Genomic DNA, 127076 nt, shown 5'->3' with positions numbered 1-127076 from the left:
ATCCCCAATGTTTCCCATGATTTTCTTTTATCCACAGCCAAGGAAGTTCTTCCCAGCATCCAATCTGTTCTCTCATCTGTGACGCCGAAGATGGTTGAATCTGACAACAGCATTGCCACAGCGTGCCGTGTGATGCACACGCTTATGCTGGCAGAGCCTGACTTTGGAAAGAAGCTGATCAATGAGAAACTCATCGACTCGCTGAGCAAGCTGAGCTCAAACGTGTAAGCAAAATGCATGTGTAAAAGTGAAACTATGGAATTTCTGTCAGGACCACTATCGTCAAATAACTTACAATAAGCATACATTTAGGTTGGGCTTCTGTTCTGGGCAAACACTCCCTGCCCATCCATGCAGCCTAGCATGGATAAGAGCAAGGAGAGCATAAATACCCCCACCCCAAAACAAACCATATGCTAAATGCTTACAGAATGAGAGTGCAGCAAAGGGTGCTCTTCTTTATTAGCAGCTAAGAAGAGCAGCTTGCCCCTTAACTGGAGGAGTGTAGCAGCAAAGGGGTGCTCTTCTTCATAAGCAGCTAAGAAGAGCAGCTTGCCCCTTACTGGAGGAGCATAGCAGCGAAGGGGTGCTCTTTTTTATAAGCAGCTAAGAAGAGCAGCTTGCCCCTTTCTGGAGGAGCGTATCAGCAAAGAGGTGTTCTTTATAAGCAGCTAAGAACAGCAGCTTCCCCCTTACTGGAGGAGAATAGCGACAAAGGGGAGTTCTTTATAAGCAGCTAAGAAGAGCAGCTTGCCCCTTACTAGAGGAGTGTATCAGCGAAGAGTTGCTCTTCTCTATAAGCAGCTAAGAAGAGCAGCTTGCCGCTTACTGGAGGAGCGTAGCAGCGAAGGTGTGCTCTTCTTTATTAGCAGCTAAGAAGAGCAGCTTGCCCCTTAACTGGAGGAATGTAGCAGCGGAGGGGTGTTCTTCTTTATAAGCAGCTAAGAAGAGCAGCTTGCCCCTTACTGTAGGAGCATAGCAGCAAAGGGGTGCTCTTCTTTATAAGCAGCTAAAAAGAGTAGCTTGCCCCTTACTGGAGGAGTGTATCAGCGAAGGGGTGCTCTTCTTTATAAGCAGCTAAGAAGAGCAGCTTGCCTCTTACTGTAGGAGCATAGCAGTGAAGGGGTGTTCTTCTTTATAAGCAGCTAAGAAGAGCAGCTTGCCCCTTACTGGAGAAGCGTAGCAGCAAAGGGGTGCTCTTCTTTATAAGCAGCTAAGAAGAGCAGCTTGCCCCTTACTGGAGAAGCGTAGCAGCAAAGGGGTGCTCTTCTTTATAAACAGCTAAGAAGAGCAGCTTGCCCCTTACTGGAGAAGCATAGCAGCAAAGGGGTGCTCTTCTTTATAAGCAGCTAAGAAGAGCAGCTTGCCTCTTACTGTAGGAGCATAGCAGCGTTGGTGTGTTCTTCTTTATAAGCAGCTAAGAAGAGCAGCTTGCCCCTTACTGGAGAAGCGTAGCAGCAAAGGGGTGGTCTTCTTTATAAGCAGCTAAGAAGAGCAGCTTGCCCCTTACTGGAGAAGCGTAGCAGCAAAGGGGTGCTCTTCTTTATAAGCAGCTAAGAAGAGCAGCTTGCCCCTTACTGTAGGAGCATAGCAGCAAAGGGGTGCTCTTCTTTATAAGCAGCTAAGAAGAGCAGCTTGCCCCTTACTGGAGGAGCGTAGCAGCAAAGGGGTGCTCTTCTTTATAAGCAGCTAAGAAGAGCAGCTTGCCCCTTACTGTAGGACAGGGTTTCCGCGGGGTCTTAAAAAGTCTTAAAAAGTCTAAAATTTAAAAATCTAAATTTTAGGCCTTAAAAAGTCTTAAATTCGCTGTTCTAGGTCTTAAATAATTTTACACAGGTCTTATTTTTCCGATGTCCATGTAACGCTACCTCTAATGCTCATTTAAATTCTCTTTTTGTTGTTTCCGTGGTGTTGTAGTTCTTTATTTCACTATTCCAAATATAATTTGCTGTATTTAAACTACAAATGAGACCAGCATGCAATAGCCAATCAGCTTTCTGTTATTGCCGCGAGTCTCTCTCGGATTGTACCGCAGAAGTAAAATGGATTTAACTTTTTAGCTATGGGGAAGTGCAGGTTTAGCGATACTTGGCTTGAAAAAAACTGAATATAGGGCTTGGCTAAGGCCAGTTGCTAACAACTAGATTTTTTTTCTCCCTCTGTGGAAGTTACTGCGTCTTCAAAATCACAGTAGCAGAATACAGGTCAAACTACCTTTTTCTGTATATAATGTTATCAATAATAATAATAATTATAGGTCGAGCTAGCTGACCGCCAGCATTCGAGATACTTTTAAAATGTTTTTTTTTTTTTTACTTGCCCGACCGAACAAACCGCCTGATTAAAACTGAAGTGACAAAAACAACTAGTGAAGCATCCAAAGGCAAGAAAGATTCATATTTTAATACATTAAACGTAAACAGAAATTGATAATGGATAGTGTATTTCTGGTCTATTTGTGACATACTTTAAAACAAATGAATGTAACAGCACTCTAAAGAAACACACTGAGGTAAAAATTTAAAATGTATAGTTTATTTATAACATGATATAGTTCAGTAATATACCAAGTGAGCTTTTTGCTAAAAATTCTCACAATTACAAATGTTACATTAATTTTAGCTCAATAAAAAAGTAGTTAGTCAAGTAGTTACTTACATATTAGACAATATGCAACATTAGCAGAAGCATTCTCCTAGCAACATTCTGCTATGATTCAGCGTTTTGCTCGAAACAGTTGAAATAACTCGCTCATGAAGTGACTTACCGCCACCTGCTGGTAGTTTAGTGTGTTTAAAAGTATGCCTCCACACCCAACATTTCTAATGTATATATTTATAAATCAATAAATGTATTTAAAACATTAATCTCACTTTTAATTTTGCAGTGTAAATTATGTAATCTCACTGCTAACAGCCATTTAGAATTTATTGATAAATTCATAAAATAAATTTCAAAGGTAATGCATACATTTCAAAAGTAAAAAAAAGGCCTTTATAAAGGTAAGTCAAATATGCAGATTTACGATGTAAAAGCTAATTTTTTTTTTACATCAGATATTTCTAGTGGTACTTTTATGGGGATATTTTGTGTGGAATAGTATCTGCTGATATGAAAAGTTCACTGTATATCGTAGTAATAAATTTAATTTATGACAGCCATGAAATTGCGTTTACTTTTTACATTAAACACATTAAATATTACATATATGCATGTAATATAATATCTATTTCCATTACAGGTTTCGGTCTTAAATTTCATATAAGGTGGTATTAAAAAGGTCTTAAAAAGTCTTAAATTGCACTTGTTCATATCTGCAGAAACCCTGGTAGGAGCATATCAGCGAAGGGGTGCTCTTCTTTATAAGCAGCTAAGAAGAGCAGCTTGCCCCTTACTGTAGGAGCATAGCAGCAAAGGGGTGGTCTTCTTTATAAGCAGCTAAGAAGAGCAGCTTGCCCCTTACTGGAGGAGCATATCAGCGAAGGGGTGCTCTTCTTTATAAGCAGCTAAGAAGAGCAGCTTGCCTTTTACTGTAGGAGCATAGCAGCGAAGGGGTGTTCTTCTTTATAAGCAGCTAAGAAGATCAGCTTGCCCCTTAACTGGAGGAATGTAGCAGCGAAGGGGTGCTCTTCTTTATAAGCAGCTAAGAAGAGCAGCTTGCCCCTTACTGGAGAAGCGTAGCAGCAAAGGGGTGCTCTTCTTTATATGCAGCTAAGAAGAGCAGCTTGCCTCTTACTGTAGGAGCATAGCAGCGATGGGGTGTTCTTCTTTATAAGCAGCTAAGAAGCACAGCTTGCCTCTTACTGGAGGAGTGTATCAGCGAAGGGGTGCTCTTCTTTATAAGCAGCTAAGAAGAGCAGCTTGCCCCTTACTGGAGGAGCGTATCAGCGAAGGGGTGCTCTTCTTTATAACCAGCTAAGAAGAGCAGCTTGCCTCTTACTGTAGGAGCATAGCAGCGAAGGGGTGTTCTTCTTTATAAGCAGCTAAGAAGAGCAGCTTGCCCCTTACTGGAGGAGTGTATCAGCGAAGGCGTGCTCTTCTTTATAAGCAGCTAAGAAGAGCAGCTTGCCCCTTACTGGAGGAGCGTATCAGCGAAGGCGTGCTCTTCTTTATAAGCAGCTAAGAAGAGCAGCTTGCCTCTTACTGGAGGAGTGTATCAGCGAAGGCGTGCTCTTCTTTATAAGCAGCTAAGAAGAGCAGCTTGCCCCTTACTGGAGGAGTGTATCAGCGAAGGCGTGCTCTTCTTTATAAGCAGCTAAGAAGAGCAGCTTGCCTCTTACTGTAGGAGCATAGCAGCGAAGGGGTGTTCTTCTTTATAAGCAGCTAAGAAGCACAGCTTGCCCCTTACTGGAGGAGTGTAGCAGCAAAGGGGTGCTCCTGAGCAAAGTGATAGCTACTAAATAATGATTGATAAAACCTTATAAAGGGGATTATGATTGGCGTTGTATTCCTCTATGTAAACGTCGATCAGCTGATGCGAGCTTGACTAACGTGACCTGCCAGAAATAACGCTGCTCTCCATTGGCAAACATTAGCAAGCTTATAGTTGAAGTTTTAGTGGGATAGAAACCAACAAATTACTATTTCAATGACAGGATTTGCGCTAATCACCAATGTAAGACAGATGTGTATTAGCAGACACCCTGCTGAGAATCTCTATTTCTTGAAGGAGTTTTGACACAGCCAGAAAAGATGCTGCATTTCTTCTCTACAGTATGTGGGAACACAAAGACATCAAGAGCGTGCTGAAAAAGGTAAGACTGTCATGCCTCAAACTTATGGTCATGGTAGTATTTGTTTTATTTGTAAAGTTATCATAAAGAGATATTTTTGAAAATATTTATTTTGGTACTCAAACCTATTTTTGGCAGATTTGCAACATTCGCCTGTTCAATTAAATAACAGTATTTGGCATAATGCACACAATTGTGACTTTATTCTCGCAATTCTGACTTTTTAGACTTTTTTTTGAAGAACTGTAATATAAACTCGCAATTAACTGAATTTTTCTTCACAATTGCGAATTTATTGTAATTCTGTCTCGCAATTCTGACTTTTCTGATGAGTACTTTGCAATTGTGAATTTATATCTTGCAATTTTTACTTTCTCACAATTGCGAATTATATCTTACCATTCTTAATTTTTGAGAAATGACAAAAATATACTTTTTTTCCCTCAGAATTGTGAGATACAAACTCGCAATTGCAAGGTATAAATTGCAAGAATAAAACTCACAGTTCAATTAAATAACAGTATTTGGCAACTGAGATTCATTACATAATGCATCTTATAAATATAAGCATGTTTTTTCATTGGAACTGCATTATTATTATGAAACGACATACCCAAAAACCGTTTTATTTAGGGTGGTTAATTACAAAAGGCTGTTAATGACTTCGGAGGAAGAGCAAAAGTATATTTCCATGAACAGTTCCTCGTTCTGAAAGGATAGAAGATGGGAGGGCAAATAAAAAGGAAACAACATCTGGTTCCAAGAAAGCAGAGAAAGCAGGGTGTGGTAGGGTGTGTACACACACATGTGGCACTTTTTTTTCCTTCTTTGAGGTAAAAGAAAATCCCCAGGCTGCGATCCATCTTTCTGTCTGTATCCCAGTTTACACATCAAATAAGACTCTCACTTGCATGAATTGTCTTCACACACACACACTTCCAGGCCCTGACATGTACTCCACCCAACCCTTGAAGAGGTTCAGTGGGATAAGAGAGGAATCCAGGAGGACGAGTTCTTTCTCTGTGTCTGTTGGGTTTGAAGGGTGTGGGCGGAGCAAACACCTTCAAACAACACCCTCCGACACCTACTCACACTCCTCTGCAGGACAATTCAAACACATTCAATCAAACAGTATACCACAGACAGAACAAGAGATTGAACAAGGAGTTGTGAAGCATGTTCTGAAAGAAAGGGCCTGGTCTTTCTGATGTTGAAGAAAGCAAATCTGCAGGAAAGTCAGCTGATCATCAATTACAACTCCAAGGTTTCTTGCTGTTGAAGGAGTTATGGTTGATGTGCCTAACTAAATGGTGAAATTGTGAAGAAGCGATGGGTTTGATTGAACCGCAAGCAGTTCTTGGCAAGGTTGAGTTGAAGATGATGGTCCTTCATATGAAAATAAAAAATGTAGTATTTGTAGTGTTTGAAATTGTTACATGTGGGTGAGTTTTTAACTCACCATTAAGTTATATGGAAGCCTATTTCCCCCACTGAATATATTTTTTAAAAAAAAAAGGTTATTGTGACTTTTTATCTCATATTTTTTTTCCTTCGAGATTACGTGATATAAACTCTCAATCTGACTTTTTTTTTGCAAATGCGAGTTTGTATCTCGCAATTCTGACTTTTTTCTCTCAATTGCAAGTTTAAATCTTGCAATTCTGACATTTTAAGACTTTTTTAAATAATTGTAATATACATTTGCAATTCTGTCTTTTTTTCTTTGCAATTGCCAATTTATATCTTGCAATTCTGACTTTTTGTTCTACGTGATTGTGGGACTTCTTTTCTCACTTGCAATTGACATTTTTTCTCAGAATTGCAATAAAACAGAATTCTGACTTTTTTCTTGCAATTCTGACTTTTTCTTCACAATTGCAAATTTATATCTCGTAATTCAGACATTTTTGCAACATTTTTTACATTTTTCTCGCAATGGCAAGTTTTTATCTTGCAATTCTGACTTTTAAAGGCTTTTTTTAAGAATTGTGATATAAACTCACAATTCTGTCATTTTGTTACTTTGCAATTGCGAATTTATATCTTGCAATTCTGACTTTTTGTTCTACGTGATTGTGGGACTTCTTTTCTCACATTTTTTGCAATTCTGACTTTTCTTTGCAATCGCAAATTTGAATCTTACAATTCTGACTTTTTTCAAGCAATTCAGATTTTTTTGTGCAAATTTTCACAATTGCAAGTTTATATCTTGCAATCCTGACTTTTTAAGACTTTTTTTTAAAGAATTGTAATATAAACTCACAATTCAGACTTTTTTCTTTGCAAATGCGAATGTCTCGCATGTGGCTCAGAGTTGCAAGAATAAAACCATTCTGACTTTTTTTCTTGCAATTGAGACTTTCTTCACAATTGCAAATTTATCTTGCAATTCTGACTTTTTGTTCTACGTGATTGTGGGACTTCTTTTCTCACATTTTTTGCAATTCTGACTTTTCTTTGCAATCGCAAATTTGAATCTTACAATTCTGACTTTTTTCAAGCAATTCAGATTTTTTGTGCAAATTTTCACAATTGCAAGTTTATATCTTGCAATCCTGACTTTTTAAGACTTTTTTTTAAAGAATTGTAATATAAACTCACAATTCAGACTTTTTTCTTTGCAAATGCGAATGTCTCGCAGCTGTGGCTCAGAGTTGCAAGAATAAAACCATTCTGACTTTTTTTCTTGCAATTGAGACTTTCTTCACAATTGCAAATTTATCTTGCAATTCTGACTTTTTGTTCTACGTGATTGTGGGACTTCTTTTCTCACATTTTTTGCAATTCTGACTTTTCTTTGCAATCGCAAATTTGAATCTTACAATTCTGACTTTTTTCAAGCAATTCAGATTTTTTGTGCAAATTTTCACAATTGCAAGTTTATATCTTGCAATCCTGACTTTTTAAGACTTTTTTTAAAGAATTGTAATATAAACTCACAATTCAGACTTTTTTCTTTGCAAATGCGAATGTCTCGCATGTGGCTCAGAGTTGCAAGAATAAAACCATTCTGACTTTTTTTCTTGCAATTGAGACTTTCTTCACAATTGCAAATTTATCTTGCAATTCTGACTTTTTGTTCTACGTGATTGTGGGACTTCTTTTCTCACATTTTTTGCAATTCTGACTTTTCTTTGCAATCGCAAATTTGAATCTTACAATTCTGACTTTTTTCAAGCAATTCAGATTTTTTGTGCAAATTTTCACAATTGCAAGTTTATATCTTGCAATCCTGACTTTTTAAGACTTTTTTTTAAAGAATTGTAATATAAACTCACAATTCAGACTTTTTTCTTTGCAAATGCGAATGTCTCGCATGTGGCTCAGAGTTGCAAGAATAAAACCATTCTGACTTTTTTTCTTGCAATTGAGACTTTCTTCACAATTGCAAATTTATCTTGCAATTCTGACTTTTTGTTCTACGTGATTGTGGGACTTCTTTTCTCACATTTTTTGCAATTCTGACTTTTCTTTGCAATCGCAAATTTGAATCTTACAATTCTGACTTTTTTCAAGCAATTCAGATTTTTTGTGCAAATTTTCACAATTGCAAGTTTATATCTTGCAATCCTGACTTTTTAAGACTTTTTTTTAAAGAATTGTAATATAAACTCACAATTCAGACTTTTTTCTTTGCAAATGCGAATGTCTCGCATGTGGCTCAGAGTTGCAAGAATAAAACCATTCTGACTTTTTTTCTTGCAATTGAGACTTTCTTCACAATTGCAAATTTATCTTGCAATTCTGACTTTTTTCTCAAAATTCAGACTTTTTCTTGCAATTGTGAGTTTATATCTCGCAACATGACTTTTTCTTTCCAATTGTGAATTTATATCTAGCAATTTTTATTTTTTCTCACAATTGCAAATTTATATCTTACAATTCTCAATTTTTCATGCAGTTCTGACTTTTTTTCTCAGAATCGTGAAATACAAATTCGCAATTGCAAGTTATAAATTGCAAGAATAAAACTCACAATTCTGAACTTTTTGCACTTTTGACTTTTTCTTTGCAATTGCAATTCTGACTTTTTTCAAGCAGTTCAGATTTTTATATAAAATAAAAAAATATATATTTTAGTTTATATCTTGCAATTCTGACTTTTTTCTTTGCAAATGCAAATATCTAGCAACTGTGACTCCTTTTTCGCAGAATTGCAAGAATAAAGCAGTTCTGATTTTTTTTCTTGCAATTGAGACTTTACAATTGCAAATTTATCTTGCAGTTCTGACTTTTTTCTTGCATTTGCGAATTTATATCTTACAATTCTCAATTTTTCATGCAGTTCTGACTTTGTTCTCAGAGTTTTTATTTCGCAGTTGTGAGTTTATATTTCGCAGTTACTACTTTTTGAATGCAATTCAGATTTTTTTTTCTCAGAATTGTGAGTTCATATCATGTAATTCTGAGAAAAAAAGTCTGATTTCTGAGTTTATTTCTTGCAATTCTGACTTTATAAGTCAAATTAAGAAAAAAAAACTGATTTGTGAGCTTTTTTATTAGTCAATGGCGGAATCAGGCTTCTATACAGTTTTTTGCAACTTTTTTTATTGTCAACCACAATAATGTCTTTTGAATGCTATCCATTGGAGAGATTTTTTACAGCAAATACTGTGAAATATGTGATCAGCATTTTATTAAATCATTTGAACCTATTGACAGCGGGACTTTTACAAACTGCTTATGTAATTGTGAATATTTAGTTCATCTGATCATTCCGTTCCTGCATTTCAGTCAATCAGTTGGTTACGACTGACTTCAGAATAATTGTCAAACCTCAGGATCTCAGACAGAACACGTGAACATGTGATTATGAAGCAATGATTCAGAGGAAAACCACGCCATGTATTTGGCTCTGAGAGCTTTCACACTGTTAAATGTGATGGTGATATGTGTCATTTTGAAAGGACACTATACTCCATTTATAGTTTTGACCTTTAATTGTTTTGCAGCAAGGGATGGACAAGGACACTTTTATAAATGCTGTCACTGCTACAGCGTACAAGGAGGCAACTAGGGAGAAAGGACCAAACATGTGAAAGTGCTGTGCATGTGAGTAGAAAATGCAGTTTTATTTTATTGATTTTATTTTTTTTATTATTTATCTTGATACCTTTCATACTTTAACTTTTTTTTTTTTTTTTTCCAGTTTTGGAGTTCTGCAGGAAGCCACAGAGTTTGAATACTGTTCTGCCTTCATATATTGCAGGACATTATTGGTATATACAGGACATATTGTAGATTGAATGGCAAACAAATTAATTTTTCTTTGCTATCACACTCTCACTGTCAATCCATACCCACATTTTCTTCTTCTGTTGGCTAAAATTACCAAAAAAAAAAAAAAGTATTATAAAACAGTTTGTGTAATGCTATATTCCAGACCAGAATTATCAAAAGTTGCTAAATATCCTTTCAGATCTTTTCAATGAAGCAGTTCCTCTTTGATTAATTGATGAACCGGACTGATCTGGAATTTAGCACACAAGTCACATGCTTTTCTGTTATTTTTTTGAGCTTGGCATCCACTGATCAGAAATGAAGTAATCAATTACTCATTATGGTAAAATCCCTCTTTCTAGGATTAACGGATAATGTACGGCTAGTGCAGGCCTGTTTGGTGTCTGTTCAATGCACAGATAAGCACATTTATCATGGGAAAGAGTTTGTACACTTACGCTTGACAAACTTGCACTACTGGTCCTGCAGAGTAATAATTCCACTCTTCTTCAGTTGCTTTTCTTCCTTGCTCTTCCTATGCTGTATATTCAAACATATAAGGCATACTGAGGATCATAATACATGTTGGATAAGGCTTTTGCGTTTTAGTGCAATGAGGTCTGAACAGTTGTTGGTTCTAAACATGTAAAACTTCAGTATATGTGCACCACTTTATTTCTTCTTGATGAATTTAGAAATGGTAACACTTTACAGCAAAAAAAAAAAAAATCAGTGACATAATGTTTTAAAATGCTTATGAAATTAAATTACAGTTTTAAGATGTTGCAGCCACATTGTGATATCAGCGTTGAAACCAAGAATCATCATTGCAATTCTGGTTGGATTGAAACTTCATTCGCAGCTTTGGATCTTTCACCATCTTAATGGACTGAACGCTGTATTAAATGCAGTTCTCACCTAATGTAGAATCAGAACCAACTTAAGCTTTGAAGTTCTAATGGCTATTTCTGTTTTACATGGTTAGCCACACATAATTCTACTGTAAATAGATGAAAAGCACAGTTGAGTGGTATGCATATAGCTTTAGATGTGGCTTATGTACTGTTTTGGCAGTGTAAAGATGTCTTTGGAGTTTTGGGAATGGTTGTATTTTAAGAAAAGGTAATGCAAGATGCATTGTTTAAATGGGGAATAAATGTATTGCTGTGTTTTGAAAAATGAAAAGATATTTTTGTTTGTTAACAGGCTGCTTCGAGCAGTAAATGCAAAATGAATTGTTTTCCAGATATACAGTAATATAATACTTTGATTGACATCCATTTTTTAAACCAAACTTGACTTTCCTGTGCTGTTTGCGTATTTTGTGAATATTATTTTTATTTGATGTTTGTTTGGCTGGATTGTCTTTGAAATGCATCTATGCTTGTGGGAAGATGTCTGCATCTTTTTATTTTCCTTTTATTAAGTTGTCAGAATGCAAAATAGAGATAGACAAAGAGAAAATTGACAAACAAAGAGTAATAAAACATATTTTTGTATTAAAATCTTAAATGTGGCTGTGTAAATTTACCAAAAATGTGCACTTTAATCATGCATAAAAATGTATTTCTAAAATAAAAGTGCAATTTAACAAGAAATGCTGTATGGTATGTTACTTTCATGACTTTACACAGTTTTAGTTTTAGGACGATATGCAGATATTTTTCAAATCATTTTGGCCGATATCAGATACAGATACCGATATGTATTCCCTTTTGTTTTGAAACAAGACCAAGTATCTCCTGTGCAGAAACTATAGACAAGTTGTTTTTAATTTTGGTTAGTTTTGAGCAAACACTTATTTGTTACTATTTGAACTACTTTAAAATAATTAAGGTTTTATTTTCTTTTTCTTTTCTTCATAAATAGTTGGTAATACGCTGTCAGTTATTTACAGTTGAGGTCAAATCTGCAAAATGTTAATTATTTGATAAAAATAAGATAGAGATCATACTAAATGCATGTTGTTTTATTTAGTATTGACCTGAATAAGATATTTCACAAAAATAGACATTTACATATAGTCCACAAGAGACAATAATAGTTGAATTTATCAAAATGACCCTGTTCAAAAGTTTACATACACTTGATTCTTAGCACTGTGTTGTTACCTCAATGATCCATAGCTGTGTTTTTTTTTAGTGATAGTTGTTTATGAGTTCAACTGCCCGCTGTTCTTCAGAAAAAAAAACTTCAGGTCCCACAAATTCTTTGGTTTTTCAACATTTTTGTGTATTTGAACCCTTTCCAACAATGACTGAATGATTTTGAGATTCATCCTTTATTTTTTTCACACCGAGGACAACTGAGGAACTCAAATGCAACTATTACAGAAGGACCAAACACTCACTGATGCTCCAAAAGGAAAACAATGCATTAAGAGCCAAGGGTGAAAACTTTTGAACAGAAATTTTCTTACTTTGCCTTAATATCATATTTTTTTTCATTTAGTACTGCCCTTCAGAAGCTACAGAAGATACTCGCATGTTTCCCAGAAGACAAAATAAGTGAAATTTACTCTGATCTTCAGATTCAAAAGTTTTCACCCCCTGCTCTTAATGCATGTTTTTTTTTTCTTCTGAAGCATCAGTGAGTGTTTGAACCTTCTGTAATAGTTGCATGAGTCCCTCAGTTGTCCTCAGTGTGAAAAGATTGATCTCAAAATCATACAGTCATTGTTGGAAAGAGTTAAAATACACAAAACTGCTGAAAAACCAAATAATTTGTGGAACCTTAATGACAGTTTACCTGTTCAGAACAAACAAGTGAGTCATGAACAACTATTACCTAAACAAATCATTCAGGTAACAACACAGTATGAAGAATTGAACGGGGTCATTTTTATAAATTCAACTATTATTTTCTCATGTGGACTATATGTAAACAAAATCGTTTATGTGAAAAAAAAAATGCATTTTGTATGACCCCTTTTATTTGGATGATTTTACAAGGTGTATGTAAACTTATGACGGGACTGTAAAAGCAAATCCTGCTAAAGGAATGTGTTTTTGAGAGCTGAAGGAAAGTTTCAGTATTGTATTAGTTCACATGAGTCAGACTAAACATGTTCATACTGAATAATTAATGAATTTGTTAGACATGAAAGTAAGCATGTCAGTTTGTTTTCCCAGATACTGAAAGGAAATGTTTTTGCCCTAAAGCCTTTGTTATAACACCATAACTTTCACTTTAATAGATTACATTTGATAAAAATAATAATTAAACGAACATAATTCCAGCTAAATGCTATCAGAATAAAACTAGCATATTAGCCATCTATATATTTACAGTGAGTGAATGTGAATTGTTGTAGAGGAAAACCCCTCTCATCTGGTTTTCACCTCATCATGAGAAATAAGGCATGTTGGCTAACAAGATTTCATTTCCTTTTTGAGATTTTATTTAGTTGCCAAACTATAGCAGTTAGCATAGCAGTTGTTAAACCTCAAACATATGTCTTCGTTGTACCGACACATTATTGAAAGTCGTTTCCCCATCAGAAAGCAGAGATTTATTCATCATTTCTCAGGAAAGCAGTCATATTAATTGATCTGCGTGTTTCATGTTTACCCAAGGTCTCCACCCTACACTAGAAACGGCCGGCGGCGAGCCAGGAGACGCTTTTATGAGTCACATGCATTCCCCAGCGCAATTATAAAGTTTCTCCGTTCCTGCCATAATATCGGAGAGCTTGAACACTGGACTGTCAATCCAAACAAATGACAAATTATGGGTGTTTTTAGCACTGCGTTTAGCACTCATAATTAGTAGAACCATTGCATTTTGCAGAAAGTAAATGTAAGCGCTATTATGCAAATCATTTGCGATGAGAACCTCCTGACCTTTTTCAGAAAGTACTGAAAGGCCTGAGGGGATGTTAACAGAGCAGATGGGTGTGTTAATGTAGTATGAAGATGTCTACCTTTTTACTGAGCATGAATACTTTGCTTTCTTACAGTAATTATAGTTCATTATGCAGCATGTTTACATGAAGATCTAAAATGCTAACAAGTTTTTTATGTTTAAGATACATGGATTCCACTTACTGAATTAAACGTGCAATGCGAGCTCATGTGACAGAGTAGTGAGTAGTTACATATAAACATGGTGATTGTTTTAGGAAACTTGCATTCGTTCCAGCTCCATACAGATGTAACAGCCCACTTGTAATCATCCAATCAGCTGCTGATGGATAAAATCAAGTCCTGCCTACATTATATATCTCATTTCACTCATGCACTTGTATACAAGTCAGTGCTTCTACTTAAGAATTACAGAGAAGTACAGAAAACAGCTTATCGTTTTATCGTTGCAAAGTCTCTCATTCACACCAAGGCTGCATTTGATAAAAATACAGTAAAAGCAGTAATATTGTGAAATACTATTACAATTTGAAATAACTGTTTTCTATTTGAATGTATTTTGAAAGGTAATTTATTTCTGCATGATTACTCCAGTCTTTAGTGTCGCATGATCCTTCAGAAGTCATGCTGATATGCTGATCTGCTGCTCAAGAAACATTATTTTCTCATCAGTGTTAAAAAACTGTTGTGCTGCTCAATGTTTTTGTGGAAACCACCATTTATACATTTAAGATTCTATTAAGAACAGCATTTTGTAACGTTATACAGTCAGGCCCAAAATTATTCCTACCCCTGACAAATTCTGACTTAAAGTTACTTTTATTCAACCAGCAAGTTTTTTTTTTTTTTTGACCAGAAATGACACAGGCTTCTCCCAAAAGATAATAAGACCATGTACAAGAGACATCATTGTGGAAAAAAAATATTTCTCAGCTTTTATTTACATTTGAACAATAATAATAATCAATAGAAAAGCCTTTATTGGCTATTACAGCAATCAAACACTTCCTATAAAAGCTGAGCAGCTTTTTGCATGTCTCCACTGGTATTTTTGCCCATTCATCTTTAGCGATGAGCTCCAACTCTTTCAGGTTGGAGGGTCTCATTGCCATCACCCTGATCTTTAGCTCCCTCCACAGATTCTCAATTGGATTTAAGTCTGGACACTAGCTGGGCCACTGCAAAACGTTAATGTTTTTGTCTGCTAACCATTTCTTCTCCACTTTTACTGTGTGTTTTGGGTTGTTGTTGTGCTGAAATGTCCACTGGTGCCCAAGGCCAAGTTTCTCTGCAGACTGCCTGATGTATTTTTTGATGTATTGCTCCTTTTTCATGGTGCTGTTTACTGTGATTAGGTTCCCTGCTCCACTGGCTGAAAAAACACAGCCAAAACATTAGGTTCCCACCACCATGTTTGACAGTGGGGATGGTGTTCTTAGGGTTGAAGGCTTCTCCTTTTTTTTTACGCCAAATGAAGGCTACATCATTGTGCCCAAACAATTTAATTTTTCTTTCATCTGACCATAAAACAGAAGACCAGAAGTCGTCTTCTTTGTCCAGATGAGCATTTGCAAAGGCCAAACAGGCTTTTGTGCCTTATCTGGAGAAGTGGTGTACTCCTTGGTCTGCGTCTGTGGAACCCAGCGGTGTGCAGTGTCCGTTCAACTGTCTGCCTTGAGATGTTGCCACCAGCAGAGCCCAGATTCATCAGGATGGCCTTAGTGGTGATTCTTCTTTACCTCTCTCACTATCCTCCTGGACAGCACAGGTGTCACTTTTGGCTTCTGACCACGTCCTCTGAGATTTTTCACAGTGCGGAACGTCTTGTACTTTTTAATAATACTTTGCACTGTAGCCACTGGAACTTCAAAACATTTAGATATGGCCTTTCCTGACTTGTGAGCAGCCACAATGCACAGCCGCAGGTTCTCAGTGAGCTCCTTTGTCTTAGCCATGACTGTCCACAAACCAACAGCAGAGAGCTTCTGTTTTTCACCTGTTGAGTTGATTAAAGCAGCTGTTCCCAATGAATCAGGGTAATTAGGATGCTTTAGAACAGCTTGGACTATTTGGAATGGTATAGAACTTTGGATTTTCCCATAGACTGTGACAGTTTGCAAAGGGTATGAATAATTTTGTTTCTGTGATGTACTGAAGTATAATTACAAGCACTTCATACGTTTCAAAGGCTTTTATCGACATTTATGCAAAGAGTCAGTATTTGCAGTGTTGGCCCTTCTTTTTCAAGACCTCTGCAATTCGACTGGGCATGCTCTCAATCAACATCTGGGCCAAATCCTGACTGATAGCAAGCCATTCTTTCATAATCACTTCTTGGAGTTTGTCAGAATTAGTGGGTTTTTGTTTGTCCACCCGCCTCTTGAGGATTGACCACAAGTTCTCAATGGGATTAAGATCTGGGGAGTTTCCAGGCCATGGACCCAAAATTTCAACGTTTTGGTCCCCGAGCCACTTAGTTATCACTTTTGCCTTATGGCACGGTGCTCCATCGTGCTGGAAAATGCATTGTTCTTCACCAAACTGTTGTTGGATTGTTGGAAGAAGTTGCTGTTGGAGGGTGTTTTGGTACCATTCTTTATTCATGGCTGTGTTTTTGGGCAAAATTGTGAGTGAGCCCACTCCCTTGGATGAGAAGCAACCCCACACATGAATGGTCTCAGGATGCTTTACTGTTGGCATGACACAGGACTGATGGTAGCGCTCACCTTTTCTTCTCCGGACAAGCCTTTTTCCAGATGCCCCAAACAATCGGAACGAGGCTTCATCTGAGAATATGACTTTGCCCCAGTCCTCAGCAGTCCATTCGCCATACTTTTTGCAGAAGATCAATCTGTCCCTGATGTTTTTTTTTGGAGAGAAGCGGCTTCTTTGCTGCTCTTCTTGACACCAGGCCATCTTCCAAAAGTCTTGGCCTCACTGTGCGTGCAGATGCGCTCACACCTGCCTGCTGCCATTCCTGAGCAAGCTCTGCACTGGTGGCACTCCGATCCCGCAGCTGAATCCTCTTTAGGAGACGATCCTGGCACTTGCTGGACTTTCTTGGGCGCCCTGAAGCCTTCTTAACAAGAATTGAATCTCTTTCCTTGAAGTTCTTGATGATCCTATAAATTGTTGATTTAGGTGCAATCTTAGTAGCCACAATATCCTTGCCTTTGAAGCCATTTTTATGCAACGCAATGATGGCTGCACGTGTTTCTTTGCAGGTCACCATGGTTAACAATGGAAGAACAATGATTTCAAACCCAAATTCTAACCCAATCAGCCTGACATAATGATCTCCAGCCTTGTGCTCGTCAACATTCTCACCTGAGTTAACAAGACGATCACTGAAATGATCTCAGCAGGTCCTTTAATGACAGCAATGAAATGCAGTGGAAAGTTTTTTTCGGGATTAAGTTAATTTTCATGGCAAAGAAGGACTATGCAATTCATCTGATCACTCTTCATAACATTCTGGAGTATATGCAAATTTCTATAAAAACTTAAGCAGCAACTTTTCCAATTTCCAATATTTATGTAATTCTCAAAACTTTTGGCCACGACTGTACATTGTCTTACCATCTTTTGGGAGAAGCCTGTGTCATTTCCGGTAAAAAAAAAAAAAAACTTGGCTGGTTGAATAAAGGTATCTTTTAAGTCAGAATTTCTAAGAGGTACTAGGAATAATTTCAGGCTTGGCTGTATATGTCTTTACTGTAACTTTTGATCAATTTAATGCATCATTGTTTAATAAAAGTATTAGTTTCTTTGTTTCTGACATCAAACTTATAAACAGTTGTGTACACAAGTTAACAAAATACTTTTGCTGCTTCATTTTCTCATTTTTTATTATTTTCGTTCAGTTGTTCAGTCAAAATCTACAGTGTTTCTTCAGTGAGGACTAAATAAAAGCAACATAATCTACTATACACATCTGTCCTGGGCATTTTCTTCATGATCTTTGTGGGTTTGTGAGGAGTGGAGTTTGTCTTTCAGCACTGCATTCACTTCCTGAGGCCTCTTTTGGTTCTCTTTGTCCTACACAAGAAAAAAATAGCCAAGAGCATTCAGTTTAACTCACAGCTGTAAACAATAATTTGTTTTTATGTCAAATTTAGGAGTGCACTATATGGAAGCCTGTTTCCGCCGCTGAATAAAAATTGCGAGACATAAACTCGTGTTTCTGAGAAAAAAAGTCAACATTGTGAGAACTGCGACTTTATATCTCGCAATTCTGAGAAATAATGTTGCAATTGTGTGATATAAACTCATAATTGCAAGCAAAAAGTCAGAATTGTGAAATATAAACTCGCAACTGCGAGTTATAATGTCAGAATTGCGAGATATAAACTCATGGTTCTGAGAAATAAAGTCAGTATTTTGTGATATGAACTTGCAGTTAAAAAAAATCAGAATTGTGAGAACTGCGACTTTGTATCTTGCAATTCTGAGAAACATAGTCAAAATTGTGTGATATAAACTCGTAACTGTGAGAAAAAAAGTCAGAATTATGTGACATAAACTCGCAATTGCGAGCTATTAAGTCAGAATTCTGAGATACACTTGCAATTATTTGAACATATCAGTCTTGTTTTCTCCTAAGGACTAGACTTTATAACTCGCAGTTGTGAAAATTCTGACTTTATTTCTCACAACTGTAAGATTATGTCCTGCAATTCTGACTTTATATCTCACAATTGTGAGTTTATATCAACCTTGAGTTTATATTTCACATTTCTAAAAAAAAAAAAGTCAGAATTGCAAGTTTATAAAGTCAGAATTGTGAGATATAAACTCGCAATTCTGACTTAAAATGTGAGATATAAACTCAGAATTGTGAGTTATAAAGTCAGAATTGGGAGATATAAAGTCATAATCTTTCACTTGCGAGAAATAAAGTCAGAATTTTCACAACTGCAAGTAATGAAGTTTAGTTCTGAGGAGAAAATTTATATCTCGTAATTCTGACTTTATAATTCGCAATTGCAAGTTTATGTCTCACAACTCTGACTATATTTCTCGCAATTGTGAGATTATGTCCTGCAATTCTGACTTTATCTTGCAATTATGACTTTATAACTCGCAATTGCAAGTTTTTTTTCACAATTCTGAGAAAAAGAAAGAATTGCGAGTTTATATCTCACAATTCTAACTTTGTTTCTCGCAATTGTGAGATTATGTCCCGCAATTCTGACTTTATAACTCACAGTTGAGTTTATTTCACATTTCTGAAAAAAAAGTCAGCTGAGAGTTTATATCTCACAATTCTGTTAATAGTTAATAACTCACAATTGAATCTCTTTCCTTGAAGATATATCTCACATTTCTGAGAAAAAAAAGTCAGAATTGCAAGTTTATATCTCGTAATTGTGAGATTATGTTCTGCAATTCTGACTTTATATCTCGCAATTTTGACTTAATAACTCACAACCTTGAGTTTATATCTCACAATTATGACTTTATTTCTCACAATTGTGAGATTATGTCCTGCAATTCGGACTTTATAACTCACAATTGAGTTTATATCTCACATTTCTAAAAAAAAAAAGTCAGAATTGTGAGTTTATATCTCGCATTTCTGACATTATAACTCGCAATTGTTAGTTATATCTCACAATTCTGACTTTGTTTCTCGCAATTGTGAGATTATGTCTCACAATTCTGTAAAAAGAGTAGGAATTACGAGTTCATTTATCACAATTATGACTTTATTTCTTGCAAGTGTGAGAGTAGGCTATGTCCTGCAAATTCTGACTTTGTAGTGAGTTTATATCTTGCAAATCTGACTTTACATCTTGCAAATCTGACATATATCTCACAATTTTGACTGTATTTCTTGCAATTGTGAGATTATATCACATTTGTGAGAAAAAAAAGTCCGAGTTTAAAGATGTAAAATCGCAATTGCACGAAAATAAGTCAGAATTCTGAGATAAAAGGTCACAATTACCTTTTATTCAGTGGCGGAAACGTGCTTCTGATCTCAGAGCTAACAGAAACTGACTAAAATGCAGGAGTTCATCCTTATATATTGCTAAGATAACACTATAAGCACAAAATACATAGCACACATAAATCTTAGATAAAATAGCCATTTTTTCACTCAGACAGGGCTGCTTATTTAGTTTTACTGTCTCGGGTGCTAATTTAAAAAAGTTCACACATTAATAAATAAGTTGCTTTTGTTAAGTGTTTATTGAGGACTGTACTTTTAATATATTCCGTAAAAAAGCGTTATAATATGAAGTGCGTCACTTCGCCATGTTGAAATTAGTCGGAGAAAATCTTCGCGCTCTCTGTAGATACCCTATCAGCTGTTTGGTGGATAGTCGCGCGACAATTAGAGAGCAAACCTATCGCGATTTACCAGCAGAGAAAACGGGAGAATCCGTGGATGTTCAGCCCGAAGACGTAGAAGCTTCATCCGAAGCTAGAAAGACCGGCAAAGTCAAAAAAACGAGCGTAAACATGGTCACAAACAATGTGGAAATATTCGACGACGCAGAAAATCGTGAGTATAGTAACGTTGCTTCTTTTTTGTTAGACAGGTAAGAGATTGATTATTGTGCAAACAGCTGTCTTTATCTCGTGTAACTGTAATTTACATAAATGCTGGACATGCACAGGTAAAATGCTGATTTTGCAGTAGCAGATTGCAACCCAAAGCCTCCATGCCCTCTAGTGCTTTAGTTCTGGCTCCTACAATCGTTTTTTGCTGCAGAAGCAGCTCTGCCAGCTGACAGGACTGTCACATTCTCATCTCATGCTTTCACAAAGTATGTGGCTGTGTTCCATGCCTGAGGCAGGAGCGGTGAGTCAGAGTTTGGTTTGAATGAGAAAGCCCTCCGGGAAGTATAGCGAGGTAAAAAAAAAAAAAAAAAGAGCAATACACCAAACCCTGATAATAGTGCAGGCATGTGTTACAACCAGATCCAGTTCAGTGGAAAGCAATCACCAATTTGCCAAACTTCTGAGTGCCAAGTTTATTCCTCTTCATGCAGATTTAATGATGAATAGACGTTGTATATTTTGAGGTTTGGTCAAGTTGGTGGATTATTCATAAGAATTTGTATGTTCTCATGCATGTTTTTGTATAATCTGCTTATGTCACAATTGCTATTTACATGCACCCGTATAATCAGTTTGCAATTAGACTGATGGTTCAGTTGAACTAAAATGCCTTCTTGAAAATGTCTCAAACAAGCCATTGAGTTTGATACAAAGTAAATTTCAATCATTTTGAAAGGGGTGCCCAGGTGAAAATAGAGTATAACTGAATGCACTAAAAATAATACTTAAATACAAGCAAGTTCATTTGTAGTACATTTTTATTTTATGTGTAATGGTAAAGGTTATACACTACAAATACACTATAGTATATTTCTACTTCAGTGCATTTGAAAAATGCTTACATTCATTTTTAGTGCCTTGAAGTAAAGTACACTACCGCAAAAATATACAGTTATTTTAAGTGTTTCTTAAAAGTGTGTTTTGAATACTTATAAAATAGTCCAGTGAAAAATATGTGGGCATTACATTATATATATACTATATATACATATAGTATATATTTATTATATATCATTCTTATATTTTAAATAATGAATGTTTATTTTCTATGTTTGAAGATGTTTGATTATTTTCAAAAAGTGTGAAAGATGGGTTCAATGGTACTACGAATAGTAGATACATTTTTTTATTTATTTTTTTAATACAGAGAAACACATTTTATTACATAATCGTGGTGTCTAATTATAGAACAGTTGAGTTATCTTAAGAAGTACTAAAGAAAAGTTTGTGGTATATAAAGTACAAAATGACTGTGTGAAAGTAAAGAAGTGTTTTTAAGGGCACTTTTTTCATTTGGGTGCAAACTATTACCAATCACCCTCCAAAACTATTTTTGCTGAAAACTATTTATTTATTTATTTTTTAGTATTTTTAGTTAATTCTGGAGTCCTATTAATATTATTAATGACTTACTAATATGCGAATCCGACTGTGACATTTAAAAATCGTATTGAAATTAAAATTAGTGTATGTGAACATACCTAATTAACAGGTAAATTTAGGTGTTTATTTTTTTCTTTTTGTCATACTTTGCCATACATATCACATTGGGTGAATGCATAGGAAATTGCCACCCTGTAAAATAGCAAACAAGGATTCACAGACACAATTGAACTCACATTTTCTGGTGGTCACTAACTCTGTTCCTCAGGACATTGATCTGTAGAAAGATCCACAGTCAAAAACACTAAACATCTCATTTTGTGAGTTATTTGTGCAAATAACTCTGATCAGTACTTTCATTTTGTTTCCACATAATTAGGTTCGACATTAGATTCAAGTGGAAAAGAATGTTTTCATTTTAAAAAAAAATGTCAGTAGAGTCAACATAAAATGATATTCATAGCTCATTTTAATTACATAATGTGATGACAAAAACAGAGCTGTTTCTGATTATATGTTAATGCTGTGGGTTCTAGTAAAACTCAAAGGCCCGGTTTCACAGACAGAGCTTAGACTAAGCCATAACATAGTTTAATTAGGACATTTAAGTAATTTTTATAAACGTGCTTAGAAAAAAACATTACTGGTGTGCATCTTGAGACAAAACAAAGTCACTGATATATTTTTAGATATGTCAGTGCAAGTTTATTTCAGTTGAAACAGCTCACACTTACATTTTAGTCTAGGACTAGGCTTAAGCCTTGTCTGTGAAACCGGGGGAAAGTGATTTAGTCTACAGCTTACCTCATATTTCTGTTTGGTAAACTGATACTGCAACTCAAACTTCTCTGCTTCTAGTTCACGCATCCAGGTCCATAGTTCCTTTGCTTTCTCCCTGATGTAAAAGGTTAGATTATTAAATCTGCGTAATTGATAATAATTTGTACTCTATGGAATTCTGTTAGTTAAGGAGTGGTAAAAGAAGTCTTACTAGATGAGACAAAGTTACACTAATCGGCTGCATCACTTGGTAGAAGAAATTTGTTTATTGTAGTTATTATAAATCTCTTTATTTTATTCAACTGGTAACCAAAACTGTTTGGTTGCCCATATTCTTCAATATCAAAAATAATACATAATTAAAATAAATAGGCAGAATTTCATTTCTGTCTGGAGTATCTGATTAACTGTGTTCAAATTGTGGCATATTATTTAGTTAAATTTGTAGAATTTGTAGTTTCTTCAAACCTGAGAGCAGAGTCATTGGCATTGTCAGTGTCTAAAGGTTTACGCCGATCACCAAGAATCTTCTTCTTCTTCTCTCTCTCAGTCTGTTTCTTTCCACTCCGTCTCTCTATCTGCAAAAAAAAAAAAAAAAAAAAACATAATAGAGAAGAGTATTGACAATGTATGTTAAAAAAAAAACAGTGATATTGATGATGGATTTTTCATTTACTATTTTAAAGTGTCCGTATATTTTAAAATGCAAAATAGAGTTCCTGCTCAAGAAAAAAACTGATCAATGCTAAAAGCAGCAGCAGCTGTGCCACTTAATATTTTGTTGAAACTGTGTGTACATGTTTTTGTAAAAAATTAATTCTTAAAAGTCGAGCCAAAAATCATTCATACCCCTGGCAAATTCTGACTTAAAGGAACTCTATGTAAGAAATGTATTTCAGTTAATCATAAAGTGGCCCTGACATGTCACTAGACATTAAGAAATCATGTTCATTTCAAATACTTATAACACTGACAACAGTGGTCCGGCCAGGATATTGTCATTTAAAAGTGAAAGTTGCAGCCCTCAACTGATGTTGATGTTTTCGTGTTGTGTTTTGGCCTGAGGCGCCACCCTCCAGCTATCTACTAATCACAAAGTCAGTAGAGTTTCATCATCCAGGTTGCCAGCTCTGCTCTAGTTACAGCTGCAGCTACGAACGTGTTGGATAAAACATGTATAACGTTACGAAACCTAAAAGACCTCGTTATGAATCCGAAATACGTCGTGACAAAGTCCGAAATAAAACAAGGATTTGTATAGGAGATGCCTTTGAAAGATGGAGACGGCTGAAAACGGATCCTGCAGCTTAGCTGGCAACCTCGAGTCAGGGGGGAGGGGGAGGGGATACATCGTTATACAGTATTTTGAAAGTGATTGCAGTACCAGTTTTGGCCACAATCCTACATACGGTTCCTTTAAAGTTACTTTTATTCAACCAGCAATTTTTTTTTTTTTTTTGGACTGGAAATGACACAGGCTTCTCCCAAAAGATAATAAGACGATGTACAAGAGGCATCATTGTGGGGGGAAATAATATTTCTCAGCTTTTATTTAAATTTGAACAAAAAGTGGCATGTCCAAAATTGTTCATACCCTTTGCAAACTGCCACAGTCTATGGGAAAATCCAAAGTTCTATACCATTCCAAATAGTCCAAGCTGTTCTAAAGCATCCTAATTACCCTGATTCATTGGGAACAGCTGTTTTAATCAACTCAACAGGTGAAAAACAGAAGCTCTCTGCTGTTGGTTTGTGGACAGTCATGGCTAAGACAAAGGAGCTCACTGAGGACCTGCGGCTGCGCATTGTGGCTGCTCACAAGTCAAGAAAAGGGCTATAAGACCATATCTAAATGTTTTGAAGTTCCAGTGGCTACAGTGCAAAGTATTATTAAAAAAATACAAGACTACAAAATACAAGATTTCTGCACTGTGAAAAATCTCAGAGGACGTGGTTGAAAGCCAAAAGTGACACCTGTGCTGGCCAGGAGGATAGTGAGAGAGGTAAAGAAGAATCCAAGGATCACCACCAAGGCCATCCTGATCAATCTGGGCTCTGCTGGTGGCAACATCTCAAAGCAGACAGTCCAACAGACACTGCACACCGCTGAGTTCCACGGACGCAGACCAAGGAGGACACCACTTCTCCGGATAAGGCACACAAAAGTCCACCTGGCCTTTGTAAATGCTCATCTGGACAAAGAATACTTCTGGTCTTTTGCTTTATGGTCAGATGAAACAAATATTGATTATTATTATTTTTTTACCACAATGATGTAGCCTTAATTTGCCGTAAAAAAGAAGAAGTATTCAACCCTAAGAACACCATCCCGACTGTCAAACATGGTGGTGGGAACCTAATGTTTAGGGGGTGTTTTTTAGCCGGTGGACCAGGGAACCTAATGAAAAAGGAGCAATACATAAAAATTCTCAACAACAACATCAGGCAGTCTGCAGAGAAACTTGGCTTTGGGCAGCAAGATAATGACCCAAAACACACAGCAAAAGTGGTGAAGAAATGGTTAGCAGACAAAAACATTAACGTTTTGCAGTGGCCCAGTCAGAGTCCTGACTTAAATCCAATTGAGAATCTGTGGAGGGAGCTAAAGATCAGGGCGATGGCAAGGAGACCCTCCAACTTGAAAGAGTTGGAGCTCATCGCTAAAGATGAATGGGCAAAAATACCAGTGGAGACATGCGAACAGCTGGTCAGCAATTATAAGTGTTTGATTGTTGTAATAGCCAATTAAGGCTTTTCTATTGATTATTGAGAAGGGTATGAATAATTTTGGACATGCCACTTTTTGGTTAAAAAAAAAAAAAACTTGCTGGTTGAATAAAAGTAACTAAGTCAGAATTTGCCAGGAGTATGAATAATTTCTGCCTATATTTTCGGGCTATGTGTGTGTGTGTGTGTGTGTGTGTGTGTGTGTGTGTATATATATGTATATATATATATATATATATATATATATATATATATATATATATATATATATATATGAAAATAATGTGTAGGTCTTTGTCATAGTGCCTTATCTCTCAACTCTGACCTTTTGCATGTAACCACCAAAATGCAGACTGGTGAGTGTCTTCTTCTTCTTGGCATCGTCCTCTGCTTTCTTTTTGGCTTCCTCTTCCTCCTTGCGAGCTCTTTCCTCCTGAATATTTGAAAACAGGAAAGGATTTGCAATGCTAATACCAGTTTGCCTCCATCAGAGTTTGGTGACAAAAAACGTTTCCACTCACCTCCAAACGCTTCTGTCGCTCCCTCTCGCGCTCGTTGCGGATCCTCTGCTGCTCTGCTCGCTCAGAGCGCCGTTTCTCCTGTGAAATCACTCACATTACAACTTTGACAGCGGATTCATTGAGCGATCACTCAATAGGAGCTCATGTGGATGTTTATTCTGCAAAATGACAGAGTTAATTGCTTTGACACTTTTTTAGGCTCACTCGGGCTTGAACTGACCACGAATAGACCTGCTGCAATGTTACATGTCTGCCCTAATGACTGCATATTTGTAATTCTTGTGTTTTTGTCCATAGGAGATACTTTAGTAGGTTTATATAGCAAACATAGAGCAGCTGTGATCTAATAGGACAACATTGTTCACTCACAATCCTTTCTTTAAGATTGATGAGTTCCTCCTCTTCCTTCTTACGGCTTTCAAAGTGAACTTCAATCAGCGTCTGGAGCTCATTCAGGTCTTTTTCCATACGCTTACGATGGATGTCCTGAGAGGAAAACACATTTGACCTTTGAGATTGTGTCTGAGACTGTTTGCCTGATAAAATTTACAAGTTCATGTAGACAAAAGCATAATGTTTCAGTAATTGACATTTAAGATTTCTGTGTCGAGTGAAACATTCCAATGACTTTTGTAGAAGTGCTGGTTTCTACACATTTTCTTTTGCATGTTTTGGTTTGTCAGAATACTTCAAAACAGGTGTCTGTTCTCTAATAAGTAAACGGGTCATCAGAGAATATTTCAAATTCAGTTATGCATGTTTTTGGTGGTGGAAAAAATGTGAATTTAGGTCAAAAATGAACCAGAGCCTTTATGATAGACCTGTCTGTTATATTAAAAACACTGTAATTTCAAAGTTTGGCCTATGACTGACTAACTGATTGAAGGAATTAATATTTGTAAATAATACTTTTCATTTATTACTCATGTCAGTACTCACATCAAAATCAACTCTTTCACCATCTGGAATCTTTGGGGGCACCAGGTTCGGCATCATAAAAGGTCTGGAAAATATGTTTAAAATAAATGCTTAAATATATGTTTTAAAATTTTGTATGAAATGAAATCATGACTAGATCTTTAAAGCATTAAAACCAATCAATGGTTATGAATTCAAACTTACTTCATGAATTTGGGTTTAGCCTCTTCTCAAGAATCAAACATACAAACAAACACAAGTTATTCAAAGTTATACAAGACATTTTAATTTTTTTTTTTGTAAAAGACTTTTACAAAACTAACTTGTTGCAAATCAGTAAGGCATATCTGATTAAAAATACCTGAAGCCTAATTTACTTACATCTCCCTCGTTCTCATGCCAGTTATTGCACAATAGCAAACGGTTACAGGTGATGAAGAGCGTGTTATTAAATCCATAAACTAGATTATAACCAGAAATCTATTTATGATAGAATGAATGTTATCATGAGAGGATTTGGGATGATCTAATGCTTTTAAAAGACAGTTATCCAGAAGGGTGTGTGTGTGTGTGTGTGTGTCGTAATACAGGTTTCTACATGTTTCAAACAATTACTTGAGAGCTGTAAATCTTAAGCTTCCTGTCTTTATCCAGTGCAATAAAAAGCAAATACCTTCTCCGTCTTCTGTGTCGTCTTCACCATCTGTAAGAAAGAAAAGTTACAAGTGGGTAATCAGCATCTCTGACAGCACCATGGAAAACAGAGACGAAAATAGAAACTGATAATGGAAGAATGCTGGAAAATTGACCATCACATACCAAACACTCGTCACTTCAACTATACATAGAGCAGAATATTTGATTCATCCAGTGTGTGTCATGAGTTCCATTAAATGATAAACACAGGTACAACTGCGACAGCTGTGGATTAATATGTAACTATATAACAGTAAACGATGAAAGAATATGCCGTTTTAAAATAACATGAGGGTGAGTGCCCTAAATGATGACTTTATAATGTCTTATTATTTTTTTTAAACCTTTGTAAGATATTTCTAAATCTTTTGACTATAACAATGATTTTGGTCTTTGTCAATGCAATTCAAACTTTTTACAAAAACAAAAGCTTGGATTAAATGTCATCATGCTACTGCCACAGATTTAATGTAGATTTAATATAGATAGTGCTATCCATCAAACCTCTGACCAAATTTTTTCCTTCTGTCTACGCAGTCTAGAAAGTATTTCTGTGGCTGGGCAATCAGTTTCTATAAGCCAGTTTATGGCAAGCTGATTTATCCTAAAGTACTCCCAGCATTACTCGTAGTAATTGCATTTTTACTATAAACAGTGTAATTAGAGCATTCTACAATTAAATTCTTACTAGTAATGATGCAAAGCTTTACAAGTCAGTTCTTACTAGTAACCATGCAAATTAAAGAACTCTTTGATGCAATTCTTACTAGAATTATAGAATTATCTCTAACTGAATCGGAGAGCTCTGCAATTGCATACTTACTAGTAACAGTTACTGTAAATTAGAGAGTTATTGATTGGTATTTATATTAGTAAGAACTGAATTACAGAGCTTTTTTTTATATTTATAAATATAATATATAGACAACACCATGCTATTATTATTACTATTATTATATTAACTAGAAAATAGATTTTTGAAATTTGTGGATCGCTAGAAGACTAAATCGTGATTCATATGTGAATCACTTTTGTTCTTCCACCACTACTAAATACTAAATGTAAGTGTTTACATGGATACAAAAGGTGTTGATTTCCTCTTTTTTCTTTTGTTGTTTGATTAACAGACATCACAGCAGCTGATTTATCAGGTTATTTGGCTGCTATTACTTTAAGAGCTGCCACTGCTGAACGTGACACGGATCTGACACGCCCATAGTTTTATAAGCACTTTAATGTGAAATGATACGAGCTACAGTGTGTGCCGCTGTATTTGCTTTGAGCACAGTATAACATCTGACAAGACAGGAAAAATTGTTATTACTGACAATAGAGCCTTATAACACCTCATCTGACCTCAGTTCACTGATGTCCTACTGAAGTGGAGTGGAATGTGTGTCCGAAAATATGTGGTTGTATAGACATTCTGCGACTAAATAAATGCACTTCTAGAGATGGAAAAAAAGACATAAACAGCAGCTGTGAGTGGGATGGCCCACTCTAGCTCCACCCCTGCGTTAATTGCATTAAATAGTTGAACGCTTTTAAGCTGGAAAAATGAATTGTCCAGTGTTAACATGCTAATTTTGACAGCACTAATTTTTACTAGTACTCTCTAATTGTAATTTTTACTTGTAAGAATTGAATTATAGAGCTCTGTAATTCAGTTCTTACTAGCAAGAATGCAATTATGACGAGTAACGCTGAGAACATTTTAAGCTAAAACAGCTTGCCGTACCAACTGGAAGACGATAAATCTGAAGATGAAAAACAAACAATTCCTACAGCTATCAATTTGCTTATAATCTTCTTGTTTAACCCTTCATGTGAGGTTTGTAGAAAGTTGGACAAAGTAGAGTTTAATTGAACATTTGATTAAATTAATTTAAAAAGTGTTATGATGGCAATAGTGATCACGCTGTAGTAGAGTTTGATTTAATGTTACAAATTGCTTGATCTGATGATGGTGATCTGGAGGGGTCAAACTGAGGTTCTCAGCAACAAGGCTCACCATGTTCCTGAGTGGTCTCTTCCTCTCCTCCTGCTTCCTCCTCGTGAGCTTCTGAAAATGGAGAAAGTTGAAGGGTGTGGTTAGCTGGAGTTACTGTCAACTATAAATCATTTGTTTCCCTTCTTTAGGTATCAAATTACATCATTATTCCTTTGAGATCAGTCATTCCGTTGAGTTGAGAGTGTAAAAATTACAAAATCTAATAGAGTAGAATAAAGTAGAACACGTGTGTAAGAGTGTGAGATGAAGCTTGTTTGGAAGATGTGAGTTAATTCCCGAGGGCAAAGAAGTCGTATACCAGCCTGGGCATGATGGGTACTGGTGGCAGCATACCTGAAATCTCTCAGATAGTTACACACTTACACACAGCAATACACACGTCTCTACCCAACAGCACAACTGTTGTCTATATGATACAAATGCGTTGGCGTGTCTGAAGTGAGACCACCCTTAAAAAGTAAATTAGTGCGGATGGTAATACCATACTCTGAGTTACTGTAGTTTCTTTCCTCAAATCTGATCTTGACCAAGCTGAATTCAAAAACTTTAACATTTAACACTAAATGCAATCACTTTTGCATTGTTAATTTTACATTCATACTTCATGAGTGTGTGAAGAATAAAGAGAGCTTTGGAGCAAATTTCATGTTAAAAAATTACCTACAACTTATTTATTTCTTCATTATAGTTGAATTGTGGTCATATGCTACTTATGAAAGCAGCATTGTTCAGTTTTTGCAGCCTGAGTGAATCATTGAATTATTCACTTCACCTGTTTGTTCAAAAACACTCACTCACACATTTAGTTGTGGATGTGTTGTTTTCTGGCAGAGCAAAAGCAGACAAAGAAAGTAGATTGCTTTAAAAATTTAAGGTGCATCTCATTAGCAACATTTCATTGGCTAAAAAAGGTAAATTTTTTTACTGTTGAAAAATTCAAATGAAAATTTCTATTTAAATAACTGGAAATTCACTGAACAACAATATACTGTATACTGAATCTAGGGCTGTCATTAACAATTATTTTGATAATCAAGTAATCTGTGGATTATTCTGACAATCGAGTAATCAGATAATTATATATATATATATATATTTTTTTTTTGTGGTAATAAAAATAGACAAGTGAAAATTGCCTTTAAAATTACTTAAAAAAAAAAAAAAATATATATATATATAATAGTAATAAGTAGTTCAAATAAAGCATCAAAAGCAAGTAATCATATGGTTTTACTGAACAAAAGTGTTAGAATACATAATGTGTATGTATATGTAATAAAAAATAGAGCCAACATTAATTACGCATTGTAACAAATGCCTGTAGAGGGCGCCAACAGCCTGACAATTGTTTTTACACTTTACTGCGCAATCTAATCCTTGTTTAATACTGAATCAACATTTAATTATGTCTACTTAATCTTTAACATTTGGCCATTTCTTTATGATAGAAAAACTACAGCCACTGTAATTTCTTGAATATGTAGACATCAAAATGTGTAAACTCAGAGTGAGGGTTTAAAATTTTATTTTGAAATTGCGATGAACGGTTAGCATATTGAGAACGATTTTGATGTGTTTGTGTAGATTTGTAAATTATTTACCTTACAAATCTTATAGAATTCTGACATGTTGCATACCTAGATGAACATTATAATAAACCCAAACTTACAACTACAGGTGCTGATCATAATTAGAATATCTTCAAAAAGTAGATTTTTTTTTTCACTAATTCCATTTAAGAAGTGAAACTTGTATAATATATGCATTCATTCCACAGAGACTGATATATTTCAAGTGTTTATTTCTTTTAATTTTGATGATTATAACTGACAACTAATGAAAACCCCAATTCAGTATCTCAGAAAATTAGAATATTGTGAAAAGGTTGAGTATTGAAGACACCTGGTGCCACACTCTAATCAACTAATTCACTCAAAACACCTGCAAAGGCCTTTAAATGGTCTCTGTCTAGTTCTGTAGGCTACACAATCATGGGGAAGACTGCTGATTTGACAGTTGTCCAAAAGACGACCATTGACACCTTGCACAAGGAGGGCAAGACACAAAAGGTCATTGCAAAAGAGGCTGGCTGTTCACAGAGCTCTGTGTCCATTAATAGAGAGGAGAAGGGAAGGAAAAGATTTGGTAGAAAAAAGTATATAATATACAAATTTTCTGAGATACTGAATTGGGGTTTTCATTAGTTGTCAGTTATAATCATCAAAATTAAAAGAAATAAACACTTGAAATATATCAGTCTGTGTGGACTGGATGTATACATTATACAAGTTTCACTTCTTGAATGAAATTAGTGAAAAAAAAATCTACTTTTTGAAGAAATTCTAATATTATGACCAGCACCTGTATATGCAAAGATGGAGTTGGGAATGAAGCCACTCTGACACACACTTACCCAACCTCCACACATGTAAATAATTAAAGCGCATACAGTAGACCTGCATTACATATGTTTATTCAACTGAATCGTAGCAATTGTGAATTCTTAATAGCATTATGCTGTATTATGATTTTTAAATGGGTTTAATATGTGGAATACACCTGTATTTTGTCGATTACTTGATGCAAGCAAAATGCATTTGAGTACTCAAATAGAATCGAGAAATCGTTGCAGCTCTATAGGGTCTTCCACACTTTCACAGGGTGCAAAACTTCACTTTTGCTCATCTCATACTGTTGCTGTGTGAAATTTTCCCGATGAAATCCAGTAACAATCTGTCCATAAGGGTGAAAAACTTCCCTACTTAGATTTCTCTTATTCCCATTGGTCACATTGGCCATGTTGACCAGGGTTGCCAGGTCTGTGTAATAAAACCAGCCTATTCCCCAGCATTCTGGGGTAAAATGGCTATCAAAGTCTAATCAAAAATCGTGTTCCAGAGGGTCAAAACTGCCTTTTAGGTTCCGCCTTGGTTGAAACATTCCAGGTGGGTGTGGAGAATTTCGCTTCAACCCGCAACAATCCATGGAAATAGTATAAAAACAAAAGACTTGGCAACACTGATGTTAACCAACAGAAAACTGCATGTAAAGCAACCATTGTAAGCTGTGCTTCATTTGTCTCTACGCTATTGACATTTTTGGCTTATGAAACTCTGGCTAAATTTCACTAACCTTGAACTTCTCGTTTAATTATAAATGTTAAGATATGGTCACATTTACTGTTGCACAGAGAAATTTGCAGACAAAATCCAGACATTCAATTAAGAATCTACACGTTTCGATTCCAGTTTCGAGTAGGGGCGAGAAAGTTAGCCACGCAGATTTCGCTCAGGTTCAAATTGAGTGTGTGAATTTGCAGTGTTGAAAGTGACTTCTATGTGATTTGTGCTTTATACGTCACTATGTTTTGACAATAAACAATGTTCCTTTTTAACTTGCATAATTTCTATGCAATTTTGCTAATATGGCAGAACCTTGAAAGGTAAAGTTCACCCAAAAATTAAAATTCTGTTATTAATTACTCACCTGCAACTACCATGTTCAAGGCCCAAAAAGATAGCAAGGGCATCATTAAAATAGTCCATGCTACATCAGTGGTTCAACTGTAATGCTATAAAGCTATGAGAATACTTTTTGTTTGCAAAAAGAACAACTAATAAACAACTTAATCTCTTCCATATCAGTTTTATGCTGTGCACACCAAATACGAAACAAATATTCTCATCACGTCATCGCTCTCGATTATTCCTCGGATGTTATTTTATGAATAAAATAATTGCGAGGCGGACAGTAGTGAAGCATCTTTACTCTGCTGTAAAAGTACTTTTCAAGTGTCTGTACTGGATCAAAGTGTTTTTCTTTAGAAAACTTTACTTCACAACATTCCAAAGCATAATATTGTACTTTTTACTGCCCTAAGTTTCATATTAAATATCATTATACCTTCTGGGCCTCTACGTTTTGGAGTCACACTTGGCTCCTTTGCGGTCAAAAGTGACCGAAGCATTAAAAAGTAACTTTTTTTTTCTTCAGGAAAAATCTATGAAATACTTTTTTGTTCAATAATATTTAGTGATTTATTATTTAGAATTTTGAGGAATATTTATGATACTATGCAATATTTATACAATTTTAAATTGTATATTGTTTGTATTTAATTATTATTATTTATTCAATAAATGCAACATTTCACATTAAAATTGCTTGATTGCTGAACACACTTTTTCAGCACAGTGGTTGATTTGTCGCTTGTACCACCAAAAGATAGTCATTTTTGACCGCAAAGGAGCCAAGTGTGACTTTTTTTGACCGTTTAACATATTAGAATTATGTCATTGATTAAAATTTGTTTGTGTGTGTGCTCACATAGCTAAGTCACCAAGTGTCATCTCATTCTGATGAAGCTACGCTTTTTAGAATTCAAAACATACAATTTTTCGGTAAAAAATTACTGAAGAGGCCCAGAGGGTTAATGCTTAATTACATTAGAAATCAATTACATTCTTTTACTTTTGGGTACAAGAAAGTACTACATCTTTAATGTTCATTAAAGTAAAACAAACCACTTTTATGACATATAGCGCAGTAAAAAAGGGATGACATTATGCTTTGGAATGTAGCGAAGTACACTCTTAAAAACAAAGGTGCTTTAAAAGGTTCTTCACAGTGATGCCATAGAAGAACCATTTTGGGTTTCACAAAGAACCGTTCAGTCAAACGTTCAGTTCAGTTACTGTTTTAGAATCTGAAGAACCTTCTTTCATTGCAAAGAACCTTTTGTGAAAAAGAATTCAGATGTTAAAGGTTCTCTATGGAACCATTTAGACAAAAATGTTCTTCTGGGGCATCGTGAAGCACCTTTATTTTGAAGAGTGTAAGTTTTCCAAAGAAAAACCCTCGAATAAACGAAATACTTTCGCCCAATTTGTGTCATGGAAGAGAAGACAGTCGTTCAGTTTTCTTTGTGCACAAAAAGTATTCTCGTAGCTTCATAACATTACGGTTGAACCACTGATGTCACATGGACTATATTAACAATGCCCTTACTATCTTTCTTGGCCTTAAACATTTCAGTCGCATTGTTGTCTATGCAGGCTCAGAAAGCTCTGATTTCATCAAAAATATCTTAATTTGTCTTCTTAAGATGAATGAAGGTCTTACGGGTTTGGAACGACATGAGTGTGAGTAATCAATGACAGAATGATCATTAATGGATGAACTTTTCCTTTAAGCACTATCTGCCGGTCTGAATACATCGGTGGTTTTAACAGCAGCTTTCTAGTTTACGTGCAATTGTTTAAATATTTCTATTTCTGTTTTCATGTACCATGTAATTTACTCACAGAATGCCACATTACGTATACAAAAGTGTGGTATAACCATTCTACCATATTACACTTTAGTGTTATTGAATGGTTTGTGCTCTTTGCCTTTAGCAGATAAGCAGTAACTACCTTCCTCATGCTGTGCCTCCTCCTGCTCCTCCTCAAGCTGCTCCTCCTGCTCCTCCTCTTGCACCTCTAAACCACACCATGCAAGTTAGGTAAGCAAACAAGGATAAACACATTACAAAGATGGAAGCTAGGAGATATGTTCACCCTGAAACCGTAATGGGTTAGTGATGATATGCAGATACTCTGAAGTTTCTGCTCTACTTATTCCATAGGGGTCATTTTTGGGTGTGTTTTGTTGAAAGCTGACAAGCAAAATAAAGAAAACTGCTTCTGTGCACAAGAAAAGCTCAGCTTTCACGCTCGTAAATCAACATGACGGGTCGCCATATCTTGCGACCGCACTTACACGGTTTTAGCTTGAATCTGCAAAGGAGTAACACATGCCGTGCAAAAACCTGATCAGCTGGAAGTTTTGGAAGGTCTCACTGTAGTATTGTTATCTCCTATTTCAAATATCAGTTAAAATCATGTCATAAACCATCATATTGTGCTAGTATAGTCACTTCACTTTTCTAAAACTCTAGCTTCAAGGTCAATATATTTATGACCTATTTTAAAACAAAAACTGTTTTCTTGTTTACAGTCGAAGTATGAAAGTAATATTACAAAACACAAGACTTACCTTCCTGCTCCCTAGAGAACAAGACAGAATAGTGCTGTTATTTCCATTGTTCTCAAAGCTCAAGTAACGTCCCAACAGCTGCCTGAACGCTCAGATTAAATATACTTATCAGAAGACAAGCAGATGCTTTTAAAATGAACTATGGCACTGGAGACTGTAGTATACATTTTATGCACAGTGTTCTTATTTAAACACAATTTCACTCGAAACAAAATATAGTACGAAACAAATTTGTCAAATTACTTACTCGTATTCCTCCACTTCTTCGATGTCAGACATTTTTACTCTGCAATAAAATATTTATATTTAATATATTTAAAAAATAAATAATATCTAACCCTGGACAACAAAACTAGTCGTAAGGGTCATTTTTTATTTTGTTTTGAGATTTATACATTATCTGAAGCTGAATAAATAAGCTTTCCATTGATGTATGGTTTGTTAAAATAGGAAAATATTTGTTTGAGATACAGCTATTTGAAAATCTTGAAACTGAGGGTGCAAAAAAAAAATAAAAAATAATAAAAAATAAAAAAATATATATGGTAGGAAATTTACTAAATATCTTCATGGAAAATTAACTAACATACAAGGCATACAAGAAAAATCAATAATTTTGACCCATACAATGTGTTTTTGTATGGGTAAAAATCAAAATACTGAGAAAATCACCTTTAAAGTTGTCCAAATGAAGTTTAGCCATGCATATTACAAAAAAAAAAAAAAGTTTTGACATTTACAGTAGGAAAATTACAAAATATCTTCATGGAACATGATCTACTTGATATCCTAATGATTTTTGGCATACAAGAAAAATTGATAATTTTGACCCATACTTAAATGTACTCTTTGTACTATTATACATCCATTTTTCTGTACATAATACATCAGTAATATCCTATGTAACACATAATACTCATACCTGATATTCCAGCAGCGATGTGTGAAGAAAAACTGTGTTAATGTCCGAGAGGCGAGCTCTGTCTCTCCTCTTGAATCTTATATGATCAGGGCTGGGGTTGATTCTGAAGGTCATGCATCTCACTCACTGCGTTTATTTTTACCCTCGGAGATAAGTGGAGACCAGTCTTGCAAGCATTCCCTAAAAGGCCGCTGGCATTGTTGTGATGAAGAGAATGGCGATGGCTAATGTCCACATCAACACGAGTCTCTCAGAGGTGTCCTCTGATAACATGTGGGACTGGTTAGTCTCTGACCGTTTTGACTCGCTTCCATTCCACCTCTCACTCACGAAAACAGCCTGAGATTGCACTGCGTTCAGATGTATAGTTTAGTTCGTATCTCTGATTGAGCCATGTTGGTAAATTTAAAGGGGTCATCAGATGCAAAACTCACTTTTACATGTTGTTTGAACATTAATGTGTGTTGGCAGTTTGTGTACACAACCACCCTACAATGATACAAATCCACCCAGTGGTATTTTTTTAATCTTTAAAATTAATATCTCCTTTTTAAAATCAGGTCATTCTCAGCTTTTTGTCGGTGTGTCGGCCACTCCCACGATTGACATGATTGACATGAGCACCTTACCTTAGACCCGCCCTCACCGAGCTGAAGCAGTCCGACTCCGATCGCCATTGTGTCGACTCAGGTGCAGAGGAAGACAAGAATGTCTCTGATTGAGCGATTGAGGTGTTCTGTTGTTGGATGTAATAATGAACATAGCAGTCGTCATTTACTCCTGACATCTGAGCCGCTGAAGACGCAGAGGAATGACGTTACTTTTGTTTTTGAAAGGAAAGCGCAGATCCTGATCTACTTATGCATCTATGTTTGTGCAAACGATTAGTGATGCAGCTTCACCCACAGCAGAACTGAGTATAAGGCTTTTTTATTCATCTTTGCAAATGGCCTTTCTTAATAATGTGTTAGTTAGCAAGTTTTGCAGCTAAACACGGCTAAAAGAGGCTAAAGTAAAGATTTCAGCTCATCATCCCACAGCAGAGAGGGGCGGGGTGAGCAGAGCTCATTAGCATTTAAAGCAGGCATCCTCAAATCTTACCCTGGAGGTCCAATGCGCTGCAGAGTTTAGCTCTAACCCTAATCAAACACACCTGAGAATGCTAATCAAGGTCTTCAGGATCATTAGAGAATCACAGGTAGGTGAGTTTCATCAGGGTTGGAGCTAAACTCTGCAGCGCATTGGACCTCCAGGGTAAGATTCGAGGAACCCTGATTTAAAGGAACATGCAACAAAGCTTGCTCTAAAAAGGGCTGATTTTGACAAGGTAAAAACCGTGTTTTATTACCCTACCATTAAGATTTTTTAACCCAAGTATGTTGTAGACTTCTCATTAAGGCCCTAAAGAATCATATCAACTTGTGGAAAATGACCCCTTTAAGAGTTTCTAGGTTTGTTTGAACTCAGGCCTTATTTATTTTTTTATTTTAAGGACACTTGTTAGGTGTTCCGAGTTTTCTGATGCAGTTGCTAATGTGCTTTGGGTGGTTACTAGATGGTTGATCTAGAAAGACGCTTCCATATTTATGTAATATAGCTTAAAGAGCTGTACAAAAAAGTGGTAAATGGTAATAAAGGGATAGTTCACCCAAAAATGAAAATTACCCCTTGATGTATTTACCCTCAAGCCATCCCAGGAGTGTATGACTTTCTTCTTTCAGACGAATACAATTGGAGTTTGAAAAAAATATTTTAAAATGTTCTGGCTCTTCCCAGCTTTATATTGGCAGTGAATGGCTGTTGAGATTTTGAAGTCCAATAAAGTGTATCCTTCAATCATACAAGTACTCCACGCGTATATGAAGCAAATTGTTGCGTTTGTATAAGCAATATATCCAATATGTATCCAATATATCCATATTTACAACTTTATATACTGTAATCTTTATGTAATTTATTGTACTTCAAAATCACAACAGCCATTTACTGCCATTATAAAGCTTGGACATTTTTTTATATAAGTCCAATTGTATTTCTCTGAAAGACGAGAGTCATATATACCTAGGATGGCTTGAGGGTGAGAAAACCATGGGGTAATTTTTTTTTTTTTTTTTTTTTTTGGGTGAACTGTCCCTTTAATTGTAGTAATAATATTAGTAGTAGTATTGAAAAAAATATTAATAATAAGATTTATTATTTAACATTATTTTTAATATAATTGAATTGTTTCTTCTAGCATGTATGTGACCCTGGACAACAAAACCAAATGTAAGGGTACATTTTTTAAAAGTAAGATTTAGAAATCACTTGAACACTGAATAAATAAGCTTTCCATTGATGTATGGTTTTGTTATGATAGGACAATATTTAGCCGAGATACAACTATTTGAAAATCTGGAATCTGAGGGTGCAAAAAAATCTAAATACTGACAAAATCACCTTAAAAAATGTCCAAATTAAGTTCTTAGCAATGCATATTAATAATGAAAAATTGATTTTGATTTATGATAATAAATTTACTAAACGTCTTCATGGAACATGATCTTTACCTAATATCCTAATGATTTTTGGCATAAAAGAAAAAAATATAATTTTAACCCATACAATGTATTTTTGGCTAATGCTACAAGTATACCTGTGCTACTTTAGAGGTTTTGTGGTCGAAAACATGAGTTAACATAACCACTGATAGTAACAGCGACAACAACATAGTATTAATAATACTTTTTTTTATTAATTAATTTAAAATATTTAATATATTTAATAGCAATAAAATATTGTATCATTCCATTACTGAAAATGTGAGACATAACCACTGGTAATATTAAATTATTGTAAAATAATGAAATTGTATTTGTGTTCATATTCCTATTTATCATTACTATTATTTTTATGAAATATAATCCATTTCTTATTTTCACGAAGTCTGCATAATTTAAAAACATGAGACAACATAACCACCAGTATAAAATTTTTATTCATCTACAGCGTAAGCCTTCTGGGCAGAAAAGATAATTATATGACAGGTCGTTCTGTTTTTCCAAAAGAAAAAACAAAAACAAAAAGGAAACATAGGCTTTGGTTGAACTGGAATGAATTTGAAGTCGTTTTCAATGGGCTTGATAGGACACATTTCGCTGTTAAGAATACATCTACATTACATTTCCTTATTATGACTTGCGTCTCCGGCAAGTTGAAACAGCAGCAGCGAGAGCATAGGTCAGCTTCAGCGTATGATTTCCAGCTTCTTTATGAATCATCAAGCTTATTTCTAGTAGGTTTATTGAAACGGACATTCACGATACTACAGTTGTACCTTGGACTGTTCTAGTTATGGCTGAGGTCACAGATTATGCCGCTTTCTCCTAGTAACTTGCTTATCAATATTGCATATGCCAAACTACAAGGTGTGTCTGGCACAGACACAATGTATTCCTGCTGTCAGTTTAACCTTTTTGTGTTACCCTGTTTCCACAATCCATCAGTACGCACATTCTCAATTACATAAGCCTCGAATTTAACCCAAATAATGTAAATCAGTATGACGCCTTAAAAGTGCTTAGGAATTCACCAATGTAAAGAAGCAGAAGGAAAAAGAGTTTAGAGACATTCCTTGGCACTGCCTGTCTGAAAGAGTCGAACAAGCTTCCTTCAAAATCTTCAGAGATGCATTATCAAATGAATCTCAATAAACCTGTAGTGCAGAAAAACAACTGAATAAAGTGATTTGCTAACATTTAAATTAAAATAATTATTACAGTCATGTACAGTTGAGGTCAAAAGTTTACGTACACTTGATTCTTAATACTGTATTGTTACCTGAATGATCCACAGCTGTGTTTTTTGTTTAGTGATAGTTGTTTACAAGTCCCTTGTTTGTCCTGAACAGTTTAAAACCTGCTGTTCTTCAGAAAAAATTCACCAGGTCCCACAAATTCTTTGGTTTTTCAGCATTTTTGTTTATTTCAACCCTTGTATGATTTTGAGAACCACCTTTTCACCCTGAGGACAACAGAGGGACTCTACTATTACAGAAGGTTCAGACACTCACTGATGCTCCAGAAGGGGGAAAAAAAAACATGCATTGAGAGCGGGGAGTGAAAACTTTTTGAATTTGAAGATCAAGGTAAATAAGGCCAGTACTAAATTAAAAATATCATATTTTGGCAAAATAAGGAAAATCTCCATTCTGTTCAGAAGTTTTCACTCCCGGTTTTAAATGCATCGTTTTTATTTCTGGAGCATCAGTGAGGGTTTGAACCCCCTGTAATAGTTGCATATGGATCTCAAAAACATACAGTCATTGTTGGAAAGGGTTCAAATACACACAAATGTTGAAAAACCAAAGAATTTGTGGCACCTGAAAGATTTTTCTGAAGAACAGCAGGCAGTTTAACTGTTCAGGACAAACAAGGGACTCATGAACAACTATCACTAAACAAAAAAACACAGCTGTGGATCATTCAGGTAACAACACAGTATTAAGAATCACAGGGACGTAAACTTTTGAACCGGGTCATTTTTATAAATTCAACTATTATTTTCTTTTGGAACTATATGTAAACATCTTTTATGTAAAAAAACATATTATTCAGGTTAGTACTAAATAAAAAATAACATGCATTTTGTATGATCCCTCTTATTTTGTTAAAATACCGGACATTTGGCAGATAAAAGGGGGATGTAAACTTTTGACCTCAATTGTATAAAAAACTTTAGACACAGACAGTCACCTCGCTTTGTCTTTATCCATGAGAGAGTCAGTTGTCCTGGTCTTGTCCTCTTTCAAACAAACTCTTCTTACTGGAGATGTTCACATGTCTCAGATCCTGAGCATAAACAAACAAAAAAAACAAGACAGTTCGCTATTCCATGATTTAAGCTTTTACTTGTAACTCCAACTTTGGTGGAGTTTTCTGCATTACAAAGCTGAAACACTAATGTGCCACAGACTTAAAATCATCTCAAAATAAATATAAATATGCATTTATATATTGCATAAAGGAAATGAAATTGTCCTAAAATAGGCTAAAATTATTTATTTTATTTTAAATTGGACGTTTCTTTATGAGAAATTTACTTGATTGCATTGATGACAACAGCACAGCCCCATGTGAAATACTGTTTTAGTTGCAGTTTACTGTGGAAAAATTAGAATGTGCAGTAATGTATAGGTCTCTAAATGGTTGCTTGTTGAAAACAGATCAATTTTGAAAAATGAATGGTTGTTTGCGGATATGTGAAGGCCATGTGTCATTACATAGGCTTATTACATAAATGATTGCTCAAACCTGTTATTTCATAGGTGCCAATTATTACCTCAAATTCACAACATACATGACACATATTTGTGGGATGACTAACAAGGTCAAATGAGGGAACGGAATGGGTTCAGTGCAAAGTGTAATACTGCCACCAAGCCAAAGCTTGGTGAAAAACAGTGTTCAGTGAACTAATGAAGATGAGGATCCTTCCTGGAAATCAAGAGAAGCTTCACTCCGTTCTTCCCACTTCACGATTCATGATTTCCTTTCTCTCTGTGTTACTGTGCAGTTCTTGTGAATCCCAGTGAGATACTAGTTTGCAAAAACTGTGATTTTGGCTCATGGTTTAATAATGCAGCACTTACCGAAGGACTATGAGATGATGATGGCGGTGACACGGTAAAAGTTTTCTTCTGAACCCAGCGATTAATTCGATCGGAGATTCCTGAAGAAAAGCTGCGAAATTCCTGAAATGAAGTAAATGATTTTAACAAATGATTGAACAGTCAGTTAAGATGAGCTCAAACAAGTGAATCAATAACCCATTGTTCCAAACACTGTAAAAGTCCTTACCTGTTTGGAGAACAAGTTGCTTTTGTCTGATCCCTCCTGTTCTTTCTCAAACAGCTCCCTCTTTCTTGACACCTCATCTGCTAAACACACAGTCTTGTGCACCGTTGGGGATTTGGATATTTCCCATTTCTAAAAGTTGGAAAGAGCAACAAAATACATTTTGTTTGTGTTGCATTCAGCAAAATTTTGTGCTTTTGTGGTTCACAAAAAGGGTTTAAAACTCTTTCAACAACTGATTAAATCAGGTGCTTGAAGGGTTAGTTTACTCAAACATGAAAATCTTGTCAGTAATTACTCACCGTCATGTCGTTCCAAACCTGTAAGACCTTTGTTCATCTTCAGAACACAAATGAAGACATTTTTGATGAAATCTGCTTTCTGACCCCGCATAGACAGCAACACAATTACCATGTTCAAGCCCAAATGAATAAGACTGTTATTTTTGTTTCCTTTGCACACAAAAAATATTCTCATAGCTTCATAACACATCTATTTTACCAATGTCCTTGCTACCTTCTTAGGCCTTTAAGGTGGTAGTTGTATTGCTGTCTGTGCAGGGTGTTATGGGTTTGGAATGAAATATGGTTGATTAATTAAGGACAACATTTTAATTTTTGAGTAAACCATCCCTTTAACCTGGAAAATAACCTGAAAATTTTTTAAAAAATTATTTAAACTTAATATTATATTATCTAATTTATTTCTCATTGATTGCAACTATATTAGAACATTTGGGACATAACTAAAACTGTATGTGATGATTTTCTAGAAATTAATATTAAAAAAAAAAAAAAAAAAAAAAAAATAATAGATAAAATCTATATATATTAAGTGCCATACAGACATTTGATACTTTAAAACTAGCAGTATTTGCATGCTTAATTTTCTGTTTCTGGGTTTCTGCAAGTTTTATGAAGGTATTGAGAAGAAGATATTGTGTCCAAATATTGTGAAGATATAAGATATATGTGATCCTGGAGCACAAAATCAGTCATAAGAGTCAATTGTTTGAAATTGATGTATGGTTTGTTAGGATAGGACAATATTTTGCTAAGATACAACTATTTAAAAATCTGGAATCTGAGAAAATCACCTTTAAAGTTGTCCAAATGAAGCTCATAGCAAAGCACATTACTAATAAAAAAATAAGGTTTGATATTTACAGTAGAAAATGTACAAAATACCTTCATGGAACATGGTTTTTATTTAATATCCGAATGATTTTTGACATAACAGAAAAAAAAAATATATCATTTTGATTAATACAATGTATTGTTGGCTATTGCTACGAAAATACCTGCTCTACTTAAGACTGGTTTTGTGGCTAAGGGTCACATATTTACTAAAGATTCAAAATTACTAAATAAAGTGAGGTTATGATTAAAACAACAACAAATATCTGCCAATGGGCTCATAAAAATACACTTGATTCAAAGGGAAAACAGTATTTTTTACCCACTGACAGATATCTGTTTTTGTTTCAGCCATAAGCTAATTTACATTTAAGTTGATCAGAAAACGACACCTCACATTTTTTATTACATTTTTTTTTATTTTAATACGATGCAACTCAGCATGGGAGGTTGTCGCGGGGCCCCCCAACACTATGTCCCTCCATTATGCCACTTTTTAAGATTTTCTGCTTCAATTTAACACCTATGTGACCTGAATGCATAAATTAAGAATTGTTAACACTATTTTCCTGATTAATACTGTAAAGCAGCTTTGACACTATCTGTATTGTATAAAGTGTAGGGCTGTCAATCGATTAAAATATTTAATCGTGATTAATAGCATGATTGTAATGAGGCAACTCGTGATTAATCACACATTTTTATCTGTTCAAAATGTACCATAAATTAATACTTTTCAAGTTTTTAATACTCTAATCAAATATGGATGCTTTAAGCAAATGCCGAAGATGCCAGCCTTGAAACAACATACAGCACTACACAACTTTTCTACAAGTTTGATTGCAACACATAATCATTGCTATTAGTGTTCATCATCTGTTTTTGATTACACCATTACTGCTTTTAATATTTATACCATATGTACAACGACTTAACATACAGTAGTCAGCACTAATAAACTACTAAATATATTGTAGTAGCATACATTTTAATTTTTTGGACGGCTGCTTTGCAACGATTTGTATTGTGAAAAGCGCTATACAAATAAACTTGAATTGAATTGAATTGAATTGAAAATGCACGTTTACTGTTAGTGAAACCATACTCGACATAGAGCATGAAGACTAGACAAACTTTTTCAAATAACTTTTTCATGTTGATTAGACAGATGAACGAAAAACAACATATAAATACCAGGTTCCCATTACTTCTCTTTCTTTGCACTGAGCAATTGACTTACAAAAGCCTGTTTACAGTACATTATTTGCAGGACAGGGCAGCTCACTTCTTCTGAACATGCAAAATGTACATTTATTATTTGTTATTACATTTGTTTGTTCACACTGTAATTTGATGCAGCCAAGTTTAACAAAAATGTTTCCATTGTAATATTTTAGTGTTTGTCCAGTTATGTTTATGTATTGTTGCTTATCACTTTTCGCTAGGTTGGCAACATTGTGCATCCATTTCTTTAACTATGGGCTAGGTAATGGGTCAAACAGAAAATGCACGATACATTAATTGTGCACTTTAATAATATTAGTGGCGTTAAAATGATTTTGTGTTAACGTGTTTATTTTGACAGCCCTAATGAAGTGCTATATAAATAAAGGTGACTTTACTATAATGCATTTAAAAAAGAATCAGACAAAGTGTAGAAAAGCGCTTTTTAGTGATTTCAGATGAAGTTTCAGATTCAGACCTGTGAGGCTTGAGCCAGTCGTTCCATTTTCTCCTGAATGGAGCGAGATGATAACCTCTGTCGGGAGCTTGTGAAACGGTAGAGACAGCAGTTAATTCAACACACCCTCATTACACTGCTGCTAAAATTGAATCTAAAAGCTCACTTTAAATGTACTAATACAGACGCACTCACTTTCTCTGAAATGGGGTCTGCTGCTGCTCCTCCTCTTGGTTGGAGCTCTGTGGACCAGAATATTCAGAATAAGCGTGAGAGTTCATAAATGTGAGTTTCAGATTGGACTGAAGGAGTCTGAGGTGTTTGTGTTTATACCTTTACCTTATTGGATTCAAAGTTCTTTGCTGCAATCCGGACACTTGCACTGTGGATGAGATTGGATGTTAGTAGGGTTGCAAAAAGTTGGAACATTTCCAGTACATTTCGGAACCATTCGAACAAACTTTCCAGGATTTTTTGCAATCTTCCAGGGATTTTTGGAAAGTTTCTGGAAATTTGCCGTAAATTTGCATCCCTAGATGTTAGTAGTATGGAAGTCAATGCAGATTGTTGTAACTCTTCACTGTAGATGCTTAATTACACATTTTGAAGTAAGCAATGTCATAAAACAAATATTTTACATGGTTATGTTAATGTATAATAACTCAATATTATTATGAATATAACTGAGTGAATTCTGCATTGCTAGCTTTAAACGTTAATTTCTACATTTACTGTTTCTACATTGTTAATAAACACTGTACATGTTTACATTAGTTTATGAATTATCTGCTAACAAGCACAATAAAATATTTAACTAACATTAATAAATATGTAAAAGATAAGATATAGAGTTACCATATTAAGCGGAGACACTGCAGGCAAAAAAGCAGTTTTTCATGCACCTGTTAAGTTTGAGATTTTGGGCTTTTTGGTTTTTCATTGTTTTTCTCAGACTAGTGGGAAAAAAACACTGTTAAAGACACTGTTAAGTGTTTCTTGTATAGCACTTTATTTGTGTCAAGAGATTTCAATTACAATGCATATTTTTAAAAGCCATTTTCTTAAAATTATTTTTTCTTCTACACTGAGCCATAAATCTCCACTTCAGTAGTACTTAGACACCAAACTTTACAATATTATCCTGACTGTATCCTATATGAGGGATTTGTTGATGTATGATTTGCTTGATTTTATAAAACATTTTATTATAATGCCCAAAAAATGAAGAAAAAAAGGATAGTGTTTCCTGTCTGTTCTATTTTTTTTTAATTATGGCGTGATGAAATGAGATACCCAAAATCCCCTCTGTAAAATCTTTTGACTCTAATATGTAAAAAAATTAAACAAGAATTTTAAAACTGACTTCATTCAGTGTTTCGATTTCTGTACTAGAAATATATGCAAATTAGTGCATATTTCATTAAATAATGGCTCGTTTGCATATTTAATCCTAACATTTTAGAAAACTTGTAATACAAAAAATGTTTGCAATTGTCAATGTAACCAATCAACTGGGTAAATAAGGTGATGACTATTATTTATTTTTTTTACCCTATTCACCTGCAGTGTCTCGCATTCATTGTACATAAAATGCAAAACTATAAGAGAAAATGTGTTGAAGATGTACTGTAGCAATTTTATTCAGCAGAACATAGTCTAATTTTAAATGTGAATTGCAAACAATTGAGTCAAAGTAAATTGCATGTCATTTGCAATTAAATGAAAATGTATTTTACTTTAAATTTATATAACATTTTTTATTTTATTACCTCGCTTAAGTAGCAATTGAAATTGGAAATTCATAATTACTTTGTTTTTGATATAAGGTTAAAATGTAATGCCAAATACACTGGCAAGCATTTATAATAAATTAAAATATTTTTTTAATGTCACTTTCTATTGAAACTAGTATGTTATGTATTTAAACATTCAAAATGGTACATTTGTAATGAAGAAGTTACGAAGTCAAAGACTTAAAATATATAAACTCGCTTATTAACTAGTTTTAAAATGTAATATTGAATAACCAACTAGTTAAAATTATAATCAAGTACTTGACAAAAAATTTAAGCAATGATTTAAATATAAGTACATAATTATTTATAATAAGTTAAAATGTAATGCCAAATACATTGGCAAGCATTTATCGTCAATTAAAATATACTTGACATAATTTTTTTATTTAAACTAGTTTTTTTATGTATTTAAACATTAAAAATTGCACATTTGAAATGAAGACGTTACAAAGTCAAAGACTTAAAATATATTACCTCGCTTATTAACTAGTTTTAAAATGTAATATTGAATAACCAACTAGTTAAAATTATAATCAAGTACTTGACAAAAAATTTAAGCAATGATTTAAATATAAGTACATAATTATTTATAATAAGTTAAAATGTAATGCCAAATACATTGGCAAGCATTTATTGTCAATTAAAATATACTTGACAAAATTTTTTTATTTAAACTAGTTTTTTATGTATTTAAACATTAAAAATTGCACATTTGAAATGAAGACGTTACAAAGTCAAAGACTTAAAATATATTACCTCGCTTATTAACTAGTTTTAAAATGTAATATTGAATAACCAACTAGTTAAAATTATAATCAAGTACTTGACAAAAAATGTAAGCAATGATTTAAATATAAGTACATAATTATTTATAATAAGTTAAAATGTAATGCCAAATACATTGGCAAGCATTTATCGTCAATTAAAATATACTTGACATAATTTTTTTATTTAAACTAGTTTTTTATGCATTTAAACATTAAAAATTGCACATTTGAAATGAAGACGTTACAAAGTCAAAGACTTAAAATATATTACCTCGCTTATTAACTAGTTTTAAAATGTAATATCGAATAACACACTATAATATCGAATAACAAACTAGTTCTTTTATCTATTTAAACATTTCAAATTGCACCTTTTGACAAAAATTAAAACAATGATTTAAATTGTATTTAATCTTTTAATTTCACATAGTGTACTGAAGTGTGTCAAGAAACAGTGTGTTGAAGTAAACTCTTTTTAATAAAGTGCATTTAACTTATTTTTCATTAATATTACATTACATGCAGGTACAGTTTTAAAAAAGTTTTAAAGTGTACATTTATTTTTATCCGTGTGTGTGTTGATCAGTACCTTCTCTGTAACGGCATTTTTTCTTCCTCCTTCTTCTTCATCATCTGAAACAGATAATGACACTGAGGCACAAAGCAGTACTGTCCGTCTCTATGTGTGTTGAGTTAGTCAAATATTTAACAAATGAGTCCTGACAGCACATGGCATAAATAAAGGAAGCTGTATGTGACGTAGCACTTGAAGGGTATTGACACAAGCAAATTTGACAGGATAGTGACTCGCTGTACTGTCCACATGAAATGCAAATGTTGACAGTGTGTTATGTAACATATTGACCCTCATACTTAATTAGCTGGTGTATTTATACAGTCAAATGTGAGCTTTACCCTGAAGGAGCGCGTTCTGGAGCTCTGCCGTGTGAACACAGGTTTCGCAGCTGCTTCGAAATTGCTCTGTGACCCATTTTCATGACTCTGTGCACACATGCAAGTGAAATAAGGCAGTAAGTAAAGAAACAGTAAGAGAATGTCTACATAATTACACAAGTGTAATCAGTTAATAAATTCAGTTGCAGAATGGGGTTGTAACTCCTGTAAATAATAGATGTATGTGTTCAGAATGGGATTATTACCACCATATTTTAACTACAGTAAAGATTTCACGTTTAATTGTTGCTTACAGTTTCTTTGCAATTATTTGTGAGACTTACTAGTAATTTGGGGGTGCAATAACTTCTGGGTGCCAAACTTTTTTTCTTATTCTACATGAAGTTACTATTTCAGTCTTTCCACTTCCAGATTTTATGTTTAATTGCTGTTCATTTAAAACGTAAAATTTTGAAATTGTAAATAAAACAGATTACTGGTTCATGTTTTAGAAAGAACCTGAACCAAGAACCAGAATATTACTGGAGGGTGTATCAGTCTTTCTGCTTCAAAATTTCACATTTTAATTCAATGTCATTTATTTGCAATAAACTGTTAAACTAAATCCTACACCTAGATTTTTTGTCAGTGTATATGGTCCCCTATATCATTTAACATATTTGTGACAATCTGCTTTTTTGGCCACAGGTATAACAGTATATGTCATATCGTAAATGTTCCCCTAGAGGGAGCCCTAATATCATTCTACTTTAGGACAATGGTAATATTATGCTATTCTTTGTACTATACAGTATAAATGCCAGAGGCACACACACACACACACACACACACACACACACACACACACACACACACACACACAAAATAAAAGAAATAAAACTTGGATATATTTTAGAGCAGTCAATGTGCAGCTTGTATAGCAGTGTAGATTTACTGTCCTCTGAAAATAACTCAACATACAGCCGTTGTTGTCAAAATAGCTGGCCACAATAGTGAGTACACTCTATTTTGATCAATGTTGCTTGGGCACTTTTCCATTGAGAATGGGTAACACATTTCTATCTGGATAATTTAGATTGGTCATGGGCCCTGTGTCTTACCTGGTTGCCCATTGAAGGGAACATTGGCCAAAGTTGCCGGGCAACATTGTTTCCCAGTGTATCATCAGCCAAAGTGATAACAGCAGTATGTTGTTTAACCATGCAAAGCCAGATGTCCTATTCATCATGTTTGTGTTTTTGTCTGCTTGACAGGACCATACAAAGTTGTGTATCTTGTATTAGAGCAGTTAAAATTAGGTGCTTTAAGTACAATTCTCTCATACTGACCACTGGATTTTCAACATGACATCTCATGGCAAAAACTCTCTGAGGATTCGAGAATTAGAATTGTTTCTCTCCACAAAGATGGCCAAGGCTATTAGAGGTTCAGTAACATCCTGAAACATGGTTACACTACAGTGGTCAGGGTCATACAGAGATTTTCCAAGATGAGTTCCATTTGGAACAGGCCTTGCAAGGGTTGATCAATGAAGTCAAGCACTCGTTTTGTTCGTCAGGTGCAGAACCTGGCTTCAAAAAACAGACGCATGAGTGCTGCCAGCATTGCTTTAAAGGTTATAGAAGTAGGTCAGCTTGTCAGTGCTCAGACCATACGCCATACACTGTAACATGTCAGTCTGCATAGGTATCGTCCCAGAAGGAAGCCTCATCTGAAGCTGGCTCACAAAAAAGCCTGCAAACAGTTTGCTGAAGACAACCTGTCCAAGAGCATGAATTACTGGAACCATGTCCTGTGGTCTGATGAGACTATAAGATAAACTTGTTTGGCTCAGATGGTGTCCAGCATGTGTGGTGATGCCCTGGTGAGGAGTACCAAGAAAATTGTGTCTTGCCAACAGTCTAGCATGGTGCTGGTAGCATCATGGTCTGGGGCTGCATGAGTGCTTCTGGTTCTGGGGAGCTGTAATTGATTTCATTATGTACTGTACATTCTGAAGCAGAACATGATGCCTTCCCTCCAGAAACTAGGCCAAACGGCAATTTTCCAACATGATAATGACCCCAAACACACCACCAAGATGACAACTGCCTTGCTGAGGAAACTGCCGGTGAATGTGAAGGAGTGGCCAAGTATGCCTCCAGACCTGAACCCTATTAAGCACCTGTGGGGCATCCTCAAGCGTAATGTGGAGAAGCAGCATGTGTCTAACCTCCAGCAGCTCTGTGAGGAGTGGAAAAGGATCCCAGCAACAATCTGTGCAGCTCTGGTCAATTCCATGGCCAGGATGATTAAGGCAGTGCCAGATAACAATGGTGCTAACACAATATATTGACACTTTGGACAAGTTCACTTAGGGTGTACTTACTTTTGTTGACAGCTATTTTGACAATATGGCAGCACTCATGCATCTGACGCACAGAATGACTTCTAAACTTCATTGATCGACCCTTGCAAGGCCTGTTACGAATGGAATCCATCTTGGAAAACCTCTGTATGACCCTGACCACTGTAGTGTAACTAGTGGTGTGTAAAGTAATGTTTTTGCCATGAGATGCTATGTTGAACATCCAGTGGTCAGTATGAGAGAATTGTACTTAAAGCACCTAATTTTAACTGCTCCAATACAAGATACCCATCTTTGTATGGTCCTGTCAAGCAGACAAAAACATAAACATGATCAATAGGACATGTGTCTTTGCATGGTTAAACAACACACTGCTGTTATCACTTAGAGTTTACTCACTATTGTTACCAGCTATTTTGACAATAATGGCTGTATGTTGAGTTATTTTCAGAGGACAGTAAATCTATACTGCTATACAAGCTGCACACTGACTACTCTCAAATATATCCATGTTTCATTTGTACAGTATTGTCCCTTGAGAAGATACGAAAATGGTTGCTGAAATGTGAGGGGTGTACTCACATTTGTGAGATACTGTACTGTATGTACTGCAAAATAAAGTGCAACCAAAAGTAAACTAAACAAGACAGCAGTGCTGTTAGTGTGAATCTGTGGCTGTCTTACCTCTGTGTCTCCATTTGGTGTGGGGCTCATAGAGCCAGAGTGGGTGGGGCTGCGTGGTGACTCCGCCCTCGGAGACTGAGGGGGCGGTGACTTAGGGCTCAGAGGAGAAACCAGTCTGCTGGTTGCTGAAGGTGATGAGGGACTCTTATCAAAGGACATGGAGAGAGAGCTGATGAAAGAGAACAACAGATTGATATAATTTGAGCAGGGCAAAGATTATCACAGTGAGCAGAACTGCAAACAGATCAAGAAATAATAAAAGCTCTGCGTTTACACCACTAACACTACTAACAGATCTCTCTAATTCAAATATTTGTAATAGTTAAAAATGTGAATACCTCACAAATTTCCGAGATGCTTTTGGGGGGGTTTGGGAATTCGCCGATGTTGAATCCTGATTTATGCCTCCATTTTCTTGCTATAAAAAGACAAATAATTACATTGAGTGTGTAAATGAAAATATGATGGGAAATGTATTTACCGGTGTGTGTAGGATTGCTTTGTGATGGAAATGTGTCAAGATCAAGAACTTATTACTAGTCTTGTTGTTGGAAATTGAGTTGAGTTGTTTGTGCAGCACAGCATTTTGTCTCAATATTGGAAAATGTATCAGTTTATCGTGTGGGTTAGGTCTTGATCTGTTGTCAGGTGTTGTTTTTAACTCCACTGTTACCTAATAGGAAGATGTTTTGCAATGTTGCCACACTTATCATTTATTCAATATAATCTTATCTTTTGGTTTGTGTCCATTAAGGGATTATGCAGAATGCATGATATTTTTTATTTAGTATTGACCTAAATGTTCACATATAGTCCTCAAGAGAAAATAATAGTTGAATTTTCAAAAATGACCCCATTCAGAAGTTTACATATACTTGATTCTTAATACTGTGTTGTTACCTGAATGATCTACAGCTGACCTCCTTTTTTTTTTTTTTTTTTTTTTTTTTTGATAGTTGTTCATAAATCCTTGTTTGTCCTGAACAGTTAAACAGCCCACTGTTTTTCAGAAAAAACAATGACTGTATGAATTTGAGATGCATCTTTTCACACTGAGGACAACTGAGGGACTCATATGCAACTATTACAGAAAGTTCAAACACTCACTGAGGCCCCCAATGTAAAAACGATGCATTAAGAGCCGGGGGTGTAAACTTTTGAACAGATCATTTTTGTTATTTTGTCTAAACATCTTTTTTTTTTCATTTAGTACTGCCATTCAGAAGCTACAGAAGATATTTACATGCCCCCAGCAGAACAGCAGGCAGTTTAACTGTTCAGGACAAACAAGGGACTCATGAACAACTATCATTAAACAAAAAAAAAAAAAAAAACACATCCGTGGATCATTCAGATAACAACACAGCATTAAGAATCAAGCATATGTAAACTTTTAAACAGTGATTTTTATTAATTCAACTATTTTTTTCTTCTTCTAGACTACATGTAAATGTCTTTTATGTGAAATGCCCTCTTGAGCTCAGTAATTAATAAAAAATAACCCTCTTAGTTTGATCAAATAATTAACATTTAGCAGATTTTGTAAGGTGTATGCAAACTTTTGACCTCAACTGTCTGTCTAATATTACTATTTTATGTCTTTACTGTTACTTTTGAACAATTTAATGGGTCCTTGCACAATAAAATTAGTAATTAAAATAAAATTATGAGATTATATAAGATTTTTTTAAAAATCTTTAAGAATTTCAGTGTTTGAATTTAAATTCAGGCACATTTGAATTGGAATCACTAACATCTTTACAACTATTGACTGAGGCTGATATACTGTAAAGGAAATCCTGATAACATTGCTTTGAACAAACATAAGCAGATAAACTACAGTTTCATTAAAAGGAGAATTTTAATACATATATTTGTTGCTTCAGTAGTCTTTGCATTTCATTGCAGGTTGCACTGTCTGAGAATTCACTTTGTTTATAAATCTTTGACAGAAGTGACGGCACACTTCAGAAGTGGGTCAAATGACTTAATGCTCTCTCACGTCGAGGCCCTGTAGGTGTGTGTGAGAGAGACTGGCCCTCCCGCAGCCCTTTCTGTTAATCCTGTAGATGATTAATTACACACTCTACGGGTGGTAACGAGAGACAGCTTCACAGACGACCTCTGACCACAAACCACATGACGAAACCTGTCAGATTTACACTGCGTTGAAGTGACAGAAGAGAGGATTCTATATGGCCATTGCCAAACAAGTTCATCCAACAAGTTCACATCTGTCAATGGCAAACACAGTAAGACACTGCTGTCTTGTTGATCGGTACAACCTGACTGCTTCACTCTCACTGTCCTACTATATATAGCACCTAATGGTTAATGCTACAATGTCATTTGCAACATTAATGATCCCCTGCTGTGAGAACTGATGCATAACTCTATCAAAAACCATTGCAAAGAATATGCCATGCCAGAACACACAAAGGTTTTAAGGGGTGTATTTAAAGGACTCATAATTGGCATAATTGTTTGGAAAGTATTTGTTCTACCAACAAACGCCAAACCTTACCAAGCCTAATAGTACAACCACAAGCTATGCTGATGATTTATGGCACTGCGCATCGATTCCAGAAGTCTGATGCCAGAATGGCGATGCACTAATAAGCATAAAACGTACAAAGCAAATACAGATAGAGGGTGAAATTGTTTCCTTAGATTCTGTACTTTATTAAATATAATCATTTGTCTTGAATATATACTTAAAGAAAAAAGTAATTCATTCTGGAATCTCACAGACTTTTTATCTACCTTAAAATAAGATTTTAAGAAGTGCTGTTTATGAGATCTCATATACAGTAGGTCATACAAGATTGACCCTTTGCCATTTTGCTTAAAGATAACAAACTAATTTTATTAGACTGTCCTGGTTGTAATGCAAGTGGGAAATGTTTTTATGAAGTATGAGCACTCAGGGACTTTTCCTAAAAACGATTTTTGAATTGTTATCATACGTTAATTTAAATACGTTAGTTTGCTTGGTTTTTATTTTGTGTTTATGTAACTATGTATTATTGCCATGCAGATAGCCTTAGATGCTGACATGGTAAAAAATATTTTTTTATTACCAAAAAAAAAAAACATCATTGGTTATTGTCTGCTGTTGAAGAAGTTAGATTTTGATACTAATATAAGGGGAGTATTACTGCAATGAAAAAAAAAATCCATTTCAGCATCATTACTCTAGTCTTCAGTGTCACATGATATTTCAAAAATCATTTTAATATGCTGAGATATATATATATATATATATATATATATATATATATATATATATATAATTTCTTTTTTTTTTTTTTTTTATCAATGTTGGAAACAGTTGTGATGTGTTATATTTTGTTGGAACCTTTAATACTTTTTTGGATTCTTTAATATAAAAAGTTAAAAAGAACAGTGTTTATTTAAAATAGAAGTCACTTGTAACAATATAAATGACTATTTAAATGTTTGTGGTCAGTAAATTTTATTCTTTCTTTTTTGGAAAGAAAATAGTACTTTTATTCACCAAGGATGTCTTAAATTGATAAAAAAGTGATTACTTTTATTGTTAGAAAAGCTGTCTATTTTTAATCAATGCTGTTAATTTGAACTTTTTCTTTATAAAAGAATGCAGAAGAAAGAATGACATGTTCCAAAAAATATTAAGCAGCACAACTTTTTCCAACTTTGATAATAAAAGTAATAAATCAGCATTTCAAAATGATTTCTGAAGACACTGAAGACTGGAAGTAATGATGCTGAAAATTCAGCTTGCATCACAGGAATAAATTATATTTTTAAATGTATTCAAATAGAAAACCATTATTTTAAACTGTAATTAATATTACTGGTTTTTCTGCATTTGATCAAGTAAATGCAGCTCTGATGAGCACAAGAGAATTCTTAAAAAAAAAAAAAAAACCTTACGAATCTTACTGATCCCAAACTTTTGAATGGCAATGTACCTCTAATATTGTGGTTCTCAACCAGGGGGTAAACATTTAAGATGACTTTTTTAAGATGGCAAAACATTTATTGACATAAGTTAAAATAACTAAAGTATGTCTTATTTTAATTAACCTTCCCCATAACATTTTTTTTTTTTCGTGTAAGAAGGTTCCCACAGTCATTAAAAATCCAAATAAATGATGAAGCCTCATTTTAAATATGTGACTTTTTTTTTGACTTGTAAAGGCATGTCAATTACTAAAGTCCTAAAACCCCATTGGAAATTGTATAATCAATAAACATTTTTCTAGTAATGGCAAGATAAGTACTATAAAAGTTTTGAGTAAAAATAATTTTAAAAATACAAGTAAATCACAATCAGTGGGGTAAGAAAAATAATCTTGATTTCTGTTTGAAATAAGATTTTTTTTTGCTTACCGCATTGGCAGATTAGCAAAAACTCGCTAAATTTCTGACTTGTTTTTTCTGCTTGTCTAGAAAATCATTTTTAGAATTTTTGTCTTTTTTCCAGCCAAAATATCTAAGAAAAGCATTCATTTTACAGTTTAATATGTTACCATAGACATTGCACAACTCACATGGTATTAATTTTATTTGTGCAGGTCTTAAAAAGTCTTAAATTTGAGCCTACAAATCCTACAGTTTGGCTTTCTCTCTTATCTGACTCAATTTCATGTATTGGAGTCTTTACTAAAGATCTGAGTTGATTCAAGTTTGTTTTGATTTGGATGGAAAACATTGCTGTGGACAATTGAAGTCAAAACATTTGAGAACCACTTCTATAGTGTTCTATAGTGCCAATTTTGCCAGAGGTATCGGCTGAAGACAATATATCAGCCTGAAGCTCAGCTGTTTTGAAACAAAAAGATTTTGTTTCAGTAATCACAAACTGACCTCAGAACTTTCACTGAGAACCTCCTCTTAAAGCATCACATCACTGTAGAAGAACTACTGTACATTGAGAACCCATGTCTTCCTACCTTCCCATGTGTCTCTGAGTCTCTGGAGTTGGTAGGAGGTTCTGGAGACATGAAAGTCTCCACGCACCGCTGAGCGTTCTTGAAGAGTTCCTTGTCCTGCTGTTCCCCCAGCAGCTCCACTCGGGGCACCTCATCCGGGCTGCTCTCTCTGCCACCATCATCTTCCCCCTTATTCTTCCTCAGGGTTTCAACGTGCCTCTTCCTCCGCCGTTCATCACGGACTCGCAGCATCTCCACAAAGTCCATCTGCAGCTGGGCCACACCGCCACCGGAGTCACCACTGGAGTCGGCAGCTTCAGCAGGCCCACTAACACTGGAAATATTATATTAGCATGTTTACATCATGTCATGTTGGCTTTTTAACATTCATGTCATGCATAAAACCTTGTGTACACTTTAGCAGAAATAATATCATTTAAAAGAATACATTAAAATAGTTTGTTCACCCTAAAATAAAAATTTCTGTCTTTAATTACTCACCCCCATTGTCGTTCCAAACCCAGAAGACCTTAGAACAAGATATTTTAGGTGAAACTCAAAAGCTTTCTGACCCTGCATAGACAACAACACAACTACTGTACCACGTTAAAGACCCAGAAAGGTAGTAAGGACATTGTTAAAAAAGTCCATGTGACATCGGTGCTTCAAACGCAATTTTATGAAGCTATGAGAATACTTTTTGTGTGCAAAGAAAACAACAACTTTACATTGATGCGCATTCACAAGAGTACCAAGACAGGCCTTGAACGTGGTTATTGCGTTGCTGTTTATGCAAGGTTAGAAAGTTTTTGGATTTCATTGAAAATGTCTTAATTTGTGTTCTGAAGATGAATGAAGATCTTATGTGTTTGGAACAACATGAGGGTGCGTAATTAATGACAATTTTCATTTTTGGGTGAACTAACCCTTTAAGATTTGCAGTACAGTGCCTTGTAAAAGTATTCATACCTCTGTATTTTTTCACATTTGTTATGTTGCTGCCTAATGTTAAACAGCATTCATTTTTCCCACATTAATCTACGTTCCATACACTTACGACAAAGCAAAAACAGAATTGTCACAACTTTGTAAATTATTAAAAATTAAAAACGGCTGAAATAAGTACATTGCATAAGTATTCATACCCTTAACTCAGTACTTAGCTGAAGCACCTTTACTGCCTCAAGTCTTTTTTGGGTATGATGTGACAACTTTTGCACATCAGCATTTGACAATTATCTGCCATTCTTCACCTCACCTCTTAAGCTCTGTCACCTTGGATGGGGGCTGGCAGACATTTTCAGGTTTTTCCAGAAATGTTTGTTTGGGTCCAAGCCCAGGTTGTGGCTGGGCCACTCAAGGACATTAACAGAGTTGTCTATAAGCCACTCTTGCTGTGTGCTTGTCCTGTTGGAAGGTGAACCTTATGCCCATTTTAAGGTACTGAATGCTCTGGACTGGATTTTCATTAAGGCTATCTCTATATTTTGCTGTATTGAGCCTACCTTTTTCTCTGCTGAGTCCCTCAGTCCCTGCCGCTGATCACAGTTCCTGTGCTTCGACCACACTTTACTTTTGAGATCTCTGCATATGATGAGTAGTGCCTGGTTTCCTTCAAACATGATGCTTAGAATTGAGATTCATCAGACGAGAGAGACTGAGTTTCTCACAGTCTGAGAGTCCTTCAGGTGCTTTATTTGCAAATTCCAAGTGTGTTTTCATGTGTCTTCACTGAGGAGAGGATTGAGTCTAGCCACACCGCCATAAAGCCCAGATTGGTGGAGTGTTGCAGTGATGTTTGTCCTTCTGTAAGTTTCTTCCTTCTGCATATATGATCATGGAGCTCAACTAGAGTGACCATCGGGATATTGGTCAACAGTCTAACCAAAGCCCTTCTCCATCAATTGCTCAGTTTCGGCCAGGAGGCGAGCTATGGGAAGAGTCCTGAATGTTTCAAACTTCTTCCATTAAGGGTAACGGAGACATCCCTCTGTGAACCTTCAACGCAGCAGGATTTTTCTGAACTCTTCCCCAGATGTGTGACTTGTTACAGTCCTGTCTCTGAGTTCTACAGGCAGCTTTTTGGACCTCAGGGCTTGGTTTTTGCTCTGATATGCATTTTCAGCTATTAGACCTTTTATTAAGATGTGTGTGCTTTTCCAGAGCATACCCATTCCATTGAATTTGCCACAGGTTAACTTCATTGAAGTGTAGTAACATCTAGAAGCAATACGAATGCTCCTGAGCTAAATTTCAACTGTCCCAGATAAGGGTATGGATACGTATGCAGTGGAATCATTTATTTATTTATATATTTATTTTAATAAATTTGCAAAGATGTTAATAACCTGTTTTTTGCTTTGCTATTATGGTGTATGAAGTGTACATTGATGTGGGGGGGGGGGGGGGAAGCAGTTTAACATAAGGCAGCAACATTAAATGTGAGAAAAAGGAATACATTTGCAAGGCACTGTAAACTACAAGTGCATTTAGTAGAGATGAAAGCTCTACTAAATTGACAGGATCTTTACTTTGATAGATTCATAACCCATTTACACCACTGGGAGACATTCTGGTACATCTCGAAACTGTTCTTGTAAACTCGTTTCCCAGAAAGCAGTCTTATTTTAGGGCAAACTGCTTTTCTTGATAAACACGGACAGTGCAAATATGGTATTATGAGACTAAATTACATCATTACACTTAGATCTTATTCACATTCACTTTTATGATACCATAAACCTTTATCTAAAACTCTCTGAAGCGCTCATCCTCATGTTCTGCAAGGTCAATTGCTTCATGCAAAAATGTAACAGAAAATTTGCATTAAATTTGAAATATATCATTGAGTCTTACCAATTTGAAGCCAATTACAGCTCTTAAGCAACTTCAAGTGCAAAGGGAGAGCACAAATACGCATTTCATCTTGTCTAAAGTTGTGTTTTCTCTGTAATTTAGTTCTCGCACCTACTGGTTTGCGGTTTGGTCTCTTCAGAGGGACTTTCATCCGTGTCTGCTGTGGACTCCCTTATCTTCCTCCTTCTCTCTCTCTCTATCTCTTCCTCATCCTCCACCGTCCACTGTCGAGCCAGCCTGAAGATCAAACACATTTAAAATGCATATAAACACGTATTCTTTTCTGTGACACTAATGCTGATTGATTTTATTGCATTACAAGCTTTAAAAACATTTGGACTTTGGGTGACAACCACTTTCGATTTCTGTGAAACATTGAAAAAGCATTTATTTAAAACTTTTTATTAGACTGATTTACAGTTCTATTCACATGGAGGCAGAAGGATAGAAACGGCAGGGACATTTTGAGATACTGACTACTGAAATCCATCCTGTCAGTCTTTTTGAAAGTATGAGAAGATGCATTACGATCAAAGGTCTCGATGATATATCCCAGAGGTGGACTATTGTATTTCAGTTTGAAAACAGTGTTTCATTGTGCAATAACTGGTTTTTCGAGCTCTGTTTTGGTTAAAGGATACTCACTGCCTTGAGTCTGAAAGCCTGACATTACTTTCCATATGAGTGCATTACACTAGCTGTCAAAATAATCACAACCTGCATCACAAACTCTAACTGCACGTCCAGTCCAGACTCAATTACTTTCAGTTTTTATGTCAGTCATAAAGTCATCCAAAACGCATGACAATGATTGTAAATTTCAATATTAGCTACATTGGACGACGTGTTGCCTCAGGTGCTATATTTCTAAAACTTTTAAGGTTTGATTTTTTTTTCTTTCACAAAATTCTGAGCGAAATCATAATAAAAAATAATAATAAATAAATTATTCCATTCAGTGATCGTTCTGATACTTTTAAGTTAACATCTCCACAGCATATGAACCTATAACGTCTGTGTAAACACTGACACCTGCGCTTCTGCAACCTGTTAGAAACCGCAAAACCGTTTAGACCAAACCAATTAACGTTAAATGTGTATTTAAATGTACTTACGTTGACAAAGCAGACCAGTTTTTCCGGCTAATAGACATTATATCGGTGTTTCTGTGTTGAAGTCGTTTGGAGAGAGGTCTGTGGAGGTGTGTGAAGTGTCGCGCTCTTCCCTGTGTCTGTGGCACCTTTACCCCGCACCTTCACGAGAGCCGAGTCACATGACCACCATCATCACCTCCCGCCGCGCTCACTTCATACCTGTTCACTATTAATACACCATCACTGAATCGCTTCCGTGTTTTATCAACTTTGACATTATGTTTAAACCCTTGAGCAGCTCTTCAGCGAGTGTGCAGGACGCAAGAACGGTCTCTTTAGAAATAGCAGATGTGTGCTCTACACAGCAAGCCAATAAATGTGAGAGGTTTGTGGACTGGGGATGTAAAATATGTAAACAACCTATAGCTATGTAGTAACTCAAAGAAACCTCAAAACATTGTTTTAGATATGGAAGTGTCAAAAAAGATGCAAGCTAAAACAAATATAACTTTAAAAATAACTAGTCATTTATAAAAATAACTAATATATTACTAGATACCCCAGAAAGAGATCTCAAAACATTTGTTAGTTATATGAAATGTCAAAAGGCTAAGCAATAAAATAAATATTTTTTTTTCTGTTCTATTCTATATTATTTGCCTTGCATATTTTGAGATATTTTAAAACATATAAAGTAAATGCATATATTTTTACGCATAACAGCTCATAAGATTTCATAATAATTAAAATATATTGTATTTGTATTATATTATATTATATTATATTATATTATATTATATTATATTATATTATATTATATTATGCCTTGCATATTTTGGGATATTTTAAAATACATAAAATAAATGTATATAATATTTTTACACATAACATTGCATAAGATTTCATAACTAAAATATTTTGTATTTTTATATTATATTCTTTTCTATTTTATTTGCCTTGCAAATTGTGGGATATTTTAAAATACATGAATTAAATGCTTATAATATTTTTACGCATAACATCCCATAAGATTTAATAATAATTCAAATATATTGGATTTTTATTTTATATTATATTATAATATATTATATTATAATATATTTTATTTTGCCATGCATATTCTAAGATTTTAAAATATATAAAGTAAATGCATATATTTTTACGCATAACAGCCCATAAGATTTCATAATAATTAAAATATATTGTATTTTTGTATTATTATATTATATTATATTACATTATGTGATATTTTATATTATTTTGCCTTGCATATTTTAGGATATTTTAAAATACATAAAATAAATGTATATAATATTTTTACACGTAACATTGCATAAGATTTCATAACTAAAATATATTGTATTTTTATATTATATTATATTCTTTTCTATTTTATATTATTTGCCTTGCAAATTGTGGGATTTTTTTTTAAAATACATAAAATAAATGCTTATAATATTTTTATGCATAACATCCCATAAGATTTCATAATAATTCAAATATATTATATTATATTATATTATATTATATTATATTATATTATATTATATATTATTTTGCCTTGCTTATTTTGAGATATTTTAAAATATATAAAGTAAATGCATTTATTTTTAAGCATAACAGCCCATAAGATTTCATAATAATTAAAATATATTGTATTTTTGTATTATTATATTATATTATATTATATTATATTACATTATGTTATATTACATTATGTTATATTAAATATTATTTTGCCTTACACATTTAAGGATATTTTAAAATACATAAAATAAATGTATATAATATTTTTACACGTAACATTGCATAAGATTTCATAACTAAAATATATTGTATTTTTCTATTCTATTCTTTTCTTTTTTTATTATTATTTGCCTTGCAAATTGTGGGATTTTTTTAAGATACATAAAATAAATGCTTATAATATTTTTACACATAACATCCCATAAGATTTCATAATAATTCAAATATATTGTAGTTTTGTATTATGTTATGTTATGTATTATTTTGCCTTGCATATTTTGGGATATTTTAAAATGCATAAAATAAATGCATATAATATTTTTACACATAACATAGCGTAAGATTTTATAATGACTAAAATATATTGTATTTTTCTATTCTATACTATATTATTTGCCTTGCATATTTCAGAATATTTTAATTCACATAAAATAAATACACAAAATATTTATACTGTACATCCCATAACATTTCATAATGTTATTTTCATAATAACTCATAATAATTCAAATATATTGTATTATTACGTTACATTAAATTACATTATTTTGCCTTGCATATTTTGGGATAATTGGTATGCTGGAATATGCTTGGCAGGCTGTCCTGGCCAAGATGCAGCAAAACAAGCCCAAACCATGGTACTACCACCACCATGTTTCACAGATGGGATAAGATTCTTTTCTCAGAACATAATAGATTCTCGTTTAAACCAATAAGTTCTATTTTGCATATTGATGATCTTTAGCAAGCAATTTTCTTTTTGGAGCACAGTGGCTTTCTTCTTTGCACCTCTGCCATGCACACCACGATTGCTCAGTGCCTGATGATGGGCTCATGAACATTAACATTAGCACATTAACAATTTGAGAAAGGTCTTTCGTTGCTTTCGTTCCCTGGGAACTTTTGTACCCTCACAGAAGATTGCATTGTTCTGCTTTGGAGTCATTTTTGTTGGTCGACCACTTCTCAGGAAGGTAACAGTGGTCTTGTATTTCCAATTGTACACAATCTGTCTGACTGTGGATTTGTGGAGTCCAAACTCATTAGAGATGGTTTTGTAACCATCTCTTTTTTTCCGAGGTCCTCAGTAATCTTTGTGTGTGGCATGATTCACTTTCACACACATACAGTCGTGGCCAAAAGTTTTGAGAATTACATAAATATTGGAAATTGGTAAGGTTGCTGCTTAAGTTTTTATAATAGCAATTTGCATATACTCCAGAATGTTATGAAGAGTGATCAGATGAATTGCATAGTCCTTCTTTGCCATGAAAATGAACTTAATCCCGAAAAAAACTTTCCACTGCATTTCATTGCTGTCATTAAATGACCTGCTGAGATCATTTCAGTGATCGTCTTGTTAACTCAGGTGAGAATGTTGACGAGCACAACGCTGGAGATCATTATGTCAGGCTGATTGGGTTAGAATGGCAGACTTGACATGTTAAAAGGAGGGTGATGCTTGAAATCATTGTTCTTCCATTGTTAACCATGGTGACCTGCAAAGAAACGTGTGGAGCCATCATTGCGTTGCATAAAAATGGCTTCACAGGCAAGGATATTGTGGCTACTAAGATTGCACCTAAATGACCAATTTATAGGATCATCGAGAACTTCAAGGAAAGAGGTTCAATTCTTGTTAAGAAGGCTGCAGGGCGCTCAAGAAAGTCCAGCAAGCGCCAGGATCGTCTCCTAAAGAGCATTCAGCTGCGGGATCGGAGTGCCACCAGTGCAGAGCTTGCTCAGGAATGGCAGCAGGCAGGTGTGAGCGCATCTGCACGCACAGTGAGGCCAAGACTTTTGAAAGATGGCCTAGTGTCAAGAAGAGCAGCAAAGAAGCCGCTTCTCTCCAAAAAAAAAAAACATCAGGGACAGATTGATCTTCTGCAAAAAGTATGGCGAATGGACTGCTGAGGACTGGGGCAAAGTCATATTCTCCGATGAAGCCTCTTTCCGATTGTTTGGGGCATCTGGAAAAAGGCTTGTCCGGAGAAGAAAAGGTGAGCGCTACCATCAGTCCTGTGTCATGCCAACAGTAAAGCATCCTGAGACCATTCATGTGTGGGGTTGCTTCTCATCCAAGGGAGTGGGCTCACTCACAATTTTGCCCAAAAACACAGCCATGAATAAAGAATGGTACCAAAACACCCTCCAACAGCAACTTCTTCCAACAATCCAACAACAGTTTGCTGAAGAACAATGCATTTTCCAGCAGGATGGAGCACCGTGCCATAAGGCAAAAGTGATAACTAAGTGGCTCGGGGACCAAAACGTTGAAATTTTGGGTCCATGGCTTGGAAACTCCCCAGATCTTAATCCCATTGAGAACTTGTGATCAATCCTCAAGAGGCGGGTGGACAAACAAAAACCCACTAATTCTGACAAACTCCAAGAAGTGATTATGAAAGAATGGGCTGCTATCAGTCAGGATTTGGCCCAGAAGTTGATTGAGAGCATGCCCAGTCGAATTGCAGAGGTCCTGAAAAAGAAGGGCCAACACTACAAATACTGACTCTTTGCATAAATGTCATATAATTGTTGATAAAAGCCTTTGAAATGTATGAAGTGCTTGTAATTATATTTCAGTACATCACAGAAACAACTGAAACAAAGATCTAAAAGCAGTTGAGCAGCAAACTTTGTGAAAACTAATATTTGTGTCATTCTCAAAACTTTTGGCCACGACTGTACAGTAATCAGTCTAATAATCTTTGAAAAAAAATGGGTCACATACTGACATTTGATAGACTGAACCAAAACATTACTTAATAGATAAAGTAAAATTTATCTACTTCAATCATTGATATCATTTACAGACACTGTATCTTCATTGCTTGTGATAGGAGCATTTAGGGTTTTTTTTTTCATGCTGTGTCAACTCAGTCTTGAATCTAGTTTTGTTGCAGTGTAGATGGGGTGAAATGTGCTTGTTTTCGAAACAGTGTTACATTTTGAGACATTGTCTTACGTTAGTTCTAGACGTAATTCAGTACAGCAGAATGCTACATTTGAAAACAAGTCAAGCATATAGGCCATTATGTCATTATTCACAGTGGCATTTGCTCTACATTACAGAATTCATTAAAGCTCAAAGGCTGGTGCTGTTTGCTTTATTTCCTGTGCCACACCTATTAGAGACAGAGCTGCTGTACTTTGACCAGAGCCATATGAAAGCCAAAGTAGACTATCCAGGGTTTGGCCTTAAAGGAAATAATAGACAGGCAACTGCACTGGAATGACAAATCTGGTGACATGTTTCCGCTATATTGTTTAGTTTACAATTGCCTATATATGCACTCATGCAAGCAGAGAGAAAAACATTCCAAGTATGGAACGTCACAATGAACTTCGACTGTTAAACGTTAAATAAGTACAACATGCATAAGTGGCCTGAACACCCCACCCAACACTAACACAGGGAAGATATCCACTATGCAAATAAGGGTTGGAGTCCACTGTCTTCAGATGACGGCGTTCATAGTTAACGCTTCACTTCCTGAACCAGTCCCAATCGTGTCATCTATGCATGATCTTATTCAAAAGCAATTTGCATCGAATTAGACTAAACAAAGAAACACAGCACACCTGTTTGAATTCTTAAAGCACTTTACTGTTACATTGCATGCAAAAATACATTATCACACTATACTGGCTGTGTTAAGTATACAGTTTGGATGTGCTTTTTATTTTGTATGTTTAATTTCAGCTCTTCAAGTAAACAATAATTCATAGTCAGACTATCGGAAAGCATGGGAACTGAGCATGGGAAACTTTTGGAAAGATTAAACATACAATGAGTGTACATCAACAAATATTTCTCTTTGTTTATTCACATAATGTACTGGTTACCTTTCACTGACTCTTCCTAATAAACTGAATATTGACATAATAAAATATAAACTAAGCTAGTAATTATTTACTCGTTGGCCACATGAAAGTTGCACAAGAGTAGATCAGTTGTCAGTGAAATAACCGTATATGTGGTATTTAATGCTATATTTAGTATGTAACTTTAAACGTAATCCTTTTTAGTTGCCAAACAAAAAGCTGCATAATCTTGTCTGTTAACTAGATAGGGTTTCACTGGGTGGGGCCTTTTGCCGCATCAAACATCTTCTTTCTTCCTTCCATACCAGACATGGCCTCTACATTCTTCCTCCAGTCACTGTCCTCAACTGGCCTCTTCTGCAGAAAGAGACAGAAGTGTTAGCTACTACTAGCTCCCCTTAAAAAAAAGAAGTTTATTCAAGTGTGCTATTAGTATACTTCCTTAAACTAAAATAGGAAAGTATACTTTCAGTCTACTTTTTATGTACTTCTTAGAAATGTGCTTTATATACTTCTCAGAAATTCTTAGAAAAAGTATATACTGTATATTTGAGCTATACTTGTGCTCTGAGAATCTGTGTTTTCATTGTTATACGCTAGGGGTGCTGTTATACATCATCTGTACAGAATTTTCAAAACACAAGTGAAGAAGAAACCGAAATAACAGACATTTCCACGTGTAATCTAACATAATCGTCAGACATAAAACAGCATCAAAACCATAAAACCATAGATATGTAAAACTGTGTAATGTTATGAAATAAAATGTCGACCCATGAAGATGTAATAATGACTGTCAAGCAACTCCATCTACGTTTTGACGATCATGAATAGTCTTTTTTTTTAGCTTTTTTGTTCAAAATGTTGTTTATTTATTTAATTTTATTTTTGTTATGTTTATAAAAAAAAGAATGCATGAAGCTATAATTTTTGTTTACAAGCAGATACCCTGTTCTTTCTTTTGATGTTTTATATGTTTCGATATTCATATAACAAAATATGTAGAAATTAATACCTAAACAGGGACATAGTAGTCCAAACTTTTCTAGGGCAGTGTATAAGTTCACTTTTAGTATACTTGCAGTGCAAACTGAAAACAAAGATGTACTAGTTGAACTGGTTGTGCAATCAAAGTTTACTACTTTTATACTTAAAGTATACTTTTATATACTAGAAAGTGGGCCAGTTTAGTCCCAAGGAGTATTGAAAGAATACACTGATATTTGTATACTTAAAATATACTTTAACTTATTATATAAGTATACTTAATAAAATAAACTTGTATACTTCTTTTTGGTAAGGGTAGCCATGATTAAACATGATTATATGGTCTGCAAACTACTGGAATTCCACTGAATATCACTATAATGAATGTGGGTTTGGCTGTTTGGGTGATTGCACTTAAATGAAAGATTTGAAAGGAAATTGGGTTTATTTTGGGTTTTATCTCATGACAAAAATGTACCTGTGGGAACTACGCAAAATACGTACCATCATGTACAATTTGTGACATGTTCGATGTCACTGAGTGGTGCTAAAAGTGTGCCCGTTTATTTTCCAGAACAGATGAACATACATATGGTACGTTTTATGTGATGTTGGTTTTGTATGTCACCGCGGCTCTGACTTGTAATTTCTGTTATGTGGCGCTATAACTCTAATGCTCCGTGACGTTTTAAATAGGGTGACCATATGTCCTCTTTTTGGACTTAAAGAAATGCGTCCAGCTGGGATTCCTAAATCGCCCAAAAAGTCTGGGATTCGTTTTTTGCTTTCTACAGTCGCCATTCATTGTGTGCGTTTTTGTATTAAAGCCTTGCGCAGGGACTGTTTTCTTAATCCCGCTCCCACAAACATTCTAATATTGAATATAATGTTCGCGCATCACAAAGTCGCTATTAGTATGCAGAGTATTTAAATCGCTTTGGATGCAACTCGTCTTGGATGTAGGGTTGCCAAATCCACATTTTTTCCACGCAATTGGGCTGATTTTTAACTGTTGCGGCTGGTTGGTTTTCTCCTGTGGGTTAAAAGTTTGAAATATTGTATACATTCCATTTGACTGAAATGCTTGTATTTAAACATTTTGCATTCTACCAGTAATAAAACCATTTTTTTTTTTCACTTGTGAAAAGGTTCAATGTAGACAAGTAAAACTCAAGGTACAGATACCAAGTGCTATTTAATCTGGTGGTTTCACTATACTATTGAGGTTTGGTCTCTAAGGTTGTGTTTCATCTCTCTGATCAAATAAAAACAGTTTAAAAAGATTATTTTCATTGAATTCAGCTACACATCCGCACAAAAGCTTTTCTTCTAGTGTCCCGTACTTCTGTTGTCCACTCTCGTGTCTGTCATACAACACCCAACCTGCATTATATTCAAGACAAACGCTGATAAGAATGAACATTGTCACTGCTTGCTCTCTAAAAACATTGCCTTTTACTCCTCCGCTTCATATCCCATGGGCCTCTGCCTTTCAAACAGCTGCTTCTGGTGATGTCATCCTTCTGTCTGAGCTCTGTTAAGCTCTGAATAGTCAGAGTACATTGTTTCTTTTCGTTGAACCACAAGTTTTCCGAGTCCCAGTCCAGATAGAAGGTTAGTAATGTTAACAGTGCTTTCCCTGGCGTAACCTTGAAGGATTAACAGTTTTCACCCATTATCTTACATGTAACATGATGTTTCTTTCTGAACCCCTGCTGATTTTGTACATTTGTCCACTGACAAAGAAAATATTAGTCTAGAATTTTAATGGTATGTTTATTTTAACAGTGAGAGACAGAGTAACAACAACAAAAAATCCAGTTAACTTATAATAAAAAAGTTATAAATTGTTTTTTTATTTCAATGAGTAATATAGGTATTTGATCCCTTATCAATCAGCAAGATTTCTGGCTCCCAGGTGTCTTTTATACAGGTAACGAGCTGAGATTAGAAGCACTCTCTTAAAGGAAGTGCTCCTAATCTCAGTTTGTTAGCTGTATAAAAGACACCTGTCCACCGAAGCAATCAATAAATCAGATTCCAAACTCTCCACCATGGCCAAGACCAAAGAGCTGTCCAAGGATGTCAGGGACAAGATTGTAGACCTACACAAGTCTGGAATGGGCTACAAGACCATCGCCAAGCAGCTTGGTAAGAAGGTGACAACAGTTGGTGTGATTATTCGCAAATGGAAGAAAAACAAAATAACAGTCAATCTCCCTCAGTCTGGGCCTCCATGCAAGATCTCGTGGAGTTTCAATGATCATGAGAACGGTGAGGAATCAGCCCAGAACTACACGGGAGGATCTTGTCAATGATCTTAAGGCAGCTGGGACCATAGTCACAAAGAAAACAATTGGTAACACACTACGCCGTGAAGGACTGAAATCCTGCAGCACCGGCAAGGTCCGCCTGCTCAAGAAAGCACATGTACAGGCCCGTCTGAAGTTTGCCAATGAATATCTGAATGATTCAGAGGAGAACTGGGTGAAAGTGTTGTGGTCAGATGAGACCAAAATTGAGCTCTTTGGTGTCAACTCAACTCGCCGTGTTTGGAGGAGGAGGAATGCTGCCTATGACCCACACAACACCATCCCCACTTCAAACATGGAGGTGGAAACATTATGCTTTGGGGATGTTTTTCTGCTAAGAGGACAGGACAACTGCACCGCATCAAAGGGACGATGGACAGGGCCATGTACCGTCAGGGCCAGGGCATTGAAAATGGGTCGTGGATGGGTATGACCCAAAACACATGGCCAAGACAACAAAGGAGTTGCTCAAGAAGAAGCACATTAAGGTCCTGATGTGGCCTAGCCAGTCTTCAGACCTAATCTCATAGAAAATCTGTGGAGGGAGCTGAAGGTTAAAGTTGCCGAATGTCAGCCATGAACCTTATTGACTTGGAGAGGATCTGCAAAGAGGAGTGGGACAATATCCCTCCTGAGATGTGTGCAAACCTGGTGGCCAACTACAAGAAACGGCTGACCTCTGTGATTGCCAACAAGGATTTTTTCAGGATTTTTTTGTTGTTATTCTGTCTCTCATTGTTCAAATAAACCAACCTTTCTTTGTCAGTGGGCAAACGTACAAAATCAGCAGGGGATCAAATAATTTCTTTCCTCACTGTATATGGATTAATCTGCAGACATTTGTATTGATATACTCATCTGACATGGCTTGAATGGCTTGGTCATATAACTTTACATGCTCAGATCATACCTTCTCAGTATCCTCTTTCTTCACAGATTTGAGGTTGGCTCGTAGGTCCATTGAGACTTTGTGCTTTGAGCCTAGGAGGGATCGGAGGATGGCGTCTGCAGAAACCCTCACTCTTCTCAGGGGAGGCCGCTTGAACTTTCCCCTCAGGTCCAGAACCTTAATGTTCAGGTCTTTGACCTAGAGGATAGATGGTTGTTTGTTTAATATAATATAACGTAAATGATGTCTCTTACTGTAACCTGTAGTAGAAAACCAACGAAAGATTTAAGTTCTTTAAAAAAATCCACATATTTTAGACCAGGGGTGGGGAACCTTGATCCTTGAGGGCCGGTGTCCCTGCAGAGTTTAGCTCCAACCCTGAAAAAAAAGATACCAACCTGTATCCTGAAGACCTTGATTAGCTTGTTCAGGTGTGTTTGATTAGGGTTGGAGCTAAACTATGCAGGGACACCGGCCCTCGAGGATCAAGGTTCCCCACCCCTGTTTTAGACTATGGGGGGGCAACCATTATTTAGATGATGTCAAATGGTTGCACTCGGTGAGCTGCTGCCACTACCTGTTGCTATTTTTACCGCAACACAACTTGGATAATAAAATACTGATACGATGACCACAGCTACTGAAAGAGCTTACAGGTGGTGATGGATATAAGTGTAGACTTAAACCAAATGCTGTAACATCGATTTCCCCAAAAGGAGTCTAAACGCCTCCGGATATTGAGTGAGATTCACTGAAAAACTCCTTCAGTGGCTGTTGCCTCATGACAAGCATCCGCATGTTTACATCCTTCTAGGAAAGCAGTAAAGACTTGCATTGCGTTGCCCTTTGACTGAAAATTACAACTAAAAGCCGTACAATGTGGCATCGTATCAGTATTTATCATCCGAGTCATGTTGCAGTAAAAATAGAAACAGGTAGCGCCAGTAGCTCACCGAGTACAACCATTTCATGTCGTCAAAATAATGGCATCCCCCATAGTCCAAAATATGTATAAAACTATGTGGACTTTTTACGTAAATCTTTCATGGGTTTTCTGCTACATATTTCAGTAAGATACATCATTTACGTTATATGAAGCCATGCAAGTCTTAATATCTATCTATATCGATATGTTAGATATCTAATGCCAAAATGTATTGGAATCATCTGGGAGATATAAGTTGTAGTCTGTTTACATGGTTCCTAATTAGGTTCCATTTCAATTCTTGCTTTTCCTTTAGAAGGAATCTGCCTACATAGGGAGTAGACAACAAGACAGCTCACTTAGTTTTGGAAAAGCCCATTGAAACATCTAACATAACTAAATTTCTTCCACCTTTTCATGAAATTGCAGTTACTCTGAATTGCACACTAATATTAGAATCCCGCAAATAGCCCAGATGAAGACAGCAATTGTCCAGCTGCTTATTAAACTGTGGCTTATGTGGATTTTCATACCTCACGCTTATTCAGTAAGACTTTGGCTTCAATATCATAGCGCTCCTCATCCACAACATCAATCTTAGCATGGAGCTCTTGACAGAGTTTCTAAAAGAGACAGAAATGTTAATCAAGTTTCAGGAATCCTTTTTGACGTGAATGCGTGTTATATTACACAGCGTGCCGACTATTAACATAAAAGCTTGACCAAAAGGTCTTTTGTTATAAGAAACCAAATATCATATGGCAATTTTCCTATCGTTTCACTCAAACATATGTCCTATAATAATGACCGTGGTTGGTTTGGATGGGTATTTACATTGCAATTAGTCAAATTAAGATAGACAGGCACTGTCCTATTTGCCATCAGCCTTATGAAAGCTAACATGCAAATAAATAGGTGATTGCTGATTGTACCATTAGATTTCAAGTGAGAACCGAATAAGCAAACTGGAGGTGGAGTTTGGCGTTAGACTTCATTTGAAGTATATTTACCTGAAGCTCAGTGAACGACATGCCCTGCATCTGCAAAGGAGGAACTTTATCCAACAGATACCTCTGCTTCTCTTCCTCTTTATCCAACATTTCCTGATCTAGTTCGTCTTTGGCTTTGGCCACCATCAAACTCTGAAAACACACAATTAAATACCAATGGACACTTGTGGTCTTTGCTTTTGTGTTCAAGTGTGCATAAAGACCCCGAGTGTGTGTAGAACTTTTAATTACCTGATGTATTTGCAATACATGCAAATAAAGTTTTTACACAGCTTTATTTATACATTTTGCTTTTAATTTCTTAAAGGATTCACTTCCAGAATAAAAAAAAGTTCCTTATAATTTAATCACCTCCATGTCATCCAAGATGTGCATGTCTTTCTTTCTTCAGTCGAAAAAGAAGTTAAGTTTTTTGAGGAAAACATTCCAGGATTTTTCTCCATATAATGGATTTCAATGGGAGCCAGTGGGTTGAGGGTCCAAATTGCAGTTTCAGTGCAGCTTCAAAGGCTTCTACATGACCCCAGTCATTTTCGAAACAAACTGACAATTTATCAACGTTTTAACCTCAAATGGTCATCTCGTCTCTGCGATGTGCATGCGTAGGATGTGTAATCTGGGTCAACACAGTTAGAGTATGTCAAAAAAACTTTTTAATTTTTTTTTTTTTGTAAAGGGTGTTCGATCTTCTTTGCATGTTCATTTTGTAAACATTGGGTTGGTACTTCTGCAGCGATATAGGACAATTTGGAAGTTGGGGAAGAAAATGGGATAGGAGTTTTTCAACATACCCAAACTGTCTTGAATTTGAAAAAAAAAAACTGTGTTTGTGCAGACATAGACAAGTGTTTGAGGTTAAAATGTATATAAATTGACAGGCTTTTTTCATTTTGCTAGATAAGATCCTTCTTCCTTGGCTGGGATCGTTTAGAACTTGGTGAAAACTGCATTTTGGAAGTTCAAACTTGGGGGCACCATAGAAGTCCATTATATGGAGAGAAATCCTGAAATATTTTCCTCAAAAAACATAATTTCTTAACGACTGAAGAAAGAAAGACATGAACATCTTGAATGAGAAGGGGGTGAGTAAATTATCTGTAAATTTTTGTTCTGGAGGTGAACTACTACTTTAAAGTGGTTAAGCATATAATAATAATAATTATTATTAGAATAATAATAATAATAATCGGCAGGGATCCCCAGACCAATACAATTAGTGTGCCTCCTCTATTTTAAAACCCACAAGCCACAGTTTGAGGAAAACATTCCAGGATTTTTCTCCATATAGTGAACTTTAATGGTGGCCAACAGGTTGAAGGTCCAAATTGCAATTTCAGTGCGGCTGCAAGGGGTTTTACACGATCCCAGCCAATGAATAATGGTTTTATTTGACAATAAAAAAAGATTACACTTTTTAACCACAAATGCTCTTCTTGCACTAACTCTGCGTTCCGCATGTGCGTCTTCTCGTAGTTCGTTTTTTATATGCGTTCTAAAAGGTACACTATAAAAAAACACACAATTTGTTGAGTAAACTTAAAATAATTTGTAACCCTTCTGCCTTAAAATGTTTAATTTAGTCAGCTCAAATAAGTTTAGTCAACTTGAAATGTTAATTTGTTCTAAGAGACAACTTAGATATTTGAGTTGACTTAACAAAAAATGTGGTTTGTTAAACTTGAAAGTTAGCTGCCTTAAAATGTTAAGTTGAATCAACTCAAAAATCTAAGTTGTCACTTAGTACAACTTAACATTTTAAGTTGACTAAACTTTAGTTAATTCAGCATTTTTTTACAGTGTAGGGTAGGGAGAAAAACTCAGATCATTTCGCTAGATAATCTTATTTCTCAGCTGGGATCGTGTAGAGCTCTTTGAAGCTGCTTTGAAACTGCAATTTGAACCTTCAATCCGCTGATTCCCACTGAAGTCCACTATATGGAGAAAAATCCTGGAATGTTTTCCTCAAAAACCTTCATTTCTTTTATACTGAAGACAGAAAGACACTTGGCTGACATGGGGGTGAGTAAATTATCAGTATATTTTTATCCTGGAAATGAACTAATCATTTAATGTCTGTTTAGTATGCATTAAGGTACTGGGCCACTTACTTTTAAAACCCTGTGTGAGTTATCTTTTACTTTAGATTTAGACACATTTCTGCCATCTAGTGGTGTGTTGTTTACTCAAGAAATGCTATTGTTTATACTTATGGATTAGTGATTTGAACAAACCTCTAACATATAACTAAGTTGTATTTTAACTTTTAACTTAAATCTCAAACACTGCAGCTTGTTTAGAGGAAAACGATTATAAATATGAATATAAATGTTGAATTTAATTTATATATGCTGCAAACCAACCTTTAGCATCAGCTTTCTTGAGGCTGAGATCTTGGACTTCCTCTGGAGCAGAGATGCGAAAGTTAAACCACAGTTCAGGGAGTATTGAATATTCAAAGTTTTAAGTATTTTATTAGAGAAAATAATGCATAGCTTACCTCTTGCCTGAAAATACAGCATAAAATGTATATTAGTATATACGGACGACTTATTAGACAAGATATTATTATTATTGTTGTTGGTCTTAGCCACACTTACCCTTGTTCAGGCATCTTCGCAACTTAACCTCTATGAGAGAGAGAGAGCAAAACCATTGTATTCAATGTTTCCTAGATGGATTTGCTACATTGAATCAAATTGAACTCCCACTGAATTCCCATAGAATGAATTTAGGAATACATCATGTCCACATCCTGTCCTCCTCTGACCCACTCACATTTTCTGCATATCTCTTGTTAGTGACTGAAACAGCCCCTTAAACAAAGTCAGTGGTGATCCCACTACTTTCTCAGTTGGATTAATATAAAGAGCAAAAACGTGGACTCGTTCAGCTCCGCAAACAGAATGTTAAATGGGTAAAGTATTTGCCGAGGGGTGATTGATTTCTTCTGAGAAAAAAATGTGTTTATAATAATACAATGTATTATTTTCTAAAATATAATAATATACAATATAATTCATACTTTCTCCAAACCGATAGTAGGGTCAGTTATTTTAATATTATATTATATTTTACTTGGACATTTTTTCAGCTGTGTAAATTACACAATAAACATTAGTCCTCATCTTGAAAAGTTACATCAACTGACTTGATAAAACTACTGAAATGATAAATTATATAATATTATTATATTATATTATATTTATTATGTTATATTATATTATATTTATTATGTTATATTGTTACACATTTGATAATTCATCCATTTCGCAAACCAACTGTCCTATATAGGGTCAGTTATATTTTATGTTATGTTACGTTATGTTATATTACATTATATTATATTATATTATATTATATTATATTATATTATATTATATTATATTATATTATATTGTTTTCTTAGACATTTTCAGCTGTGTAAATTACACAATAAACATTAGTCCTCATCTTGATGAGTTACATCAACTGACTTGAGAAAACTACAGAAATTATATTATATTATATTATATTATATTATTTTATATTATATTAATTATATTATATGATATTTTCTTAGACATTTTCAGCTGTGTAAATTACACAATAAACATTAACTGACTTGATAAAACTACTGACATTATTATATTGTATTATATTATATTTCTCTAATGCAACATAATAACCCATATAATTACCTGACCATTATGAGAGACTTTATTAATTCAGAAAATTATAACAAGGTCAGGAATGCTGATAAATGAGCATCAGTATTAAAATAATAATAATAATAATAATAATAATAATAATAATAATTATAAGACATAAAAACAATTTCTGGAATTTAATTTAGAATTAAAAACAAACAAACAAGCAAACCAAAAAAGGAATGGAAAACATAGTTTATCAACATCTATTGTGAATTCCCATCAGTAGAAGCATCTTACCTTGCAGTGTGGGTTGTATTGTTGTCCTGAAGCTGATAGTTGATAACACAATAGAGATATGCTCCCTTATTTAACCCACAGCCTCTCTGTATCTCTAATCTGTCAGTGGAGGATATTATTAGAGCACAAATCTTTCACTCTCTCTCTCTCCTTGTCTGTCTGTGTCCCTCACATTAGGTTCATCTCATGGCTCCATGGCTCTTTACTATCTGTCTGTCTGCTGTGCCAGTGAACCATCATCGGCCTGCTTTATCAGCTCAGAGCTGATTCGTCTGCAATGCTGTGAAATGCCAATATTCAGTGGCTCCAAACAGTATTTGGACACTTAAGCCGCCGTTAATATCGGAACGCCATTGTGTTAGATATAAAATATCAAAACAATTGACGCAAAAGCTTTTCTCAGGACTAACGCCACTTTCTGAGGCATTTTACAGGCAGTAAATTTTCCCACACAAGTGTCCTGTCAGAATAACCACAGGTGTAGATCATTATCTTAACTATCAACATGATCCACTAACATCTGGCAACCAGAAAATGTCAGATGTGAGAATTATAGGAATAGTTCACCCAAATTTGCAGAAAATGTATTCACCTTCAAGCCAAGATGTAGATGAGTTTGTTTCTTCATGTGAACATGAAACATATATGTCAGTGGATTTTGATGTGAGACAAAAATAGTGTGTGTGTGTGTGTGTGTGTGTGTGTGTGTGTGTGTGTGTGTGTGTGTGTGTGTGTGTGTGTGTGTGTTTGTGTGTGTGTGTGTGTGTGTGTGTACCTGGTATTCATCACGTTGTGGGGATCAAATGTCCCCACAAGGATAGGAATACCAGTAGATTTTGACCTTGTGGGGACATTTCTCAGGTCCCCATGAGGAAACAGGCTTATAAATCATGCACAATGAGTTTTTTTGAGGAAGTAAAAGTATGCACAATCTCCTGTGAGGGCTAGGTTTAGGTGTAAGGTAGGTGAAGGGTGATAGAAAATATGGTTTGTACAGTATAAAAACCATTACGCCTATGGAATGTCCCCATAAAACATGTAAACCCAACATGTGTGTGTGTGTGTGTGTGTGTGTGTGTGTGTGTGTGTGTGTGTGTGTGTGTGTGTGTGTGTGTGTGTGTGTGTGTGTGTGTGTGTTTTAAATCCAGCACCTGTCGAGCAGCAGGGCCACATTCCTCTCTTCAGAGATCTCACCCAAATTTTGATCCACTCATGCTGACCTAGAAAAACACTAACACTGCATGATGCTCTTATTTAACATCTGCAATGACTGCAATTATGTGTTTTTGGAATACAGGTTACAGCATGTCTGATGTAGGCAAGATATGGGTGAATAGGGTAAAAATGTTAAATTAAATATCATCATACATCCCTGGTCAACTTATTACATTAAGTTACATTAAAGGGATAGTTCACTCATAAATGAAAAATTTTCTCATTAATTACTCACCCTTATGTTGTTCCAAACCTGTAAGATCTTTGTTCATCTTCAGAAGGCATATTTGTCACAGTTCTGTCTGTTTATGTCTTTGGTTTCGCCCATTGTCTCCCCCTGTTGATTCTGTATGATTTGTTTTTTCCCTCGTCAGCCCTGATCACCGTCACCTGTGTTTAGTAATTAGTCTGTCTTTATAAGTCTGTTTGTTTCTTGAGTTCGATGTCGGTCGTTAAATGTTATGAATAGTGTGTGGATTATCTTGCCTGTTCCTGAGTGTTCCAGCCTGTTTATCTGAAGATTATATTAAATATTAATGTTTATTGTTTACCTCGTCTCTCGTCTCTTCAGTCCAGCACGTATCGTTACAGGAACGACCGACCGAAAAAGTTAACCCGGCACTTTCCCCTGCGTTTATTTTCCGTCTTTTTTCCCTCAGTGTTTTGTTTTTTATTGTTTGATCGACTATGGACCCTACTGTTCGTCTCATCCTCCTGAGGCAGGAGGAACGCTCTCTTGAGGACCATACACGTGAGTTCATCTCCCTGGCAGAACATTCCCACTTCCCGGATAGCAGCCTATGCATCTACTACCACCTGGACTGAATTCCACCACCAAGGCGCTGCTATCCGGGGAGGGTCCTCAAGAGAGCCTGCCGGACTACATCGAGTGGGTGTTGGCGTCCTGCCAATCTTCCTGGACTGTCAGCGTCATCGAGGAGGACGTCAGCCCCACTCACGACCCAGAACCCAGCCAAACATCACCCCGACATGCGGAGTTACAGCCTGAGCCCACCGCAGATGGAGTGCCAGAGCCGAGAGCGACAGAGCCTGACCCATCTGACCAGGTGCGAGAGCCGGCATCAACATCCGTGACGGTGGATTGTCACGTGGAGCAAGAGAGGGCGACAGAGAGCCCTGCCCACTGCACCACCGCTGAGGGTGAGCTTGGATCTAATTCTGGGGATTTAATAGACTTCTTCTCGGATCTTGCCCAAGACAACTCATGTGACTTAATTGACTTTTTCTCTGAGCCACTGACCTGTATAGACTTCCCTCCCACCCGCCCTCGTCTGTCTGAATCTGCCTGGTCCCCGCTGGTTCCGCCCAGCCGTCCTGAGTTCCCGCTGGTTCCGCCCAGCCGTCCTGAGTTCCCGCTGGTTCCGCCCAGCCGTCCTGAGTTCCCGCTGGTTCCGCCCAGCCGTCCTGAGTTCCCGCTGGTTCCACCCAGCAGTCCTGAGTTCCCGCTGGTTCCGCCCAGCCGCCCCAAGTCTCCCAGGTCAGCAGTCAGTCCCCCAGCTCACCCTCAGCCCACCACCTGTGCAGTGGGCTCGCCGCGGGACTGCCAGCTTCCATCGGCGTCTCGGCTGGAGGATTCCTCAGCTCCGCCTCCAGCCTCCGAGTCCTGGACTCCGCCTCGGCCCTTCGACCCCGCGGTTCCACCACGGCTCTCGACGCCCTCCTCTTCACCGTCGCCCGTCGATCCACCAGCTCCACCGGGCTCCATCGTCTTTCCGGCTCCGCCCTGGTCAGTCGTCACCCCATCGGCTCCTCAGGACTCTGCTCCTCCGGCTGTGCCTCGTCGCGCCGTCCCACCGGCTCCTTGGGACTCCTCCTTCCTGCGGGCACAGCCTCCATCCTCTGTCGCTCCGCCGCGGATCTCCGGGACTCCGCCTCCGCCTCGGGCGCCAGAGCCTGCTCCACCTTGGCCCTCCGGATCCTCTGCGTCACCCCGGATCATCGGCTCTCCGTCTTCGCCTCGGGCTCCTTATCCATCTGCTCCGCCTCTGTCGGTCGGCCCCATGGAGTCGGCACGCCTTCGTCCACCATGGTTCCTCCCTCCGTCGGCTCCACAGTGGGCCGTCATCATGGCTGCGGTCTGGGTCGGTTCCTCCTGCCTTATGCCCCACCCATGTCCTTCCTGGCTCCTCCCTCCGTCGTCGCCCCTCTGGACTGTCTGGTTTGTCACATGGACTTTTGTTCTGGTCCTCCGCCGGAACCCCCTCCTTCATTGACTCTGGTATCCTGGTTTTTCCGCCCCTCTCGTTTTTTCTTTTTTCCACGGCGCGAGGACGCGCCTTTCCGGAGGGGGGCGTAATGTCACAGTTCTGTCTGTTTATGTCTTTGGTTTCGCCCATTGTCTCCCCCTGTTGATTCTGTATGATTTGGTTTTTCCCTCGTCAGCCCTGATCACCGTCACCTGTGTTTAGTAATTAGTCTGTCTTTATAAGTCTGTTTGTTTCTTGAGTTCGATGTCGGTCGTTAAATGTTATGAATAGTGTGTGGATTATCTTGCCTGTTCCTGAGTGTTCCAGCCTGTTTATCTGAAGATTATATTAAATATTAATGTTTATTGTTTATCTCGTCTCGTCAGTCCAGCACGTATCGTTACAATATTAAGATATTTTTTAAGATATCCGAAAGCTTTCTGACCCTGCATAGACAGCCAGAGCTGGATAGTAACTGATTACATTTAATCTGGATAATGTCATCAGATTACAAAGATTAAGTACTTGTAATTAGAGTAAGTTACATTTTAAAATACTCGTAATCAGACTACAGTTACTTTTTTATGGATTACATGATTACATACGTTATTCTCTCAATAGCAAACAATTATTCAGAATTCATTCTTTTAATATTTCCTTTGCTAAAATAGCCTACCGATTGTATACAGTTTCTCACAAAAGTTAAAACACCCCTCCATTTCAGCAACCATTTTAGTATCTTCTCAAGGGACAGTACTATAGAAATGAAACTTGGATATATTTTAGAGAGTAGTCAGTGTGCAGCTTGTATAGCACTATAGATTTACTGTCCTCTGAAAATTACTCAAAATACAGCCATTATTGTCAAAATAGCTGGCAACAAAAGTGAGTACACCCTAAGTGATAACAGTATGTTGTTTAACCATGCAAAGCCACATGTCCTATTCATCATGTTTATGTTTTTGTCTGCTTGACAGGACCATACAAAGTTGTGTATCTTGTATTTGAGCAGTTATATACTGATCACTGGATGTTCAACATTGCATCTCATGGCAAAGAACTCTGTGAGGATTTGAGAATTAGAATTGTTTCTCTCCTCAAAGATGGTCAAAGCTATTAGAGGTTCAGTAACACCCTAAAACATGGTTACACTACAGTGGTCAGGGTCATACAGAGGTTTTCCAAGATGAGTTCCATTCGGAACAGGCCTTGCAAGGGTCGATCAATGAAGTTGAGTACTCGTTCTGTGTGTCAGGTGCAGAACCTGGCTTCAAAAAACAGATGCATTATTGCTGCCAGCATTGCTTTAAAGGTTGCAGAAGTAGAAGGTCAGCTTGTCAGTGCTCAGACCATACGCTGCACACTGTAACAAGTCGGTTTGCATATCATCCCAGAAGGAAGCTGGCTCACAAGAAAGCCTGCAAACAGTTTGCTGAAGACAACCTGTCCAAGAGCATGAATTACTGGAACCATGTCCTGTGGTCTGATGAGACTATAAGATAAACTTGTTTGGCTCAGATGGTGTCCAGCATGTGTGGCGATGCCCTGGTGAGGAGTACCAAGAAAATTGTGTCTTGTCTACAGTCAAGCATGGTGGTGGTAGCATCATGGTCTGGGGTTGCATGAGTGCTGCTGGTACTGGGGAGCTGTAGTTCATTGAGGGAAACATGGATTCCATTATGTACTGTACATTCTGAAGCAGAACATGATGCCTTCCCTCCAGAAACTAGGCCGAACGGCAGTTTTCCAACATGATAATGATCCCAAACACACCACCAAGATGACAACTGCCTTGCTGAGGAAGCTGAAGGTTAAGGTGATGGGGTGGCCAAGTATGCCTCCAGACCTGAACCCTATTAAGCACCTGTGGGGAATCCTCAAGTGTAACCCGCACACCGCACTAACATCACACGCACACGCCGACGCAATCTCTCTAACCTGCATCCAATAGACACCTCTTCCACTGAACCTTTCTCTTTCACGGTTGGACTTTGGAACTGTCGATCAGCTGTCAACAAAGCTGACTTCATTTCGGCATTTTCTTTGCAATCTGGCCTGAGCATCCTAGGTTTGACTGAGACCTGGATACGTCCAGATGACTCTGTAACCCCAGCTGCTCTATCTAATAAATTCTCCTTCTCTCACACCCCTCGTCAGACTGGAAGGGGTGGGGGTACGGGACTTCTGATTTCCAACAACTGGAAATACTCAACCCATTCTCCTCTATGCAATTATAACTCATTTGAATCTCATACAATCACTATAACATCTCCTATCAAACTCCATGTTGTGGTCATTTACCGCCCTCCTAGTCAACTTGGCATCTTCTTAGAAGAGCTGGATGGGTTGCTATCCTCTTTTCCAGAAGATGGCAGCCCACTTCTAGTCTTTGGAGATTTTAACATGCATCTGGACAAACCCTATGTTGCAGACTTCCATTCACTCCTTGCTTCATTTGACCTAAAACGCACTACCACTGCATACACTCATAAATCCGGCAACCAACTTGATCTCATCTACACACGAAATTGTACTTCAGACGACATTGTGGTCAAACCCCTTCACATCTCTGACCATTTCTTCATTACACTAAACCTACATCTTGCTACTTGTGCACCCCCACCCTCCCTACCTGTTACTTTTAGACGAAACCTACGCTCTCTCTCACCCTCCCATCTTTCTTCATCAATATCCTCCTCTCTTCCCTCTCCTACCCACTTCACATCTCTGGATACTAATGCAGCAACCGACACGTTATGTTCCACTCTTACTTCTTGCCTAGATGATATATGCCCTCTCTCCTCCAGGCCAGCACGGGCTGCTCCTTCCAACCCTTGGCTATCCGATGTTCTTCGTGAGCATCGGTCCAAACTTAGGGCAGCTGAGAGAAAATGGCACAAATCTAAGGATCCATCTGACTTGAGTATGTATCAGTCTCTGCTGTCATCTTTCTCTACCCATGTCCATACTGCCAAATCTTCATACTTCCACAACAAGATCAACAATGCTCCGGACACACGCAACCTTTTCAAAACTTTTAATTCACTGCTCTGTCCCCCTCCACCACCTCCCACCACTTCTATAACAGCTGATGATTTTGCCACATTTTTTACAGACAAAACTACATCTATCAGTAATAAGTTCTCAGCTCCACACATACAGGAACTAAAACTGACCACACCCACGGCTGAAACTACCCTCTTCTCCTTCCATCCCCATTCTGAGGCAGAAGTAACCAAACTTCTCCTCTCCAGCCATCCGACGACATGTCCTTTAGACCCCATCCCCTCACACCTTATCCAAGCAATCTCCCCTACAATCCTACCAGCGCTCACACACATCATCAACACATCTCTTCTCACAGGCACTTTCCCCACTACATTTAAGCAGGCCCGGGTAACCCCACTGCTCAAAAAACCTACACTTAACACTTCACTCATAGACAACTATAGACCTGTCTCTCTCCTTCCGTTCATAGCGAAAACATTGGAACGAGCTGTTTTCAACCAGCTATCTTTATTTCTCTCACAGAACAACCTATTGGATGCTAACCAGTCAGGGTTCAAGAGTGGCCATTCAACTGAGACGGCACTACTGTCTGTCACTGAAGCCCTGCGGATTGCAAAAGCTAATTCCAAATCATCAGTACTCATCTTACTGGACCTTTCTGCAGCATTTGACACGGTAAATCACCAGATCCTTCTGTCTACCCTCTCATCGTTGGGCATCACAGGGACTTCACTTCGCTGGTTCAAATCCTATCTCTCTGGCAGGTCTTTCAGAGTGGCCTGGGGAGGGGAGGTTTCCAAAACTCATCAACTGGTCACTGGGGTTCCTCAGGGATCAGTTCTTGGACCCCTCCTCTTCTCCATATACACTACATCTCTGGGCCCCATCATACAGGCACATGGCTTCTCCTACCATTGCTATGCTGATGACACACAGCTCTATCTTTCTTTCAAACCAGATGATCCATCAGTAGCTGCAAGGATCTCTGGCTGCCTGGCGGATATCTCTGCATGGATGAAGGAACACCATCTTCAGCTCAATCTAGCTAAAACTGAGCTCCTTGTCTTTCCCGCCACTCCAACTTTACAACATGACTTCTCCATCCAGTTAGGTTCATCAACAATTACCCCATCGACTTCAGCCAGAAATCTTGGTGTAATCTTTGATGACCAATTGACTTTTAAAGAACACAGCTAAAACTGCTCGATCCTGCAGGTTTGCATTGCACAACATCAGAAAGATCAGGCCCTTCCTAACAGAGCATGCTGCACAACTCCTCGTACAGGCCCTGGTCATTTCCAGGCTGGACTATTGCAATGCTCTTTTAGCTGGTCTTCCAGCATGTACAATCAAACCTCTACAAATGATTCAGAATGCAGCAGCACGGCTCGTCTTCAATGAGCCCAAGAAGGCCCATGTCACACCTCTCTTCATATCCCTGCACTGGCTACCGGTTACAGCACGCATCAAATTCAAGACACTGATGCTGGCCTATAGGACAGCCACCGGCTCATCACCTGCCTACCTCCATTCACTACTATGCATCTACACTCCCTCCAGAAGTCTGAGATCCTCTAGTGAAAGACGCCTTATTGTACCACCACAGAGAGGCACGAAATCACTTTCCAAAACATTCTCCTTCAATGTCCCTGCCTGGTGGAATGATCTTCCCACCCCCATCCGAAACGCTGACTCCATTACTGTCTTCAAGCGACTGCTGAAAACCCATCTTTTTCGACACTATCTGACTCAATAAAAAAAATAAAAAAAATATTCTTCTCCTCTCTTTCCTGATCTTCCCTTTCTAGCCCGTACTCATCTAACAACGCCTGACATATGGTATTTTTGAGCACTCCCTGTGTCGATCTGCCTCCTTAGGATGAATCATTTGTTGTATTCCCAATTGTAAGTCGCTTTGGATAAAAGCGTCTGCTAAATGAATAAATGTAAATGTAAATGTAAGGTGGAGAAGCACCATGTGTCTAACGTCCAGCAGCTCTGTGAGGAGTGGTAGAGGATCCCAGGAACAACCTGTGCAGCTCTGGTCAATTCCATGCCCAGGATGATTAAGACAGTGCCAGATAACAATGGTGCTAACACAAAATATTAAAGGATTAGTTCACTTTCAAAAAAACAACGTACAGATAATGTACTCACCCCCTTGTCATCCAAGATGTTCATGTCTTTCTTTCCTCAGTCGTAAAGAATTTTTTTTTTTTTTTTGAGGAAAACATTTCAGGATTAATCTTTTTATAATGGATGGCGCCCCGAAGTTTGAACTTCCGAAATGCAGTTTAAATGCAGGTTCAAAATGCTCTAAACGATCCCAGCCGAGGAGGAAGGGTCTTATAATGTAACGGATTACGTTACTGACTACAATTTTTGTCATGTAATCTGGAATCAGTAACGGATTACAATTTGTAAGTAATCTACCCAGCTCTGTAGACAGCAATGCAACAAACACGTTCAATGCCCAGAAAGGTAGTAAGGACATCAGTAAAATAGTCCATGTGACATCAGTGGTTCAACCGTAATGTTATGAAGCTATAAGAATACTTTTTGTGCACAAAGAAAACAAAAATAACGACTTCATTCAACAACAACTTCTCTTCCGTGTCAGATATGCACTGTAATTGAAGCCTAGAGACACAACACCAATAAAGTCTATTTTGGATGTTTTCTTTCTATTAGTCTGAAATAACATGTTATGAAAAGCTGAATAGCCCAAAATCTCACTACTAAGCAGAGCATGAAGAATCAGTGTTTTCGCCTGCAGTGTCTTGCCAGAAGCACAAGCTGCAACATCAGATTTCAGTGTTGGTTTTTTAAAGCCATTTGTTAGCAGTGGCCTGTAACACTAGGCCTGACCTTAGATTAACACACCAGCATGTTGCCATCACATAGGGTCAATGAAAATATATTTAGACTATAGTCAGACTGACGTCATACAACAACAGCCACACTCTGCCAGTGAATCAGCCATTCATTCAGTACTCCTGTGTGCTAGAGAACCTACAGCCTTTAACCTCGATCTGTCTGGATCATGTTAACAGATGCTTAGATGCTGCACCTATGACAAAAAAGAAAAAAAAAAAAACATTATGTTATATTATATTATTATAATATTTATATTTCATAGACATTTGAGCTGTCTTCACAATAAACACCAGTCTGTCTCATGACATTGGAGTCAGTTACATCAAGCGAATTGACAAAAAAAAAAAATCTATATTGTATTATATTAGAAATTTGAGCTACAGAAATTCTTCATGGTAAACATTAGTCCATGTGATGTTTGAGTCAGTCTGCCCTCTGCTGGAGATCTTAATGCACAGTCATCCAAACAAATGTAACTTTTGAAATGAATTATTTTATTTTTGTCAGTGAAACTTTTTTGGTCTAAAATATTAATTGGTTAATTTAACAAAACATTTTCATGTTCACAGTTCTCTGATTTTGGTTAATGGCCACATGACATTCAGGTAATAAGTTCAATAAAATATCGAATCTTTCTTGTGTGTGTGTGTGTGTGTGTGTGTGTGTGTGTGTGTGTGTGTGTGTGTGTGTGTGTGTGCGTGTGTGTGTGTATGTGTGTACCTGGTATTCATCACGTTGTGGGGACCAAATGTCCCCACAAGGATAGGAATACCAGTAGATTTTGACCTTGTGGGGACATTTCTTAGGTCCCCATGAGGAAACAGGTTTATAAATCATACACAATGAGTTTTTTTGAGGAAGTATAAGTGTGCACAATCTCCTGTGAGGGCTAGGTTTAGGTGTAGGGTAGGTGTAGGGCGATAGAAAGTACGGTTTGTACAGTATAAAAACCATTACGCCTATGGAATGTCCCCATAAAACATGTAAACCCAACATGTGTGTGTGTGTGTGTGTGTGTGTGTGTGTGTGTGTGTGTGTGTGTGTGTGTGTGTGTGTGTGTGTGTGTGTGTGTGTGTGTGTGTGTGTGTGTGTGTGTTTTTTAATCCATTTTAATTTAAATTCTTTTATTTATTTTAATGATTTAAATAATAATTAGCTTTTAATCAACCCACAAGCCCTTTTGGGAAACCCTGACAAAATATAACTTAAAATATATTATTAAGTATGTACCTTTTAAATATTATACGTTTATAAATATTAAGATGTGGTAAACACATGTAAATAAAAGTAAACATTATAAATAAATAAAAAGTCATAAGGGTCCATTTTTAGAAATTGAGATTTAAACATCAAAAATAGCTGAATTAATAAGCTTTCCATTGATGTATGATTTGTTAGGACAGGACAATATTTATCAGAGATATGACTGGAATCTGAGGGTGCAAAAAAATGAAAAAAAAAATGAGAAAATCACCTTTAAAGATGTCCAAATGAAGTTCTTGGCAATGCAAAAATTACATTTTGAAATATTTACGGTGGGAAATTTACAAACTGTCTTAATTAAACATGATCTTTACTTAATATCCAAATGATTTTTGGCATTAAAGAAAAATCGATAATTTTGATCAATACAATGTATTGTTGGCTATTGCTACAAATATACTCTTACTACTTATGACTGGTTTTGTGGTCCAGGGTCAAATGTTACTATATGCGGTTAAAAACTCCAGAGCGGATTTAGTTTTCTAGAGTATTCACAGTTTATTGATGATTTAGGAAGGTGTCTGTTTTCTGTTTATTAAAAGGGCATCAGGTTAAAGAGACGTGCTGAATTCATCAGGCTCACACTCGTCTGCTATTTTAACACAGTTTACACACACAGTCCCTCTGCTCTTCACATGCCTCTGTCAGTGACGCACACAAGCACACAACCTTCTGGAATGTGAAACAGGATAACCACAGTCCAGAAAAAAAAACTAATATCACTTTAGTGTGATGCTTTCTATTCCTTACTTTCTTTTGTGAAACACAAAAGATGCTACTTTGATACATGTGAAGACTGACTTTTACTGAACGCTCACAGAAAAAAAGGTGCCATAGCTGTCAATGAGACGGTACCTTTTCAAAATGTACACCTTTGTACATTATTTACCCCTAAAAGGTGCACATAAGTACCTTAAAGGGATAGTTCAATCAAAAATGAAAATCACCCAATGATTTACTCACTCTCAAGCCATCCTAGGTGTATATGACTTTCTTCTTTCAGACGAATACAATCAGAGTTATATTTAAAAAGGTCCTGGCTCTTCCAAGCTTTACAATGGCAGTGAATGGCTGTTGAGATTGTGAAGCCCAATAAAGTGCATCCATCTATCACAAAACGTGCTCCTCACGGCTCTGGAGAGTTAATAATGGCTTTCTGAAGCACATCGATGCTTTGTGTCCATATTTATAAAATATCCATATTTAAAACTTTAAAGTAGGTAGAAGTAATGTAAGCACCTGTGAGAATATGTCAGTCTCGCAAGAACAAATTTTCAGTTTACAGCAAAGGAAAACCAGTCTCCTCTTGGCTTATATCGAAATCTATCAACATTTTTCTTTACAAATCCTCATTTTGAACTTCTAATTTGTGACCAGTTTCACATTGATTTACTTCAGAAGGCCTTTATTAACCCCCCAGAGCCATGTGGAGCACTTTTTATCATGGATAGACGCACTTTAATGGACTTCAAAATCTCAACATCCATTCAAAGCCATTATAAAGCTTGGATGACCCAGGGCATTTTGTAATATAACTCCAATTATGTTAGTTTGAAAGAAAATATGTCTTTTACACCTAGGATGGCTTGAGGATGAGTAAATCATCAGGTCATTTTTGGATAAGCTATCCCTTTAAAGGTACATATTACTACCTAAAATCCACATATTAGTACCTTTTGAAAAGGTACCGCCTTATAGTGACAACTTTTGTACCTTTTTTCTGAGAGTGTATGGATACAATACACAAAGACATTTCTCAAAATATCTTCTTTCATATTCCACAGAAAAAAAGAAAGTCATACAGATTTGAGGATGTGAGGATGAGTAATTGATGACAGAATTTACATTTTTTTTAAAAACTAGTAGTAAAAACTACTTCAAACCAATTTTTAAATCCCCCCAATAAATGATGTAATAAATCAATTAGCTTTATTATTTTCATTATGCTTTTACTCATACATATTCTTTGTTAGAACTGTGAATTGTGTTATTAGGGGCCAAGCACCGAAGGTGAGAAGGTACCTATTGAAACCGTTGGCGTTCTTATTCTTCTTCTTCCATTTCGGGGATGTTGTGAAATTTGGCACACTGATAGAGGACAGTCTCAACATTAACCATAGCAAATTTGTAGTATCTATAACCATAAGGCAGAGAATAAAAATTCTTTTTTTCTCAGAATCCTTGGGTCATGCCGAATTGAATGAATACCAGAATTGAAAATTGTAAGGTTTAGTGTTTTTTTTTTTTTTTTTTTTTTTCTATTTTTAATTGTTCAAAAACCTACTATTTTAACTCTTCCTAGATAGTTTGTCTGATTGTCACCAAAATTGGCTCAGATTATCTCTAGACCATGCTGGCAAAAAGTCATGGAATTCAAGTTGATTAGTCAAACCGTTCTGGAATAATGTGCAAATGAATTCTTCTAAAAGCAGCAAAAATGGATGTAAGCCTAAAATTCTGCCGCAGTTTGGCGTATTGAGACCAAACTTGGTGTGTGTGAAAACAAGCATGACCTGAGGCTACCTGCAGTGTTTTGGTGCAGTGCCACCCAGTGGTCAGGAGATACGAATAATGGCTATTTTTGCTTATAACTACTTAATGGTTTGGCAAAAAATCTGGACTGGTCTTATTAGATTCAGAGGAGCATGCTGAGTCCAATGTCAGCATGCCATTTAGAATTTTGTCATAAAATGCTATATTTTACGAACATATTGACATATCGTTATGAAACTCGGTATGTGTCTTCGGAACCATGCCCTGATAGTACTCAAAAAGTTTGGTTATAAAGAAAAAAGTTATAAAGTAAAAAAAAAAAATGCTAATAACTTTTGATGAAAATGGCTTATTGTAATGAAAGTGATCTCAAAAAAATACCAATTATGCCAAAATTGGCCAAATTTCCTGTCCGCCATTTTGATTATTGTTGAAAACCTACTTTTTAGAACTCCTCCTAGACCGTTAGTCTGATTTTAACCAAATCATCTTCAAACCATGCTGACAAAAAGTTATGGATTTTGTGTCGATATACAAAACTGTCTTCATTTAATGCATCAACAAATTTGCTTTAAAGAAAACTGCATCTGAGGCTGTATCTCTGCAAAGCTTTGACATATTTGCACCACATTTTGTGTGTGTCATGTCACCTCACACTAAACACCACATCAATTTGTTAACAGCTTCACCTATTGGTGAAGAGTAATAAACCATTCATTAACTAATAATTATGAAATTTCCACAAATGCTAATAACTGTTGATTTCATTAGCCTATTGTAATGAAACTGGTCTCAAAATATTCCTTGGGTCATGCTGACAACATGGATACCAATCATGCCATAGTTGGCCGAACTTCCTGTCGTCCATATTGATTTATGTTGAAAACTTACTTTTTCAAACTCGCCCTAGACCGTTCATCAGATTTTTACAAAAATCGAGTCAGATCATCTTCAGACTGTACTGACAAAAAGTTTTTCATGTTGTTAGATGAAACTGTTTTCGTACAGCGCCTCTACAAATTTTAGACTTGATGCCAGAATGACCCTGAGGCTTTATCTCTGCAAAGCTTTGACATAAAGACACCAAACTTTGTGTGTGCCTTTGTCACCTCACACTAAACACATCACATTGATTTGATAACAACACCACCTGTTGGTCAAAAGTGATAAGCCATTAAATCATATTACTAGTGTCACGGTTTATGGGTTCATTTACTCATCTTGTATGTGTGTGTGTGCGTGTTTGAGTTGCGTGTCTGTGTGTGTGTGTGTGTGTGTGTGTGTGTGTGTGTGTGTGTGTGTGTGTGTGTGTGTGTGTGTGTGTGTGTGTGTGAGTGTGTGTTTGTGTGGGTGTGGCATTTGTCGCTGATGAGCTGATCAGGTTCAGCTGCGGCTCATCAGCACCGCTATTTAAGATCGCTCTGCTTGTCTCCTGTTGTCAGATCGTTTGGTGTTGTGTCCGTGCTGTGGCAGTCTCCTGTGTTTTTCTCCTCTGTCTTCGCCCCTCCTGGATTCCGGCTCGTCGGGACTTCTTGCCGCTCCTGCTTCCTGACCTCTGCTCTCGGTTGTCCACTGGGTCCTGCGCTACCGAGGATTCCACCTGCGGCTCGACCAGTCCTTCTACTCACGATCTCTTTCTTCTTTCTGCCTCAAATAAACTGTTTTATTTGCATTCACTATTGAATCCGGTTTCCTTTATTCTGACAGAACGATCTGACCGTGATGGATTCAGCGGACATTCTGGCCGCTAATAACACTCGTATGGATCGTCAGGAGGAGCAGATGCTGGTCACTGGTCGAGCCGTGCAAGCATTGGTAGCGCAGGTGTCCGAGCTCACCAATCAACTAACAACTCAGAGTTCCCGCTGCGCCAGCCACTCCACCGCCTCCCCCTCCCACTCCTGAGAATCGCGCTGGTCAACAAGAGCCTCGTCTTCCTACACCGGAGGTTTATGCTGGTGAGCCGAATCTGTGCAGAGCATTTTTAACCAAATGTTCTATGTATTTCTCACTTCAGCCTGTCACATTTGCGTCGGAGAGGTCTAAGGTGGCTCTTGTGCTGACATTCCTCTCCGGACGCGCCGCCCAGTGGGGGACGGCGGTGTGGGAGAATGAACATCCGTGCTGTGCTTCGTTCCAGCTGCTCTCCGAGGAGATGAGACGCGTATTCGATCGAGCTGTCATGGGACGTGAGGCGGCCAGTGTGCTGGCGGACCTACGACAGGGAGATCGTACGGTGTCAGACTATTCCATCGAGTTCCGCACACTGGCTACCGAGAGCAGATGGAACGAGGCGGCGCAGTGGGATATGTTCCTGCATGGGCTGGCTGACCGTGTTCAAAAGGAAATATTCACTTTGGAGTTACCTACGGATCTGGATGGATTGATCTCTTTGGCCCTCCGTGTGGACGCTCGGCTTCAACGCCGCGATCGGCTGGTCCATCAACCCTCGTCACCGGAGTTTCCGGTCCACTCTCCTAAAACGGTCAGTCCTTTTCTCGATCACGAGCCCATGCAGGTGGGTAGAGCTCGGCTCTCCCGGGAGGAGAGAGAACGACGCAGAACCAAGGGCCTCTGTTTGTACTGTGGTGCGGCTGGACATTTTCTCTCGAACTGCCCGCTAAAAGGCCAGGTCCGGCAGTAGAAGGAGGGTTACTGTCGGGCCGTCTCTCACAGAGTAACCCCTCATCGATGACTCTCCTCCCGGTGAGATTACAGTGGGCAACCGAGCATCACACCTGCAAGGCGTTGCTGGACTCCGGAGCGGAGGGTAATTTTATGGACTGGGATTTTGCACACAGATTTCACGTTCCTGTCACGCCCCTCACTGCTAAGATCTCCGTTAACGCGTTAAATGGACAAGCGTTACCCGGCATAACCCACTCCACTCACTCCATCACCATGACCACTTCCGGTAACCACAGGGAGGAGCTTACCTTCCTCCTCACCTCCTCCCCTCTGGTTCCTTTGGTGTTGGGTCACCCCTGGCTGGTCCGCCACAACCCTAGGGTGGATTGGGGCCAGAATTCTGTCTCCTCTTGGGGCGAGGCTTGTTTTTCTAACTGTCTTTTGTCTGCTTGTCCCTCTGTGTCTCGTTCTGTGTTGCAGGACGAGTCGGTGAACCTGTCAAACGTGCCCCCGGAGTACCACGACCTGAAGGAAGTGTTCAGTAAGTCCAGAGCTGCTTCTCTTCCTCCACACCGTCCCTATGACTGTGCTATAGACTTATTACCAGGTACGTCTCCGCCCAAGGGCAAGTTATATTCGCTTTCTACTCCTGAAAGGGAGGCCATGGAGAAATACATTTCTGATTCTCTGGTAGCCGGGCTCATCCGCCCTTCCTCCTCTCCCGCCGGGGCAGGATTTTTTTTTGTCAAAAAAAAGGATGGCTCTCTGCGACCTTGTATTGACTACCGAGGGCTGAACAACATCACGGTAAAGAATCCCTATCCTTTACCGTTGATGTCTTCAGCATTCGAGAGGTTGCAGGGAGCATCCGTTTTTTTCCAAATTGGATTTGCGCAATGCCTACCATCTGGTCCGCATTAGGGAGGGGGATGAGTGGAAAACCGCGTTTAATATCCCCAGAGGGCACTTCGAATACTTGGGCATGCCCTTTGGCTTGTCCAACTCGCCCGCGGTTTTTCAGGCCCTCGTTAATGACGTGCTGAGAGACATGATCGATCAGTTCATATATGTCTACCTGGACGACATACTGATTTTTTCTTCTTCTCTCCAGGAACACGTTAAGCACGTCAGGCGAGTGCTCCAGAGGCTTCTAGAGAATGGGCTTTTTGTCAAGGCGGAGAAGTGCGCGTTTCATGCACAGTCCATTCCATTCCTGGGATTCATCATTTCGCCCGAGGGAGTGCGCATGGATCCCGACAAGGTTAAGGCTGTGGTAGACTGGCCAACCCCTGATTCCCGCAAGGCCCTGCAGAGGTTTCTGGGGTTTGCCAATTTCTACCGGCGTTTCATTCGCAATTTCAGCCAACTAGCCGCTCCTCTGACCACCTTAACCTCCTCCAAGACGGCGTTCAGGTGGTCTGATGCAGCTAACGCTGCATTCACCAACCTCAAAAGCCGCTTTGTTTCGGCTCCCATCCTTGTTGCCCCTGATCCCACACGTCAGTTTGTGGTGGAGGTTGACGCGTCAGAGGTGGGGGTAGGTGCGGTTCTCTCCCAGCGTGCTGCCTCGGACGACAAGATGCATCCTTGCGCGTTTTTTTCTCATCGCATGTCGGCAGCTGAACGTAACTATGACATTTTTTAACAGAGAACTGTTGGCAGTCAAGTTAGCATTGGAGGAGTGGCGTCATTGGTTAGAGGGTTCGGGGGTACCTTTTATCGTCTGGACCGATCACAAGAACCTCGAGTACATCAGGTCAGCTAAACGCCTTAACTCCAGGCAGGCTCGGTGGGCTCTTTTTTTCGGTCGTTTTGATTTTGTCATCTCTTATCGTCCGGGGACTAAGAACACCCTTCGAGACCCTGGTCCCATATCGTTCTCGATTTCGTCTCTGGTCTTCCACCCTCCCAGGGTAACACGGTGGTTTTGACCGTGGTGGACCGGTTCTCGAAGGCGGCTCATTTTATTCCCTTGCCCAAACTACCTTCTGCCAAGGAGACAGCGGTTACTGTCGTTGATCACGTCTTTCGCATTCATGGCCTCCCGATAGACGTGGTCTCCGACAGAGGTCCCCAGTTCACCTCCAAATTTTGGAAGGAGTTTTGCCATCTTCTGAGGGCGAGCGTTAGTCTATCCTCTGGTTTCCATCCGCAGAGCAACGGGCAGACTGAGAGGGCTAACCAGGATCTGGAGAGAGTGTTGCGGTGTTTAGTCTCTCAGAATCCGTCCTCCTGGAGCCAGCAGCTCTCATGGGTTGAGTACGCGCATAACTCGTTACCAGTGTCATCCACGGGCCTTTCTCCGTTTGAATGTAGTTTAGGTTACCAGCCACCCATTTTTCTCAGTCTGAATTCTGAAGTCGCGGTCCCCTCGGCCCACGCCTTTGTCCACAGGTGTCACCGTACCTGGAGAAGAGCCCGTGAGACTCTTCTCCGGGTAAGGGCTCGCACCAAGGCACAGGCCATTCGCCACCGGTCTAAGCCTCCCGTTTATGTCGTTGGTCAAAAAGTGTGGCTTTCATCTAGTAACATTCCGCTCCGCTCCGTTTGTAATAAGTTAGCACCCAAATTCATAGGCCCTTTCACCGTCACTAAAATCATTAATCCAGTGACAGTCCGCCTCAAACTCCCTCCGGCGTACAGGAGAATTCACCCCGTCTTTCACGTTTCCAAAGTCAAACCCGTTTTTCATTCTCCCATTAATCCGCCAACCCCGGTTCCCCCACCGCCGCGTCTCGTAGATGGGGAACTTACCTATTCAGTCCGTCACATTCTGGACTCGAGGCGGAAGGGAAGAGGAATTCAGTACTTGGTGGACTGCGAAGGTTACGGTCCGGAGGAGAGAAGTAGGGTTCAGGCTAGGGACATCCTGGATCACTCCCTTATAGATGATTACAATCTACGGGTAAGATCCTCTTAGAGCGCCAGGTGGCGCTCCTGGGAGGAGGGGTACTGTCACGGTTTATGGGTTCATTTACTCATCTTGTATGTGTGTGTATACGTGTTGGAGTTGCATGTCTGTGTGTGTGTGTGTGTGTGTGTGTGTTTGTGTGGGTGTGTCATTTGTCGCTGATGAGCTGATCAGGTTCAGCTGCGGCTCATCAGCACTGCTATTTAAGATCGCTCTGCTTGTCTCCTGTTGTCAGATCGTTTGGTGTTGTCTCCGTGCTGTGGCAGTCTCCTGTGTTTTTCTCCTCTGTCTTCGCCCCTCCTGGATTCCGGCTCGTCTGGACTTCTCGCCGCTCCTGCTTCCTGACCTCTGCTCTCGGTTGTCCACTGGGTCCTGCGCTACCGAGGATTCCACCTGCGGCTCGACCAGTCCTTCTACTCACGATCTCTTTCTTCTTTCTGCCTCAAATAAACTGTTTTATTTGCATTCGCTATTAAATCCGGTTTCCTTTATTCTGACAACTAGGAGTTCTACATAATGTTTTTGTCATTGAGACGAAAGTCATCTTAAAATTACTTCCTTCACTTATTGTTGCAGTTGGTCTAGTGTGCCATGCCATGCTTAGCTCCTCATTTTGCCTCTGTGCTTGGCCCTGTAATTGCTGCTTGCAGCTATATTTATATTTTGTTTTCTGACTATGATTATATTTTCCTTCACTCTTAAAATCAAAGGTTCTTTTTTAGCATCAGTGGTTCTATGAAGATCCATGAACATCCATTAAACTTTACAAATGCACAAAAGGTTCTTTATAGTTTAAAAAATTCTTTAGTTTTTTAAATGTTATTCAAAATGTTTTGTTTTTTTCACTGAAAGGTTCTTTGGGGAATCACTGCAAAAACACCCTTTTGGAACCTTTATTTTTCAGAGTGTTCTTGACCAAACTTATTCTTGTAGATGGATGTTCATATATGAGCTTCCTTCCTGCAGTGTTTATTATCAGAGCTCAGCTGTTGAACACACTTCACATGGACATGCACATGGCTGTATTACTACAGGTCATTTCTCTCATGAACCCTCGAGTGTGTTTATGAGTGTGAATCCATATCAGTGCGCACTGACTGCCACTGTGTGCCGCCTCTAACCTCATTAAAACCGCAGCGACACACCTTTGGGAAAAGATGCCACAACACGTCCAGGTGCAGACTGAAGCATTACGTAACTGGGAGAGTCTATATGTGTGTGTGACATTTAACAGGAGTCAAACGAGGCAACCTTATTTACTTTAAACAATCAAGCAATTCCATTATGACATAATATATTTAGAGTAAATAAATACCTACGCATTTATAGCTCTTATCTACTTCTGAAAGCCTTGCGACGGAGTAAATTAAAGCTTAGCAATCTCCACTAGACAATTAGCGGCCTGTATTTTGGTCTAATTACAGTTCAACACTGTAAACACACACTCAAAGAGGACTTTATTCTGAAACTGCTGTACACAGCACAGTAAAGCCCTTGCATAAATGTGGTGAAGTCCAGCAGGCTGTAAGGAAGCTGCCAGACTGCTGAGTCATCTCAAGACTGTGGCTTTTTTTAACAGAGCCTCCTCAGTAGCTCTGGCTCTGGGGTTTTCCACACACACAATCTGCCTATTATTATAAGGCCGCCGGCACAGCCCAGGGCACCGAACGGCCTGGAGACCACAGCTACACTGGAGAGTGTCGAATATGCCTACGAAGTCTTCAATGCTGCCTACACACTCAGCAGGAGACATCAGTAGAAGTTCACTTCATCCGAGTGCTTTTGTTAGTTTGGAACGGATTGCAAAGTCATGATTTGCAGAGCCATGAGAACAGAGTTACTGTCACTGATGCTCATAAGTTTGTGTGTCGATGTTTTTAGTTCTAATATTTTAACCAACAGCCAGCCAGCATATTAAAATGCATGAGGGTTTGACTTTGTGTATTATAAAACATGATGGTGATGTTCGATGTCTTTTGTTTAGCTCATTTTACTTATTTGTTTATTTTGTGGCTTAAATTAGGGTGACCATACATCCTCTTTTTGGACTTAAAAAAATGTGTCCGGCTTTTGCTTTGTACACCCTAGTGAAAAAAACAGCTAAAACCAGCCTAGGCTGGTTGGCTGGTTTTAGCCAGTCAGCTGGCTTGTTTTGGTCACTTTTCCAGCCTGGCCAGGCTGGTCTTAGCTGGTCAGGCTGGGAAACCACCAGCTAAAACCAGCTACTTACAGCTTAAACCAGCTAAGAACAGCCAACCAGCCTAGGCTGGTTTTAGCTGTTTTTTTTTCAGCAGGGCAGTCGCCATTCATTGTGTGCGTTTTTGTATTAAAGCCTTGCGCAGGACTGTTTTCTTAATCCCGTCGCTATCAATATGCAGAGTATTTAAATCGCTTTGGATGCAGCTCGTGTTAGATGTAGGGTTGCCAAATCCTAATTTTTTTTTTCCATGAAATTGGGCTGATTTTAAACTGTTAAACTGATTTTCTAGCTGTAATAAAACTGTGGTAGATATTAGTTTTGTGAAAGATGGCCACTGTGGTAGGAAGCGTTTTAGCTGTGTTTATGATCAATCTGCATAACTGTAACTGTAAAATATGTAGTTTTGGTATAGAAATGACATATTTTGATACCAAAACCAAAACTAAAAACTAAAATATGATCACCCTACTTATATGAATTACATTACTTCAGAGACTAACATGTTTAGCTTGTCAGAAATGTTATACTGGAAATTTTATATTCACCTGTCACAAATTCATTGACAAATCCATTTTTTAATTTATTTTTTATAAGGGTGTTTACTCAGAGGAGGCAAGGGAGGTAGTTCAATGCCAGTATTACAAAATATAACATTTAAAAGTGTATAAATCACTCGTTTCTCTAAAGAAACATTGTCCAACAGGTAAAATTACAGCAAGAGTCTGCGTCTCTCTCGCCTCCCCTGAGCCCACTGACTTTTAACAGACCCCCCTAAAGCATGTGGTGGGTTTGGTGAGAGTTAATTGAGAATGAATGGAGGAAAGACACCTGAGAGGTGGCAATGCATCCATCGTGATAGACTCTTAAAAATAAAGATGCTTCAAAAGGTTCTTTAAGCGATGCCATTGAAGAACCATTTTTGGCTCCACAAAGAAACATTCAGTCAAAGGTTCTTTAAAGAACCATTTCTTTCTTAACTTTTATATAATCTGAAGAACCTTATTTGCCATAAAGAACTTTTTGTGAAACAAAAAGGTTCTTCAGATGTTAAAGGTTCTTTATGAAACCATTTAGACAAAAAATCATCGTGACGCACCTTTATTTTTTAAAAGTGCATGATTGGTTCATGCATTAAATCCCACCTCTTGTGTTTGAGCATGTTCACATTCGCAAATCAGTCTAAATCAGTGTTGCCAAGTCCAAGATTTTCCCACAGAATTGGGCTACTTTAACTGTTGTCGCGGGTTGTTTTTCATGTCCGCAGGTTGAAGCGACCCCAATAATGTAATATTTAGCCCCTGGAATGCAAATTTTACCAGGGGAACCCTGCAAAAATTTTTTATTTTAACCCACGGAATGCGATTGGTCTAGTTTTGAGTAGCAATTGAGTGGGTTTTGTTGTGAAAACCTGGCAACCTTGGTCTGAAAGAACAATATAATAATGTTGAGTAGACTTTTTCTTCAAAAAGTAAGTGAACAACTCACATTTAGATATAGCCACTTTGTTAGCCTACATCAAAACAAGTCTTAAAATGGCGTGAAAACATGATCTGTGGGAGTTTTTAGTAAGTAATCAAATTTATGGTGCGTTCACACTTGTTCACATGGTTCATTTGAGTAAGTGTAAACGCTGCCATCCGAACCCTGGTGTGCACCAAACAATCGAAGGTGCAGTTCTATTGAAATATGAGTGCAACATGGACAAAATACTTCTAAATGAACCAAAAACAGGAAGTAATGATAAGATGTGATGCTCTGCGACATGATTTCACAAAGAGAACAAGTGGTGTATCCAAAACAAAACGAGCAGAGGGCAAACGTACAGTATGAGCTCTTTGTGAGTTTGCAGGTGGTGAAAATAAAATCATCTAGACACAACAAGGGCGGCATTGAGCAGACTGATCAGTGAATGGTACTTTAATGCCATACACCCACAGCGCCGCTTTAAGTTGAAGTTGTTTTAAGTTTCGTGAGTTCCATCACGTAAATATACATCATTCCCGACCAATCAGGTTGTGAACATATCACTATGCCTTTAGGTTCAGTATCTTTAGGTTTGCTGTCAAAAATGAAAGTGTGAACGCTAAGTGGATCAAAACTAAATCATTTTCCTTTTTGGTCCGGACCAAATAAACCAAACAAACCGAACTACAAGTGTGAACACACCAAGTAAATCTCTGTGTCTGTGATCAACATTTACCAAGCTAAAGATATTTAAAAGAATAGCTAAGTTCACAAATAAAATATATTGCTTAAAGTTATAGTTCACCCAAAAATGAAAATGTGATGTTTATCTGCTTACCTCCAGGGCATCCAAGATGTAGGTGACTTTGTTTCTTCAGCAGAACACAAACAAAGGTTTTTAACTAAAACTGGTGCAGTCTGCCAGCCAAATAATGTGAGTGGATGGGCACCAGACCTTTAAAAGTTATAAAAAAATAAATAAAAAAAAAACATGCACAGACAAATCCAAATTACACCCTGCGGCTCGAGACGATACATTGATGTCCTAAGACACAAAACAATCATTTTTTGCGACAAACTGAACAGTATTTATATCATTTTTTACCTTTGATACACAGCCACGTCCATCAGGCTTGTTACAGGTGTACGCGCTCTGGTGTAGTATACGCAAATGACGGAAGGGGAAATCTGTGAAAAGTCAACAGTCCCGGATGAGTTTGCGCAAGCAAATGTAATCTTTTAGCTTTTTTATTCGGTTTGAACAATCAGGATAAGCGCAAGTGATTACCGTTTCGAATAGCCGCTATATCCACAATCTCTGTGCACTGTGTAAACAATGAGTGTTGTATACATGCGACAGATCGCTTCCGGCATTTGCGTATACATGTAACGTGCCGGATGCTAAACTCTTGCTCAGGACAGATGGACGTGGCTGTGTATCAAAGGTAAAAAATGATATAAATACTGTTCAGTTTCTCACAAAAAAGATCATTTCGTGTCTTAGGACATCAATGTATCGTCACGAGCCGCAGGGTGTAATTTGGATTTGTCTGTGCATGTTTTTTTTTTTTTACTTTTAAAGGTCTGGTGCACATCCACTGCCATTATATGACTCACAGACTGCAACGGTTTGAGTTAAAATCTTCGTTTGTGTTCTGTTGAAGAAACAAAGTCACCTACATCTTGGATGCCCTGGGGGTAAGCAGATAAACATAACATTTTCATTTTTGGGTGAACTTTCCCTTTAAATGATTACTGCCTTGGCGTATTATTTTGGAACTTGATTACATTGTTAATGTAAAAATATAAAATAGACTGTTTATGCTATCAGGAAAAAGAAAAAAAAATGTTTATTTAAAAAGTTTTCTTATATTTCTTGTATTTTAATATATTTCTAATATGATTATTTGCTGCTTAAGAAACATTTTTTATCAATATTGAAAACTATTGTGTTGCTTCATTTTTACAGAATTCTCTGATAAATATTAGGGGGACAAAAGATCAGCATTTATTTTATTTATTTTCAAATGACTTATATCTTATTTTAATGTATCTTTGCTCAGTATAAGTATTAATTGTATATGAAATGTGTATATTGTAATAATTAAAATAAAATATATAATTTAAGTTTAAATATAAATATGTGTATAAATAAAAATATATATGAACAAATGCATAACATACAATTATATATATAATAGAATTAGTCATCCTCAAAACCTCTATATACAGTCAAACCAAAAATTATTCAGACACCAGGTATAATTTTTGATATTTTTTTTACTAGTGGGTGCAGGACACTATAGTTCATTTATGTAAGAGAGCATAGTAAAATAGTAAAATAAAGTAAACTATGACATGTTATACCCAAAAATTCCGTAGAATTTCCAACAAAGGATTTGATCTGACCGGTCCGTATATTAAAATACATTCTATGGGTCAAAATTATCGATTTCTCTTTTACGCCATCATTAGGATATATATCAAGGTCATGTTCCATGAAGATATTTTGTAAATTTCCTTCCATAAATATATTAAAAAACTTATTTTTTGATTAGTAATATGCATTGCTAAGAACTTCATACACTGTACAAAGTTTTCACCAGTTTCAACTTAAAATCGTAATTTTAGCAGCTGCCTTAAAATGTTTAAGTTAAATCAACTTAAGTCATTCAAACTCACAAGTTAAATCAACTCATTTTGATTGTAATAAGTTAAAATGACTTGTAATTTTAAGCTGATTTAACTTAAAAATAAGTTGAATCTGGCGAAAACTTTTTACATTGTATGATCAACTTTAAAGGTGATTTTCTCATTATTTAGACTTTTTCTGCGCCCTCAGATTCTCAGCCAATTATTGTCATGTTGTGTTGCATACCTTTCTATCAAAGTTATCTGACATTATCAATATGAATTTGTTCTGACACAGTTTAACTCTTGATTTTACATCATTTTTTATAACTATTTTCTAAGCTATAGCAAATAAACTCATAATGTAAAAAATTTCAAAGGTGTCTGACTAAATTTTGGTTTGACTGTGTGACTGTTGCTATGATTAATATGACACATGGTTTGCATTGTATGTCTTTTTAACTGTTACGTGACTCATGGCTTCCACAATAACATTGTAACGCCTGCAACAATGGCATAGAAACAACATAAATATAAACATGGTGGAGCCTCGACTCATTTCACTTTAGTAAAACCTTATGTTGTGCTTATATAACATAACCACTCAGAGTAATTAGTTACATATTATTATTTGCGTGCAATTAACATTATTTCCCTGCTCTTCATAATCAGATCTAACCTTGCTTAACTCATTATTGGGTTGTAACCCTTCAGTTAAGAGCTATAAAGATTTCATCAGATTATCAATGACTTTAAATGGATCTTTCAAGGTCTGTCATTTAATTTTCACATTGTTATGATAACAACCAGTTGTGGCATATTTCATATTAATACTACACTTCCTTTCACGCCTCAGTTTGTTAAAGCAGGAGAGCAGTACTTAACTTTTTACAGATTACTGCACAATAGCAAAACATATTCATCCTGACGAAAAAGCCCTGTTTGACAACTTCTTTGAAGGCCTCATGTGAAACTGACAGCTGGGGAAAGCAAGCAAGGCGGGACATTATTAGTCATTGAGGCCATTGTCCGGGCATGTGCCGCAGAGACACTTGAAGTTGAGAGTCGGGTAAGCGTCTGAGAGCTGAAACACTGCTTCTAATTAGCATCAAACATCCCGCTGTTGCCTTGGGCTTTGAAAAACTAATTAGGATAGATTCACACTGATATGTGTTACAAAGTCACAAAATCATTCTTTAATTTTTTTGGACGACGTGTACCTAATGACATAATAAGCATTTGTGCAGAACACATTTCCCCTATAATCTTTTCCTCACAACGCAGACCATTCTTTTCTAACTTTGGCAACCGCTCGGGTTAAGTAGGCAGAATATGGAGAAAATTGTAGTAATAACAGCATTGCCCAATGGAAAACAAAATAAAAACACATCCATCAAGTTTTCCGTCCAGTCGGGATACATTCCAAGGAACAGCAGTCTGGTCTTCCTGCCGCGCTTTGTGTGTGGTTGAAAAACCTTTACGAGTGAACGAATCCAGATTCTTATGAAATGTTAAACAGTGCAGCTGTGAGTCATACTTCATCTATGGTTAATGTCTCCTAAAGCAGCATAATGCTTTCACTTATAATACTGAGTGTGAGTCCTCCATTTAGCACGAGGTAAATACGTCTCTTAAAAGTCCAAAGTCGATGCCAGAATCCTCTCTAGCCTTGTGAGGAGTGAAATTAGCATTGAGTTATGGAGAAGAGCAATCCATTGGGTCTTTGTTGCCTTTGACTTCCACATGGAAAATCTCCATTGTGTACAAAACATCCATGGCGTAAAACCCACATGTACACAAATCCATCCGCTGTGTCTCTGAGCACGCCAATAGGTGTCACTTTGAAAAATGGTGGAAGCGCAAAAGAAATGAAATATGAGTTCAAGTTAAAGTTTTCTTAACATTGGACTCCTGCCTTCACTTTCTTGTCCATGGTTGCTCCTCTTTTGGATCCCGTCCTGCATCTGGGCTGAGAAATCTGGGGGATACAAGTCATACTGCATTAGTGGAGCATTTGAAGACTTATGAGATGTGGAAGGAATCACAAATTCAGCCAGTGAAATCTAATTTCAGCACACTGGAGGTTTATTATTCATAGTTTTTCATGCACAAATGGAAATGGCGTAAAGTCTAATTCTGGCAATGCAAATTGAGTGTATTTGAAATGCATGTTTGCGATTTTTATTGCAAAAAAAAAACAAACTAATATCTGGTCTGATTCAATTGCTTTTGCTTTATATGCATGAGAGCTGGTCAAGCTCTTATGCAAGAATGCCTTTATTATTACAAAAAATGAGGACGAAATGTCTGTTGGGTTTTCTAATAAAATCTGGAAGCAATTGTAAAGGATTCTAATGGGATTAAATAATAATTCTAAAACATCCTATTGAATAACATGAAAAAAATCCACAAAACCAGTCTTAAGTAGCACAGGTATATTTGTAGCAATAGTCAAAATACATTGTATGGGTCAAACTTATTGATTTCTCTTTTATGCCAAACATTATTCTGGTTATTATTAGACTGGTTTTGTGTTATTAAATAGGATGTTTTAAAATTATTATTTAATCCCATTAGATATTAATATCATGTTCCATGAAGATATTTAGTAAATTTCCTTCCATAAATATATCAAAACTTAATTTTTGATTAGTAATATGCATTGCTAAGAACTTCATATGGACAACTTTAAAGATTTGATTTGATTTTTTGCGCCCTCAGATTCCAGATTTTCAAATAGTTGTATCTCTGCCAATTATTGTCCCATCCTAACAAACCATACGTCAATGGAAAGCTTATTTATTCATCTTTAATAACTCCAGTTTATGTATAGATCTCAATTTAAAAAAATTGCCCCTTATCACTGCTTTTGTGGTCCAGGGTCACATATATATTTAATAATTGTGTGCTTTGGAAACCATATGGCTTGCAAATAACAGGACAAGCACTTAGGGAACTACACTCTTAAAAATAAAGGTGCTTCACGATGTTGAGAAGAACCTTCTTGTATAAATGGTTCCATAAAGAACCTTTAACATCTGTTTCACAAAAGGTTCTTTGTGGCAAATATGGTTCTTCAGATTCTAAAAAGGTAAGCAAGAAATGGTTCTTTAAAGAACCTTTGACTGAATGGTTCTTCTATGGCATTGCTTGAAGAACCGTTTGAAGCACATTTATTTTTAAGAGTGTATTGGTGTTTTAAAATGTTTTTTAAATTCCATTTGATAGATCATATCAGTATTTTTCCTATTGGAGAAAGTTATTCTAATATGCGCTTTAAAATATCCAGCCTTTGGTATTTTAAGCAAATTCCCAGTGGGATTCTTTAGAGTTGGTTCCAAATTATCAACTGGGAATCTGAAATTCCTCCCTTTTTGGGTTGGCTATTTCATGTGAAACCTTTGGTAAAGCCTCCCAGAACCATAAAGGAATATTTAGTCATGATTTTCCGTGTGTCAGACCGGACAGAGCGGTCTTTCATAAAGCTCAATCCAGTAAATGAATAGCAGATGTTATTCGGGATAATTGAATCCTGAGAACGCGTGAACGCTTAGGACCACATAACCAGCCCTTCCAGAATAAACGCTGCTGAACATGAAAATCAGTTGTCTTTACCCTCAAAGCTCGACGTCTCCCTCCCCGCAGCTGCCCAGATGTGACAAATGTCTGTTCCTGCCGGTCTGAACGGCGACGCGGTTTTTAAAGCGTACCAGGGCGAGCGCGATCTCCGCGTTCCACGCCGTTCCCTCCTGCTGGCACCTGAAGTCAATCTCCTTCCCGCCGTTCATCACGATGGTGAAGTACACCAGTCCCCGTTTGTACTCCACGCAGTCCAGCGTGGTCATCTGCTCGAAGCGCATCTCCTTACTGCTCTCGCCTTTACAGTCGTACAGCCGGAGTCCGTCCTCTGACAGAACGCAGCGCTTCTTCTTCCACAGCTGCAGAAGTCCATTACTCCTCTTCTCCAGATAGCCATCCTTCATGACTTTACACTGGTTCATGCTGTATATAACGTTAAAGGTTGGTGTGAAACAAAAATAAAAAAATCGCTGATTAGAATCGGCGAGGCGATCGCTGCTGTTGTCGCGTAGCGTTAACGACCGAACATTGCACGCAAACGCGCATAACCGCTGTGCGCCTACTATACAGTATTAAAACGCCTTCATTTATTTCGTTTCGCTTAAGTTTAAAGGCTTCGGCTGGAAATCATTCCTCTACAGAGTCTAACGCAGCGTCGCTGCATTGCTGCCAGACGCCTCTGTGGCTAAAGATCAATTTCCGACTTTTATATATTGTTACAATCTACTTGGAAGTCCCGTAATCTGGGCATGTTGGTACTTGCTCCTCTGAAAGCGACTCTTCTCGTGTTTCTGAAGGCTCGTCCCCCCCACCACCCGGTCGTGACGTCACGGGGATTAGTCCTACTTTAACTGCACTCTGGAATGCTGCTGCCTGATAAACATTAGCTTGTACGTCCATTCATGTCGTGACTTCTTCACTTGAGACGGGTTTTTGGCGAAGGGATTTTCTTTTATACCACTGAATCACTTTGACGGGACACTTAACGTCTGGCTGCTGTTATTACTCCCTCAGTCAAAACGAAACGTTTTTCACAGAATTCCTGTCATAATTTAGATCTAAATGGGAGTGTTTTTGTATGTTTTTTTTTTTTTTTTACCTTTTAGAACACATAACCCTTGTGAAAATTAACCATGGTTTTATTATAGTAAAAGTGTAGTTTGGCGTATTGAATTAACATTTGTATAACCACAGTTTTACTATAAATACCATGGTCAAACTATGGTTAGTAAAGCAAAACCATGGTTAATTTTTTGGTTAGCATGCATGATTTAACTTCAGTAGGCTAACCTTGGTTTTGTGGTTTTATTGGTAGTAAGCCCATGGTTTATTTTTGGGAACTGGTAATAGGATTTTGATGATACATATGTGACCCTGGACCACAAAACCAGTCATAAGGGTCAATTTTTTCAAATGAGATTTATACGTCACCTCAAAGCTGAATAAATAGCTTTCCACTGATGTATGGTTTGTGAGAGACAACTATTTAAAATCCAAATATTTACAAAAATGCATTCAAAGTTGTCCAAATGAAGTTCTTAGCAATGCATATTACTAATCAAAATTAAGTTTTGATATATTTACGGTAGGAAACGTACAAATATCTTCATGGAACATGATCTTTACTTAATATCCTAATGATTTTTGGCATAAAAAAAATAGATAATTTTATTTTGTGTTCCAGGGTCATATTTTAATAGTCTAGACATGAAAAAAAAATCTTTCTTTTTTTAATTCCTAGAGTTCTACTAAAAGCATGATTTCAGAACATGTAATTTCAGAAAATATGGGTACTGGTGAAAAAGTACACATTATCTAATAGAAAATAGTTTTAGAAATAAATAAATAATTAAATAAGTAAATAAATAGTAACCAATAGTAGATCAGGCTGAATATTTACTCTTCAAACCTACTTCTTCTTCAAACCTTTTTCTGTTGAATAACTGAGGCCAAATTTTCTCATTAACTTCCAGTACACTTACAGTTTTTAAACTATCAAAATAATAATAATAATTTGTGGCTTGTTTTTTTTTTTGGTGCTGAAATGCTCTGTGCCCTGTTATACCTCACTTAAACAATGTTTCTTCCCAAATAATTTAAGAATTTTGCCTATGGACTATATTTTTCCAAATAAAATAATCATATGCATACATACTAAGCATGTCATCAATTATGCACCATATGTATGTATAGTTAAAGGATAACTGTTGCCAAAAAATTTTTTTTTTTACTGTAAACGAGACAAACTTATATCTAAAAGCATAATTACGACAAACAAGCCGTTTTTGAGATTGACCGTGATTTAGTTTTGTGGTCAGTGGCCAGTGAATTAGAGTATAGGGGCATACTTTGAGCGCATCAAAATCGATATTTTTACAACGCTAAGAAGGCTCGACACACCATGAAACTTTGCTCGAAGTATCGCCTGGGTCTCTACACATGAACTCCAGCACTGAGAACATTGTTTGTGTACACAGAGTTTACTAAAAAGAAAGGTTTTGAACAACTCACTTTCACTGTTTGAGTTTCCGCTCGCGGCCGTCTTGCCAGTCAAGAAGTGTCGATCTCCGAATGCGAATGAATGGACTCCATAGGACGAAATATAAGGCTTAAATGAGGCTCTTTTTACAGCTAGAAGGTTAATATTGTTTTTCACTTGCGACAAAACAACGAATTAGCCGTGCATTTATATGGAAATATGCTTTAGGAGCTATCCATCCTCGCATTCGGAGATCGACACTTCTTGACTGGCAAGACGGCTGCGAGCGGAAACTCAAACAGTGAAAGTGAGTTGTTCAAAACCTTTCTTTTTAGTAAACTCTGTGTACACAAACAATGTTCTCAATGCTGGAGTTCATGTGTAGAGACCCAGGCGATACTTCGAGCAAAGTTTCATGGTGTGTCGAGCCTTCTTAGTGTTGTAGAAATATCGATTTTGATGCGCTCAAATGTATGCCCCTAGTATTCCCATTCACCGGCCACTGACCACAAAACTAAATCACGGTCAATCTCAAAAACGTCTCGTTTGTCGTAATTATGCTTTTAGATATAAGTTTGTCTCGTTTACAGTAAAAAAAAAAAAAAAAAAAAAAAAAACAGCCCAGGTTGCATTTTGGCAACAGTTATCCTTTAAGATAATGCAAAAAAGTATGACATGTTGTCACTTTATTCATTTTATTCATTTGTGACCCTGACTATAAAACCAGTCAGAAGGATACATTTTTTTTAAACTGATGAAATTATACATCATCTGAAACCATTGATGTGTGGTTTGTCAAAATAGGACAATATTTAGCCGAGATACAACTATTTGAAAATCTGCAATCTGAGGGTGCGAAAAAATCTAAATATTGAGAAAATTGCCTTTAAAGTTGTCCAAATGAAGTTCTTAGCAATGCATAATACTAATCAAAAATTAAGTTTTGATATATTTATGATAGAAAATGTACAAAATATATTCATGGGACATGATCTTTACTTAATTTCCTAATGATTTTTGGCATCAAAGAAAAATCTATAATTTTGACCCATACAATGTATTGTTGGCTATTGCTACAAATGTACTGGTGCTACTGTACTTAAGACTGTTTTTTTTGTTTTGTTGCAGAATGAACAAATAAATCCATTACAAATTTACTTAAAAAAAGACAGAAAGGTCTTTATTTTGCGTCTCAAACTCTTCAGGACAGCAGGAAGCGAAACTCATCCGATAGTGTTGTTTTCACTGATACAACTGAAATGGAATGATGAACATCTTTGAAAGTCATTGTTGGTTGTGAGAATTAGGCGCTCTTTTCATAGCTGAGATATTATTATTATTTAGCATGCTGTCCACTAGAGGACAATCTTTACCTCTTCTTAGCATTCCAAACTCAACTCTAAAAGTCCATGCTGTGTTGTTTCAAAAATATCATGCCACACATTAAATAAAAACAGGTAGCTGGTCTGTTCCTAGTGGAACAAGTGTCTGACATATCACTGGAAAATACATAAATTGTGTAATTTAAAGATTTGTATTGTAACATTCATCCACATTTGCTACAAATAGAATAGATGCATAATGTTATGAATGAAACCTAATGGCTGAATCGTTTGCAAATATTTGCCTGTCTTTGTCTTTCTCAGATGGAATGTGTGTAGGTGGATCATGTTAATGCTAGATTTGGCAGGGGCTCTTCTCCTTCCCTCAGTTCAACAGCCATTAACAGCAGACAGCTTGCAACATGAACAAGGTTACTCCCACACAGCACTCGGAATATTGTTTGTAATGTTTGACAGCTTGATCATATCCCTCTCATTCATTTCACTTTCCTGTATCAGGTCAGAAGTTGAACCGAGCAGGTGTGCTGCAGCCGGGCGTAACTCTAGCAAAAACTCATTTTTAACCGTTTACGTTGTTAAGTTAGCTTGAGAAAGACAACTTACTGAAATGCCATTTAAACTTCTGAAAATCTATCAATCTATCTAACAAATAAAATAAAGCATGCTAACAATATGCTAATCATGTCAGAACCATGCTAGTAACTTCCTAATCATGCTAGAAACATGTTAACAACATGCTAACAACTTACTAATGCTAGAAACATGCTAACAACTTGCTAATCATGCTAGAAACATGTTAACAACCTGCTAACAACTTACTAATGCTAGAAACAAGCGAACAACTTGCTAATAATGCTAGAAACATGTTAACAACATGCTAACAACTTACTAATGCTAGAAACATGCTAACAACTTGCTAATCATGCTAGAAACATGTTAACAACATGCTAACAACTTACTAATGCTAGAAACATGCTAACAACTTGCTAATCATGCTAGAAACATGTTAACAACATGATAACAACTTACTAATGCTAGAAACATGCTAACAACTTGCTAATCATGCTAGAAACATGCTAACAACTCGCTAATCATGCTAGAAACATGTTAACAACATGCTAACAACTTACTAATGCTAGAAACGTGCTAACAGCTTGCTAATCATGTCAGAATCATGCTAGTAGCTTGCTAATCATGCTAGAAATATGTTAACAACATGCTAACAACTTACTAATGCTAAAAACATGCTAACAACTTGCTAATCATGCTAGAAACATGTTAACAACATGCTAACAACTTACTAATGCTAGAAACATGCTAACAACTTGCTAATCATGCTAGAAACATGTTAACAACATGATAACAACTTACTAATGCTAGAAACATGCTAACAACTCGCTAATCATGCTAGAAACATCTAACAACATGCTAACAACTTACTAATGCTAGAAACATGCTAACAACTTGCTAATCATGATAGAAACATGTTAACAACATGCTAACAACTTACTAATGCTAGAAACATGCTAACAACTTGCTAATCAGGCTAGAAACATGTTAACAACATGCTATTAACTTGCTAATCATGTCAGAATCATGCTAGTAATTTGCTAATCATGCTAGAAACATGTTAGCAACATGCTGTTAACTTGCTAATCATGTCAGAAACATGTTAGCAACATGCTGTTAACTTGCTAATCATGTCAGAATCATGCTAGTAACTTGCTAATCATGCTAGAAACATGTTAACAACATGCTAACAACTTGCTAATATGCTAGAAACATGTTAAAACATGCTAACAACTTACTAATGCTAGAAACATGCTAACAACTTGCTAATCATGCTAGAAACATGTTAACAACATGCTAACAACTTACTAATGCTAAAAACATGCTAACAACTTGCTAATCATGCTAGAAACATGTTAACAACATGATAACAACTTACCAATGCTAGAAACATGCTAACAACTCGCTAATCATGCTAGAAACATGTTAACAACATGCTAACAACTTACTAATGCTAGAAACGTGCTAACAGCTTGCTAATCATGCTAGAAACATGTTAACAACCTGCTATCAACTTACTAATGCTAGAAACATGCTATTAACTTGCTAATCATGTCAGAATCATGCTAGTAACTTGCTAATCATGCTAGAAAAATGTTAACAACATGCTAACAACTTAATAATGCTAAAAACATGCTAACAACTTGCTAATCATGCTAGAAACATGTTAACAACATGCTAACAACTTACTAATGCTAGAAACATGCTAACAACTTGCTAATCATGATAGAAACATGTTAACAACATGCTAACAACTTACTAATGCTAGAAACATGCTAACAACTTGCTAATCTTGCTAGAAACATGTTAACAACATGCTAACAACTTACTAATGCTAGAAACATGCTAACAACTTGCTAATCATGCTAGAAACATGTTAACAACCTGCTAACAACTTACTAATGCTAGAAACATGCTAACAACTTGCTAATCAGGCTAGAAACATGTTAACAACATGCTATTAACTTGCTAATCATGTCAGAATCATGCTAGTAACTTGCTAATCATGCTAGAAACATGTTAGCAACATGCTGTTAACTTGCTAATCATGTCAGAAACATGTTAGCAACATGCTGTTAACTTGCTAATCATGTCAGAATCATGCTAGTAACTTGCTAATCATGCTAGAAACATGTTAACAACATGCTAACAACTTGCTAATATGCTAGAAACATGTTAAAACATGCTAACAACTTACTAATTCTAAAAACCTGCTAACAACTTGTTAATCATGCTAGAAACATGCTACCAACATGCTAGTCATGTTAAAAACATGGCAAAAACTTTCAAGTAATGCTAGTGACATGTTAATAATGCTAGTAACATGCTAATCATGCTAGAAACATGTTCGCAACATGCTAAACAGGCTAGAAACATGCTAACAACATGCTAGTAACTTGCTAATCATGCTAGAAACATGGCAGAAACTTCCAAGTAATGCTAGTGACATGTGAATATTGCTAGCAACATGATAATCATGCTAGAACCGTGCTATCAACTTGCTAATAATGCTAGAAACATGTTAACAAAATGGTAACAACTAATCATGCTAGAAACAGGTTAACAACATGCTAACAACTTACTAATGCTAGAAACATGCTAACAACTTTCTAATGCTAGAAACTTGTTCACAACATGCTAATCATGCTAGAAACACTAACAACACTAATCATGTTAGAAACATGTTAACAACATGCTAGCAACTTGGTAATCCTGTTAGAATCATGCTAGCAACTTACTAATCATGCTAGTAACATGCTAATCATGCTAGAAACATGTTTGCAACATGTTAATCATGCTAGAAACAGGCTAGCAACTTGGTAATCATGTTAGAATAATGCTAGCAACCTACTATTCATGCTAGAACCATGCTAATAGCATGCTAGTAACTTGCTAATCATGCTAGAAACATGGCAGAAACTTCTAGTGACATGTGAATCATGCTAGAATCATGCTACTAACTTGCTAATAATGCTAGAAACATGTTAACAACATGTGAACAACTTACATGCTAGCAACTTGCAAATCATGCTAGCAAAATGCTAGTAACTTGCTAATCATAATAAAATGTGCTAGCAACGTGGTAATCATGCTAGAATCATGCTAGCAACTAGCATCAAACATTAAACTTTTAAAACTACTTTAAACTTCAAACTATTTCAGACTGAAAAACCTTAAACTTGAAACTTTTAAAATCTTTTTCAACTTCAACTTTTTTTAATCTTGTTTATTTTAATATCCTCTACTAATGGCCTACAATGTAAGAAAACATTACGTTAAATTAGTTATAAAACAGCTTTCAATAGTTCATCCAAAGATTAAAATTGGCTAAAAATTGACTCAATTTAGCTTTTCATTGCTTGCTCATCAATAGATCCTCTGCAGTGAATGGGTGCCGTCAGAATGAGAGTCCAAACAGCTGATAAAAACATCACAATAATCCACAAGTACTCCACACCACTCCAGTCCATCAGTTAATGTCTTCTGAAGCTAAAAGCTACATGTTTGTAAGAAACAAATCCACCATTGTGTGATTATTGTCAATCAGGAGAGTTCAACGTTCTTGACCAATCAAATGTTTACGACTTTTTAAAGGACTATCAGGTACTTCCCAGAAGGAAGCAGCTTGACTGAAAGTGTCAGATAGTTCATTTTTGAGTCACAATGAAACTCAACAAGAGTGACTCATAGTACATTTCTAAAATTGTAAAATGATTAGGTTATGAACTTAGCACGCCATTGAGATTATGCGAAAGGAATGTGGTTACGTTCAACACACTTTACAAGTAACCATTCACATGCAACAAATGCAGAGAGCATTGACGCATGTCGAATCAGTAGACAATAAGAGTTTTATAAGAATAATTCATTTGAGCAAGCGATTGCTTGGTAAATGTTTGGTTAAGTAAATACAGACAAGCTTAAAAATGAGGCCTCATAAATCCAAAATACAATGTGTGGTTCAAAAGTTATGTGCGTCAAAAAGAAATTGTTATATAAAAGTGTTATTTTTGTTTAATTTGCACACAAGAAGTATTCTTGTAGCTTCATAAAATTCAAGTTAAACCACTGATGTTACATGGACTACTTCAACAATGTCCTTACTACCTTTCTGGGCCTTAAATGTAGCAGTTGTGTTGCTGTCTATGCAGGGTCTCTGATTTAATTGAAAATATATTAATTTGTGTTCTGAAGATGAATGAAGGTCTTATAGGTTTAAACGACGTGACGGTGAGTAATTCATGATAAAAATCTGTAGGCATATTTATCACTTTAAAATGTCCTAGACATTGACAGGTAAAACAAGCTCGTCTGCAAAAAGGTACAGAATGTGATGTGGACTGTTGGTGTGATATCAAGACTAAATCGTAAGAAATACTTTCTACTAGAAATACAGTGCCTTGCGAAAGTATTAATACCCCTTAATTTTTTTAATTGTGTTATATTGCTGCCTTGTGTTAAAGTGCTTTAAATAGCTTTTTTATCAAATGAATCTACACTCCGTACACCATAATTGCAAAGCAAAAACTGGGTTTTAACATATTTGCTAATTTATTACAAATAAAAAGCTGAAATTATTCCATTGCATAAGTATTCATACCCTTATCTAGTACAGTTGAAATTTAGCTCTGGAGCATTTATATTGCTTGTAGATGATTCTACACTTCAAATAAAGTTAACCTGTGGCAAATTCAATTGAATGGGTATGATTTGGAGAGGCACACACATCTTAGAAAAGGTCTAACAGCTGAAAATGCACATCAGAGCAAAAACCAAGCCCTGAGGTCAAAAGAACTGTCTGTAAAGCTCAGAAACAGGATTGCATCAAGCTACGCATCTGGGGATGAGTTCAGAAAAAAATCTGCTGCATTGAAGATTCACAGAAGAATGTAGTCTCCATTACCCTTAATGGAAGAAGTTTGAAACAAACAGGACTTTTCCTAGAGCTGGCCTCCTGGACAAACTGAGTAATCGATGGAGAAGGGCTTTGGTTAAGAGTGGTGACAAAGATCCTGATGGTCACTCTAGTTGAGCTCCGTGATCATATATGCAGATGGGAGAAACTTACACAAGGACAAACATCTCTGGTGTGGAAAGACTCAAACCTCTCTTCAGTGAAGACACATGGAAACACACTTGGAATTTGTAAAAAAGCACCTAAAGAACTCTTAGACTGTGAGAAACAATATTCTCTGGTCTGATGAATCTTTAATGAGCTTTAATGAAAACCCAGTCCAGAGCATTCAGAACCACAGTCTGGGTATAAGGTTCAACTTCCAACAGGACAATGACCCTAAGCACACAGCAAGAGTGGTTTATAGACAACTCTGTGAATGTCCTTGAGTGGCCCAGCCAGAACCTGGGTTTGAACCCAATCAAACATTTCTGGAGAAACCTGAAAATGTCTGGCCAAACCCATCCAAGCTGACAGAGCTTGAGAGGTGAAGAGGCGAGGAGAAGAATGGCAGACAATTGCCAAATGTTGATGTGCAAAGCTTGTCCTGAGGCTGTAAAGGTGCTTCAGCTAAGTACTGAGTTAAGGGTATGAATACTTATGCAAGTGACTTATCTCAATTTTTTTTATATATATTTACAAAGTTGTGACAATTCTGTTTTTGCCATTATGGTATATAGTGTAGATTGATGTTGGGGAAAAAAGTAATTTAAAGAAGTTTAACATAAGGCAGCAACATAAAACAAAGGGGTTTGAATACTTTCGCAAGGCACTGTATACACTGAAACTAGCTCTGCTTACTTGCAAGGCACATTCACGTTACAGCAGTAACTACACATTTGGTCAAAATTGAGTTAAGGCTTAAAATGGACTTTGTGACAATTGTTTTGTCTTGTGGCAAAGTCTCCTGGTTCAATTTTGTCCTGTTTCAGAGAAACAAGAGTGTCAACATGTTTGACCAGCTGGTGTAAAAACTTTAAAGGCATTTTTCTCAGTTTCAGTGTTGGCGTAGTTACTGCACTTTGCCTTTGGAGGGCAGAGTACATAAACAAAATCTCTCACACATTTGCATTCACCAATTATTCAGTTTAATGGACACAAATAAAAAAAGACACCAAAATTGTGCATATTTGTACATTTACTTCTATAGCATCTTCTTAAAGTACGTGCAGAATGCATATGTTGGATATTTTTCCATTGATAGCGAAATAAATTTAGTGCATCTTAAGCAGGGAGTACTTGAGATTCTTTCATGCTTCGAACAGAGCTGAAGACAGCATTCTTTGCAGTGATTAAAGCTCAAACAAGCATGTGGTAAACTAGTAAACTGGTATGCAGATCCATTAGAGAACAGACAGTACATCTAAGCAGAGGAATACTGACGTAACCGCACAGCTCAGGTTCCACTAAATCTGTGCAAACTCAAGTGATCATCTAAAGTGAGCAGATTAAGTCTTAATCCCATGTTTTGTTTACATACTTGACGTTCTTCCAAGCATTTGGCAGTGTTTGAGAGTTAAGAAGAGATGTTTATGGGTTTAAGACAATGACATGATGTCTGGTGGAATGTGTTGAAATGTGGAATATGTCTAGGTTTAAACACCTAAACTCTAGTTTCCTTCTTGGCTGACACTGGTTTCCTTTTTGAAGACACTGACATGCGCTCACCCGCACTTTGTACGTGAGCAGGAGGTGTTTCGGTGCTTCTACAGATGCTTACGATTGGGGATTGTGGGGTAAGTTGTGTCATGCTGATTTATTGAGTGTGTGACAGCGCTCCAGCACCTTGACCGTATCCAAAGCCCTTTGGTCCAAAGTTTTTGGCATAGCAACCTGTGTAGAGCACAAAATAAAGTTAATAAGGCAAGATTGTTTAGAAAATAAGAAGAAAATGATTTCCCAAATTTTCTATGGGGAACTTCAATTCGTTGCTGAAATATAAACTTTCAAACAGTGGCTTTGCAAAGTAAAAACACACTGAATATGTAATAAAGTCATTATATTTAGCAAAATACTCCTCTCTAGAGTTAGCTGTTGAGTTAAATGTCCGGAGGTAAATTAAATGTTACAGGCCATATTGTTTACAAGCTGTTATACTGACGTCTTTGTGTGGTTAAAACACTCCCTGCTGAATAAAATAATAGAAACCATCACAGTTGTAATGGTTTGTAATTGATATTTGTTGTGGAAACATTGCAAAGCATCAACTGTTAAGCATTTAAACCATTAGCTAATGGTTTCCAGTAGCAGGGTTGCCAAGTTCAGGATTTTTTCTGCGAAATTGTGCTACTTGTGGTTTGTTGTTGGTTTTCTTTCCACCGCGGTTTAAATATTTGACATATTGCATGAATTTAATTAACTGAAATGTGTGTATTGAAATGTTTTACATTCTACCAATGATAAAACCGCTAGATTATGAGCTTTGCGAGGGAGGGGACTTTGAGCTCCTTTAAAAAACCAGACAGCGTGTTTATGATTAGTTTCAAGTTGAAATTGTGTATAACACATACAGTTAAGTACAAAAGTTTATATACACCTTGCAGAATCTGCAAAAATTGTAATTATTTTACCGAAATAAGAGGGATCATACAAAATGCATGTTATTTTTTATTTAGGACTGACCTGAATAAGATATTTGGCATAAAAAAATGTTTACATATAGTCCACAAGAGAAAATTATAGTTAAAAATAACCGTTTAAAAGTTTATATTCTTAATATTGGTTGTTACCTGAATGATCCATGACTGTTTTTATTTAGTGATAGTTGCTCATGAGTCCCTTGTTTGTCCTGAACAGTTAAACTGCCTGCTGTTCTTCAGAAAAATCCTTCAGGGCCCACAAAATCTTTGTTTTTTCAGCATTTTTGTGTATTTAAACCCTTTCCAACAATGACTGTATGATTTTGAGATCCATCTTTTCACACTGAGGACAACTGAGAGACTCATATGCAACTATTACAGAACGTTCAAATGATCATTAATGCTCCAGAAGGAAAAAACTATGCATTAAGAGCCAGGAGTGAAAACTTTTGAACCGAATGAAGATGTGTAAATTTTTCTTATTTTGCCTTAATGTATTTTTCTTCATTTAGTACTGCCCTTCAGAAGCTACAGAGGATATTTACATGTTTTCCAGAATACAAAATAAGTTAAATTTACCATAATTTTCATGCATTAATTTAATGCATTCCTTCTGTGATAGTTGCAACTGAGTCCCTCAGTTGTCACAGTGTGAAAAGATGGATCTCCAAATCATACAGTCATCGTTGGAAAGGATTCAAATACACACAAATGCTAAAAAACCGAAGAAATTGAAGGACCTGAAGGACTCATGAACAACTATCACTAAACAAAAAAACAGTATTAAGAATCAAGTGTATGAAAACTTTTGAACGGGGTAATTTTTATAAATTGAACTATTATTTTCTCTTGTGGACTATATGTAAAATGTCTTTTATGTGAAATATGTAATATATTCAGGTCAGGTCTAAATAAAAAAATAACATTCATTTTGTATGATCCCTCTAATTTTGGTAAAATAATTAACATTTTGCAGATTCTGCAAGGTGTATATAAACTTTTGACTTCAACTGTAAAAGTGACTGTAACATATGGATTTTATATGGGAGTGTTTATATGTTAAGTTTTGATAGTTAGATGGGCTTTTTGGGGCTATTTTTTATTGGCCTTTGGGCTGGTTTTGTTACATAGACCTGGCAACCCAGTCCAGTAGTGTGTTTTGGGCCATAATCTGTTAGGATTTATTGTTTTTAACATGCCACCAATATAAGGCGACAAATTCCCAGTACATATGTAAGTATGTGTGATAAAATACAGAGTTTTACTTGAAACTTTGTTTCATAACCAACAACTCTCATAGCTTATAGAAATTATTGGATAGGAGGCACACTGCAAGTGATGTTAAGTGACAGTTTGTTCATACATCAGCAGAAAAAGCATAGGTTAGACTTGATTTTGGGATTTTTGATTCGTTATTGGTTCATGAAAATGAAGCTTGACTCGATTTTGTCAACTCAGCCTTAGCTGAGTTCAGTGTTTTTACTCCATTATGTGGTTCTGGATGGTTTCTAGGTGGTTGTTTGGCATGACTCACTAAAAAGAAAAAGGATAACATTGGATACTCTGCCTTTGCAGAAGATTTCTCCATCCTTGTCAGCTAAAGTTGTGGATTCCAGTCCTTTGCCACACTTTGCACATCGGAAACAACCCCTGTGCCACGCCTGCAGAAAAAAAAGACCACAGTCACTTAATAAAAGACCATGTCCATGTCTTACAGAGCCAAAAGTAGTGGCTTAGTTAATTTTTGTGCATCATGACAGCATTTCCTTCTGTCATTTCTGCTTTTGGCTTACATTTCCTGCCCCTATGACTTTTTCAGCTGCGTAGACGGCCTTGCCACACCGTGGACAAACATCAGAGCCGCCAAACTTTTGAGCAAACTTGGATGTGTTGGGGTTATTGGTTGGCCTGTGTTCCTGAGCCCTAAAATCAAAAGACAAACAACATGAGAGTCAGGTACTGCCAATAACATTGGTCACAGTTTGCTAGATTCATCCCAACAAATCTTTAAAGAAATAGTTCCCTCAAATGTATAAACTGGGATCATTAAAACCTGTTCCAAGACTGTTTGACATTCTTTCTCATGTGGAACACAAAAGAAGTAGTTTTGATGAATGTTCACTCTGCTCTAATGGGGACCAAGAGCTGTCGAAAGTCTTAAAAGGGCAAAGCAATCTATGAAGGCATCATAAAGTGATCTTTACAACTTCTGCACTATATTTTAAAACTTCTGTACTCATATGATAACTTTGTGTGAGGATTAAAGCAACATTTAAGGCATCATTCACTTGTTATGGTTAAGCTCAAGAGCAGCATGGATGCTCTGCTATAAATGTAGTAGGATAAACTGTAGTTGGTTGCTTTATATGTTGGTCTTACACTCCCTAGTGTGTGGTTCTTGGCCAGAATAGGCAATGAAGTAGACATTAGACAGCCAAAGTTTAATTTTGTGAGACTAGATGCTAAAAGAATGAAATATGTAGCAATATTTAAAGCATTCACTTCCAGAGCAAAGATTTACTGATAATGTACTTCTTGTACCCCCTTGTCATCCAAGATGTTCATGTCTTTCTTTCTTCAGTTGTGAAGAAATTATGTTTTTTATGGAAAACATTTTAGGATTTCTTTTAAAATAGTGGACTTCTATGGTGCCCCCAAGTTTGAACTTCCGAAATGCAGTTTAAATGCAGCTTTAAAGGGCTCTAAATGACCCTAGCCGAGGAAGAAGGGTCTTATATAGTTAAACGAATGGTCATTTTCTAAACAAACTGACAATTTATATACTTTTTAACCTCAAATGCTCATCTTGTCTAGCTCTGCGTGTACTCTGTGTATTCCTGTTCAAGACAGTTAAGGGATATCGAAAAACTCCCATCTCATTTTCTCTTCCAACTTCAAAATCGTCCTACACTCTTAAAAATAAAGGTGCTTCACGATGCCATAGAAGAACCTTTTTTGTCTAAATGGTTCCATAAGCAACCTTTAACATCTGTAGAACATTTCTGTTTCACAAAAGGTTCTTTGTGGCAAAAAAAGGTTCTTCAGATTCAGTGTTGTTTTCGTCAACGATGACGATGACGAAATCATTTCGTTGACGCCACTTTTTTTCATGACGATAACGAGACGATGACGAGATAAAAATGGCTCGTTGATGACTAAAACATGACGAGACGTGTGTGAGTTTTCGTTGACGAGACGAGAATAGACAAATGTTAGTGGGTGGTCCGTCAGACGTTTAAAATGCATGACATTTCCGCTTATTGTGCATGCCAATTAAAACTTAAAAAGTATCTGACGCTATGGCAAGCCGTTTTAGCATTAAATACTCTTTGCTATACTAGTATGGCAAGCCGTTTTAGCATTCCATCCTTGTTTGTCTTTTATGTTCTAAAACATTCCTTCATTATTGTAATTATTGGTGAAAATAGTCGATCCGGAAGCTCACATTGTGTTGAACTATAGATCTGCTATTTTCAGAACTTATAAGTGACACTACCCAACAGCAAAATACTTACTGACCTACATTAATTTGTTAAAAGACTACTTTTTTCCCTTTTTTGACTAAAACTAGACTAAAACCTTTTTGACTTTTCGTCGACTAAAACTAGACTAAAACCTTTTTGACTTTTCGTCGACTAAAATTGGACTAAAACTATCACATATAGAAGTGACTAAAATTTGACTAAAACTAAGAAGCATTTTAGTCCAAAAGACTAAGGCTAAGACTAAATCTAAGATGGTTGTCAAAATCAACACTGTTCAGATTCTAAAAAGGTAAGAAAAAGATGGTTCTTTAAAGAACCTTTGAATGAACGGTTCTTTGTGGAACCAAAAACGGTTCTTCTAAGGCATCGCTGTGAAGAACCTTTTAACGGACCTTTATTTTTAAGAGTGTGCATTGCAGCAGAGGTGTTTACAAAGTGAACATGCAAAGAAGATCAAACACCCTTTTACAAAAAATAAAAAAGGCATGTAGGACAATTTTGAAGTTGGAGGAGAAAATGAGATGGGAGTTTTTCGACATACCCTAACTGTCATGAACCGGAATACACAGAGTACACACAAAGCTGGACAAGATGAGCATACGAGGTTAAAAAGTATAGAAGTTGTAATTGTTTTAAGAAAATAACTGATTGTTTCGCTAGATAAGAACCTTCTTCCTCGACTGAGATTGTTTAGAGACCTTTGAAGCTGCATTTAAACTGCATTTTGGAAGTTCAAACTCGCGGGCACCATATAAGTCCACTATATGGAGAGAAATCCTAAAAGGTTTTCTTAAAAAAAACATAATTTCTTTACGACTGAAGAAAGAAAGACATGAACATCTTGGATGACAAGGGGGTGACTACATTATCTGTACATTTTTGTTCTGGAAGTGAACTTCTTTAAGAATCAAAATGCAAATGAAGTGTATTCTTACTCCACAGTTTTAATGCCCAGTGACTCTCCTTTGTCCATGCTGAGAGTTCCTGCACCAGCGCCGTAGCCGTAGCCCTTGGGTCCGTATTTTTTGCCGTAACAGGCCTTGCAGTAGATCTCATTCTCATGGACGGCTACAGTAGTGCTGTCTAGATTTTTCCTGCACACCACTGAAATGAGAAGGATGAGTGAATATAACAAAATACATAGATAAATGTGACCTTCAGCTTCAAGATTTCAAAAACATAATGACAGTAACCTGGTTACCAAAGTAAATCTGTTGTTTTAGCTAAGATAGATATCTAAAAGCGTGGCAAATATATTATTTAGATAAGTATAATTTAGTTTTCATCGTTTTATATAAGGAAAAAAAGTGCAATTTCTTCTATAAATCCTAAAGTCTTAATAAAGTCTTGTCTGTCTAGAAGAACCTTCAGGGTTCTGTTCTGTGCTTATTTTTTCATTAAAAGCATGTTTCCCCCCCTGCAGACAGTCTGTCTGGAATGCAGAGCCCTTTGAGCACCCCGAGTAATATTATATTTCATAAAGTGAATTATAGAGACACCCAGAAGAGGGCGCCAGAGAACAATCTTGACAACTGTTGGGGGAAAAAACCTGATGTTACACTCTTAAAAATAAAGGTGCTTCATGATCCCATAGAAGATCCTATTTTTGTCTAAATGGTTCCATAAAGAACCTTTAACATTTGAAGAACCTTCCTGTTTCACAAAAGGTTCTTTGTGGTGAAAGAAGGTTCTTCAGATTCTAAAAAGGTAACAAAGAGATGTTTTTTTTAAAGAACTTTTGACTGAATGGTTCTTTGTGGAACCAAAAATGGTTCTTTTATGGCATCGCTGTGAAGAACCTTTTAAAGCACCTTTATTTTTAAGAGTGTACCTACTTTTCTTCCTTTTATCATTCTGTTAGTTCCATCCTTCTTTTTTTGGTTTTATTGATTTCTTCTTTTCTTTTCATCATTTGTTCATTTTTTTATTCTTTCCTTTCTTCCTTGTTTTCTCATTCCTTCCTTTTTTCTGTCATTTGTCTGTTTGTCCATTTCTTTCTTTCTTTTGTTTGTTGTTTTTTCATTCTTGGTTAGTTCATCCTTCCTACTTTCCTTACTTCTTTCTGTTTTTGTTACTTCTTTCCTTCATTTGTTCCTTTCTTCATTCTTCTCCCTCAGTCTTTCCTTTTATTCTTTCCTTCCTTCTTATATCTAGCTCATTCCATCCTTTCTTTCTTTCTTTCTTTCTTTCTTTCTTTCTTTCTTTCTTTCTTTCTTTCTTTCTTTCTTTCTTTCTTTCTTTCCTTCCATCATTTTGTTCCCTCATTTCATTTATTTGTTTGTTGCATCCATTCCATCCTTTCTTTCTTTCTTTCTTTCTTTCTTTCTTTCTTTCTTTCTTTCTTTCTTTTGTTTGTTGTTTTTTCATTATTGGTTAGTTCATCCTTCCTACTTTCCTTTTGTCACATTTCACGTCTGTTTTTGTCTCCCCCTGTCATTTTGTGATCTTTTGGTTTAGCCCTCGTTTGTGTAATCACCGTCACCTGGGTTTAATTATCAGTTACCCTTTATAAGTCTGTCTTTGAGTTCAGTGTATTGTCGGTCCTTAATGTTGGTTGATATGTGTGAAGATCTCTGTTCCTGCCTTGTTCCTCTTGAAGAGTTATATTAAATATAGTTATTTGTTTGAATACCGTCTATCGTCTCGTCTCGTCCTGCACACACCCGTAACAGAAGGACCGACCGAAACCGTTCACGGCGTCTTCCCCTGCGTTTCTTTTCCGTTTTTTGTATCAGTGTTTGATTTATTTTTTTTCCCCGTCATGGATGACCCCAACGTTTTCATCATCCTCCTGGAGCAGGGGAGCCGTTCTCTCGAGGACCACACCAGAGACTTTGTGCAACTCATACCACTCACGCACTACCCGGACAGCTGCCTGTGCACGTTCTTTCGCAATGGACTTAACATCACCACCAAAGCGCAGCTGTCCGGGGATGGTCCTCGAGAGAGCATCGCCGAATATATCGAGTGGGTGCTGGCGTCCTGTAGATCTTCCTGGACTGTCGGCTTCATCGAGGAGGACTTCAGCCCCACTCTTGACCCAGAGAGCAGCAAACCATCACCCCGACACGCAGAGCACGAACCCGAGCACACCGCGGATGAGGGACTAGAGCCGCAAGCGACAGAGCCAGAGCCCTCTCCAACTGATCAGGTGCGTGAGCCGGATTCTACATCTGCGACGGTGGATTGCGACGTGGAGCAGGTGAGGGAAGTGGAGAGCCCTGCCCACTGCAACACCGCTGGGGGTGAGCTGGAAGACATCTCTGGGGACTTAATTGACTTCTTTTCCGAAGTTGTGGAGTATAACACGCCTGATTTAATAGACTTTTTCTCTGAACCACTGGCTTGCATGAACTTCCCCCCCACCCGCCCTCTTCTGTCTGGATCTGCCTGTTCCCCGCTGGTTCCGCCCAGCCGTCCTGAGTCCCCGCTGGTTCCGTCCAGCCGTCCAGAGTCCCTGAAGTCATCAGCCAGTCCCCTTGCTCACCCTCAGCCCACCATCCATGCAGTGGGCTCGCCGCAGGGCTGCCATGCTACATCGGTGGCAGGGCTGGAGGATCCCTCAGGTCCGCCTCCAACCTCGCAACCCAGATCTCCACCTCGGACCTCCGACCCTGCGGCTCCACCACGGCTCTCTACGCCCTCAGCTCCACCGTTGCCCGTCGGCTCACCAGCTCCACCGGGCTCCATCGTCCTTCCGGCTCCGCCTTGGTCAGTCGTCGACCATCCACCGCCTCGGGACTCCACTCCTCTGGCTTCGCCTCGTCCCTCTGTCCCTCCGGCTCTGTCAGGCTCCTCCTTCCCGTCAGCATCGCCTTTGTCCTCTGTCGCTCCGCCGCGGACCTCCGGATCTCCGCCTCCGCCTCGGCCGCTAGAGCCTCCGGTTCCACCTTGGCCCTCCAATCCGCAGTCTCGGCTCTCCATCTCCGCCTCGGGTTCCTCTGCCAACTGCTCCGCCTCTGTCGGTCGGCCCCCTGGAGTCGGCGGTCCTTCCTCCACCATGGCTCCTCCCTCCGTCGGCTCCACCGTGGGCCGTCATCCTGGCTGCGATCTGGGTCCTGCTCTCCTGCTTCAGGTCCCTCCTGTTTTCTCCCTGGCTCCTCCCACCGTCGTCGCCCCCTTGGACTGTCGTTTCTGTCACTTGGACTTTTTTTTTGGTCCCCCTCCTTCGGTTGCGTCCTCCGCCGAAGCCCCCTCCCTCATGGACTCTAGGTTTCTGGTTTTCCGCCCCTCTCTTCTTTTTTGTTTTTCTACGGCGCGAGGACGCGCCTATTCGAAGGGGGGCGTAATGTCACATTTCACATCTGTTTTTGTCTCCCCCTGTCATTTTGTGATCTTTTGGTTTAGCCCTCGTTTGTGTAATCACTGTCACCTGGGTTTAATTATCAGTTACCCTTTATAAGTCTGTCTTTGAGTTCAGTGTATTGTCGGTCCTTAATGTTGGTTGATATTTGTGAAGATCTCTGTTCCTGCCTTGTTCCTCTTGAAGATTTATATTAAATATAGTTATTTGTTTGAATATCGTCTCGTCCTGCACACACCCGTAACACCTTTCTTCTTTTATCTAGCTTCTTTCTTTCTTTCTTTCTTTCTTTCTTTCTTTCTTTCTTTCCTTCCATTTTTTTTCTCCCTCATTTCATTTATTTGTTTGTTGCCTTTCTTTCTTTCTTTCCTTCCTTCCATCATTTTGTTTCGTCATTTCATTTATTGCCTTTCTTTCTTTCCTTCCATTTTGTTCCCTCATTTCATTTATTTGTTTGTTGCCATCCATTCCATCCTTTCTTTCTTTCTTTCTTTCTTTCTTTTGTTTGTTGTTTTTTTTTATTTTTTTATTATTGGTTAGTTCATCCTTCCTACTTTCCTTTCTTATTTTATCTAGCTCATTCCATCCTTTCTTTCTTTCCTTCCGTCATTTTGTTCCCTCATTTCATTTATTCCTTTGTTGCTTGATGTTACACTCTTAAAAATAAAGGTGCTTCACGATCCCATAGAAGATCCTTTTTTTCTAAATGATTCCATAAAGAACCTTTACCATCTGAAGACCCTTCCTGTTTCACAAAAGGTTCTTTGTGGTAAATCTTCAGATTATAAAAAGATAAGAAAGAGATGGTTCTTTGTGGAACCAAAAATGGTTGCTGTGAAGAACCTTTTAAAGCACCTTTATTTTAAGAGTGTACCACCTGGTCTGTGGTATCAAGATGCAGTTTTATGACCCTATTTTCACTGCCTCAAAAATATGTACCTTTTTAAACATTTTAATGTGTAATAATACATATGTGAAACAACCAAATTGTGACAGCTTGCCCCTTCAAGTACAGGTTTAAAGCATTCTGGCACACTTGTTTTCATTTCAGCACTGAGTGTTTTGCTTGCAGTTGTGCATAAGATGAATAATTATTAACAGTCAAATTATATATTAATCCTTTTTCATTAAAAAGAGTTTGCCCTTGGTAAACTGTGTTAAACCAACTGACCTACTGATATTGTGTGGACTCATGGACACTAGACACAGGAAAATTACAGGACTTACTGCACAGGAAGCAGGATCTGTGGAAGCTCCGCCCTTCACACTGCACTTCCTCTGCAAAGTAAACTGTTTTCTGGCAGCAGCCACATTTGTTTCCACCCCCAAGAGGCATCCTGTAACACACACACACAGACCCGACCTGAAATCACCTACTTTTTTACTTTATGCAATAAAAAAGATAAAGAGTCTTAAATCCAGAAAATGTGTGTGCAGGTTAGGTTTAGGTGTAGGATAAGGGTTTCGAAAACATTTTGAGTAAATGAGAAGTCTTGAAGTTCTGTAAATACTGTATATGTAATTATACTGTAGTTGCTCTTGAGCATAGAAAAACAAGAGAACACATAAAAGTGATGGCATACCACAAGAGAAATGCAATGCCAAAAAAGGCATTAAGATTATTAAAGAATGCATGTCTGAAATCTGAAACAGGGTTGTTCTGATATAAAAGCACATACTTGTTGTGATTCCAGAGCACAACTTGAACTTCACTGCTTGGCAAGTTTATGAGTTCCCTTTTCTAAATATGCCTCCCGCTTCATTAGACTAACATTGTAATGGATCTCCAGTCAGATGGAATTAATTTAATCTGACCTTAAATGCACGATGAGAGTTTTAAAATTAAGAACCCACACTGTGGCACAAAACAACGGAAAAATAAAAAGATTCAGTTGCTTTTTGCTTGGTTTTGTCCAGATGACTGAGACTGAAGCTGTTTCCAAAACCGCTCACTAATCCCCTATATAGTGCATATATCAGGTGTCGGCCAGATTCAAGATACTAAAAATAATAAATACATAAAATTATGAACACATTTCTGTTGCCAATATTTAAGTAATATTTAATGATTCTGAATGTATTAAGCATTACAATTGAAATATTTCTACACATGCTAGCATAACCAAATTTACAGTATTTACTAGGCCTAGTTGACATATCTACACTACATTACATAAAAAAAAAATTGAAGATAATTTGACATTTTGGCTCATTTATGTGTCTCATGTTCTATGAGAGCTGTGTGTGGAGGGAGGGAAGCATTGTGTTTACCTCTCTATTTTTCAGTTTTTCTGAATATCTGAATGTGTTTCTTCATCTATTTGCCCACATTGTTTTGAACTATACTGTATAGCTGTGCGTTGCGATCAGGCCCGTCCCAAGCATGGTTGCAATGTGTTCATTGTCAAACTCCAAAATTTGATTATTTTTAATTCTTAAAAAACACCATTACTTTATTTGAAAAAGTTAACAATTTTATTTTATTGACAAAATATTTTAGTTTTTTTTTTTTTTAGTTTTTTTTTTTTTTTCATTAGATAAGATAACATTTTAAGTTGTCATACAGTGAGGGGAAAAAATTGTTTGATCCCCTGCTGATTTTGTATGTTTTGTATGTTTGCCCAATGACAAATGGTTTATTTGAACAGTGAGAGACAGAATAACAACAACAAAAAATCCAGAAAAACACATTTCAGAAAAGTTATAAATTGATTTGCATTTTAAAGTCTAAAATAAGTATTTGATCCCTTATCAATCAGCAAGATTTCTGGCTCCCAGGTGTCTTTTATACAAGTAACAAGCTGAGATTAGGAGCACTCTCTTAGGCTACGTCTACATTAATCTGGATACATTT

At 37.0% G+C, this 127076-nt stretch overlaps 6 protein-coding genes across 7 annotated transcripts in view; 1 reads left to right on the top strand and 5 right to left on the bottom strand.

Annotated features, from left to right (window-relative positions):
- Nucleotides 1-11551, top strand: part of pkp1a (plakophilin 1a) — a 49084-nt gene extending 37533 nt beyond the window's left edge. The window contains exons 11-14 of the mRNA XM_073823321.1: nucleotides 38-224; nucleotides 4670-4754; nucleotides 9686-9785; nucleotides 9883-11551. Of these exons, the coding sequence (XP_073679422.1) occupies nucleotides 38-224; nucleotides 4670-4754; nucleotides 9686-9772 (359 nt within the window). The 3' untranslated portion in view covers nucleotides 9773-9785; nucleotides 9883-11551. The remainder of the gene's footprint in view (nucleotides 1-37; nucleotides 225-4669; nucleotides 4755-9685; nucleotides 9786-9882) is intronic.
- Nucleotides 11552-17653: 6102 nt separating this feature from the next.
- On the bottom strand, nucleotides 17654-35737 carry tnnt2a (troponin T type 2a (cardiac)). Its single transcript, XM_073823382.1, has 14 exons — nucleotides 35706-35737; nucleotides 35459-35469; nucleotides 34837-34902; nucleotides 29423-29473; nucleotides 27389-27418; nucleotides 26920-26944; nucleotides 26737-26800; nucleotides 26167-26283; nucleotides 25798-25875; nucleotides 25602-25709; nucleotides 23018-23127; nucleotides 22574-22664; nucleotides 22006-22046; nucleotides 17654-17854 (listed from the first exon to the last, which is right to left on the bottom strand). The coding sequence occupies exons 1-14, from the start codon at nucleotides 35735-35737 to the stop codon at nucleotides 17821-17823; spliced, it is 858 nt and encodes a 285-aa protein (XP_073679483.1). The 3' UTR covers nucleotides 17654-17820.
- Nucleotides 35738-39338: 3601 nt separating this feature from the next.
- Nucleotides 39339-60556, bottom strand: lad1 (ladinin). The gene is made up of 14 exons (XM_073823477.1): nucleotides 60431-60556; nucleotides 59427-59552; nucleotides 56481-56793; nucleotides 51879-51958; nucleotides 51541-51709; nucleotides 48510-48596; nucleotides 48184-48227; nucleotides 45371-45413; nucleotides 45227-45273; nucleotides 45053-45119; nucleotides 42218-42346; nucleotides 42010-42111; nucleotides 41114-41209; nucleotides 39339-40074 (listed from the first exon to the last, which is right to left on the bottom strand). The coding sequence occupies exons 1-13, from the start codon at nucleotides 60466-60468 to the stop codon at nucleotides 41141-41143; spliced, it is 1314 nt and encodes a 437-aa protein (XP_073679578.1). The 5' UTR covers nucleotides 60469-60556; the 3' UTR covers nucleotides 39339-40074; nucleotides 41114-41140.
- Nucleotides 60557-65743: 5187 nt separating this feature from the next.
- Nucleotides 65744-74532, bottom strand: tnni1a (troponin I type 1a (skeletal, slow)). The gene is made up of 5 exons (XM_073823255.1): nucleotides 74467-74532; nucleotides 72107-72238; nucleotides 71630-71719; nucleotides 70193-70369; nucleotides 65744-66340 (listed from the first exon to the last, which is right to left on the bottom strand). The coding sequence occupies exons 1-5, from the start codon at nucleotides 74473-74475 to the stop codon at nucleotides 66236-66238; spliced, it is 513 nt and encodes a 170-aa protein (XP_073679356.1). The 5' UTR covers nucleotides 74476-74532; the 3' UTR covers nucleotides 65744-66235.
- Nucleotides 74533-100561: 26029 nt separating this feature from the next.
- On the bottom strand, nucleotides 100562-105273 carry phlda3 (pleckstrin homology-like domain, family A, member 3). 2 transcript variants are annotated; one of them, XM_073823406.1, is made up of 2 exons: nucleotides 104546-105273; nucleotides 100562-102908 (listed from the first exon to the last, which is right to left on the bottom strand). In XM_073823406.1, the coding sequence occupies exon 1, from the start codon at nucleotides 104929-104931 to the stop codon at nucleotides 104548-104550; it is 384 nt and encodes a 127-aa protein (XP_073679507.1). In that variant the 5' UTR covers nucleotides 104932-105273; the 3' UTR covers nucleotides 100562-102908; nucleotides 104546-104547. The 2 variants fall into 2 exon arrangements, with proteins under 2 accessions (XP_073679507.1, XP_073679508.1); XM_073823407.1 differs by having other exon boundaries at nucleotides 104641-105273.
- A 9653-nt stretch (nucleotides 105274-114926) lies between these two features.
- On the bottom strand, nucleotides 114927-125581 carry csrp1a (cysteine and glycine-rich protein 1a). Its single transcript, XM_073823430.1, has 5 exons — nucleotides 125450-125581; nucleotides 120855-121023; nucleotides 118228-118357; nucleotides 118002-118095; nucleotides 114927-115688 (listed from the first exon to the last, which is right to left on the bottom strand). Exons 1-5 carry the CDS (start codon nucleotides 125556-125558, stop codon nucleotides 115612-115614), a joined length of 579 nt encoding a protein of 192 aa, XP_073679531.1. The 5' UTR covers nucleotides 125559-125581; the 3' UTR covers nucleotides 114927-115611.
- Between the last annotated feature and the right edge of the window lie 1495 nt (nucleotides 125582-127076).

Source organism: Garra rufa, chromosome 18 (genome assembly GCF_049309525.1).
Source record: "Garra rufa chromosome 18, GarRuf1.0, whole genome shotgun sequence".
Classification (NCBI taxonomy): Eukaryota; Metazoa; Chordata; class Actinopteri; order Cypriniformes; family Cyprinidae; genus Garra; species Garra rufa.
Note: the sequence above shows the minus strand (reverse complement) of the source record. Positions and strands in the feature narration are given on the sequence as shown.

Bases quoted from the DNA above. Each gene is read 5' to 3' on its own strand.
- tnnt2a (XM_073823382.1), bottom strand. From the start codon at position 35,737: ATGTCTGACATCGAAGAAGTGGAGGAATACGA. The intron at 26,284-26,736 runs GTGAGTACTGAC...TTTTCCTCTCAG, and splicing joins GTGAAAGAGTTGATTTTGAT to GACATCCATCGTAAGCGTAT. The intron at 23,128-25,601 runs GTCAGAGTTGAG...TTTTTTTTGCAG, and splicing joins TTGGTGGTTACATGCAAAAG to ATAGAGAGACGGAGTGGAAA.
- lad1 (XM_073823477.1), bottom strand. From the start codon at position 60,468: ATGTCTATTAGCCGGAAAAACTGGTCTGCTTTGTCAAC. The intron at 48,228-48,509 runs GTAAAGCTCACA...TATCTGTTTCAG, and splicing joins CCAGAACGCGCTCCTTCAGG to ATGATGAAGAAGAAGGAGGA. The intron at 45,120-45,226 runs GTGAGTGCGTCT...CCGTTTCACAAG, and splicing joins CAGACCCCATTTCAGAGAAA to CTCCCGACAGAGGTTATCAT.
- tnni1a (XM_073823255.1), bottom strand. The intron at 70,370-71,629 runs GTATGAAAATCC...TCTATCCTCTAG, and splicing joins TCTTACTGAATAAGCGTGAG to GTCAAAGACCTGAACATTAA. The intron at 66,341-70,192 runs GTATGATCTGAG...CTCTTTCTGCAG, and splicing joins AGAAAGAGGATACTGAGAAG to AAGAGGCCAGTTGAGGACAG.
- phlda3 (XM_073823406.1), bottom strand. From the start codon at position 104,931: ATGAACCAGTGTAAAGTCATGAAGGATGGCTATCTGGAGAAGAGGAGT.
- csrp1a (XM_073823430.1), bottom strand. From the start codon at position 125,558: ATGCCTCTTGGGGGTGGAAACAAATGTGGCTGCTGCCAGAAAACAGTT. The intron at 121,024-125,449 runs GTAAGTCCTGTA...TTCTCATTTCAG, and splicing joins CAGATCCTGCTTCCTGTGCA to TGGTGTGCAGGAAAAATCTA. The intron at 118,096-118,227 runs GTAAGCCAAAAG...TTTTTTCTGCAG, and splicing joins AAGTCATAGGGGCAGGAAAT to GCGTGGCACAGGGGTTGTTT.